The sequence below is a fragment of the Sphaerodactylus townsendi genome, linkage group LG10 (genome assembly GCF_021028975.2).
Source record: "Sphaerodactylus townsendi isolate TG3544 linkage group LG10, MPM_Stown_v2.3, whole genome shotgun sequence".
In the NCBI taxonomy this organism is placed as follows: Eukaryota; Metazoa; Chordata; class Lepidosauria; order Squamata; family Sphaerodactylidae; genus Sphaerodactylus; species Sphaerodactylus townsendi.
This window is the reverse complement of record NC_059434.1, coordinates 30,922,492-31,062,784: the sequence shown is the minus strand read 5'-3', so window position 1 is coordinate 31,062,784 and position 140,293 is coordinate 30,922,492. Positions and strand designations below refer to the sequence as shown.

Genomic DNA, 140,293 nt, shown 5'->3' with positions numbered 1-140,293 from the left:
AGGCCAGGAGAGCAGCAGACTTGATCGATATCCTAAGCCTCTCAGTCCATGTACAGTGCCTAGTACCAACATAATATTATACTGACCCCCCGCCCAAAAAAAAAGCTGGCTTAAGCTCATCTGGAGTGAAAAACAACTGCCCCCTCCCACACCTATGGCAAAACTTAGGGTACCAGTCGAGTCTTCAGCCAATCACACAATTCCTAAGAACAATCTGTAAACCCCAGCCAGAATTCTCATAACTCAAATAAAGGGCAAGAAGCATAGTGTCACATCTATGAAAGGTGAACACACAGGGTCCGAGGGATCCCCTGCCTTGGACCTCTGCAAATAAAATATTTAGTGCATTGTTTTATAATCTTATGAATCAGTTATGCTCTTGGTTGTCTCTTTTATGTTGTTCTTATTGCATAGTATTTAATTGTGTGATCCACTTTGAGTTTCAGCAAGAAAGGTGGACTATGAATGTAAATAAAATGAGTGCATTTGCCAATGTATTCACTTATTGTTTATTTCCTGCCATTGTCTCCAGTGAAAATACAAAGTCACTCTCTTTTCCTTCATTTTGTCTCCACAAATCCCTGTGAGGCAGGTTAAGTGGAGAGCGCCCTATTTGCAAGAGGGAGTCTGATACTTATTAGATGCACAATCATCCTAATAGCTAGTGGGGCTGTGTTTCTTTTATTCCTTCCCTTGTTGTGTTCTGTGTGAGAAAGAGGCAGAATAACATCAGAGAATCAGCATGCATTTTTTGGATGCTTCCATATATAACTGGCACAATGACAAGAGTCAACATACCACTCTATGATTGGGTTGCTATGGATTTCAATATAGTTGCTATGCTCTCAGCTCTTTAGAGGTGGTTCTTTTTTTAAAATGTCATTTTCTCTTTTAAGAGAACATAGGTTACTAAATAGCTACACGAAGGTGCCCACAGAATCCAGGATTTAGGGCTGTGCTACATCCTGGAAACAATGTGACTGTAAACTAGGAAAATTCAGATGACTATAAAAATGACTATGTACTATAAGAATGTTATGGGGTGGTAATTATACTAGGAACAAAACACCATTCAGCATGTGAAGATCACTCACCAATGGACATGCAATATGTATATGGCTCACAGAACTTTAAAAACATTGGACTTCTGAGCATTTCAACCAAGTTATTCATCCCAGAACAGGACCTTTTGCATATCCTTTGTACCAGAGGACTCCAGCAGAGAGCTCATGAGCTACCAGTAGATCTCCAGCTGATGCGGAATAATTCATGTATTTCCTAGAAAATTCAGAAAAAGATCATGAAATGGTCTACTCTAGCACTTAGCCCAGTTGGGGAAAGAGGCAGAAAAGGCATTGTGTAATGCCTCAACATCATTTCTGACCAAAAAACCAGAAGTGATGTCCCCACATTTTAGCAAAGCAAAGCCTTTACTTGCATAAACAGAACAACAAAACACAGCAAACAACGCCTTGAAGGCAAAAAAGGTAACCTCAGATAAATACATATTGTTACTGACTCTGAATTATTTCCATAACAAAGCTTGCAACCTCTTCACAAAAAACAGAATCAGAGTTATGTAATCAAATCTGTTAACTCAGGTTGGAAGAGAGGATGTAAATTGACACATTGTGGTGATGCTCTCGGAATCCCATCAATATCAATGTTTTGTTTTGGTTTTATTTTGGCTGAGATGACATTGCAGTGTTGCACGACACCATTGTCTCCTCCACATTCCTTCCAGCTGCTTATTTGATTAGTAGGAGCCTTCCCACTGAAAGAGGTAAGTAAGTAGCATCCCTGGGAGATTTTTGTCTGCACCACTCAGCGAATAGTTTTGTTTTTGGTGCTCTTCCAAGTATCAAAGATGAAGCAAAACATGGGAATGAGCTGTGGCAGAGTCGCTTGGAATATTTTCCATTACTCAGAAATAGCACTCATGAAAGAAACGGTTGGCAAACCTGTAGTAATGCACTGCTGACCCAGCAGCACCGTGGTAGAACGTTGGGACGCCAACGGACCTACGGCCTTCTGGTCGCACCGCACCTCCACTCCTCATCCCCCTATGAGTCACGGGTCATGAACTGTCTGGCTCAGTCACCGGGCGCAGGGACAATGGTCTTGCCCCCAGGTGAGGATTAGGCTCAGACGCTTACGCTCCTCTCCGCACGTAGCCAGGTGAGATCATGCATCACATGATGATCTCCCGACCTCCCGCCTCCCGCTCTCCCGGAACTCCCCGGTCCCTCCCTCCTACACGCCCCCGATAGAGATAACAATAAAAGCTGCCAGGAACCAGCACGCGCCACACTCGCTAGGACCACCGCCCTCCGGGCTCCCGCTGCTGGCGCTCTCCACCCGATGTTATCTCCCCGCCTCGTCCTCGTTCTTACAGCTGGACCACGTGGAGTCAGGAGCTACAAGCTGGTGCCGAAACCCGGGAATCCCCGAACCCCCACCCTGCTCACCGGCGCCGGGGAAAGGGCCGCGATACCGAAGTCCGCTGGATCGGCGCATCCAGGGACCACCGTTTCGGTATCGCCTGTCCTCTGGATCGGCGCATCCAGAGACACGCGTCCTAGGACACTCTCTCGTCCGACGGAACACCGGTGAGTATGGGAGCTTGCAAAAGCAGGGCTTATGACAAGCACGTTGACGAACTGAAAGCGTTAGCGAAATGCGGCAGGGTCCCCGTAAAGAGAAGGGAGCTGCGCAAATTGGTTGAGGAGATTGAAGCTCAGTGTCCATGGTACCCAGAGGGGGACATTGAATCTTAAGGACTGGGAAAACATCGGGGGCACTCTTCGCACAGAGCCTGCGCGCCGATGTCACTGCTACTGACGTGGAGACAATGTTATGTCGCCATCAGCCTGCAGACCTATGGCTCCCTTGCTGTAGGCCGCCCTCCTTCGATCTTTCACCTTCAATTTCACCCCCGGATTTTCTCTATCCACTAAATTGGACGCCTGTCCTCCTTCTGCCCCCCCTTGCTCCTTCGCCCATTTCAAACTCTCCCGCGGCTCAGCGCCCCTCCCCTTGCTCCGCCTTCATTTTCTGAAGCCACTGCACCTCCGTCAGCGCCACGTAATGGCGCGGGTTTCAAAACTCTCGCAGAGCGTATTAGCCACGATCTGCAGAAGAAAGAAACCCTGGCCGGAAGACGATGCCGATATTCTTGCATTATGCCCGTCCATTTCACAGATACCGAGGGGGAGGGTGGCGTCATTGGCGGGTTGTCGAGTACCGCCCTTTAAACTATAACATCCTCACTGAGCTCCGCAAAGCGATGCGAGACGTAGGAATCACTAGCCCCTACGTGAGAGGCATGCTGGAGGCAATCGCGAGGAATCACCTAATGGTTCCGGACGACTGGAAAACCACCTTTCGCATGCTCCTGAGCCCCGCACAATTTGTGATCTGGGAAAGCGAGTTCCGCCAGCAATGCATCAGCAGGGGAGCCGCCTCCGGCGGCGCCTACACAGCCGCTCAGCTTTACGGCTTCGATGCTTTCGCCAACCCCAACGATCAGATTGTCCTGCCTGAGGCCACCCTTACGATTAAGCCTCTGAGTTTCAAACTATAAGGCATTTATCAAAGTCCCCAATGCCGGCCAGCCAACCCAGAGTTTCTCCACCATCCGGCAAAAACCCCAAGAGCCCTATGCCGAGTTTGTGAACAGGCTCCAGGAAGCGCTCAAGAGGCAGGTAGATAGCGAAGAGGCCCAAAACGAGCTCCTCATGCGCCTCGCAAAAGAGAACGCCTCCACGGAGTGCCGCAGGGCAATCACGGGCCTGGGCAAAATCCTGAACTGGCCGACATGCTTAAGGCTTGCCAGGACATTGGATCCTCCGCCCACCAAGCTAGCCTCCTCGCCGCAGCACTCTCCACCGGCGGGAGGCAGCCTCAGGATGACTGTTTTAACTGCGGCAGACCCGGACACTTCCGAAGGGAGTGTAGGCAGCCCGGTGGGGGGCCTACAACCCCGATGGAGGAGGGTCCTCCCCCAGGAGGAGAAGGCCACCTAAAACCCGGTGCCCACGATGCCAGAAAGGCTTCCACTGGAGAAACGACTGCCCGTCGGGAAACTCCCGCCCGGGCGTCTCCCCAGCCCAGGACCAAGGAGGAGAATACTAGAGCAGACCCAAACACCAAGGCCCCTGCCAAAACCACCCCCCTCTGCGTGGCATCTCGCTCTCATGTACCCAGCCCTTCTACTTTAAGTTCACCCACGAGGTTCTTGTGGCCCCAACCAAGTATGGCGAGCCCATCCCTACGGGACTATTGGGCTAGATGCTGCCAAAGCCTCTGCCGCTGAACAGGGACTGTTCATCGTCCAGTGATCGACTCCACGCACTAAGGACCCATCCATCTCCAAGTCTGGACAAACATCCCACAGGAGTTGCCTGCCGGAGCCAGCTGCGCTCAGTTGATTCTCTTGCCCCATGCGCTGCCCGCTGCCGACCCAATAAAGGCTACAAGCCCCAGCAGCCAACATGGCGCAGCCTACACCACCGCCGCAGCGGTGGAGACGCCTATCGGGAGCTCCCGCCCATACCTGGAGCTCGCCATAGAAGGATGTATGTTCAAGGGCCTGGTGGACACCGGCGCTGATGTTACCGTCATCAGAGCAGCCGAGTGGCCCGACCAGTGGCCGACCGAGGCTTGCCCGCACATCTGGGGGGTGGGGGGGAGACAAACCGCGAGACGGAGCATCCGCCCGCTCGTGGTCAACAGCCCAGGACTCGAGCGGCAGCTCACAGTCCGCCCCATCGTCTTAGACATCCATGTCAATAACTATGGAAGGGACCTCATGAGTCAGGTCAAAACGACTTTGGTCTGGGATGGATAAAGCCGTCACAGATCATTGATCCCAATCGCGCCACTACTGTTTCCCTCTCCCCTCCTCCTCTCCTTCTGTTTTTTCGACCAGTAGAGGCGGGAGGGCCAATTGGCTGACTGGCCCTCCCTGGATTAAAATCTGGGCCCATCCTGATACCGCAGCACTGTCAGGACAGGCCCCAGGTTAAAAAGGGGCTGCCACCATTATGCCCCTAATACCCAAACCCGTTTGGGTCATGGCTGCCCAGCGCCTGGCAACTTTATCAATACCACGTTAAAGGCCAGGCGCCTAGCCGAAACCGCCCCTTAAGGAGCGGTCTCGGCAGGCGGCAATTCCCCAAGATAATTCGATCACAAAATTTTAGCACCATCCAACTTCCTGCGTTAGCCACCAAGGTCACGGTAAGTGCAACTCCCTTGCAAAGAAACCCCCCCCTTTTTTTGTTTGTGTGCGAGGAATCTGCCTCTAATCGCCTGATTGCATCATTTTCCGGATGCACCCATCCCCCCAAAAAGGCGCTTCCAAAGCCCCTTTTGTGTTGCTGATTAAGCATGCATACCCACAATCCCCAGGACCCGCCTGTCCCCTCCCCCCTCGAGGCTCGGACCCTCGCCTTGACGCACCCTGATGACGCTCGGAAGCCAATTCCCACCAGGGTCGCCTACCTCCTGCCCTCCCTGTCAAACAATTAAAGAAAGAGGAGTAGCCGGCCCCCAGGAGGATTGCATTAAAAGCAACCTTCACAGGCTGCAAAACAAGCCTTCTTATATTACACTCTAAACTCTACACCCCAACTCCAAACAAAACCCGATCCCGATCTCCCGCCATCCGCTCTAAAACTGAGCCTGGCGGGACCCGGCCCCCCCCCCATAACCTGGGGAAGGGGGTGTGTTTCAGTCCCTCTTCCTACAGGTCCCTGTGGACTCGATTACGCCATGACAGGCCAACCCATGGAATGGCGCCCATGGGAGGGAAACCAACCCCATCCCGAGGAGATGGAACACATGTCTCTAAAGGATCCTGGGCCCAGCGGTCTCCAGCAGGAGACCGCCATGGCTGCCAGCCCAAAGACCCGAATGACCTGGGGGGAGGCGTCAAGGCTGCACTCACCAGCCAAGCCCTAGAGGCTTGCTGCGCCAGCAACAGACTCACCCGAGACACCCGAGAACCTCTGTGCAGCTTCTCTTTGCGATCATCACACGCCAACTTTCGGCGGCCACTCATCCTTTGCCTGCTCTGCTGCCTCCTCTGCCCGATGGCGATGCGGCCACCTCTGACGAGCTCACTCAGGACCAACATCTGGGAGACAGTTTGCTGCCGCTGCCAAGCGTCTCATCTTTTCTGCCTGGAGCCCGAGTACCTACCAGGAGTCCGGGGAGCCTGCTAAGCTCCTGCCTGCTCCCCGATCTGCAAAGCGCCCGGAGACTTCCCTATATAAGCGAGGAGTCTGGGCTAAGCCCTTCATGAATGCCTCATCCATCCAGGTACTCTATGAGAAGCGCCGACTGGGGACCCGATCTGTCCAAACCACTCCCGGGCTGGCGCTTTCTCTCCCTTTGTCTCACCAAGACTGTCGCCAACCACGAATCTAACACTCTGCGCTCGCATCACCGAGCGCGAGCCAAGCGAGAGAACCGACTCCGGGCCCATCTGGCCGATGGCTCGGCCAATTGGAACTGCACACACACATGGAGGACATTCCCCGTGTTCGGAAACATCCTGCTCCCCAGGGGCTAAGATTCTGGACCTCGCGGGGAGAGAACGCTTTAATTACATTCCCGCCCGACTCTCTGTCGGAACTCTTTGTTGCCTCAGTTAAGCCTCACCATTGTCCTACCCCTAGGCTCCACCTCTGGAGCCCGGACGCCAGCCGCCTGGCCCGCTCATCGCTCTGCCTTTTCGACTCCCTCCTGTCGGAGCGGCGTGGTAAAGCCCTCTCCCGAAGCGGAGTTACGTCTCCCTCGCCAACTTCCCTGAGTGGGAGTCCCCCGGACTTCGCTTCTTACAAATGCTAAGACTATTGGCCGGCTGGCCTGTGCCCTTAAGGGAAGTCCATCAACTTCTACTCCCTCCACTGCTCTGGATGCTCTTGGCCTCCGAGGCAGCAGGTGGAACTCTCGTCAAGCTTAACCCTAGACAATCGAGTGCAGCTTATTGATTACTTTATTGTTATTACATCACCAAGGTTGTGAGAATGTACATAATATGTGTTGTTTTTTAATCTTTCTGATAATTCCTCCCAATTGATTCATATGAAAGTACGTGAGCTGCAAGAAGTTGTATCTAATCTGAAATATGATGTTTTGCCCCATTGGTGGTCAGCCCTCTGGAGCTGGCTGCGGGAGAGATGGTTGAGTGCTATTGTGCAGCTCTGCATTGGTTTAATTGTGTGCCTGCGTTATCGGATCTTGTTTAGTTCAATGTGTGTCTAATATTGCCTGTAGCGTGTGTAGAAGCCCCTCGAATTTCCCTTACCCGCAACCAAGTTCTAATGTTACACAAGCAGCTCGGTCAGCTTGACCAGGCGGCGGAGGAGACAAGCGTCCCTTTAAATCACCCTTAGCATTTGGGTCCCCTTCACAAAATGTAAAAAAGGAGGGAGATGTAGTAATGCACTGCTGACCCAGCAGCACCGTGGTAGAACGTTGGGACCAACGGACCCACGGCCTTCTGGTCGCACCGCACCTCCACTCCTCATCCCCTATGAGTCACGGGTCATTAACTGTCTGGCTCAGTCACCGGGAGCAGGGACAATGGTCTTGCCCCCAGGTGAGGGTTAGGCTCAGACGCTTACGCTCCTCTCCGCACGTAGCCAGGTGAGATCATGCATCACATGATGATCTCCCGACCTCCCGCCTCCCGCTCTCCCGGAACTCCCCCCGGTCCTCCCTCCTACACGCCCCCGATAGAATAACAATAAAAGGTGCCAGGAACCAGCACGCGAGAGACTCGCTAGGAACACGGACCTCCGGGCTCCCGCTGCTGGCGATCTCCACCAGATGTTATCTCCGCGTCTCGTCTCGTTCTTACGCTGACCACGTGGGTCGACTACAAAACCTGTACCCTGCAGGCATCTGCAAACTCATCTTCTTTCAGGATCCTGCCATACAAGCAATTCCTAGAAATTTGAGGGGCAGACTCCCACATGAAGTCCTGGGAGAAAATGAGCTTGTGAATTCTTGGACAGCAGATTCAGCAAGGCCTGCTTTGGAAGGAGTGCCCTGGCAGTAATATAGTAATATTGACTTTTTACTCGAAGTAATTGCATATACCAATTAGTTCATTGCCTTGAGTCTCTATATATACAATCCATGCTTCTTAAGCTTGGCTGGCCTCAGATTTTCTAGTATTGGTTTGACTGTATATATTTGCTGAGCTGAGTAATATAGTGTGACCAGCTGGTTGGTAATAGCACAGGTTCTTCTGAATCCTTACACATTCTCTTTGAAATAGGTTCTGTTGCTCTGCGATTAGCATTACTATCTACCGTGTGACTGACAGTGAGTTGTCATTTTTTGCATATGTGTGAGGGTTGCTAGTCAGGCAGTGTTAGAGATCTTGCTCTATTCCCTTTCTTTTTTTACTGACAGTTGAAAGGTAAGTCAGTCTGCTGATTCAACAAACTGCCAAGGATTTAATGTCATTTTTTGTGCGTACTAGTGATTCTTTTCAATGGATGTTAACTCACTCATTAATCATTTGCCTGTATGTCACTCACTGTGCTGAAAATTTATTGATTTTCACCAAGCATCACTGTTCCAAGGTTTATTCTCCACCACCACTCATATTTATTGAGCCCAGAAGACCAGTGCATTTTGCCTCCCAGTCAATATTAAGAATGAGGAAAAAAATCCTATTCATTTGGATGCACTGCAATACAATAAGAATATCCAACTCTCAGCTGGCTCAAGAATGGACCTACATCCAGAACTGAATTTATTGTTGAAGTTCATCAACAGGGGCCTCTGTTCCTTCTGCAGATGTGGAAATCTGGGGAATTAGAAGAACATGCTGTCGAGTTACAACTGATACATGGCAGCCTCATCCACAGGGCATTCCAGGCAAGTGACAAACAAAGGCGCGTTGCCATTGTCTTCCTCTGCATAGCAACCCCAGTCTTCCTTGATGGTCTCCCATCCAACTACTGACTGCGGCCAGCCCTTTTTACCTCCCAAGCTCTGACAAGCCCCAGCAAAGCTGGGTTAATTGAGCAGTTCCTGGGAATTTAGGGTATTTATTGACCTCCTCACCTGGCATAGTCAACCAGTCCCCAGTTATAATCCACAGAATTGTGTTATCAGGTTTGCTGCAAATCTGAATTTTGATGCTAGCTGTTTGTGAGTGATGACATGGACAGCAACAACAGCATCTCGTGGCTGGCAAGCCTCAAGCCAAGACAAGTGTTGATAGAGTGCTGGCCGTCTAAAAATGCAGCAGATTTCCCCAGCTCTGGTGACATTGTTATCCAGCCCCAAGTGATCTGCTGAATTTGTCCCAGGAGCAGTAATAGAGAGAGCTTTCCCTCTTTCTCACCCCACCCATGAGAGTGCCAAGCAAATACTGAGGATGTTGAGGCTGTTGTACAAGCATGCCAGTGTGGAGACACAATGTATCTGGTGACATTCAGAAATTACAGGTGCAATTAAATGGCAATGAAGCATGAATACATCTTGATCCTGTGCTCATTCACTTATCTTTCTCCTCCCATCTTCCTCCTCCTTTTGTGTACAATGCTTGGTTCAAAACTTCCCAGTCTGATCAAATGCCAATTTGCTATGATGTCTGGATGCAGGTGTCTTGGCAAACTGGAAACTGTTTTTTCCCATTACGAGGAGTGACTCTAACACTTGGTAAATTCCAACACTCTGTGGCCCTTTCCGCACGGGCCAAAAACGACGGCCTGGGGGTGGTAAAAACGCCGCCCCCAGGCCGCCGTTCGCACAGGCGGCGCTGCTGCAACGCCGACCTGACTGCGCTCCCCCTCCCCCAGGGCGGCGTCAGGCCGCCCTAAACAACAACCCTTTAAAGGGTTGTTGTTGAGGGGAAAGTATGTCTTCCGGCGGTAGCGGTCGCGAACTCGCGCCGCCCGGAAATCGCTATGTTCCACCTTCCCGCTTTCCCATGTACCTCTACCGTGTCGGCTGTCCTGCTGGCCTCCTAGAGTCCCTCCCTGCGCTGTCCCTCCGACCCTGGAGGTGGGAGGGCAGTGAGGAAGCGAGGGCTGAGGAGGCCAGCAGGCACTGGCTAAAAGTACATAAGAGGGGAAAAGGGAAGTGAGGAAAAGCCAGCCTGCCGTCTGCCGGCCTCTTCAGAGGCCGTCCGTATGCCTGCATGCGAACGGCCTCCGCCTCCACGCCGGCGGAATTCCTGCCGGCGTGGAGGCACCCTTACGGCCTGTGTTTAAGACAGGCAGGCTTGTAGAAACTCCCCGTGTGGCAATTCCATTTTCCCTTGTAGCTTCAGAGGTATTGTTTGTGTCCCTTTGGCAGTTGTAATGACAATGTCTGGTTATCTAGAGGGTAATTATTATTCACCATAAATGATCGGGCAAGTGCTCAATTGCAAAAGCACTTAATTCTATTTTTTTAAATTTAATGCTTTTTTCATTCTAATCAATTTTGGCAAGCATCTTCCTATGTTCCAAACATATTCCATTCCCTTCTATAAAGTGTCATTCATGGGTTCAATATTTCTGTGTATTGCAGCGCAGTGCAGATTAATTAATAAGGACACAGTATGGACTATGGTCACCAGCCTGAATTTAAAGTACTGTCCCCATCTGAGCCACCCCCCCGAAACTTCTCCTTTAAAGCAATGCACTAAATAAGTTAATATGTACAGTCTCAAGCACATTCCACACTTCCCCTTGGCTGCAATACCAAATTTCAGTTCTACTACCAACTGCACAATCTATTTTTATAAAGTTCTCTGATTACAGTCTTAAGTTCATGCTAGTAGACTCTATGGCAGCAGCAGCTGTATTCATCACCATGCCTCAAGCTGATTCAGAGATTTCTCTACTGGGGAAAATGGTAAACATCATGATTGCATAGATAAGATCACCCCTAATCTAGAGATGCTCACACAGAAAAAAAACAGCCCTTTGATGCACAAGCTGTTTAGACCATAGGTTCAAAGTAGATATATAGCCAAATGCAAAAAGGATTCCCATACTTTGCAGAAGACAGAAGCATTTAGACTGTGCTGTCTTCTACCTGCACATTTGAAAGCTGAAAAAGGACCTCCCTTGACAGTGTGATACAGTGGTTGAGAGGGAACCAGAAACCACCCAGTTGAAATCCTACCTGTCTCAGAGCTAGTATGGTTTAATAAGTAGAGCACTGAACAGCTATCTGGGAGTTTCAGGACTAACCCCCCTATGTGCTATGTAAGTTCACTGGGTGCCTTGGTCCAATCACACACTGTCAGGCTACCTACCTCACAGGGTAGTTGTGATGATAACATGGACGAGGATAGAACAGTAAGTTGCTGTGGATCCCCGTTGTTGAGAAATGTGGAGTGTAAATATCTAGATTCAATAAATATAACAAACTCAGCAAGGGCTTTGGGCAAGCCATTTTTGGTATCTATAAACCTTAGAGCTACTTTCCCAAGAGAACTGGTTAGGGATCCTATTTAGGGACCCAAAAACCCAAAATGTCTTCCTTTTCACTCCTGAGAAGAAGTCTCAGATGATCTCTGTAATAATATAACATCATGACGTGATGTTCTAACACCATCATGTGATGTTATAACATCATGTTATAACATCATGTTCTAACACCATCATGTGATGTTATAACATCAGGACATGATGTTATAACATCACATCACAATGTTATAACATCACATCATGGTGTTATAACATCACATGATGGTGTTATAACATGTTATAACACCATCATGTGATGTTACAACATCATGAAATGATGTTATAACACCATGACGTGATATTATAACATCATGACAGGATGTTATAACACCATCATGTGATGTTATAACATCAGAACTTGATGTTCTAAAACCATGACGTGATGTTCTAACACCATGACGCCATGTTATAACATCATGACGCCATGTTATAACATCAGTATGCGACGTTATAACATCAGTACGTGATGTTATAACACCATGACGCAATGTTATAATACCATGACGTGATGTTATAACATCATAAAGCGATGTTATAACATCAGTACATGATGTTATAACTTTATGATGTGATGTTATAACACCATCATGTGATGTTAGATCAAAGTGGGTCAGTGCTGCTGGTGTTTCTCAACCTGACTGCACTGTTGGACATAATCAGCTATGATCTTTTGGCTCACCACCTTGTTGACACTAATATACTGGATCACCTGGTTTTAGTAGTAGTAGTAGTAATATTATTATTATTATTATGGTTGATTTCACAGCTGCCAGTTCTTTAGCTGGTTGTAGGCCTTTTATTACAATTCAAGCCTCACCTAGAGGCCTAAGACAGGCTGACCAGACGTCCCGCTTTTGGCGGGACAGTCCCGCCTTCAAACAATTTGTCCCGCGTCCCGCGGGTTATTTAAATTGTCCCGATTTTTGGGAGGCTGCTGCACTGCCTTCTGGGGCGCAAGGCAGTGCGGCAGCCTCCCGCTGCCACTGCAACCACAGAGAGCCGCGCGGCCTTCTGGGGCTTGCCGTTCCCCTCCTGCCCTGTGATAGAGGCGGGAAAGCGGCAGCGCTGAGAAGGCACAATGTGCACGCTCTCTCTTGGAAAAAGGCCTTCTGGGGCTTGCCGTTTCCTGCCCTCTGACAGGGCGGGAAACAGCGCGCATCCGCCTACCCCCTGTCCTGGTTCACTAGGAAGTTGTAATGTATAGTGTGAATCTCAGCAGGACTGCCTTCTGAATCTGACAGATGTTAATTTTGTTTCATTTTCCACCTTGTCCTTGATCTTCTCCAGAAATTGGCTGTACAATGCTTCAGTTGGGTTGCAGGTTTTCCCATCATTTACCTTTTCCTTCCCTTTAGTTTTCAAAGTCATCATTTTCCATTAGCTGCTATAAAAAGTGGCTTTTCAGGAAGGAAAGGAACCATGCTCTTGATCACAAGTTTGAAGCATAGAGAAATACCCCTATATGTTAAATTTCTATCCCAGAAATATTTCTCTCCAGACAATAGCATCATCCTGGTGTCACATTTGAAAACCAGGAACAAGAAGAGCACATGAATGTACATGTGAAATGAAAGCAGGGAATAGGGATGGTATTCTGTTCCAATTTCATCGTCTAACTATATTGTCAGTACTTTTCAATTTAAGCACCTCTTTCCTAGATAGAAGGAATTGATAGCAGCCCCATAATACACAGTACTGTGAAAGTGCATGCAATCTATGTAAACCATAATTAATCGAATTAATAGGTGATCAAATTTAGTATTACAAATATGCTGGAAATTTCACTGTGTCCGTACAAAAGATCAAACATTAGGAATGTAGCCTCTATGTTATGCAGCTGATCTTAGCAGCTGTGTTGCTATTTAAGAGATGTAACTTAGAACAAGTGACTATTTGTTAGCTTGCTTCTTGGGATGTGTTGCTGCTAGCAAAAAGGAACATCTCCTTGTATCCTTACGGTGCTTTTCAAATGTCATCATCCCAAATGAGTGAAACCAAAGTATCAAAGTTAAATAGTCAAAAGTGTTGAGGTAGCCACAAAGGGAAGAATTCCTGTTGCCTAATAGTTCATAGCATATAGGCCCTCTGTATGCACAGTTGCCAGGATGGCATTTTTGTTAGGGAGGGAAAACCATTTCTTCTTTAGGGGTAATATCTTAGCTCTAACCAGATGCAAAATATTCCAGCTTCTTAGAAATAAATAGCAGACTCTGTGAATTAATCCAGTATGGAGACATTTCTGTACAGTACACATGTTCAAGATCAAGAAAGCTGTGTTTAATAACTATTTACAAAGCTATTGAAAACAACATCTTGGCTAAAGCTTAAGAGACTTCAAGAACTTTTTTTGGTAATAAATCTTTACTGAATTTCCACCAGTATATTACAAAACATCCCAAATCCATTCAGAAACACCAAACATATCACTCATAAAACCACTATAAACATTTACACAACCATAAAAAACAGCAAATCAAACTAACAAGCAAAAAACAATACACATCTGGTTTATTTCCTACTAGCTGCAAGAACTTCACCTCAGTATAACAAAACAAAAACTAGAGAAAGGCAGAAAGAAGCAGTTAACTCCATTAGTAACTGTGGTGGTGTAGTGATTAAGAGCAGGTGAATTCTAATCTGGAGAACTTGGTTTGATTCCCCACTCCTGCACCTGAGTGGCAGAGGCTTATCTGGTGAACCAGATGTGTTTTCGCACTCCTACATTCCTGCTGGGTGATCTTGGGCTAGTCACAGTTGTTCAGAACTCTCTCAACCCCATGTATTTCACAAGGTGTCTGTTCTGGGGAGAGGAAGGGAAAGAAGCTTGTAAACCACTTTGAGTCTCCTTACAGGAGAAAAAGATGGGGTATAAATCCAAACTATTCTTCTAAAAAAGTGAGAAGGGTGTGATGGTGTGGTGTGTGGGCTGATACCAGAGGGAAAAAAAAGAACCAATACAGTGCATCAAACCCTCTCCTTCCTGAAACTACAGAGGTTTCTCCCATTCAAATTAGGTGCCAGTGACTTTCCAACAATTTTCTAGGAGGCACTTAATGGTTTGCAGGAACGCAATAGTGCCCTCCAGCACAACTAGGAGTACATGTGAACACATGAAGCTGTCTTATATTGAGTCATTCATTGGTCTGTCAAAGTCAGCATTGTTTCCTCTAGTTGGCAGCTGTTCTCAAGGTCTGAGGTACTGCTCTTTCACACCATCTGATCCTTTTAACTGGAAATGCTGAGGACTGACTGTTAGACTTTTGTGATGAAGTTGTTCTGTAACTGTATCAGAAAAAGTCACACTAGCCTGAGAGCAATATGATCTCTGTAACCAAAATGAAGCCCTACGCATGAAAGGCTAGATTGCCTCATGGCAGGAACGTAGTTTTCCTGGGACTTAAGGAACAAAGACTTGGGAGATTCTAATCTAGGCTGAGCTTGGGTGTGCATCTCGAAGCTCAAGGGGGCTAAGACAAGCCTGCAGGAAATGTGACATTCAGCTGAGAAATATCTGTATTGAACGTTTTATTATTTTCTGTTTTTATTTTCAGTAAAATCATTGAGAACTTAGCTGGTTTCAGAGTATCTAGAAAAAAGGACCCAGGTTTCGTAGAAACAAGCATGGCTCTCCCAGGCTTGGTTTCGTGATATGTGGCAGCTTTCGTGGTTCCAGTACTCTGTTTGTGCACGTTCTTGGTTCTGCAGCCGTCAGTGATGGATGGGCATACTGACAGATGCTGGCAGGGCGGAGATCGACTTTCTACATTCAGAGCAAATGTTCTACCACTCAGCTACAACCTCTTCCCAAGTAGTTGGAGAAAGGAGTTGGAGAATTGAATTCACATAGCCAGGCATCCCACCATGATTCAGTTCTGTTCACAAATTAACTGTGAATGCATGTACAATCAGTGTACTATGTATCTTAATTGCTCTTTTTACCGAACTAATTTTCCCATTACATTCAACACAACGTAAAGTAGAACATGTGACTGAATCCACATATATCCATACCCTGGTTTCCGATTTCATTTATATTATGTTGGCGCTTTCTTACAAATTGGTGTACACACGTAAGTTCAGGTTGTACATGTGTTCACCATAACATGTGAACAGGACTAGTGTCAATATACAGTGCAATAGAATGTCTACATTTGACTCATTTATGCATTTTGGATAGTACATAGAAGAACCTTGCTTGAGACTCTTGGATGCAGCTGTACAGATTTGTTGCTGCATTTCTCTAAGTTCTTTCTGGTATTTCCTCATTGGTTTGTAAAATGTGGGGTGGAAGAGAGGTGTTTTAGCCTTCCACATTGAACCCACCATGATGGCAGAAGATTCTCCTCTAATAGGACCTTGGATTATGATTTCAGAATTGTTTCTGAAGTTGAAGGTGGTATTATATTGTGCACTGCAGAGTTACATGTCAAAAAAGGGTGTACTAAGGATCTCAGCTTGACCACAGTGGAAGGTGCGCTATGTAAAATTCTAGACTGCTGTCCCCTGACCATTAGGAGAGATTCATGCAGAATTCCACTTTCAAAAGAACTGGAAAGGAAGGTCACTGTATGTTCCTGCACTATTTAGGATTGTGATAAAAATATTCCTTGAGCTGAGATCAGTAAAAATAAGCCTTCAGATCCTCACAGAATGGCACATATAAACCTCTGGTAGGGCAAACAGAGGATTCCTGAAACAGAACATCTGCCTACCATACCATACAGCAGGGGTCTTCAAACTATGGCCCTCCAGATGTTCATGAACTACAATTCCTATCAGCCCTGCCACTTAGCCATGCTGGCAGGGGCTGATGGGAATTGCAGTCCATGAACATCTGGAGGGCCATAGTTTGAAGACCCCTGCCATACAGTGACTGGGGCGGGGCCCATCAATAATCGTCCTATAATTATTGAAAATTCTGCTAAACTTCTGTAACAATTCACTAATATGGCTACCCCTCTGGAATTGATTGGTCCTTTGGTAGCATACAGGAGTTTAACCTATTCAAAGCATTCCACATTTCTCCAAAAGCCAGATTCAAAGTGTCTTTACATGCTACATTCTTAATCTGTCAAAACTGGAATTCAATACAAAAACGTTAAAAGAAAGGGAAATCATTCAAAAGAGACAGCCAACAAGACACCCACACCCACATACATATCCCTGGGCTGGCACTGCAATCAGACATTTTCAAATATTTGTTTATACAATTCTGTTTTGTGTAGCTTCTTGAAAAGCTGGTGATTAGAAATTCCTTGCTCTGGCAGACTCTTCAAAAGCACCAAAGCAGCAGCAGACAGACCAGAGAAGAAACTGAAACATATCTTACCATCCTAAGGAGTTAATTACTTCTCGAATGACAACTGCAGTTGCCTCAGGGGTGCATATCAGAAAAGTTGGTCACTAAGGTATGGAAGTCCTAAATCGTGATGGGATTTAAAAGTTAAAACCAGAATTTTAATTAAAAATAGAAGCAAACAGGTAGCCAATGATCTAACGTAAACATAGTGCTTTACTCCTGTTGATATTACACTGGCATATTTTGAACAAAACTGTAGCTTCTGCATTGTCTTCAAGGAAAGCCCCATGTATAGTACATTATAATACTCTAGTTTTGAGATGAGGATAACATGGATTAGCATGGCGAGGTCTGCTGAGTCTAAGAAGGGAGGCCATTTCTGTACCAAATACTGCTGAAAAAAAATTGGACACTGGAGTCCCTTCTTCCTCCCCCCCCCCCCCACTCCAAAGAGGCATACTTATGTGTAAGCTTCTGACCCAATACATTTACTGAAAGGTACCACAGGACATTATAGGGCAGTGATGGCGAACCTTTTCGAGACCGAGTGCCCAAATTGCAACCCAAAACCCACTTATTTATCACAAAGTACCAACATGGCAATTTAATCTGAATATTGAGGTGTTAGTTTAGAAACACGTTACATAAGAACATAAGAACATAAGAACAAGCCAGCTGGATCAGACCAGAGTCCATCTAGTCCAGCTCTCTGCTACTCGCAGTGGCCCACCAGGTGCCTTTGGGAGTTCACATGTAGGATGTGAAAGCAATGGCCTTCTGTGGCTGTTGCTCGAGCACCCTGGACTGTTAAAGGCATTTGCAATCTCCAGATCAAAGAGGATCCAAGATTGGTAGCCATAAAATCGAGCTTCTCCTCCATAAATCTGTCCAAGCCCTTTTAAAAGCTGTATCCAGGTTAGTGGCCATCACCACCTCCTGTGGCAGCATATTCCAAACACCAATCACACGTTGCGTGAAGAAGTGTTTCCTTTTATTAGTTCTAATTCTTCCCCCCAGCATTTTCAATGAATGCCCCCTGGTTCTAGTATTGAGAGAAAAAATTATACTCTGTCAACATTTTCTACCCATGCATAATTTTATAGACTTCAATCATAATATCCCCTCAGGCGTCTCCTCTCCAAGCCAAGGAGTCCCCAAGCGCTGCAGCCTTTCCTCATAAGGAAGGTGCTGCAGTCCCTCAATCATCCTCGTCGCCCTTCTCTGCACTTTTTCTATCTCTTCAATATCCTTTTTGAGATGTGGCGTGACTACTGGCTACAGTACTCCAAGTGCGATGCAGCACCACTGCTTTATATAAGGGCATGACAATCTTTGCAGTTTTATTATCAATTCCTTTCCTAATTATCCCCAGCATAGAGTTTGCCTTTTTCACAGCTGCCATACATTGTGTTGACATTTCCATGGAACTATCAACTAAGAGGCCCAAATCCCTTTCCTGGTCTGTGACTGATAGCACTGACCCCTGTAGCATGTATGTGAAGTTTGGATTTTTTGCCCCTATGTGCATCACTTTGCACTTTGCACTTTTCACAACTCGGGAGTAAGCTTGGTGAAGCAACCGTGCAACGCTTCGAATGGGTGAATCATGACCCTAGGAGGGTTTATTCAGAAGCAAGCCCCATTGCCAGCAACCGAGCTTACTCCCAGGTAAACGATCGCGCCCAGGCCAGCCTAGATGTGCACGGACTCTGTGCACGCGTGCCCACAGAAAGGGCTTTGAGTGCCACCTCTGGCACCCGTGCCATAGGTTCACCACCACTGTTATAGGGTTTTGAGATTTGTTTTTTGCTTAAATAGATTAATACAGTAACCTTTAGAATTTGTCTAAATCTGGAAAGAGATTGAATCAGTCAAGCATTTGAATACCTGCCTTTCTTTCTTTAGCCTGCACTTATATAGTTGGCAGTACTTATTTTTTGTTGGTGGCATATTCACCAGTGCTATAAATTCCAATTCATCTCTCTCTCTTCTCTCTCTCTCTCTCTCTCTCTCTCTCTCTCTCTCTGTATTTCAATTCATTAAAAACAAATTTAGGATTTCTTACCCTCTTGCTCTTCCTGTTCCAAATTAAAGTAACCCTGCACTTTCTGCATTAAAATATGTATTTGCTATATTTTAGAGCAGTTTGTGGACCCCCACCCCCACCCTAAGATGAGAGGAGGGAACACAGCAGCTAACAAAACCTTAGCCAATATTACTTCCCAAAGATATGTTGTTTTGGTTATTAATCAAACATTCATCTGCTTCTATTTAAATCTCATGCAGCTTATTTCACTATCTCTACTGACCCCCAGTGGTAATGATCTGATAGTTATTTTTTGTTGTGTGTGCAAAGTGCCGTCAAGTTGCAGCCAACTCTTGGCAATCCCAGCAATGAGCTTTCATGGCAAGGGAGGAGGCATTGATGGTTTGCCATTTCCTTCCTCTGTGCAGCCTTCATTGTTGGTCTCCCATGCAGGTATTGACTCTGCTTCATTTGTGAGATCTGATGAGATCAGGCTATATACCCCTATAGCCACATAGCATTTTCCAATAATGTGTGCTGAGATACATATGATATGCCAAGAGTTCTTTAGGCTATTGTACTTATATAATGCCATCACTATATCTTAATTTTTAGAGAATAACTTTAAATAGATCTGTGTCATAAGGAGTTTTTAAATCGCAGCAGTGGTGTAGTGGTTAAGAGCAGGTGCATTGTAATCTGAAGGAACTGGATTTGATTCCCCGCTCTGCCACCCAAGTTGTGGAGGCTTATCTGGGGAATTCAGATTAGCCTGTGCACTCCCACACATGCCAGCTGGGTGACCTTGGGCTAGTCACAGCTTCTCAGAGCTCTCTCAGCCCCACCCACCTCACAGGGCGTTTGTTGTGAGGGGGGAAGGGCAAAGAGATTATAAGCCCCTTTAAGTCTCCTACAGGAGAGAAAGGGGGGATATAAATCCAAACTCTTCTTCTTCTTCTTCTAAAATTCAATAATTTCAATAATCAGTGCTTTTATTTTAGAAAGCAACCACAAAGATTTGGGAAAAACACACAAATTATTAAATTCTATTGGTTTAATTACTTTTTCACACATTAAGATCTTGTTTTGTCATAGCAAGAGACTAGAATGTGCCCTTCAGCTTGTCAGTAGCATTGAGGGATCAAGCTAGGTCTGAAGGAAATAGTGGACTGGGGAGACTAATGTTTATCCAAATGAAATAAACTGTGATGAGTTGCCATAATTACTCTTTGCAAATGTTCGTAGATTCTAATCAGGGAATCCAGTTGAAGCCAAAACTGTGGCAGCTGTAAGCCCACGTACAACAGATTTTATTTGGTGTGTGTGAATATATTCGGGATGCAACAGGGAGGAGGAGAGTGGGTCGAACTTCCCTGGCTTAATCTGGTTGACTGTAAATGAACCAGAAAAGAGGGAATGTGAACAGGTTGTAAGTGGGCACAGATGAGGAGAATTTTAAAACGAAGGAGCAGGGTAGCAAGCTAAGTTCAGGAAATAGACTGGAAAGCACCTGGGGGTGCCAGCTCTGGGTTGTGGAATTCCTGGATATTTGGGGGTGGAGCCAGGGGATGGCAGTCTTTAGGAGTCAAAGGGACACAGTGGGATATTGTGAAATGGAGACCACCCTCCAAAGCTGTCATTTTTGTAATTCTGGAAGATGTCCTGGCCTCACCTTAAAGTTGGCAAACCTAAAAGTACCACACTGGGGCTTGCTGTACATGACTATCACGGGACGCCCAAATAATTCACAGGAACATGCTTGTGGTCATAGCCACCAGAACATGAAATAGACAAGTAGATGCCAAGTTAGTCACCAGCAATGTGGTTGTACCCCGGATCAGTGGCATGCGCTAGGAGTGCCACGTTGCAGTTTTCCCCTATAAAATAAGTTGTTTGATACTGGTTGGCAATATCGCCAATTTTGGGAGATGTCCTAACCACTGTAATTGTGTTGAATTGTCCCTATCTTACTGATATAAGAGCTTTTGTGTTGTTTCGGACCCACCATTTTCACTGGATTAACATGTTAGGAGGCAGAAGTGCCTATTCTGCCTGTTACATTTTGTTCACAAGCTGATCCCCTTCTAGGCGTCAGTGGAATTGGCAATGCCAATTGTAATACTCGGGTCTTTCCTTTAAGACAGTTTAGAAACCTCAACTCGTGTAAAATATAGCACACACTTTCTAGATGGGAATAGCGACTACCTATTTTGAAAACTCTGCACTTAACCCTATCATGTCCTGTAACCACATACCTGCAGAACTGTTTTGTTCCAATGTGAACCTGCATGGCTGCTTCATTCTTCTGACCAATCTCCTCTTGTAAGGGTGTCTGCTGCTAAGACTAAAATGTTTTTAGTGGCTGTTCCTATTTCATGGAATAAGCATCCCAAATATGCTAGAAATGTTTCTACTTGGCTGAGATTCCATAAATTGTACAAGGCAAAGTCATTTACGTGGGTGTTTGACACTGTCACCCAAGTGTTTATAATTATCAATTTGTTCTTGCAGATGTTTATATATTGTTTTCATCACTGTAACCTACCTTGAGTATGTTTCCAGAGAAAGATGGGTTAACGCTGCTCTAATTAAATAACTGCAGGAGCCAGATCTCTTCTAGTACCTATGCAGGCAATCAGCTAACAACATCCGCTTTGATGTACTTAGAAAATTATCTGAAGACTAGTGGCAAAGCCCATTTCATGTGGAAATGGAATGGGCTCTAGGAAAGGGGGCAGGCAAGGAAGCCTCTTCCCTTGCAATGGCCTTTCCCCATGCCACTTCCCCTGCCCCGGCAACCTGCTTGCTTGGCCGCTGACTGTGCCGCTTGCCACCTTCCCACCCTCGCAAATAAACACAAACAAACCTATCTGGTGGACCAGGAAGAGAGGTGGGGGCTGCCCAGGCCAACAGCGCCAGCGTTCACACTGCTTCAGACTGCCGCCACCAGGTGAGCCAGGGTAGCTTGTGGGGGTGGTTTGTGGATGTGATGGGGTTGTCACAGGTGGGGAGAGTGGCCGTGTTTGGGTCAAGGGAAGGCGGGCAAGGAACAAACATCCCACCAATGGGCGCGCAGGACTTTCTGCGAACTGACTGATTTGGGGGGGGGGGGGTGTTGTTGGAAGGAAGCGATTGGTTGCCGCTTAGGGAATTATACATGGTAAAATCTGGATATTTTCATACCTGTCAAGGGCACAGGAGGATAATCTTTTGAAGAAGCTGAATCAACTGTTTTGGAACGAGACCTGAATAACCTGGGACGCCACTTAAGGAAGATTGGATAAGAAAGTAAAATGCAGACTTGGTGAGCCAATATGGGGACAGTCAACATTTTAAAAGACCCTCTCAGTGGGAGAAGGTCCAAGCAGGACGTTGTACTGAGGGCAGTTGCCATATAAACCATAATCCAGGATAAAGACCAATATGGAACAGTAGCTACAGTGTCAGGTCAGGAAGTAACTTTTTTTCTAGATTTTTTCTAAAAAGACATGATTGTGATAAGCCGGTATCACTAAAAATTCCTACTGGTAAAAATTAGAAAGCAATGAAGCCAATTAAAACAATGCACATGATTTATTAGCTTCTCATGTGAAGATTACAATCAGACACAAACGTAAGTTATTAAATATGAGTAACAAAGAATTTTTCAAATAAACTCAATGTGAAATGATACAATCATACTACAGGCACTGCTTGTTATACACATTGAAATGGTCTTTTCTGTATAGTAATGATTTCAAATTTGGCCTTCTACCATTTTTTAAACTTTGGTTTTTGGCATGACCATGGTTCAAAAGAATAAACATTTATTAAGTAATATTAACTGAAAAGTTATGGTTACTCTTGCACTCTTACAGTACCAGTGAGCAGTTAAGGAGGGTGACAAGGAGGCATATGGTTTTTGTCCAGAAACACTTCTAGCCAACTGAATGGCCTTCCCCAAACCTAAACATTCATGTCATGTTGCTATGTAAAAGCAGCTGGACTAAGATTGTGCCTTTAGACATCCACGCCAACTGATGATGGAACCTTGTTAGTGTGAATAATTTGTCTTTATACGTTTCATTAACTTCCAGCTTAACATACTTCCTCTACAGGAGGAAGGCTTCACTGTTGGTGGAGCAGATTCATAAGACCCATCCCTTTGTCTCCACTATGGATCACAGCGAAATATTACAGCCTCAGAAACAGTTAACTTGAATGTCCTGTGGAAAAAGTCTGTTCTTTTTTTCTGAACATTGCAAGCAATCAAACTCAGGGTGGGAGCTGACCTCACTGGCACAGATAAATAGCACATAGAGGTTCTCATCAGTGCCTGAAGAGAAATGTAATTTAATCTCCAAGTGAAATTCTACTATACACTATTCCTCCTATTCTAGTATTCTTAAACATGCTACAACTCAAAAGTCAGATTCAGGGGCCATACATTGTTCACATACCACTTTTGTTTATATTTGATTTGCTATCAATTAAGAACCACAAGATCTTAACACAAGCATTTGAAATCTGCTCTATGCATGAAAACACCACATACACAAAATCCCTAAATCTAGACTATTTTAGAAAAAAAGAATTTGCCATTTGAAATGACAATGAATATAAAGTTTTACATTTACCTAGTAAAAGTAAGAACAAATTTTCTTATATGCATACCCCTTATTTAAGTGCAGAAGTCCCAACATATAAACAGCACACTAAGTCCAAAGTGGTCTGAGAACCTTTAACTTGGCCTTTGATTGTTGACAGCCAAACTGATGGTGAAATCTCTCAAAAGTTTGGTTCTGCTACATGATTGCATATGAAAGCCAGTACTTTACACACCTAAGTTACCATGTTCACTTCACAAAAATCCACTATATCTATGAGCTTCACACCCAGGTAAACACATTTAGGAGTAGGATGCAAGGAGAAATAAAAAGACAGCACCAGTAACTAGAGATAAAAAATAAGGCCAATACTGATCATGCTGAATAGTTAAAAATACATTTTGTTGCTCAGATAGTTTCTATGCTTTTTGACCAAGAGGTTTCTTATAGATTCTTCTGAAGAAGCCTCTTGGGAGGCATGCAAAAGCATTTTTATATGAGTAATAATATATATTTTACCTGTTTTGCACATCGGCCTTGGCCTTATTTCTTTTATCTCCTAGGATTGAAATGCAACGTTGTGACCAAAATTAATCAGGTTGTCCTGAAAGTGTCACAATTTTTCTTGCTCTTATTGCTGTCAGAGTAAAACTGCTATCACATGATATGTTATTTGATCTGTTTCTACCATTTATTTAATCCACTGCTTCAAATCTACATATTTTCATTTCCCAATTCCGAGTTTCTGAACTCTAGCAAAACATCTCAGAGTTCCAGTGGTAAAAATGTTGGACATTATCTAGATCTCAAAGCTTTTTTCATTCAGCCTAGGCACAAGAGTCTGAGTGCCAGCTCAGATTTTAAAATGGCATCAGGTGCTTTCTTTTCTGTTAGATTTCGCATCACAAGGCAAGCCTCTTTAGTGAGGAAAGTAAAAATCTTTTGTCAGCATGGACACGATACAGGGGATCTGCTTTTTCCCGTGGAAGTCCACCCGGTTTGAGCAAGAACTGAATTCTGCAACTTTTCGATTTACACGTGTTAAAATCTGCATAATTTCAAGTGTTTTAGCATACTGTTTCAACATCATGCACAGAGACTGTATAAACCAGGAACCATCCGATGAGTTTCTCCAAGAATAGTAACCTATGGAAGGAGGGGAAAAGGAAAGTGTATCAAATATAATCCAACATAATGTTCTTTAAAACATAAGAATTAAGACATATGCTAGGCTCTTCAAGCAGTTTTTAAAAATAAGAAAATCAAGAGGTATTCAATGAAGGCATTTAAATATGGGATTATGAACTGAAAATCACATTATTCAGACAATTCTTATGTAGAAAACATTTACTAGAATAAGGGAATCTGTTCCATTTACGAAATGGCCTGGTATTAATCTCATTATATCTTCATATGACGTGGGCTTAAGTCTGCTGTCCCTTAGTCCCAAGCATCCTGTGTAGGAAGAGACCACAGGTAAATTCAAAATCATCCATGTAGTTGACCTATAAAGCTCTAAGAAGTAGAAAATATTTCTGAGCATGTAGTTAACGGACTTGCCCTGTATATGGATAGGCTGCCCTGTATATGGATTTGTGTATATAACTGACTAGGTCAGGAATATTTTTGTATCAAAATTGCTCTGGGACAAATAGATTTCATCAATATACCCAGTACTAAAAAAAATTAAGTTATCCTGGTAGTCTCACTGCAGTATTTAGAAAACTTTGTTGACTGGAAGAGGTGTTACATATAGCAATTATAAAACTATGTGTATATTTTGAGCTAAAGGCTGGATATTCCATTAATTTATATTACCTGGAGCAGTGGAATATGCATATAAGAAATCTGCTTCCACAGGTATTTTCTGGCATATGTTTTCCTCTGGTCCACTGTCAGTTTCAATTCCAGAATCAAGGTCAGTTCCTCTACAAGCCTACACAGCAAAGTTGAAAAGAAAAGGAACTTTTAATAATTACAACAGCATAAACTGAATCCAATCACCACACTCAAGCAAAAGAATAATGCTTATAACACTTCCCAAAGGCTAGAGTTTCAAACCTGAACTTTCCTTGTGACTTCCTGGCATCCAAAGCTACTCTGCGTTTCATTGAAAGAACACAGCACATAATGCATTCTGTTGACCTGGTGGATTCAGTTTCAGCAGAAGACAGTGATCATAGAACAGCCTGAATCAGTTTCTCCCAAATTGTGGCCCAAGGATCCTTAAAGGTATTCCAGTGAATTCATGTATCCCTTGTAAAGACAAGATAGACCATACCTGTGCTCATCAGGTTAACACAAGTATGGAAGACTGTCAAGCCCTGTTCTCGCTGTTCACAGTTCCGCATCTATGCTATGTTTAGTGGTTCCTAGCCTGGGGTATGCACCAGAGGGTATGCACCAGAGCATCTGGGGGCCTGCAAAAAAGTTACATAAAGGGTTTGCTAATATGGGGTACAATTTTAGGGAAATGGGTTGCCGAGTGAAAAAAGGTTGGGTACCACTTCCTCAGCAATATGATGCTATTTATTCATGACATTCTAATTACAGACTATTGTGTTTTTCTCTTCTGACAGGATTGAGCCGCCAAGAGCAAATAATCCCAGTGCTCTCATATCTGCAGAGACTCCCCATTATTTTCTAGTCGCAATTCAAGGTGCTAATCCATAAAGCTTCGACCTCATTTTCTTTGCTATGACTCATCATGGCCTTTAAGATCTTCCAAGAAGATCTATCTGATTAAAAAAAATTTATGCACCACATTCACAAACAGGTGTTATTAGACTCTCTTTCCCTAAAAGTTTACCGAAATCTGTGTTTACTGAAATCACTGTAAAATTCCTATTTGATTTCCCAGTTGCTAGGCTTATGCAGAACAGTGTAATTTTAATCTGTTTGAATTTACTTTTCTGTTTCCATTTTTATGGGTCTTCCTTTGGATTCTCAGAAGTTAGGAGCAGGAACAGAATTTAAATATAAAATATAGCAAAACCTAATGTAAGTGAGAATGTAGACTAATGACTATATTTTACATCTTTGTATGTGCCACTTTATGCACAATGTAACATTTCATCACCTTTAATGTAGCCTGCTATTACAAATGTATCCGCCTGACCAGTTTGCACTATTACCTGAATAAAGAAAAACTTTGGCTTTCCTGCCAAGCTTTTGCATCTGTCTCCTCTGAACAGGCTTGTTAGCATTTTTAGCTCCAAGGGGCCATCTGTACCATAGATTAGGCCATCCTCTCCATGGCTTAGCAAGACACAGGCAAAGCCATTTTTCTTGCTGTGATCGTCCTTGGAAACTTAAAAGAAAACATAAGAGTGTGTTTAACTGTTATAAATCCAAGAGACCAATCTGACATTTTTCCATGGACCAAAAAGTCTCAGTTAATCACATACTTCATTTTTTAAAATAGCCAAATGTTTTCTTTTTCTTAATGCAGACTATACTGGCAAGGAAGGAGAAAGGGGGAACTGCGCCTGGGGCATGCACTCTGCGCCCCTTGCCCTGTCCTCGCACGTGCCTGGGGTGTCGCATCCCCCCCAGTGCTACACCACTGTATATTGGTTGTGGTAGCCAAGGTCCAGCCTTCTCCAAAAGCATCACAAGAGTTTGCAGCTGTGATAGTATCTGGGACAAACAACCTTAGAAAAGAAGCATCTAGGCATGAAGCCATTAGCAGTGAATGATGAGATCAAAAGACCAAATACTGTGTGTTTTAGGACAAGGTTCACCAGCTTCAACTGAAGAACAAGGAATTATAAATCACTGACTATTATAAGCTATTATAAATCACTGACAATCTGAATACTATTTGGGATCAAATACGCTTCCTGAAACTCTCCATGAGATTCTTCTTTCTCCGTAACAGTAATACATTAAGAAAAATATACCTTACTTAGATGCTCGATCACCCTTCCTGATGAAGAAACATTTTCCCCCCAAAATTAAGTTGTTAATGGTACACTGAGCTCACATTGCACAAAAATCCATTCAAACTCAGAAATATCTATGTATTTGCAAATGGAAGCAAGCTTATTCTTACAAACTATTCTCTAGATTTAGGTATATAATAGGGTGTTGAATGGAGTTAAAACTCACACCTTGCTGCTAGGTCTGCAAGACAAATTTAAAATATCCAAAGTCAACATGTTATTCAGCTGCAAATCATAACTAGGGGAGAGGAAGGGAAGGAACAAGGGAACAGACAAGGTCTAAGGAAGGGGTCAGGGAGGTCAGCTCTGTTGGAAATTACTGCCATTGTCCTCAGCCATATGCCTGATGGACCAGCTCCGTCTTACAAAACTGCAACAAATCCTACAGGGCCCTGGTCTCACTGGACAGAGAATTCCACCAAACTGGGGCCAGAGCTGAGAACATTCTGGTCCTGGCTGAGGGCAGCCGGACAAATACAAAGTCCAGATGCTAATTTAATACCCACAGTTTCTCCAATACTTTGATGCACTGAAACTAAAACCTGAAAATTTAGCTTATTGTACCTTATATTTCAGCACAACTAGAATCAGCCTAGTAAGAAGCTGCTCACCTTTTTGCAGAACATCAACCATCTGTTTGCATGTAAGATCATTATAAGGCTTGACAGTATAACCCAGGATCCTGAAAGTTTCTACCACACGCGCAGCATCTGCATCGGTACCGGATCGATATGCCATTTCTTTAGATTTAAGAGAGGGAAAATGTTATTTGAATTCCAAAAATAACGTGCTATCGTAGAACCATTTGTATCACAGAAAAAGTTCTGCTCAGATTGGTAAAATATAGCAAAGCACAGTTGAGGTCAGAAGATTTTTCTCCCACAAAAATGGTGTTAAAAACAATGAAACCAATTTGACTCTGAAAACGCAAGATGAATGAAAACACATGGGCACATTACACCTTTAAGAAAAAACACATGATTTTAATGCAGTTGGGCGATTAACCAGCAAATGCAGGATAGCTAACAAATTTCTTGGCAAGCAAGTCCCAAGAATCAATCATGCAAACTTTAAGGAGCATGATGTGGCTATAGCCATATTGTGCTTTACTGTACTAAATTATTCTTAATTTTTTTTCCTAGTCAACTTATTAAAGAGTTAAAAGATAAAGAAGAAAAGAGTCCATTACTACAGTGGTTTGATTTCCACACAATGGTACAGAGATCATTCAAGAGATTATTTTATGTGCTGGACAAAAATAACTATAGCACATTAAAGTAAAAACTAGCGTTCATTTAATAAAAGTTATATCCCATCTCTTCTGCCACCACTGCCCATAAGGGAACTAAAGAGACACAGAAAACCAAATTCACAAAAATTGAACACTTTACTAACTTTGAAGATTTGTTCTAAAAAAAAAGTTTTGAAAACACATTCCTTCACCCCCAACAGGGCAGATAATAAGAACAAGCTGATAATGAGAAGAGGTGTGGCCACCACTGGGTATGCCACTTATTATTAAATCATTTGCTTTCCATATCTTTGTTTAAGGGCTCATGCAAGAGCTCTTATAGCCCGGGGGGGAGGGGGTTGACCTGTGTAGGTGCTGTGGGCCTTTGCCAGCAGGTTTGCCCTCCTTCTGGGACACTTATGCTGGCGGAGGGACAAACATGCTGGTGGGCAGATGCTGTGGCCCTTTGGGATGCCTCCATGCAGCACAGTGACCACACTGGCACAGTCGGGGCCTGCCGAAGGTATTCTCAAGAAGGGAGCCAGGAATGGAGTCAGTTTCTACCCTAACTTTGCAGCCAGTTATGCTGTGGTTCAGAAGCTTGGACAGGTAGCATAAGCCCCACAGAGAGTTTTCTGGCAGCAGGGTTTTGTTTTTCTGCCTCTCTGTGCCACCAGAAAGTCCTCTGGAGTTAACGGAGCAGTGTGGCAACGGCAGCATCCTTTCCTGCCTGGGGCTGTGTAACAGTTCTCATTGGCTTGTCACTTAAGCGGTAGATTTCATTTGATATCATTCTTGACCCTCAGGAGTTGTGTGTGTGTCACTGTTTTATTTTAACTAAGGAAAGTCTTTTTTTTTATAAGGAGAGAGTGTAAGTGCGCACATGAGAAATGCAAAGACAGTCCATACCAGTAGCAGGATGAAAGTTTTTATTGTTGACCAAGATACACAGCCCCATTTCTGCATGATCCATTCTGTAACTCTCGTCTGCCTGTATCACAGAGTCAACAGATTTGCTGACAGGGAAGCTCTTCCTATAAGGAAATAAGACAAAGTAAAACGTAAAATCTTTAAAGCATTTGAATAAAACATTTACTTAGCTAATATTAAAACTGATCTTCTGATTTATAACTATGAAGCTCTGCAGAAGTACAGAATATTATAAACTCAAGGAATGAGGAGCAGCTAGCAAAAAATAATGGCAACATACATTTGAGAGGATTGTGCACAACTAAACAAATACAATCATTGAAATATTTCTCAACATCTAAATATTGGAGATGTGGTGGCTCTTCCCTTTAAGTGGCTCTTCCTCCAAAATAAGCAGCTCTGAAGTTGGAAGAAGACTTCAAACTTTAGCCACAAAAAGGTGTAGCATAAATATGTACCTATCTAATGCACTAGTATACAAAGTGTTGCAACTACAAACTCCCAACCAATGGGTACACAGGACTGTCCTGGGCACCCATTGGTTGGGGGTTCACCATTGTGCTAAAAATTGTGGCGGGGTAGTGGCGCCTTGTGGCCTGGTGCCCCCCCCCCCCCCAACAAACTCCCTGTTGCCTTGCTTGCCATCCAACCAGGCCACTGCAGCGGGAAAGTGGTGCCCTGAAATAATCACCAAGTAGGTGGCAACTGGCTGGCCAGGGGAAGGAGGGCAGGTGAAGCACCAGTAAATCAGGCCCCCCAATTCTCTTCCCCAGACCTTCAGGCCTTGGGAAGCAAGGTGGGGGGAGAAGCAGGCCTGATCCTGCATGTTGGACTTGACGTGCTGACTCACCATGTAGGATTGGGCCCCCAAGACCAATGGGGCTTCAGAAGTAAACTGGACAAGCAGCCCTGGCCCTGTGTGCTGGACTCGGCGAACTGACTACACCACCTTCCTTCTGAAGACTTCTGGCCTCAGGAAGCGAGGTGGCAGGAGAAGAGGGCCCAATCCTGCATGCCGGACTCGCTGCACTGAATCCAGCACACAGGTTGGGACTCCAGAAACAGCTTGCCAGCCTTCAGGTGGGTCCTGGAGATCTCAAGTTACAACTGATCTGCAGATCGCTGCAGCCACTTCCCCTGGAGAAGATGGCGGCTTTGGAGGATGGATTGTATGGCTTGGTTGTTCTTGGGCACATTGTTGGCCAAAGCTGGATTTTTTCTCTCATCTTAAAAAAACACCCCCAAATCTTACACAAACAGCTTGCCAACCTCCAGGTGGAGTCTGCACATCTGAACTTGCAACTGATCTTCATGCCACCGAACCCACTGTCTAGAGCCCATTGTATTGTTCAGCATATCAGGCTTTACTGCAAGTATTTTAACAAATGAATAAACCAATAAACTTTACTCAGCGATTCACCCACTGTCTAGAAGATATGTGGGACAGCAGATAGGCAAAGGCATGGCGAGAAAGCAGATTTGGTTTGTGGGGTGGGGGCTGTTTGTCTAAGGTTTTCCACCCTTTTTCCCAGTAGAAAAAAACTGAAATTTAAGGAAGCACTGAAAACAAACCCCCCATGAAATAGTTTCTCTTTCGAAGCGACTGATTTTTTTAAAAGGAAAAGTTTTACTTGTTCAAAATCTGCAGCATGATTATCAGACAGTAGGAATCTGCAGCATTAATAATAATTCCTATTGCAGACACGCATTGCATAATTTCAAGGAAATATGCTTATTGTTTAAATGGGACTAATTTGTTCACAATTAATGCACTATCATGTGTACGATAAAACAATATTGAAGAGTTCAACGCAGTATTTTACTTGCAGAAACTTCAAGTATTTACACTTATAAATTCAACAAATGTGCCAAATAGTATAATTCTAGGCACTATTATAAATCATAAAAATTATGTTATTAAAGCAGTAAAACAGGGTATATACTTCAACCCCAAGTTTTCTTCCCCAACACATTTTTACCTTCCTCTTTAAAAAGTTAAAAAAAGAAAAAGAAAGGCTCCTTGAGAAGAAAGACTTCTCCAAGGGCCTTGAAAAACCTGAACTCATCATTAGCTGTCAAAGTAAAATAGCAACAAGCAAGAAAGCAAAACAAAAACCGCCCTCCAAAGCCAGCCACACTTACCCTTCAGAACCTTTATGTTTTGCATCTGGCAAAGTTTGTGAGGACTGCAGTATATGGTTTGTGTCTGCCATTGCAGCTTCTAATTGTAAACAGAGAGCAAAAATATTAACTGTGTTTTGTGCATTATTATTTATTCAATGTACATGCCACCTTTCCCATTGGGCGAAAAAACAGACACCTTTCCCATATTATTTCTTAAACATACCACAAGTGCAGTTGTGGGGTTTTTCTTTTTTTTGCAGCATCAACAACATGAATCTGATTTGGGACACTTGCAGCTTTTCAATTTTCAGTTATTTATCAGAAGTTCATTTTTCTTATACAATCTGACAAAGAGTCCAAAACTATGTGATAGTCTCTTAACTATCAAACAAATTAGTTCAAATATCAGCTCCTCAATTCGAATCATATAAGAAGAGTACAATTCTAACATTACCCAGTTTAAATGTTTAATGGATAATGATTCTGAAGGAATATTAGAATTGCAGTTCTGCTGTGGACTATCTTTGTCATAAATCCTTAAAGAAACAAAGAAATGCTTACAGTGTGAGTGGAAACTCTACTTCAATAACAATGTGCATGCTAAGCTTTCTGCAAAACTAGAAAACTAGACTAAAGAGTTATCACTGGATTTTTTTTTACAGTTTAAGAACGTGGACCCTTAGAACGTTAGATAGATGTACAGGCTTAAAATGAAACATAACATTGCTTACTTTAAAAATTGTAATTGCAGCTAATTTTGAAAAGTATACTGTCTTTGAAATGAAGTGAGCTGGATGCACGTTTAAAGAACAAAAAAACCTCAAAAAAGATTCATCCGTAAGCAGAAGTCTGTTGGCATTTTGTTCATCAGAGACATGCTCTGTCAGCTTTATTTTTTTCTGCTCCACAGGACTGATAGTAAAGCACTGAACCCCTTGAGAAAGCAAAGCTGCTATTTGCCAGCTTCACAGGAGGATTAAAGCATTACCTCATCCCGATCAGCTAATGCACTGATGTCATACTCTATCAAGCAGAGTACACACCTCTCTTGGGAGGATGATCTCATTCCAGAAGGGATCTTAAATGCCTTCTAGGGAACATTTGTAACTAGCTGATGTTCTACTTTTTGATCTGCCCCATCAGAAGCATTTTAATGGTAAAGTTAAAATATTTCTAACAATGCAGATGGCACGTATGACTCATTCGCCTGAATGACAGATAGGTTAAATATCTTTTAAAAAGCATTCGGCGGCAACAAGGTCTATCTGAAACTATACAAAAAAAAATGATAGCAAATACAAAGCTACCATGAGATGTCTGGTAGGGGCAACTATATTGCTTTTCTTACCTACACTAGACCCAGCATAGACTAGCCTTCCTGTTCTCTCAGTTTAATTTCACATCTGCTAGAAGGAAAACATAAAATAATTTGGTTTCTAGATTCTATTTCTTTATGGTGACTTCAAGTGAAAGTCACTGGGAGACTTCTTTTATCACATCCCAATATCATAAACAGTGATTTATTTATCATGATCACAAACCTGGCACCCTAAAACAAGGAAGTCTTCAGTTCCACTCCACGTGGAAGGTGACAGAATCAGAGAAAATATGGTAGCATGATAAGAAATTGTCTGTTTATTTGTGACAATTGAATAGAGAGGCACATGTTTACAGAGTTTAAAAATTAAACAGAAAGTAAACTAGTTAGCATTGTACAAACAAAGACATTTCTACTCCAAAAGATGAGAAGTCAAGTAGCATACTTTTATTTTCACTTTTAACACTAATGCACTGTAAATTATTATTTATTTGATACTATAAATTTAAACATTAAATGACCCAGAGGTGTTTTAACTAGGTGTGCAAACACCTAGTGTCCACTAGTTCCTGGGTTGCTACAGAAATCAGGAAGCAGATTTATCCTCTTAACTGGCACCCACAGAAGATGTCACTGACTCCTACATTTTGCAGTAAGTTTTTTGCACCTCTGACTTTATTCCAACTGTAGCTCTGAAAATAGCTGCAGCAATAATTTACACTTCTAAAATGAAACTCTTTAGGTACAGAATTGATAGTGTGCAACTGACACAGTGCAAATCATAATGCTCTTCTGGTCAAAGAAATAAAGTTTCCACACAAATAATTTGGGAACTTTTGGAAAAGATAGACATTGTAGCATAGCATAAAATTGGAGTCCAGGGGCAAACCATTATTTATGCCACTTGGTTGACATGGAAATAAGACAGAATCACCTGTCCCCTTTTCTGAACAGTGGGACTGAGTACAGCCACCACCACCCACCACTATGAAGCTTCTATCAACCTCAGAGCACTACCAGACAGCTTGCTGATTGGTTGCTGGGATCTAATAGAAACTCTCAATTGACTGAGTGGGTAACAAGGAGGTACAACCCTATACTCTTTTCCACTGAAAGATGAAAGTGGAATTGTATATTCATCTGCCAGACCCTTTTTAAAAAAATAATTTTTATTGATATTTTGGATCATTACATGCTCATGCTATATATCATTATATTCCATCCTCCATATCCTTTTACCCCCTTTTTCCATCTGCCAGGTCCTGGCCCTTCTTTCTTCTAGAATGCTCTGTTGGGGTCCTAGTGCTTACCTAATTCTGTCCCCAAGGAACTAGGACCCAAGCAGAGCATTCTAGAACAATGGCCAACATCTGGCGGATGAATATACAATTCTATTTCCATCTTTCAGTGGAAAAGAGTATAACTGCAGTCAACTTAGTTGGAATAATCACCTGGTAATGGGAATTATCCCTCTTCACACTGAGCAGAGTGCATGGGTGTGATAGCACAGCAGAAGCCTTACCTCCTGTGTGTGCGTGTGAGGATCCCATATGCGTGTGAGCTTGCACAAAAGAAAGTCGGAGTCAGTTGTAGTTTTTAATCTAATAAAAAGAGCATTTATTAGCGAACTCCATTCTGGATAGAAAGGTAGGTAGATAGGTTAACTAATCTATCCTAACCTAGCTGGATGGAGACAGATGCACAGAGCAGCATGGTGAAAGAAAGATGGAGAGAGTCGAGAAGAAGGCGGAAGGAAGTCCCTGAGAGTATCAGTCTAACATCAGAGGGATAGAGCCAGCATGATAGAGTAAAGGTGTCAATCCCTAGGTCCCTATCTAGCCACTGGCTATCTAGTAAAACCCCCTCTGTGGGTTGAGGCAGGAAACAGCGTAAAGTTCTTCTGTTCCAACAAATTTAATGTGCATGTGTGTGTTAAGGGCAGCAGCTCCTCCCCCAGGGTTTTCAAGGCAAAACAGTAACTTTTTGCACCTAGAGTTTTCAAGGCAAGAGACGAACAGAAGTGGCTTGCCATTGCCTTTCTCTGCACAGTGGCCCTGGAATTCTTTGGTGGTCTCCCACCAAAATGCTAAACCAGGGCTAACCCTGCTCAGCTTCCAAGCCCAAGCTGATGTGGGCCAGCCAGGTCAGGACAGTCAATTTAATACCTAAATATAATAGTTTTCCCTCTATTTTTCAATGCAAAGGATTTTAGCATAGGAGCGAAAAAAGAGTGAACATTCAACTGAAAATGGCAAGTTCAGGCCTCGTAGGATGCTGGCCCTTCCCACCCCTGCTCAGCTGACTTATATCGAGAAATTAATCAATAAGGAAGTATGTTGATGTCTCCAGTGCAAAGTCCTTTCTGTTGGAAGTGGGGTTGATTAGAACTTGGGTCAGGGCTTTTGTGTTACAGTCTTACACAATCAGCTACACAATAGCCCTGACCTAATAGGATACGTACTGATAACAAAGAGTATTTTTCTTAAACTTGCTTTTAAAGTGTAGCTGTATTGTTTGGAAGACAAATGAGGATGGAAGCCTCCACAGAACACATACATGTTTTGAAAGGTGGTTACATCAAAATGGGGGCCTCCTGGGTTGCTCAAGTCTGGGACCTGCTGTTGTAGTTATTAGAGTCACAATAAAGTCAGAATAAAATTGAAATCTGTCTTCCCTGCCCCCATTTCCCTTTGTCTAGTTTCTTTCCTCTGATGGAAATACTGGGAAGCTTGCAGGGTGGGGGAAGCTCCTATATTACTTCATTAATTGTGAGGGTATACAATTGGGGTTTTTAATCTGTCTCTATTATCCCATGTAATCCTTCCACACATCCAGTGGCTGGTTCAGTGACAACTGAAATGTCACCTGAAGCACAACTGGGGGGGGGATCTGAGTGATTTACAATCAAGAGAATTTAACTTACAACATTTCTTGGGGTCAATGGTTTGTACTCTAGTTTTTAGACATATACAGGTTGGCTCTATAAAGCACCTTTTCCCATGTTAAGTATTGCTATTAGAGTACTCCACAAACTGTCACAATCCCACCCTGGGTCTGTGCATTCTCACATGTGTGTTGTATGTTTGTAAAATGCCTGTATCCTCTTTGTTATTACCACCCCAAGATATAAAATCCAGCCTCTCAAGTAACCAGCACTTGCAGAACCCTGGTAAAGCTGGCTCTGAGCAAATACAAAGGGCAGAGTTTCCATCTACTTCTCTACTATGTGTACATGATCTTAGGACGTAAGAGCAGACTTCAACATAAGCATAGGATCTGAGTCAAGTCTGCTTTCTTAAACAGGAAGGAAGCTTGATTACTACAGTTTAAACCAGAAACATGAATGGAAAATAGCCATCATAGCTAGAAGATACTGATCTAAGGAAAGAAAATGAAGCAGAAGTCTAGCTATGTTAAAACACAAGACAGTTTTCTTAAATCCAGCAAACATACCCCAACCAACCTACTGCCCTCTTGCCAGAGGAGGATGAGTCCCACAGGTGACAGCATCTGGGCAATGTGTTTGAACACAGAACAAAGGAAGATTTGGAATCCTGCCCCTGGTGAAAGTGAAATATACTCTAAATCAAGGGTGTGCCTTCCAGGTGATCTTAGGAAGTGGGCGGGGCCAGACGGGACTTTTGGCCAGCAAGGCTTATTGGCTGCACAGTTTTAAATGTTGCTGTGGCAGCAGCTGCCACCCTAGCTCAAGGCTACACTGTGTTACTGAAGTTAAGCTGTGGCTATCATTTTGTGGTTGGCTGCGCCTCCTGCAGAAATCATTTCGTGACAGCCAGTTTGTTGCTATGCCCAATGTGCTGTGGTAGAATGAGGTCCTTTGGCATGTATCCCTCAGCTCTTTTCCCCATCAGATTTTTTTATGATGTCCACCCATCTTCTCTTTTGGCAAGCAAGCCAAATGGCTCTCTCCCCGCCCCCGTTTCTGTTCCCTGACTTTCCCTCTCCTGGGAAAATGAACAGCTGCTATGGTTTCAGGATGCGAATCATAACACAAACCGCATCCTTTAAACTTGATCACAGCAACTCCAAATAATGGAACCAGCATTCTCTGCCTTGGTACTACTAGCAAAGATTAGATGCCCTGCCCTTGCAATCCTGCTCGAATACAATTTTCGACCACAGAAGCTTTCAAAACAACAGTTACAGATAACCGTAATTGCACTACAGGAAAAAAAGAGCACCACTTCTCCCTTGTAAATAGCCTATTAGGGTGATTTCCAGCTGAGGCAAAAAAAAAAACCCCAAACAAACCCCACAACAGAGAAGGAGATAACTGCTTGGTACCAAAGTGCTCTTTCTCGGTGTCCACTGCAGAGAGGGAAACGAAAGGCTCTGGTGTCGGTGAGCGGGTCAAAATCAGCCATAAGAGGGGAAGGGAAGGGGATCAAACCCCATCGCCCACTCCCCATAGTGCTCAGTCACGGGCTCAGTTTGGGGTCCCAAGACTTGAGTGATGCGTTGGAGCCGGAAGGAGCTTGGAAGAACAATAACAGTGATGGCGCCTGTTGAGGGGCAACGAGGGGAGCGAGACAGAAAGGAAAGGAAAGGAAGCCGCAGCAGCCACGCTGCTCTCGCCCCCACCCCCACCCCCTTTCTTCACAGGCTGGGCTAAACCGGGCAGCAGCAGCAGCAGCTGCTTTTCTTGGGAGAACTTTTAACCGCCTCTCCCCGCCGCCTTTCGCTCGCCACGTTGTGTTAGGAAAGCCGTTCGTGCCCTGCAGTTTCCTTTCCCGCAACATGGAAGCGGCGCCAGGCGTCACCTGGGGAGGGGGGGGACTTGTTGAAGCGAGCCGAACACCCGTGTCGAGAAAGTCACTGACCTGTGACGCCTCCTCGTGTACACGTGTCCCGCACCGGACCGCAGCCGCTTGGTGGGGGTGCTCGCTCTCTCCCTTCGGCACCTTTGCTCCCTAGCTCGGGCTCCCCTTTAGCTCCGCCCCGGAGGAGGAGCGGGAAAGAGGGGCGGCCCCTGAAGTAGCAACGGCCGCAGCGGCCCCGGCAACAAGGAGCCTCAGCCAATGAAGAGAGCGGGAAAAAGCGGTTGGGTCCGTTCTACGGGCTTGGGCTTCTTTCCCCCGTGGTTGAGGGGCTGCAAAACAGCTGCCGCCCGTCACGCGTCGTCCGAGGTAGGTAGTAGCCAATAAAGCAACGCGCTGCTCCCTTTCAGCTGCCTGATCTCCGGATGCCTCTGGGGAGACCAAAATATTCATACGTGTCTGAAATGGAAAAGTTTGAAAGTTGTCTTTGTTCGGAAAAAGATATTGTTTTTGAGTTAACTGGGTGGGTGTGTGAACTAAATTGGCACGTGCTAGTAGCCACTAAGCATTTATTCCAACATCAACTCGTTTAGGATCCTATTGGCACAGGTTAGCGCTACTAAACATTCATTCCAGCAACAAGATCCCTTAATCAAGGCTGACTTTATCAAGTGCATGAAATGCACATCCATCCATTAGGTCATTGTATTTGTATTCGTTATGTGTGTTAAAGTATTTCTAGGGATGTGCTGAAATTAAGAATGTACCCAGGGCTGCCAGCCTCCAGGCGAGACCTGGGCATTTCCTGGGATTACAGCTGACCTCCAGGCTACAGAGATCAGTTCCTCTGGAGAAAATAGATGCTTTGGAGGGTGGACTGTATTGCATTGTACCCAGCTGAGGTCTCTTTTTCTCCAGGCTTCATCCCCAAATCTCCAGAAGTTTCCCAACCAAGATCTGTCAACCCTCCTGGTAGCTGTAGATCAGGGGTAGGGAACTTGCGGGTCGAGAGCCGCATGCGGCTCTTTCTGCTCTCTTGCACTCGCGGTTCCATCGAGCCGAAGCGGTGCCGGGCTCCCTAATCTCTTGCCCGCCTCTCTGCAGGCAGCAGGGCTGGCTTAATTAACTGCCCATGGTCGGCTGGGCCACGCCGCAGGTTTCCCTCTCGCCTCACTTCATTGAGCGGGTGGGCGCTTTTGCCGGGCGGCCAAGTCGGGTAAGGCCGAGCCACCGGCTTCATCTCTTGCCCGCCTCTGCTCCACGGCAGCAGGAGTGGCGCACTCAATGGCTCAAGGGCGCTGGTCAAGGCTGCCGCTGGTTTTCCTCAGCCTCGTTTGAGCGGGGCGGGCGATTTCCCGGCAGCCGGCAAGGCCGAGCCACTGGCCCCATCCTTGCCCGCCCTGCAGGCAGCAGGGCAGACGCATCCATGCGCTTCTCAGAATGAATGGAGTAAAAGGTAAAAAAACCCCCAATATATACAGTGTTATCTTTATTTTAAAAGTCAAAAATTATTTGCAGCTCCAAGTGTTTTCTTTTCCCGTGGAAAACGGGTCCAAATGGCTCTTTGAGTGTTAAAGGTTCCCTACCCCTGCTGTAGATGTACCAGTCCTCCACTCAAAAGCAACCTTGTACTGAAGGGCAATCTTGATACAGGCTGAATGGGGTGGGGCAGAGAGTAAAGAAACAAAGAAGTCTTAAGACAATGTGATGAAATTGCCTCTTCCCTTTCCCCTCCTCTTTTGTTTCTCAATATCCAGCCTGATAAGAATTGCACTGTTTTGGTTAGTCTTAATAAAAGGTTCTTGTCTCTTAAGCGAGAGATTTTGCAGAGTGGTGTGTTTTTGTCTGCTGTTTTGGGTGAACATAACTGCATGTCACATATTCCGGCATCGCCTGAAATTTCAGTTTAAAGGAACTGTGGATAAAAGTAACGCTTACAATTGTGGAAAATATGACAAGTTCATGTCTTCCTTTCCAACAGAATTATTTGCAGTGTCTCCAGAGTGGACACAGCATATATCTCTTTCTCCTTGTTATACATCCTGTTGGTAGTTTCTGACAATCAGTGAGTTGGATCTAGAATATATTTTCTGCTAAACGAAGGGGAAGGGTACTTCTTCCAAGTACCCCTTCCTGCTGCAGATCTTTGATTTGGTTCTTATGCTGTTCTAGAGGATCCCCCAGGAGCAACATTTTGGGGTGATCAAAAAACTTCAGTGGTAAGTGGCAAGTTCTGTTCTGAGGACAGACGTGGCCTCCATTAGCCCAAAATTTAGTTTGGATCCAGTGTGGTATCTGTGTGCTTAGGGTTGATTTAGACATACTGGAGAATGGTCATAATTCATCATCCAGTGGCTGTACAGGTCTAGGAAATGATGATGGTTTGAGCCATCTTGGTTGCCTTCTCCTGCCCTGCTGGCTGCAGTAACGCTGTCCTGGCCTGGTTGCGTGGGCAGAGACCTGGGCCTGGGTGCCAAGCAAAATAGTCTGGTGGGTTGTTGTTTTCACATGTTAGTGGGGTTACCTATCCTTTTTGGAACACAGCAAAACAATATAACTTTAAAAAATAAAATGTGGGACATTAAATTGCTGTCCTGCTGACCCAAATGTGTTCTCCTTGATTAAAATGGAACCCCCATTAAACCCGCTTTTCTGCTAATATTTGTAATGTTCTAGAGTGGTAGAGCACTTGTTTTGCAGGAAGACCTTAAAAGCTGATAAAGTGCAAAAGTAAAAATAATAATGAAAGATAAAAAAATAAAAGCAAACGTTTGGCGAGTACAAATACCAGGCAGTTTATTTGTTGTTTCAGTGGTTTTTAACCTTTTTGGTATGGTGACTTGATATGGTGGTCCACTTAAAAAAAGGGGGAAAAAAGAAGCATGCCCAAATAACTAAAACTGCAAAAGCCTGGGTTCTACTTTCACAGGTTTTTTGACCCACTTCTGGGTTAGAGCCCACACAATGAGAATCACACTGTTGCTTTGTTACTTAATTTGTTGCTTTATCTTGAGATCCTAACTAAAAAGGTATATTAAGGTTAGTGAATTTCTGTATAAAGTTGTCTACGTTGTATTAATACTGTGTTTCATAATTTGTTACAGACTTTTTCCTTCATATTTGCTGTGATTAGGAGTCTAATGATTGAATGTTACTGATTACACCTCTTTCAAGTGCCATTGATGAGCACCAGTAAGTTTACTTTTCAAATGTTTACAACAAACTTACAATTACGGGCTGATTCCCCATGGTCAATTAATCGCGTGATACACGAAATATCAAGGATTCAGGAAGAACTCCGCACTGCCTGATCAATGAACAAGGATTCATCCCGGTACTGGTGCTCATTCTCCCCCTTATCCCGCGTCTTTGCTGAGCCTTCCTGAAAGTACTACTTTCTCAAAAAACACATCTTCGATCCAGTTTGGAGGGGAGGATCGGGGGGGTCTAATCCTCGTTCAAATTTACTGCCGTGGAGTGTGATGCAAATGCCTTACAACCAATCAGTGTGCGCGGTGCTGTTCTCATGAGAGAACGATAACCAATCAGAAACTTGGGGGGGGGACGGGACGTGCTGACGTTATAACGTGAGCACGTTTTTGTGGCAGAAAAAAGGTCCTGCCCCCAACACGGCACAACAGCCAATCGGGAGAAACCCGCCAAGGCAATTGCATGGTAGTGGGGATTGTTACATTTCTTGAATCCAAGATAGACCTAGGCCGTTTATGCACGGCCTCCATCTTCACGCCATGAGATACCGGGCGATCGCGCAGGCGAGGGGAGGCCGGGAAAGCAGGCGGCTCAAGACGACGCCTTCGACGCGCCGCAGACCACCCTCCGCCACCCTGAGGTCGGAGGGATAGTGTATGGGCTGCGACGCGAGATCATCACACGAAGGACACGGTAAGGGGAGGGGAGGGGAATAAGGCGCTGCTAATCGCTGCCGCAGACGCTTCAACAACAAACCCTTTAGTTGGTTGTTTAGGGCGTCTGAGTAGCCTCTATGAGGGAAGCGTTGTCGCCGCTGCTGCGTAGTACGGCGCTTGTAACGGGCGCCTGGCTGCTTTTACCGCCTCTGTATCGCTGTAAGATTTGGGCCGCGGCATAAACGGACTCCAGGCCGCTTATGCATCGGCCTTCCAGTCGCCTCCCCACGCCGGCGAGTTTCGCCGGGCGTAGCGGGATTGCTCGCGACGAAGCCGGGCGAGCAGGCGAGGGGAGGTCGTAGAAAGCAGCATGCTCAAGACGGAGCCGCCCAGCCTCATTATCGTATTTTTCAGCGTTGCGGGAAGTGCCGCGAGTCTCGCTTCACGCTGCCCTCCGACCCTGGAGGTCGAGGACAGGTATGGGCTGCGACCGCGAGACGCACGCATACGCGGGAGGGAGGGAATAGCGTTGCCTTCTGCGGCGCTGTTCGCACCGGCCGTTAGGAAGACGCCTTCCCAACAACAACAACCCTGTTGTTTAGGCTGCCTGAGGTCAGCCCTTCTGCGGGAGGGAAGCGCCGCTGCTGCGCGCTAAAGAAGCGTTCGTGTAACGGGCGCCTGGGCGGGCGCTTACCGCCCCAGTGTCGTCAGATGGGCCGCAAGTAAACGGCCCTAGATTTCTTCACTGGAAACATGCTGCGGTGGGGAGGTTGAAACCTCAATGAAAAGGTGCAGTTTATTTTCAAACTTGGTTTGATCTAGATTGAATTTCCCGGTGGGGATTCAGCCACGGATTAAATAATATTAGAAACAAATTAATGCCAAAATTTGCCTGTGGCTTTAACAGGTTAGAGCAGACCAACAAACACTTTCAACTTTATCTGCCTCTTTAGAGTCAAGAGAATCAATTTCTTTTCTGCTTCTGGGGTCCATTCTGCAACACTTGTCTGTGAATTTTCTTGAGTTCTGTTTGCTATTTATAAATGGAAATTAGACTAAATGATTTGGTTAGTTTTCTGGATTGCTCAAAGTGTTGATATATTGTCTTAGGGCAAACAAAGAGAAAGTGGGAAGAAAGAGTGAGAGACATTGAAGAACTAGCATCTCAGTACCAACGAAAGCCACTCTGCTCCCGATATAGGCCGCAGTTGTCCAAACCTTGCCAACCATCCTCTGTTTGGAAGCTGTTTCATCGCCAAACCCAAGCATTTAACTTTGCCAAGAATTGTAAAGAGGTACGACAGTAAATCATTAATGAAAAAAACTTTGTCTATGAGGTACTTTATCAGTTTGACATCCATTGTGTTGTATATGTTTAGTGCCATCAAGTTACTTTCAACCTTTGGTGACCATATAAATTAATGTCCTCGGAAATGGCCTATTTTTAAAAAATCCTTTTTAAAAACAATTTTACTTGAAACAGTTACAAAGTGTGCAACTTAAAAGAAATAAAAAATACATACAGTGCTATGTAAACTAGGAAGAAAAAGCCCAAGAATTTACCCAAGTATAACAGATTAAAACCTAATAACTCTAATGTGAAAGTTATACATATACAGAGAAAATATATATATTAACTAAGCTAAGATAGATAGAAAAAACAAAACAAAAACTTAGTACTCCTATACTCTAATGACTTCCCCTAAGTCTCTCAAAATTACGTCATTTAAATGTATTAGAACAGGGGTCAGCAACCTTTACCACCCAAAGAGCCATTTGGACCCGTTTTCCATGACCTCGAAGATTTAACGAGCTGTAGAGCCAGTTTGGCCCCTCCACTCACCTTTCCTGGAGGGACATGCCCATGCTACACTCCGACCTCCAGGCCATGCGGAGCCGCAGTATAAGGCTGAAAGAGCAGCATGTGGCTCTGGAGCTGCGGGTTGCAGACCCCTGTATTAGAATATAAACATATATATTTTAGCCTATCCCTATTAGATTTTATAACTTATAATCAGTGATGGGATTGAAATAATTTAACATCCGGTTCTGGTGGTGGGATTCAAATAATTTAACAACTAGTTGTTTACAGTTTTAACAACCAGTTCTGCCTAAGTGGTGTGAACCTGGTTGTAATGTTAATGAACTGGTTATAATGTTAAAGAAAAATAAGTAGAAGATTATAACAAAGGAATTCTACCTAAGATATATTTAAACGTTAATGGAATGGCCTATTGTTAACAACCTTGTTCAGATCTTGCAGACTGAGGGCCGTGGCTTCCATTATAGAGGCAATCCATCCCATGATGGGTCGTCTTCTTTTCCTGCTGCCTTCAACTTTTCCTGGCATTGTTGTCTTTTCCGATGACTCTTCTCATAATGTGACCAAAGTATGATAGCCTAAGTGAAGTCATTTTAGCTTCTGGGAGGGTTCATTCCATTGTAGTGTTTCAACAATGTAGACCGTCATTAGTTATTACAATGGATCTAAGAAATGTGGTTCTATTCAGACTGTACACATTTTTACACAACAAAGTCAAATAAAAACAATACAGAAAAGTATAACCAGTGAGAAGAGAAATATATCATAACTCAGATGGTGCAGTAATATGAAAAAAGCAACAAAGCAAGCTCAGGTGAGCTTCCTAGGGCAGGAAGTTCTAACGAATCAGTTCAGCAATACCACATTGTCCATTATGGTGTTTCTCTGTTGAGAAAACCTGTTTTATCAGTGAATGGCTAATTTAGATCAGTGTCAGCATCTAGAATCTTTTGTTAACAGCATAAGTTTTAATTTACTGTTTACTTTAAAATTTGGCTGTGTTTACTCAGAGAACAGTAACTTATGACAAACTCAAATGTCAACTCAATCATAATTTGGATTGCTCTACTTAAAACTGCAGTTGAAGGATTTTATGTCCCAGGACTTCCTACAAACCTTTCTGCATGTGGATCGCTAGTTTGAAATAAAATAGGATTTAAGTGTAGCCCTCTATTGAGATACTATATGCTATTTTATTTAACATACATTCTCCTACTTGCAGATTGAAGAGCTGTATTCCTGAAAAGTAGCTTATGCTATTTTCACACTTCTGTATTAATTCGCAATTAGTAGGACTGGTGAATAGAAAAGTGGAAGTTGTGAAAAGAGAGGGCTATTCGAGATGGAAGTAGATGCAAGATATGTAGAGAAAAAAAGAATAAAAACGCAAAGGAAGGTATATAAGAAAAAAATCAGTACAACGACAAGATATAAAAATTCAAGCATATAAACTTTACAAGTCGCCTGGTGTGGGAGACATAAATGCAATACTTCTTAAATAATGTAAAGTGTACAAAGAGTTTGAGGCTTTTTAGTTGAAAGGGGATGATTAAGGGGAGACATGATAGCATATTGTGAAGTTATGAATGGAGTGTTGGAAGTGTGCTTGGAGGACCCCCTCTCCCCCACAATATTAGAACTGGAGTTCATCTAATGAAATTGCCTGGCAGTAGATTAAATACCAACAAAACAAAGTGATAGTTATGAACCCTGACATTTAGGCTGAACCTCCAGTCAATGGTGAGCAGGCCATGTAAAAATGTTTGGTCAAAGTTTTTGGTTTGCACACAGAGAATCCACTACATTGTCATCCTTCAGTCGTGCTTAGCTTTTCTGTTTTTGTGTTATCTGTAGTGCATCGAAGGATGCATTGGAAGCCAATTATACCAAACAAACCAAACTACTAACTGCCCTTTGGGTATCTTATTTAGTTGTATGAAAAAAGGAAAACTGATTTTTCATTGTTATCATTCTTTAAAAGGATGTTCATGTATTTGCGTTGGAAAAGAACGCTGAAAACAAGCAGAGGTTTTATCTGGTGACAACATACACAGAACTTTGGTTTTATTACAAGTAAGTATCTGAAAACTAAAAACAAGGACTGTATTTGTATGGTTTAAACACATGCATGCTCCTGGTCCGATGGAACACTAAAATTACTTGCCTGTCCACTGGGTTTCACTCTCAAGTAAGCTTGTTCGATCCAAGGTGATCAGTCAGAACATCAGCTTCCTGTAAACCTTTAAAACTCCAGCAGTTTGGGGTCTAGTGCAAGCGATGCAACCCATGCCTGCATTCAATTTCTCTGCTCTTCCTCCCACCCCCAATCCTCTTTAAAAGCTATTGTGTCAAATCAGAAAAACCTCCTCATCATGGCTGAACTTAAATAAAGGTTGGGGTTTTTGGTTGTTTGGGTACTTTTTGAAAATTGTGCATGCAAAAATCCTTCCAGATTTTTGGCTGCAGTTCCAACATTGTGCTGATTCAGCGTCTGCTACATTGGCATAACATTACAGAAGCATCATTTCTTATGGCATGGTGCTGGCAGAGTAGTTTGAATAGCCTGTCCACAGTACTTTTGTGCTGATGCTGCAGATTTTTCTTTTTAACTGCCATTTTATTAAAGAATAATCTTTGGTGTTTTTATATCCATTTTATTAAAGAGCAGTGTGGATGTTTACGTTTGTTCAGTGATGTTTGAAATTTCCACAAATACAGATTATAACGATTCTTGTTTAAATCTAGCAAACATTATGAAACAAGTCTCATGCACTGCTATGAAGTCATTCCAGAAAACGCTGTTTGCAAATTATACTTTGATTTGGAATTTTACATACCAGCGAATCCAGGAGTTGATGGGCAGCAGATGGTTGCAGCTTTAATAGAGGTAATGTTATAATACAAGAAAAATTAGAAAGGTAGATTTAAACTAAACAGTTATGCAAAAAATTCTAGCTGTGATAGTAAATAAGCTGACAAAGGAGAATATAGGATCTCTTTGTAAGTTTCAGGGGTGTTTTAAGTATGACCTACAGAGTTACCAGGCAAAACTCAACCTTTTTCCCAGTCTGTGTGATCGGGAAGCAGTATTAACACCTAGAAATCCCTATAAATTGAACACAGATGAAACACCCATATTAGAAATTTGCATCTGAGTTCTGATATATGACCAGTCCTATCACACTGGGCTACAGTGTGAATACATAGTTTAGCAGAAAATGAGAAAGCTGAATCTGACTGGGGGAACTGCAGATGCCTGAGAAGCCGTAGTACTACAAGGCTGGCTAAAAGTGTGTCTTGGTTCAGACTATGACAATCCATAATGTGAATGACAGTCCACAGTGTGAATGAGTCTTGGACCTGCATCTCCATCCTCCTTTGTCACATTGTGTGCTGTACTTCCTTCTTTCCCATTCTGCTTTGTAACAAACGATAATTTGATATGGAAAACTAAGGTTTGTACTTGTCCTGAAAACCAAAATTGCAGGGCACACCGGAACCGTGATTTGCCTATCTATATGTCACAGCAACATTGTTTTATCACAAACTAAGTAGAGAAGTTATTGCAGCATTCAGGAAGAAGGGAGAATGCAGTTCAAGGCCCAGTGCTTGTTCACATGGAACTAAACAATAGTTTAGCCTTGCTTCAAAACCAAACCAATTTTTTTGTTAGCATGTGCCCTGGTGACAGAAACGGGATTTCTGACTCTAAATCGAGCCCTTTGTGAAGTCGTTACGGGCGACACAAGGAATAGGCGAGACTCAGCGATATCATCCGGTGGAGAGAAGCCAGTGGCCATATAGCGTGATCTGTGGATCTGGCTACTCTGCTGAGCTGGGGGTCCCTGGCACCTTTTATTAGGGTTTTCGGGAAGGTGGGAGAGCGGGAGAATGTTGCACAATACATGAATCATAGGGGCTGCATACGTGCGAGAGGAAACGTTCCTGTCTGTGCCTAATCCATACCTGGGGGTATGTACCTTTTGTCCCTTTGTCCAGTGGAGCATCTTTGTGACCCTCGTGGAGTCACGCGGGGGTCTTGTGACCGGTGAGGATGCTTGCCCAGAGGGCAACAGATGGCGCAGGCATTCCTGTGCTCTGTCTGAAGCTCTGCCGGGTTCGCAGGCTAACCCCTACACCTTCGGGGATGAGGCGGCCTATAAATTTAATTAATTAATAAATAAATAAATAAATAAATAAATAAATAAATAAATAAATAAATAAATAAATAAATGAACGAACAGATCAAAGATGGTGAAAATGTTGGGATAGAGTGCGACAGCATGCTTAATTTCTCATGCCATATGTAAAAAATAAGGGAAATTCTGAGAAGCTAAACTAAGAGTTGAAACATTTGGTTTGGTGCAGAAAGAAAACATCTGACTACAGTTAATTTTTTACTATCATTCCATCTTGACTATATTGGCATGGCTCCAAAGGGGAATATATCATCTGCTGGGCATGCACAGGAGCTTTTAAGGCATCCTCCTTGTGGTGACAGTCCCCTGAACCATTTGTAAACCCACACCCAAAGGTGAGGGAGTCTTTGGAGTGATTTTCATTGAGACTTAAAGAGCTGCTGCTGGAAAATTAAACAGCCAATCTCTCTGTGCAGCCTTCACATGACAGTGGCAGCTGCTGAAAACATGGGGACTTATTTCTTTGTAGAGCGATCAACATAGGGATGTTTGTTTGGCTATTCAGCCCTCCTTACCTTTATTCTTTTTAAAGTCTCTGTAGTACTTGCGAGTACAAAAATTCACCTTCTCCAAAAAACTAAGGGCAGAGTCATCAAAATAAATGCTACTTTCTATCTTTCAGTTCGTCAGTAAAAAATTAGAACAACATTATGGAGTGAAATGTTCAGCCGAAGATGTCCTGAATTTAGATTCTAGCACGGAAGAAAAATTTAGTTGCCACTTAATATTTCAGCTCCACAAAGCTGCTTTTAAAAATAATATTGATATAGGTAAGTGGCACTTATTTCAGAGGCATTCAGTAGAAATGGTGTCCCTGTAAATGTTACTGTATACTCTGTACATGTCCTTCTGTTTTATTTGTCACATTGGTTTTCAAATAGTTGTTGGTGTTCAGACTGTTAAAATAATTAATAATATAAATAAATAACGATGGCCTGGATGTGTTGAATCCCGCAACCATCTACTTATTAACAGGAATTAATTACAAATAGTGCTTGTTAAGGAACAAGAAATAGAACAGAAAAAGACAACACAGGTCTGGTTAAGTCAATTGTAGAAAAGGAGCGTGAGCCGACCAAAGAGATGGAACAGTAGGGGAAAAAAATAGAATAGCAGCTGACTAACATTGGCTGTGCCCTGCCCACACCTCCAGAATGCCCCCAGTGATGCTAGCATAGACAGCAGGGGTGCAAGAGCACTGATGTGGTGTGCATCACCACATCCAGCCACTTTGGTAGGCTGCAGCGGCCACCCACCAGCACATCCACCCCTCTGCTGGGGCAAGTACCCTGGGGAGGGCAAATCCGCTAGCATAAGCCTGCGCCGCCTCTAGTGACAAATTCAACCCCCCTACTTTGGATGGGGCCTTCAGCTGTCTACTCATAATTACCTTGTTAGCTCTAAAACTTGTATTATATGGATATTCTGGTTTTATTTCAAAGCTTAACTAGTTTTATTACTCCTCATCAGGCAGAACTGTTTTTGATGAGATCTGAAAAAGTTTTTTTAAGTGTTTTTAATTTTTGTCATTTTAAGGTAACTTTTTAAGAACAGTTTTGCAACCTGCTATTCTTCTAACTAAGAATGAAGATCCATTGGTTTCAGAGAAGCAGGCGGTCACTACTGTTTCTCAGAGTTATGGAGCTACCGCTTCTTTGCCTAGTTGCCTTGAAAACCAGACTATAACCAAGGACATGTCACAAAGCTGGCAGCTGAATTCACACAGAACACAGGAGAAAAATACATCTCAATGGACAGAAAATCCAGATCTTTCCTTTCTGATAGTGAATGGAAAACACGGAGGAAAGCAGCTATTTGTGGATCTTGGTAAATATTGAAAATTATTCATGCAGTCAGAAATGCGTGTTAATACTATTTTCAAACATTTGTACAATTAGTTGGCTTAAAGGGGCTGGTCACTTTCCTAGGAATAATCTCCAACTAAGTCCTTGGATTTGCTTCTGAGTAAATCTGATGTCTCTTTCTTAACTGGATATGGTTTCACTTTCAGAAAAGGATATACTACATGCTGTTTGCGCAGGCAGTCCTTAATCCATGGAAATAAGGCGGGATATAAATGTTTTAAATATACAAAAAGGGAAAAAAGTTTTTCCTCAAGCATTTCAAGTGAAAGAGGATTTGGGATGTGCTTAAATGTGCCTCAGGGCCCTTTTCAGTGGTGGCCCCTTAAGAGAGCTTTCCCTGTTGGAGAGCTCTCCCTGTTGAGGCCCTCCCTTACTGGCCACTAGGCATCAGGGCAAAATATTTATTTTTACCTACATTTTATCATTTTTATCTGATCCAACTGTTTTATCAATATCATTGACTGCCGATTGTCGTATGCTGTTTTTACATTCTGACACATTTTTATTGCTTCCTCATTTCTCATTAATTGGTTTTGTTGGCTAGTTTTGTTTTTATTGTTTTAGTTGTGAGCTGGCTCCAATGATTCTGAATAGGCTGTATGTATAAAATGTATAAAATACTGCTTTAATCATTGTTATGCTGTATAATTTGTATAGTATTTCCATATTTAAAGAGATTTAAGAATTAAAGCCATAGTCTTGCCAGTATTAGTTGCTATCAGCAGGCTTTAATCATACTTGACTTTAAGTTTGACTGGATTGTGACCATCGACTATTTAAAAAATAACAACAATTTTAAATTCAACTGGTAATTTTTTTCTATAGGTGTTTATACAAAGAACAGAAACTTCCGGCTGTACAAATCATCGAAAGCAGGAAACTGTGCCATTTTAGACATTGCTAAAGATAACAAGTTTTTTCCTAAATCTGTAAAGAATACTTCTATAGAAGAGCAATATTTCTATTCCTCTTTGATCTGTAATGTGAGGTAACAATTACGTTTCTCCCTTTGAATTCTAAATTATTCCCTAAAATTCATTTACATTATTACTACGTGTGTTCATTGTTTCCCTTGAAACAGCAATGAATTATCAAATTTATGCCAGTTCTCTGATTACTCAAAACCCAGAAGGGTCAATTTTGGATACACACTTAGGTTGTTCACGCATAGGGAAGTATGGCTTGGTAATAGGCAGGGTCAGGGGAAAAAATCACCTCTAGCCCTGCCCCTCTTCTCCTTCATGAATGTTAATATGGGTCATGCTGCTTGTTGAAATAACAGCCCAAGCCAGACCAGGATGGTGGATGGGAACACTGCTGTTCTGGCACTTTCCTCCCAATCCAAAGGGCTTCCGTGCAGTGTGGGAAGCCCAAAAACACATACCAGTGGCCAAGGATTTCCCATAGGGAATTACAGAAATACACCACAAGGAATGTGGCATATCTCCAAGCCAGCACCTTTGGCATACAGCGGCTGGGCAGGCAGTAGAAGCCAACAAAAGTCAGTTCCACCTACTGGCATGCCCAGGGTTACACCAGCACAGCTTTCTGCACCAGCGTAAAGGACAGCTTCCAGGTCGGGTGCCACTGAGCTGCATGTCAGCCACCTGGGTAAGCAACTCCCTCGGCAGTACATTTGCCTGTTACTGGCTTGGGCTGCCCAAATCTCCTTTCTAAAAGTGATGATGCACTTCTCAAAGCACTAAAAGGAAACTTTGCAAGTCAAATGAGTGAGTTATTTTTATGTATGGCTATACTGTGGGAAGAAAATGTAACACATTACCAGAGAACAGTGGCTGGGAAAAGAAGTTTGTATCCAGAAATGTTCTATTTCTCATTCCTTTGTGTTTTTTTCTTGTTTTGGGAGGCAGATTTTCTAGTTGTTTAAAAATTCTGTCCTGTGACAAGCCAGAAAAGACAAAAGAAACACCTGTTTGTTTAGACGGCAGCACTTCTAGTAGCAGCTCAGGTAATTGCATTGAATTCATGTTAAATACAATTTTCAGTTTCTTCTTTAACTGTTGTTTATTCTTCATCAGAATGACTATTGATGAGGGAAACTAGTCTCAGTCTCCAGAATAAGTTGAGGAAAAACACAAAACAGCAATGGAGATCCTCTCTTCACAGCAGCAAAAGAAGAATTGAGGGAGTAGCTGGTCATGTGATCATTTTTGTGGAAAATCACCAGGAGGAGGAGGGGCACTCCTAGTCTGCTAGAAAGCTTTGGAAATCTTTCCCGTGGCTGGCCTATGCGCGTGCAGTTCCCAATGTGTGCCTGAACAGAAGCCACGAAGATGAAGTGATTTTATAATGTTACTGATAAGAGGAGACAAATAGTGAAAGACTTGAGAATTCAGCGTTCTTAAAAGAGTGAACCAACTCAGAAGGGGATTGTTTGTGTACTGAAATTTGGCTTGTGCAGCCTATGACTTTTCTGATCAAGATCACATCAGAACGAGCTGAGACAAACTCCCATAATTTTAGAAGTGGTTTGTGTCATATAAGGCAGAGAGAAGCTGACTGGATTTATTTATATTTGTCTCTGTTAGTAATCTTTGCACCCCTTTTTTATAGTCCCCATTGGAGGATACCAGAGTTCACCCTATCCAGAAGTTGATAACTTTGTTGTCTCTCTAGTCAATAAAGATAACATTCAGGGAGGTAAGAAATATTTACCGTGTGTGCAACAGAAAGAGGTGCTTTTTAAAGGTGACATATATCTTGGAAAACGAAGTATTTCTTTTTCTAGGGATACGACGATGGAATTATTTTTCTCTTGAAGAGCTTCTTGTGTATGACATCTCTAAGTATCGCTGGTGTAGAAATATTGGCAGAGCTCACAGAAGTAACAATATAATGTATGTAATCTTTATTATTCTTTGAAATATTTTGTCAATGAGTTACTGGTTCAGAAAAATCTAAAACTAATATTTTAGCAGAAATGAATCATGAAACTTTAATTAAAGCTATGTTTTGCATGGATTCAGCAGAATATGATTTTGTGCGTGTGTACTGCCGCCATGTCACACATATGGCAAGCCCTGGTGGGGTTTTCAAGATACAGGATGTTCAGAGGTGGTTTGCCATTGTATGTCTCTGCATCATGACCCTGGTTTTCCTTGGAGGTGTCCCATCCAAATATTCACCAGGGTTGACCCTACTTAGCTTCTGAGATCTGATGAAGTCAGGCTAGCCTGGGCTTAATATAGATTGCATAATGGTTAGCATTATTCTCTGTTCAAAATGGTAACATAGGACATGATCTTCCCAAGTATAGTATCAAACTAATAATACGCTTTCATTGCATTTATTTTAAAAAATGAGTCACAAAGGAATGGCAATAAATGTACTAAAGCCTAAACTATGTCCTAGTTAATTAACCCATCCCCTGCCCTCCTTCGATACATTCAAGGAAGATTTGATACCTTTCAAGAGGGAACTGTTTTTGCTGATGGTATTAATCACCTGTTGAGCAGTTGTAGGGAGAAGAGAAGTATCAGAATTGAGGGATACTCACAGCCCAATCTGGGACTTGGGGTGTGGGGTGAGGCTGGACCCTTCTCTGGAGATTTACCCTGGAAACTGATTCGGAAGATGTGGCATATCTCCATTATCCCCTAGGTAAGGTGGGGGTTTTCAAAGTCTTTTTTTTGTTCTTGCTTTTTTGGGCTTTGAAGAGGGCAGGGGCGTATCTGCCATGGGAACATAGGGAGTCAAATGTCCCCAGGTGCCCCCATTTGGTCACATGGGGGGGGGAATTCAGGTTCATTTGTGTGCTTTTTGTATTTTTTAGTGTTTTTTCAGTTTTTGGCCTGTAGGGGGCACAGTTTTTAGGCTAGCAGCACCAATATTTGCAGGCACCCCCCAAATTTCCCCAGATTCTCCTTTTAAATCCACCCCCTTCAGCATGGATTTAAAGGGAGAATCTGAGGTCCCCAGTTTAAACATTGAAAGTCATGCTGTTTCAGGGTGAATTTTGTCCCTGGGCTTCAGTTTGCCTATATACACCTCTGGGGTGGGTAGTGCTGCTCACCCTGGATTGGGCTGTAATTCTTTTAATGCTTATCTATCACAACAGTATTCTGTTTATACCCTGTGCTATTTCCTTTTTATATCCTACAGTACCTTTTTGTTTGCACAAGTTAAATGATAGATCATAGGTGTTAAATCAATCTGAGCATTTTCAGTGTTTTGTTTTATGCTGAAGAAGAAATATTTTGGTCAAAATGTACAGTTAAATACTATTAGTAACAAACTTGGATTTCCTTCTATATACGACATTATTTGCAAGGAGAATTTTTGGGAGTTTTAATTGCATAATAAAACGTGTTTTTACTTTATTTTGCAACATTGGCCTTGGCCTTATTTGTTAATTCCCACATTATTTCTAGCCATGAAACCACTCCCGAGGACTATTACCACAACTGAATGTAACATTTTCATCTGTATTTCCAGGATTATAGTAGATCTGAGACGGGAAATCTGGTATCAAAAATGTCATGATCCTACTTGCAAAGTGCAGAACTTCAAGTCAGAATGTGAGTACTTTTATATAACATCCAGTAATGTATTTATTTTTTTGTAACACAAGTAATATGAATTTTCTTGCATTTGTAATAGGTTTTCCGTTACCATCTAACATATGCCTCCCATTCCTTTTCCAAGAGGTATGTTTTTCTCATATAATGAATTTTTAAACATACTGTAAATAAGTCTGTATATTAAATATGTATGTGAAAAATGAATAGAAATAAGGGGAAATACTTTTCTGATTTATTGTTTCTGGGCTGCCTTTTCCAATAAATGTAGCCTTTCCTTAACAAAGCAGTTGATGTACAGTGGCCTTACTATAGTCTTTCACAAGTTTGGCTACTCAGCATATCCATATTTAAATTAGAATGAATGACTCTGGAACTGACAATTGGGATATACATTATGACTAATGGGAGTAAGGGTGATGAATGAAATTTCATCTAAAATCTTATGTGTGTAAAACACTTATATTTTTCTAAAATTCTACATACAATTAATACATTCATTCTCCCCTTCTTTTCCCCAATTCCTTAAGCTGTGTACTTGCCCAAAATATATTTCTGGGAAATCAATGAGTTAACTTTTTGTACTAGCTAGAGAATGGCTAGTGCTTAGACCAATCTGCAACTGATGTTCCATAGTGAACTAGTTTAGAATCTGTGATATTAGCAGTCTTCATTGATTTAATTAATAGTAACTGGCCTGTTGCAGATAGTCAATGGCTAAATGTGCTTTTTTAATATTATAAATTATCACCAGAGAAAACTGTCTCCTTAAGTATAATAATTTATTGAACTCTATATTTTAAATGTAATTGTTCCAAGACTAAGATTTCATCTAAAATGTCTTTATTTACTGACTGCAGTTTTTTTTAAAAAGTTCGTGGTGGTTGTACATGCGGGCCCCAGTCACTGCATGCTAAAATTAAGCTATTGTGAAACAGTTGATGTCTGGCTCATCAGAACCTGGTATGAACTGCATGACATGAAGCAGTATCTCAACCCTTTAGAGGCGGCTAATGTTCTGTAAGGGTTAAAACAATGAAAGCATTTAAAATGTCAAAACTATCTGCATAATATGTGAATCAGGACTTCGTGGGTTAGGCTAGTGTACACCCTCAAGAATGCTGTCCCCTGATGCCCCCTCCCATGTGAGCGAACGTCTTGATTTCTGAACACTGAATGATTCAGCCAACCATCTGTACTCTCTAGGAAACATTGTGTTGGTTCGCACTGGATGATGAATTCTCTGATGGCTCATTCTCACATGCCAAGTCATCACTTGGTGTTATATATTCATGTTATACTAATTATATATTACTAGTTTGTAGAAGCCAGTCACAGAATATATTGTTCTACAGGACTGCAAGTTGGACATGCCATATGAGAAACAGTTACTATAAGGGAAGATGGGTTGTTCTTCCTCTGGGCGTCAGGAACAAGAATTCTTCTCGTTTCCTGTATAATCTTCCTCCTCAGTTCTTTTTCTTGCCTCACAGGAAGAACAGCTAGCTCAGTTGGCTGCACTATCACTCCTTCTAATCTAAATTCTTGCTAATCTTGCTCTCTACTTTCTCATTCTCCACCCACCCCCACCTCGAAGGCATTAGGAAGAGAGCTCTGGCTTTTTTATTTTTCTGGTTCATTACACTGAGAGCTTGCAAGGCACAGCCATGTGGTTGCCCAAGCATTGCAGAACAATCCTGTGGGAGATGGTTTTCTCTCTGACACTCCCATTATTTATTTATTTATTTATTTATTTATTTATTTATTTATTTATTTATTTATTTATTTATTTATTTATTTATTTATTTTTATTTATTTATTGTATTTGTATACCGCCCTCCCCGAAGGCTCAGGTGGGAGCAAAGAAGATTTCAGGTCCAGCAAGCATGGTCCCTGCCAGGGCTGCCCAACCACAGACCCACCCTCACTGCCAGTGCACAAAGGCCAAAACCACACCAAAAAACCCTGCACAAACTAATGGCGGCTGCTTCTTAGTCCTGCCTCTCTTCATCTGCTGGCACCTCAGAGGGTGCTTTGACTGCGCAGGGCGATCAGCATTTGACACTCCCCTCCCCCGGTCTTACAGGAGCAAAAACAGTGTAAATTGTCAGATTGGTAACATGACTCTACCAGGGTCTTTTTCCTTCTTCCCTGTAGTTTCATTCCTTCTTGAGAGGTGTGATGAGAGAACAGACAATTTTTGGCAAAAAATGGGCTCCACTCCTGCTTTGCAAGCCTTTAGCTGCCCCTCCTCTCCTGCTTCTACCAGAAACCCAAGACCTGGAGGAGCTTTCTACTTTTATTAGACCCTATAAGAATACTTACAGCTCTGCGGATGCCATGCTTAGTAGGAGGGTCCTATAGCACATAGTGCCCAATGATGCACAAGGTGTCTGGTGCTCAATGGGAGCAAATGTCTGTCATGGCAAGATTTATTTATTTATTTTATTTATTTATTGTTTCGATTTATAAACCGCCCCATCCCCTACTTTCACTCTATTTCCCCTGCTGCAAGGGAGACTAATTCTAGCATGACTTTTAATTAGCTTTATTGCCAGAGCAGGCAAATTTACCAGTGAGCACAGCTTTGCTCCAGATGTCTTCCCTCCACTCACGACCAGTCTTCCCACTCCCTTGCACTGCTGCCTATGCCTTCCTCCTCGCCCACACACTTCCATGTTGCCAGCTGCTTCCTGCTTCTCTAAATGCTTATATCATCAATATATCAATGTGATAATAACTGAAAGGTTGGCTTCTGCAAGGGACAATACCACTGTGCCTCCCGTTTTGCTTCTGCTGTCCCTGATAATTGGGAGGGTTCTTTAAAACATTATTTCCAACAAGCCCTTATTTTAAGGCAAGCCTCTTTTCTCTTACGGTAGCTGGAGAGTGAGTGAGTGTGTGTATACGTAGGGGAAGGGAGAGAATATCAGCTCTAGTCTTGGGACTACTGAGTATGAGATCTGTACCTTTAAGGCTGTTGATGGACGGAGTTAAGAGAACTGGGAGAAACAGAGGCCCAGAGTTCAGCAGATAAACTGTGTTGGAGGCTGCAGGTGTCTCCTTGTGTGTAAACAGAGAAACATGAGGAGACTCCACTACAAGCTCACTGCACAGTGAAGAGCCCTAAGGTAAGTGTTCCACATATAATGGGCCAGTACCCCATTCTTGGGGACACTGCTAAAGGAGGTTCCAGATGTCCTCTGATTCATAGGGAGAATGGTCACTGGAACTTACTGTGAAGGGTCCTTCTCATCTGAGCATAGGAGATCTTGCCCTCCTATCATTCTTTCTCCAGTTAACTGATTTTTCATTCTACTCTGTTCCTCTCTGTCCTTTATCTCTGGTTAGTCCTTTGTTTCAATTCTGGTACTGACTACTATATTTACATAGTTTGAAATAGTTTTTAAATAGTATTTACGTAGTTTTTTTTAGTTGTCTGCTGTTTGGAGCTACCAGAATTGAGGAGGAGGAGGGGTGGATTCTACAGGAAAAATAATACTTGTTCCTGCCTGGGATAGTGGGAATCACACAAAAGATGTCCTCCCATGCTCAGAGGAGAAGGACCCTTCACGGTAAGCTGCCAATGGTCATTATAGCTGCCAATTGGCCATCCTGGCAGGGGCTGATGGGGATTGTAGTTCATGAACATCTGGAGTGCCATAGGTTTGCCACCAGTTATATGGTAATCAAATAATTCAGAACCTAATATTAATACTTGTAGAAAATTTTATATTAGCAACAAGCTGTTTTCAAGGTGAAATAATTTCTTTTTAAGGATGAAGACTATGCATATATAATGGACAGAAATGGGAACATAAAAGAAGAAGCAAAGATGCTGAATTCCACAGATGTGCCATTAACATCAAAACATGAACATCTGGCACAAACCAAGAAAAGTTCAAGTGTTGAGTGGGACGATGAGCTTGATGACATGTGCTGTTTGGAAGCTTCAGAAGACGTGGAACTAGCTGAAGCTGTATCTGATTTGCACCCTCAGAGGAACTGGATGGTTGATGAAATACCAGATGACCTCCTAATAGATGCTTTTAGAACATATGAAGTGGATAAAATTCAGGTGTAAGCATGCAAACAAGATGGTGTTGTCTTGGAACAGTAACAATGTCTTAATTATTAATCTAGATTGGAATACCCACATTAGCTCTATTCAGGGGCCTTTGCTACTCATAGGAAGGGGGTACTATAGGATTAACTGTTTAACAGAAAATATTTTTTTCTCCATTCCAGGGTGGGGTCCTTTCTTCCTAACTTAGACTTAAACATATTGGTTAGAACAGACTTTGCTTGCACAATCTCTTGATCACTGTAAAATGAATTTTCACAAGCAGGTTCAATGAGATAGTATTGTCTTTATCATTTTAGCTAGAATGCATTACGACCTTTCTTATGTACACTGTTATCTGCATTTTTCACAAATAAATTTTTTTACAAATATTTGATACAAAATTTTATTAGTAGTAAATATCTACAGAGAGAATAGGAGAATATTTATATAACCCGCCTTCTGTCTTTCTCAAGCCCACCAAGGAAACCTTGAAAGCAATAAGAATTTTTCAGCGTATGATCTGACCCACTATCACTAATGTGCCAAATTAAGTGACAGAATTCATTTTATTTTCTTAGCATAATATGCCTTCCTAAGGATGTATTCAGAAAAGATTAGATAGCTGAAGCAGTTTGTGCCAAGCTTGTGTGCCAGAAAAGCAGAGTGAGCCAGTTTTCTGGCGTTCTGCAGCTCTATCAAGGTCTATTGCTATTACTCGGCTTCAATATTTAAAAGTAATGTTTGTACTTTGTTTTTGTCTACTTCTGTGAATCCAACATTTGTTGTAATTTTGAATTTATATTTCGAAAGTGACTTTCAGCTCCCAAAATCCTTCGCGATTCCACCAGGAGGGCAGGAAGGCTGTGAACTCCATACTACAGAAAAAAAGAAAGGAAAGTGATATGTTACTACAGGGTATCTCTTTGTGAGCTGATTTTCTCACATCAGTTCTGTACTGTATATTTCAGTACTTAAAACAGAAAATAGCGGCAGGTGTTTTCTCCTGATGGTTCTCAGGGTCCAATCCTAACTATCAGAAAACTTAATATCAAACATGTATAAACTGTTAATTTATTTTATTGGACTTATATAATGGCTGGAAACTTACTTTTAACGAAGACCTTTATATCATTAAAAACATTAAAAGAGTGATAGTGATTTTAGAAACCCTTGCTGATCCAGGAGGAATCATGAGTGCATAGTTGTAAATATTTAAATGGACGCTATCACCAATTAAAAGGCTTTTAGGGGAGTGGGGGAAGCTTAAGTGAGGCAAATCAGTGTTCCTAGTAGTGTAGTACAACTGCTCCACTCCCCTGCTATGGTAATTCTAACCTTTCTTCTACGCTATAGAAAGGATTACAAAAATTATTATGGCTGTTCTCTGAACATTATTAGCATGTTACACAAATGGGTCATAATATTCCTTTGAATTCATTTAGCAGTGCAGTATAACTTGTGAACTGACCAACAGTATACATACCGCATGTTAATATGCCACCTGTTCATACAAGTCTAGCAAATAATTTAAAAAACAAATAACACCACCCATTGCCAATTTTTTCTCCATAAAAGTTTCGACACCTCAGAGACATAACTTCTGCAGGCAACGGTTAGTCATTTTATACTTTGTTGTATTGTCACTCCTGTCCTTTTATCTAGCTATAGTCATTGGACAGGAGATGGGCAATTAGAGCTGTACTCAAGGATGCAGCAAATGGGCTCTGACAAAACTTCAGCAAAACCACCTTAGCTTCTAGCTCCCACATAAATATTTGCCCATATACAATATCTTTTCCTGGGGTATGTCTAGCTGCATGTGTCAGGAGGAGAACATGCTAAGGCTTAAGATTCCTCATGCTTATTTTTTCAGGTACCTTAAACAGCAAAATCTTGACTGGCTAAGATTAATTGTCATTTTTGTTTAGTAGCATTCATGTTTAGATTGTAAAAATGTACACACTGCTACTTTTTCCTGTGGATTTTTCTTCTGGTGACAGCCATATTCCTCCTGCAGGTCCTTTAATTTTTTTAGCAACTGTCTTGCATTTCTGAGAGAGGATATTTTCTCTTTTAGTTCAGTGCTTTCTCTTCGTAATTTCTTCAGCTGAGGTTCATTTCTGCAAAACATAAGCATGTGATGCCTGATTCATGGTTATTTGCAATTACTTTGAGTTAGTTTGGAAAAATGTCCTGCATCATAGGTGTAAAATCTGTTAATTAAAATCCTGTTCTATCACCCAGTGAAACATGGCAGGCTACTGTGGACTGATTCCACTACCGTGTTTCCCTGAAAATAAGACAGGGGGTTATATTAATTTTTGCACCAAATGATGCATTAGGCCTTATTTTCAGGGAAATACGGTACCTTCACAATTCATTGAGGCAGGCTTTTGACAACCTGTTGCTTCCCTGTCACGTGTGACGCAAGCCGCATCCTCATTGGCAGGGAGCACCCTGTTGGATCACACCATCCTGATCTGTAACTACCAGTTGGGCTTATTTTTGGAGGAGGGCTTATATTTCAAGCATTTTCCAAAAATCCTGAAAAATCATGGTAGGGTTTATTTTCAAGGTAGGTCTTATTTTCGGGGAAACATGGTAGACTTCAGTCTGCCTGACTTGGCAGAAATTTTTCTCCTTCAGTAATCCAAAAAGTAGGGCACTTACATCATTTAATTAAATTTTTCAGTTTACAGCACTCTGAGCTTGAGGGCAGGGAAGAATTAGTATATGCTTTGGTGATGTGGATCTCTTGATACAACCTGTTAGGTAGGTTTTGCCAGCTTCCTTTGTGGGGGAGGGGAGGCTGTATTTTAAATTGCAAACCAATATTTTTTTGCATACCTGGGAAACACTTCTTACTTAGTCTGCAGAAACTCCTACTTTGGCACTGGAACTGCTTTCCAACCCTACTGACTGGCACAGACCGTTATTAGAGATTGTGATAGGACGTCGTCTTTGCATTTTCTGTCTAAAGTATAAACCAAACTAAACATGCAGAAATTATTTGATATTATATTGTTACACAAGTGACAACATACCTAATGAGCTCTTCTTTAACTTCTATCAAATGAAGCCTTTTCTTATTTAGCTTTCCAGCCATCTGTAATATAAGTGAACATTTTTTTTAATTTATCAAAAAACCCAAAAGGTTGTTTAATTATCCTCCTAGTGAATACAGCATTCCGCTGGGACTTTATCTTATTGATTGATTGATTGTTTAGTTTTCTATGCCGCCCTATCCCCAAGCGGCTCTGCTAGCATGTTAGGGAGGTTGGCCGTTGAAGGTTCCGTCCTCTGCGCCCCATATTCCACCTTGGGGGCTTGTCCATATTATGCCGACCGACCGATGAGTCTATTGTTTATGTCATCATCTGATTTTAAGATGGAGTTTGAAGCTGATTGTTAATTGCGTTTAACTGAAAATGTTGTTTTAGTGATCATGATTTAATGTGATGGTTTTATTGGTTGTACATTGCCCAGAGCCCTTTGGGGATGGGGCAGTATATTAAATCTGATATATTAATTAATTAATTAATTACTTCTCACTAAAGTATAACATTGACTAAAATTTTACAGGAGGTATTTTAATAGGTTCTGCTTTCTATCAAATATTATCCAAGTTTTGAACTTCAGTAGTGACTAAATTACCTTTTCTGTAACACAGTCTTCATATTCAACTGTAGACTTCCCAAGGAAGTCAGTGGCAAAATTCCTCATTTTGATGGAATTAAAATGTACCTGCCATACATGACAAGTGACATACTAAGATTAATGGAAGGCAAATCCACTTGTTATTCCATTTATTAATACACGTTCCACAGTATGAATTACATAGGTAAAAACTGCATCATGGCCATTTCCTCCTGGTAAAAACTGATTAAAACAGTGGTTATAAGGGAAGGTGGAGAAGGAAACAAGATTCAATAATATAAGAGATTCCTCCAGCCTCCCCTCGCTCACCAAAGTTGAAGATCAAAGTCTTCAAAGCCACTTCTGACATATGAATGTCAGCACTTAATAAACGAAGGTTTGTTTCTTTCACTTTACTTTTTTAGGTTACAGCTGGATGCCTCAACAAATGGGAGTTACCTGAAGACCTGTTTTTTTAACTTGGTGTGCTCAGCAACGGCATGTGACTTGCTCTGGAGCTGTTATGAGAGTATGCAGAGCCTAAGGGACATCTGAGGTGGCAGATAGGCTAGCTCTGAGGAATACTATTTACTGTATTCTTTTTTCTCACTACATAATTTGTGCTTTGTTGACATAGTTTATATAGCGTTCTTGTAAATGGAGTCACGATTCTAGGAAAAAGGTGTCACAATTTAATACACATAAAAAATCTGAGAGACAGTCTTGAACATCCATCGAACTATTTACCTTTACACTTTTCAACTTTGTTTTCCTCAGTTCCTCAGCTTCAATGCTCTATTTAAGATAAACGTATTCATTACAAAATATATCTTAATGCATTTCATCCATTAATATGAGTTTTCTATCATTGTGAGGTTAGATTGTGGGGTTTATATACCTTCCTGTCAGTCCCCCAAGGAATCCCCAAATATTGTTATAGTCTAAACAATTATATACCATCCTGCTGAACCCTCACATATCTTTGGATCAGAACAAATGGCTTCTCCAGATAGAAGAAGCTGGCCTCAGAGGCTGTTTCGTGGTAGACCAAGACCAAGATTAGTCATGGGGACGGAGAATAAGAGGTCATCCCAATTAGAACACAACGTACTCTGGCTCCTTCCAGAGGACAGACAGCTGGGCATTTCCTTATTCTGCAACTGTTTTCACTTCTGTGCTCTGATCATCAATTTTGGAAGTTGAATAGTACTACTATAGTCTTTACAGACATACCCAAAGAGTTCAGCATACAAATCTCTCAAATATCCTGTCATACATTTTCTACAATCAGATCTAGGAAGCCCACTATTAGTCTAGATGGCAGCACTGCTACTCAACATCATTCTACAGCTCTAAACTGAAAAGTGATGTTTTTACACCACTACTACCCAGTTGTTTTGATATCATCCCACTTACAGAATTGATGAGTTGGTCTCGGAAACCAATATAAAAGCTATCAATAGCTTTCCTGCATATTTTCATCTCCACTCCCTGTCTGAAAAGGGAAAAGGAAGCATGCATAAAGGCAGCATATTTCTTTGTAACTACAAAAGTGACACACTGATTCATACAACAGGATATGCAATCTAGCTTTTGAACTCTCATCATTTTGCATGACCAAAAGTTAGTCATTCCCATCAATCGCTTTCATTTCTCCTCTTCACCATGTGCCAATACCCAAAAATAAAAAGTTAATTATAATCAACTATTATTTGAAGCCTTGTTATTACTGCTCAGTTATAACTATTGTAAATTTAAAAAGTATGAATCCATTATTTTAAAAAAAATCTAATTTGGTTAGCTCTGTTTTGATCCTTCGACAGGGATGCGGGGAGAGTGTGGAGAAGAAAGGGAACCTTATCAGTGCAGAGCTGTTCTTTGTGAACTCTAATTGTTTAGTTTTCTAATGCAAAGCAACCAAAATTAAAATTGCATCTTTGATGTTTTGCTTTTGTTTTTCTCTACCTGAAACAACTGATTTAATAAATAAAAGTATTCATGGAAGAAGATTCTAGTTGGTGCACTGTAGAAAACCCATAAAGTTATTACACACACACAAAATCAAACTATAACTAAAATCCAAGGTGGAATTCCTGTCTATAAGAGAACGCAGTCAGGACAAACTAATGTTTTGAGATCATGTTTTACTGTGTCAGTGATCCATGTATCAGCCAGTGTTTTAGGCTGAATATCAATTAAACAGCTCTCTGTGATGAGGCAAGAAACTTACTTGTATTGATCTGTTATTTTCTCAAACTCATCCAGAATAACATCCAGTTCTGTGACATGTCTGGAACGCCTTTTGGGGTGCCAAATCTTTACTGTGAGATCACCAGCTGGATCTAAATTAAGTAACAATTAGAGTTTACAAATCAGTCTTTGGTATTACGATGCCCTTCCTCCTCCCACTTCAAAAATCTAAAAGGATAATATCAAAGTTCTTAAAATTATTTCAGCTATAAATATAAGGAAATGACTCCTCATAACTTTTTGTATGACTATAAAAATGAAAACATAATAAAGTTACAATTCTTAGATTTGTCACTGAGTACAATTGCCATACTGCTAACATTATGACTTCTAATACTGCATGCATTAATTTAATCTTGACCAGAGCATAAATGCAGACCTGTGATGTTTTCTATCTCCTTTTCTGGTGAACATCCTTCCTTTTCTGGTAAGCATCCCTCCTCTTGCTGCACAAAGGATTTAACAATCAAATTAGGCATCTGTTAACACAATATGCAGAAACTTGTTTGCTGGAAGAGTTTTATAACATCAGGAAGTTGCAGCTGTTGAAATCTGCTTAGATCATCACTATCTAAACTGCAGTTTACCAAATTCTGGGCTTGTATATGACTTTAAGAAGGGGCTGAGAGCCAGAGGACCTTATCTGCTTATTTGAAATGCTACTGACCAGAACTGATACACACACAATCGCAATATTACATTTTTTTAAATCCAGAACTGAACTAGAACACTTGATCTGCAATCTAATAAAGACCCACAGAAGTTAACTATGAGGAAGAATTATTCTAATTATAATCCTTAGCCTCCCACCTTCCCATATGCAAGTTTCTGACATTCTTGGCATCTGGGAAGCCTGAAACCATGAAGAGAATCACTTCATTCCAGAGAACAGCAGACTACCAGAAAACGATGTGCATGATGCATTGATAACAGTACCAGGCTTGCGTACTAACTGCTCCGTATACGTAACTCATATTGTTACTTGTACTTGATTGTATTGCTAATGCATTTGCTGTCCATCAGACCTCTGAACATTTGGAAACCCAGATCAATACTGTGGTAACATATCCTTAGAGAAGAACCTCATACTGTGTTTCTAAGGAACTGCATTCTAATTTCACTCATGTGAAGACAGTCTTAGTTAACCCAGCTGAAATTTCAAAGTCCAAAGTCATTTAAATGCTGCACCATTGTAACATTATACAGACAAATGATATGCACTGATTGCAACAGTGATACATATCCAAGCTCCTGCTGATGTTTCCCCCACAAATATACTAAGGGATGCTCTTATAATCACATACATACCATATCATCTTCCTCAGGTTCTGATTCAGAATCATCTTTTATCACTCGCCTTGATTTTACAGCAAGCTGATTTTTGCTGGGGGGAAAAATTAATACAACACAATGTCTCCTAGTATTCCATTTTAAAAGTTAACATGTCAAAAATGTAACGGCCGGAAAAAGGCACAGTTCAAAATAAGGAGGCAGCAGTGTTGCAGTGGTAATTCAATGATGTGCAAACTGAATTGCTTGCCATGCGTGCCCAAGTGCAAATGTGTGTGTTAGACATGACTTCAGGAGCCAGACTAAGCAGGTTACTCAGAAGCAAGCCGCCTTTAACTCAGTGAGGCTTGCTTCTAGAAAAGTGCTCTCAGAACTGTAGCCTTGAGTAAATTAATGTGCAAGGTGGGGGTGTTTGAACTGAGAAGAGGTGGAGAGGGACTGTTGTAGACAGAAGGAAAAGGTGCCTTTGAATCACAACTGATTCCTGGCAACCCCATCCACAGGACATTCCAGGCAAGGATGCACAGAGGTGGTTCACCATTGTCTTCTTCTGTAAAACAACCCCAGTCCTCCTCGGTGGTCTTCCATCCAAGTGCCAACCATGGCTGATCCTGCTTTGCTTCCAAATTCCGAGAAGCTTGGGCTAAGCTATGCTGTTCAGACCATCAAACATAACTCTTTCTCAAACTGATTATTTGGGGGAGAAGTACCTTTCTACAGTATTTTGCTATTCTAGTTCAGAATTATGTAGGGAAAATTGGCAGTCCAAAAGGGATTGAAAAAAAAAGAGTGGGGAGGGACTGGAAAATTCTAAGGATAAAGTAATATACAAACTTGTTCTTACAACAATACCACAATCAAGTCGGACTTCTTTTGGACATTTTTAGAACATCGTAGGAGATTTTTGCAGCAAGAGAAAGCTTTGCAGAGCCAAAAGAAGTCCAACTTGATAGATAGAACAACTTTATATATGACTAAATGACCTGCATTGAAAATACCATGCACTCATGAGCTTTTGAAGATTTTCAAAACGAGGAATATATCTGGAAGCTGGCTGCTCATGTTGGGTTTTCAATTTTCAATATAGTCAATAGCTATCCCTGTAAAGATTAGGGAAGCAATTGTAAAAGTACTGATTAGTTCATATGAATGCATTATTGTCTGTATGTGAAACTTCCTTGAAGATGTACTGGGGTATTACTGAGACACAGCCCCTTTAATGTATATATTGTATATTTAGTCAACTCACAAATTATACAGTCTATGACTGCTAGCCCATTGTGTGCAAATATTTGCTTGTTAGGTTATTCTAGTTGCCCCTGCCCCAATTGTATACACTATGGAAACTGGAGAAGGCTTTTTGGAACTAGTGTGTGTGTCAGGGATGGTGCCTGATGATCGAGGGAACCAGACCATGGCCATATAACTCTGACAGTGATCGTATCTAAATTACTGAATTGCACCCATGTCACCATAACTGCTTTTAGATATATAGTCTTGCCTGCTAAATGTAACACTTGGGCTAATGGAACATTCTCACTTTGATTTGATAACTATGCTGATCCCTGACACCTTTCATGTTTCTGTTGTTCCAGGGAGGGGAAGGCCAGGTGGCCTCGTCTCTCTGTCGCTGACTGGGCTCCGCTGTAACTCTTTCTTACATTCTCTCTGACATTCTTTGGGAGGGGGGATCATTTTGGATAAAGCGGGGTGCGAAAGCCAGGTTCAGCAGAACTGGCTTGTTGCAAGCTGGGTACGATGTTGCCTTTTCAATAAACACTTCTGATCAACAATCCAGAGCCTGCTTATTGCTTCAAGAATCGAGACCTAACAGTGTGACTTATCACTATTAAGTACTGGTTATGCTTACATTTTGTATCTTGCCACCCTTATATACCATATGCTCTTGGAATCTCACACTTCTTAATGGCTAACTTACATTGACAACAAAATTAAAATTGCCGGTCAATCATTGGATTGGTTATGATTATGGCTCCAGAAGCATTCCAAATTATAAAATGTAGATGTCTAGCGATCAAATTTCAAAATCTCAGCAGTGCTACCCATAAATCTTGTTTTCCTTTATGTTTGGGGATTCCATTTGCCAGAGGTCAGCCTTTGTCCTTATTTGTACCATCTATATGACCCACATCAATGCAGACCTTTGCCCCTTGCTAGGGTTCAATGTCATTCCATTTGTGACTCTGCGGGGAACTTTTCTGAAAATCCCTTATCTAGATAGGCACTGCCCTTGTTGGGCAAATTGTGTTGAAACCATCTTATATGTTCTATTTTATTGTTTATTTTATGCAGAAACCTCTAGTAAATATTTAAGCCCCATTATGACAAGTAAGATAAATAAATATTCCAGATAATTTCAAATTTTCTTTCTTATTGAATAATTGTATGCTTGATACTATTGAGAAAGTGGCAACATTTCTGAGGTGCTATAAAATGATGTCATGAAAAGATTTAAGAGGCTGCTACTGATTTTATTATCTCTGCATCTCTTTTATATTTTGGATCTCATTTTAAAAATATTTGTGTTAAATTCAGGGTATGATATACATATGTATTTATTTTATGCCAATGAATGAGAATAAACATGCACATGTTACAATTCAAGAGGGCATGTTTTTGCCTCTTCTTAATCTTATCCCCTTCCCTGACTCCTTTAGTTTCAAGTGGTCATTTCTGCATCATACAGAATCCACCAAGTTTGCAGAATCTCTTACCTTTTCTGTGCATGACCTCGGTTTTTTGCCCTGCTGATGGTCACAGGAGCATCGGGTTCACTGTTATCAGATGAATTACTGATGGATTCATTATGTTCTAAATTTTGGGCTTTTTCATCTTCATAAATTGACATAGCTGTACTATGCAAGGGTGCATCTATATAAAACAGAAAAAACTATTACAGTAAGCTGTACCATCTGTTTGTAGAGTTGCTGTTTGTTTCTCATGGCTAAGAGTGAGAGAGACTCAAAAACTGCAAAATAGGAAAAGTCCCATGTTCTTGGATCTGCACAATTTCTCATTTCCATAAACTTGCAATTCCACACTGCATAAATATTGCAGATCTAAAGCTTGACAGGAATTCCTTGATAATGGAGACGTACAGCTGGAAGGAGACCTATCTTGTTATAAGGCAGTGGATTCAAAGACTGATAAGAAGCACCTCTGTTCCATTCTGTAATATGAGAGTTGGCTTTTTAAAAAGTTTTTATGAAATTTACTTGTATTATTTGAACATTAATTTCTAGAGATAATTTCTTCACTATTGTTACTCATACACAAATTCAATTAGCTGATCAATTAAGTTCATATGAGCAATCAACTAAGATTACTTTACTGGACAACAAATTCAGTAACTATATACTATTAGCTAAAACAACATAAAGGTGAACACCAACCAAACATCTCATCACACTCTTCTCCTAGTTCACTCCCAGGAACTTTCAAAATTCTTGATACATCTGGCACTCCGGGAGGAAGCCGTTTATCACGAGTTTGCAACTTGGTTTTACATCCCTGGAAAAGGAAATAGTAAAGTAGAACTTGAAACCACCAAGTTGAAGCATGTATTCTACTGAAAAAGAAATGTAATTTGAACACAACGAAAAGTTTTAGAACCACAGTGGTTGAAAAAATTACAAAGAGATGATAATGAAAGTATGAAGAAAGCTAAAAATGCCAAAATAGGTAATACTTTTTTTGGGGGGGGGAGAGGGGAACAAAATATACAAAAAGACCAATGGAATGTTTTGATTATGTTTGTATGCTGCCCGAGTCCAGCCTTGGCCAGGAAGGGCGGGATATAAATCTAATAAATAAATGCATTATTGTGTACTAAGTTACAAAAGTACTGATAGCTTGTGCTGACAAATATTCTATGTCAGAAGTTCCTAACCTTTTTGGTATGGTGATTCAAATTCCAAATTTACTTGGTATGATGATCCACCCAGGGATGACCCTAGATTTTCCTGGCACACAATGACTTTGGCGCCCATCTAGTTCAGCATTCCATTTTCTATTATGGCTAACCAGAAGTTTTTGAGAAGCAAACAACAATCACAAAAAGGGTGTAGCTGCCCTGACAAGGAACTCCAAGCAAGTGGCATTCTGACATACCCAGTCATTGCATTCCCTCTAATTCTGAGAAACTCACTCCAGTAACCATCAGGATATGTTTTATTTGATCAACATGTATTGAAGATGCTTCTCCCAGAGACAGATCTTGGAAAAGGCAGGGGTGGTCACTGGGGAGGGTTGGCCATGATCCACTTTCAGAGGTTTTATGACTCACAGGTTGAAAAACATTGCTATATACTGCACTTCAAACTAGTCTATCATGAAAATGTTTGGGTAAGGCATTCTCTGCAATTGGATTATCACTTATGTATCAAAACAAATTAAATGAAGAATGATAGACAAAGAACTCCATAGAACTCACAAGCTATGGATCAATTCTCAGCTCTACATTAAGAAACAAAGTAAAAATGCTTTCTGTGGCGGAACAAAGAACAGCTGTCACTTACTCTTGGTTTCTTTCTTGATTCTTGTCTTGGTTTTTTCTTTGACATCTTATTACTACTAATAAGAAAAAGGGACATTATCTTTAATAATATAACAAAATAACCCATTCTTTATGTCCATGCATCTTTAGAAAAGTTTATCAATATCAGATCTTTATTACACTTCATTACACTTCTTCAGTGGAGCTCAAATTGGTGTGTGTGAGGCTGCTAACCAACACACCAATGTTTTCTACTCCTGTAGGTAATTCATGCTGTCTCCTGTTCAAGTATTGATTAGACTTGGTTCTGCCTAGTTTCAGAAGCCATTAGGAGCTATCAGAATATTTTCATGATTCTTCAGCTCATAAGCATGTAGAGGAAATGTTACACACTGTGTAACAATGTTTATTCCCTTCTCACTGGACCCAGTGTGTAACAGACTTCCCTCTGTGATACACCTCTGAAGATGCCAGCCACAGATGCAGGCGAAACGAAAGGAACAAGGTCCACCAGACCACGGCCACACAACCCGGAAAACCCACCACAACCACTTAAATGCCCTGTTTATTACTATTATTAATGGATTTTTACCCTACATTATACAAAGGTCTCTTGGCAGCTCACATTAAAGTCAGAATAATAAAACATACCAATAAATGCAGAAACAAAAAAAACTAAGAAAGCGTTAAATTAAAACCAGCACCGACTCCTTTCAGCCTCCCAGACCAGCTGCTATAGAGGGGCTTCCAGGGAGGCCACCAGAACGGTACAGCCTCCTCCTCACATGCCTGTACTAACCGAGTTTTCACGTAAGTGAAAAGCTACATACTGTATTTGAAAGTAACCTATATCAAAACTGGCGCACAGACCCTCAGCTGGTACAGGCATGCGAGGAGGAGGCTATACCGTTCTCGTCCCTTAACTCAAAACCTTCCGCCAAACCCACTAGGGCGGGGAGCGGAGGAAGCAGAGCAGCCCCGCGCATACGTTCTAGTTAGCCTTATCCGAGAAGGGACGGCTACAGAGGCCCAACTGTTAGACCGAACGGGTCCCTCAAAGGTCATCTAGCCTAGCCCCCCCACGTGCCACCTAAGCAACCCGCGCGTTCAGCGTCCACGACCAAGTCCCGCCCACCCGCCTTGCGAAGTGTTCGCTCATTCTCTCCCCCACCAGCCACACACAAAAGCCCGCCCGCCCTCTTCAAACCCCGCTTTCTCACCGAGCTTCCCCCTCGCCCTGCCTCAACCGTCAACTGTCCAGGCCTGATCTGGTCCCGCGCTCCTTCCCTGTCACTCAGCGGCTGAACGCGCCACCACAACACGGATAAGCCCTCGGCCGCCTCGAGCCGTCCAAATTGCGCGCGCCCGCCGCCCCAGACCCGCCCACTGAGCCCACGAAAGCGGGTAGGGGAAGTGAGAGACGCGTGGCAAGTGGCATTGAGCTCACTTTGCTCACCTTCGCCCAAGATACGCTACCCGCAAGTTCCTTCAATTCGGTCATGTCCTGGGCTCGCCTTGAGTGGAGGAAGACGCGAGTGAAAATGGAATCTCATTTTACTATCCAAAGGAATCCCCCCATGCGCACCAAGATGGTTTGGTCCAGTACTTCCGACGGGGAGTATTGAAAGACCCATGTTAGTTTAGCGCTAACAGGGAAACACTGCCCGCTGGTGGCCGGAGGAGGAAGTTCTGTAGTTTATAGTCTTATCATGGAACAGGAGCGGCCCCTGTGTTTGGGGGTTCGGTTCCCAATAAGATTCGTGAGATCTCGCATAACATATCATGACAGAGAGGAAATGGCTATTTCTAGATTTTCCTGTCAAGCAAATTTCAACTTAATAAATGGGTGGTTCCAATGTGTCTGATGCCGTCTGCCGATGTTTGTAGGCCTCATTATCAAAAAGGCTGCCTTAAATTTTTAAAAGCAAACGACTGGAGGGGAATTGCTTCGTAATTGTCAAAGAGTTAGCTTTGTTGGCAGCAAAAAGAAACCGGAAACTTGTGGCATTTTACAAATTAATTTTATTCCATCATAAAGCTTCATGGACTAGAGCTCGCTTCTTCAGATGCAATGAAAAGCTTGTGGGGAGAAAATAACGTTCCTAAACATACAGGAAATACAGGGTGAACTGTAGTGAAATTAAATTCAAATCCAAGCGAGAACAGTGCTAGTGTCGAATTACTGTAGTTATTAATGCTTGGGAACCTAAGCCTACCCCCCCCCCTTTTTTTTTTTTTAATGTGGATTATTAGACTGGCACAGCTCCATCTCAAAGATGTAGCAAGAGTAGCGATTAAATTGTCGGACTCTAATCTGAGAGACGGGTTCGATTCCCCACTCCTCTACGTGAAGCCTACAGGATCTGTCACAATTCTAACAGAAGTCTCTCAACCCATGCAGAAGCAGGCAATGGGAAACTATCTCCAAACCTCTCTTGCCTTGAAAAACCCTACGGAATCCCCATAGATCAGCTGTGACTTGACAGCACTCTCCTCCACCATCGCAGCCCCATCTAGTGGCAAATTGGGACAATGACACCTTTGCGGTTAAAATACAGTAATGGAATCTGGAGGGTTTTTTAAAAAAGAAAAAAATATTGTATGATTACAAGTTGAAGTTATCTGACATTTTTATCTTCTTTGTACCAGGTCCACACCTAGCATTTTAATAAGTGGGGTTTAAAATTTGATATTTATGAAATTATGTTTGTTCCTGAATATTTTATGTTAGCCACCCTGAGTCTGTCTTTGGATGAGAAAGTGCAGGACATAAAACCAATTAAATAAATAGTTAGAAATGGGAAAGAAGTAAACATTGTCCTCTCCTTAATATGCCTCAGGCATACTCATTCTTAACCTGTTGCCTCACTCTAGTTGGTTCACCTGATAGTAAATCAAGATGTTATGAATAAGCCATGCAATAATGCAGTAAATGAAACTAACAGTGTGCTAGTCGTTAATGTTCTACTGTCTTGATACTAAAGGCAAATACAATGTTGAGGTTTCCCCAGTGAACCAGGAGGAGTGGGACATTCACCCCACCTCTCCTTTGCTAAAGCAAGCATTTAAAACATGTATGTGTGCAAAATTTAGAGATATTGTAAAGTTAAAACTTCTTTTGCTACTTGGTCTATTGTGCTCAATATACATGGAAACAGGTTATGCTGAGATACTGGTATGCTGACAGGTTAGAGTGCCAGACTGGGATATGGAAGATCAGTTCAGATCCCCGCTTTATGTGAGCTTGCTGGATGTTCTTGTAAGGATAAAATGAAGAATATAAGACGATTTGATCCGTACTGGGGAGAAATGAAGCAAGTAAATAAATAAATAACCATTCTGCTTCATCATCTAAGCCTGAAAATACTTCAGTTGCTTGAATGGAGCAAAGGGTTTCGTATTTTATATCTGTATATATTCATAATGTTAGCTAAATACGTCAAATAGTATTGTGTGTATATTACTCTCTAAAAGTGTCCACTTTCCCCAAGGATTCAACCTTTTTAGAAATTTCTCACCTCTACACCCCCCTGGACCATGCATGAATGTTCACCGTGAATGTTTTGGCTGCCCAGGGCTGTTCCTCTTCTTTATTCTACATATTCTGGCCTCATGTGAATAACTTTAAATATTCACCACTGAACACCATAGCCAGGGTGTGCATTCCCTCTCCCACCCCCACTTCTATTCATGGTGGTGACATGACTGCCTTTTAATCAAGCAAAGTACAGGGCACTTCCACAAATGTTCAGCTATCTCATATTGCTAATGTTTACACACAAGCCAAGGGCATGTCCTAACAAGCTGGTGAGTCCTTTAGCCTGTCCAAGTAGGCTAAAGGGTAGTAGAAGAAACTACACATAAATGGTTGACTTATAGAAATTGGTGCAGGAAAGAAGTGGAAGACTTTAAGTCCCCCCTAACCAGAGACATGTTCCAGAGTGGTTCATGACCAACTAAGTTAAGCAACAGATTAAAAGGAAGGGGTTCTACACCTGGACGGCTGTTCAGACTTGACAGGTAGTGTTTATGGCACTTACTTTTTCCTGTAAGTTCAGCATTCTTTAGAATTCTTAGTGAATTGCATGAAGTTTTCAACGTTAAGTAATTTAACCGTAAGGTGTGTCTCTTCTGATTAAAGGACAGTGATATGGCTTGGCATGGCTTGGGCAATAAAGTATTCTATAGCTAAGCAGTGACAAAGCAGCTGCCAAGGTTCTGAAGTCAAGAATTTTCTGTAGGTGTCTGGATATAGGTTCCTTCAATCTTCAGTCAACGAGTACCGGTCAATATTTTACACGGCTTATTTGCACAACTTAATATTCTTCCCTTTTATTATTATGCTCTTCTAACCAAAAGTCTTGAGCAAAGTCAAAACAAATACAAGATGAAATAAAGAACAGCAAACATTAGAATGCAACACGGTGAATTAAAAGCCTTCTCTGTAGCAGCACAGAAAAACTGCAAGTGCTAAAAATTTGGCAAGGGAATGTGTTACTTCTAAAACATCCCATAGTTTACAGGCTTACAAACTGCGGGCCGTGGTTTCCACGACTGAGACCAGACATCTCATGCTGAGTCTTCTTCTTGCTGCCTTCATCTTGCAAAGCATCTGTAGTAATGCACTGCTGACCCAGCAGCACCGTGGTAGAACGTTGGAACGCCAACGGACCTACGGCCTTCTGGTCGCACCGCACTCCCCACTCCTCATCCCCCTATGAGTCACGGGTCATGAACTGTCTGGCTCAGTCACCGGGCGCCCCACAAAGGACAAATGATGGGCCCCCCCAGGTGAGATTAGCCCAGACGCTGATGTCTTCCTCCAAAGACGTAGCAGCCATAGGTAGACTATGCATCACATGATGACTTCCAGGTCTCCCGGGTCTCCCACTCATCTCCCTACCCACCTCCTTACACGCCCACAAGGAAACCTCTAATAAAAGGTGCGTAGAGACCAGCACAGGAGAGAGCACAGATCACTTGTAAACTCAAGGCTTCCTGTCAAGTTGACGCTTTCTCCGGCCAGATGAAACCTCCTCCGCGTCTCGCCTATTCCTTAGCGACGACCCTGCGGGGTTGACTACAAGCATCATTGCCTTTTCCAGTGACTCGCATCTTCTCAGAATGTGGCCAAATTACAATAGCCTTTGTTTAGTCATTTTAGCTTCAAGGGAGAGTTCAAGCCTGATTTGATCCAGAACCCACGGATTATTATTATTTATTTATTTATTTTTTTGCAATATCTGTAACACTCTACTCCAACGCATTTCAAATGAATCGACTTTCTTCCTGACAGCTTTCTTCGCTGTCCAATTTTCACACCCACACTTAGTTCTGGGGAATACTGCGGCATGAATGAACTTGATCCTAGTCGCCAGCAACACTATCTTACATTTAAGGACCTTTTCCTGCTCCTTCAGGACTGCCCTTCCCAGTCCCAGTCTCCTGATTTCTTGGTTGCAATCTCCCTTTTAGTTGATGATGGAACCAAGGAATAGAAAAGCCTGAAAAAATTCTGCATTATCAATCTTACAGTTGTGTAATTCCCAGTAGCCGTTACTTTGTCTACTTGATGTTCAGCTGTAATCTTGCATTAGGACTTTCTGCTATAACCTTCGTCAGTAGTCTTTTCACGTCTTCACTATTTTTTGCCAGTAACGTGGGGTCTGCATATTTCAAATTGTTCATGTTCCTTCTACCAATTTTCACCCCACCTTCATCAAAATTTAATCCAGCATTCCTTATGTGTCCTGCATATAGATAGCAGGGAAATGAAACACATCCTTGCATGATACTTCTGCCAACTGGAAACCATTGTTTCTCCATATCCTGTCCTAACAGTAGCCTCTTGTCCGGAGTACAGGTGCCCATCAAAACAAGCCAATGCTGTGCCATCCACTTAGAACCAATCAGCTTTTCATGACCTACAAAAGCTTTGCCATGATCTGTGAAACACAAGCTGATTTTTCTTTTGAAATTCTCTTGTATGCTCCAGTAACCTCTGTAAATCTGCAATATGATCTGTAGCGCCTTCTTTTTCTGAATCCAGCTTGAACATCAGGCATTTCTCGTTCCATATATAGTAACAGTCTTGGGTGCATTGTGAGCATTGCTTTACTAATGTGAGAAATTAATGTGATGGTCCAATAGTTGCTGCGGTCTCTGATGTCTCTTCTTTGGAACTGGAGTGTAAATGGCCTAATCTGTGGGCCATTAGTTGGTTCTGGTGGGTTTTCCGGGCTGTGTGGCTGTGGTCTGGTGGATCTTGCTCCTAACATTTCGCCTGCATGGTGGCTGGCATCTTCAGAGGTGTATCGCAGAGGGAAGTGTGTAGCAAACACTATGATACACCTCTTAAGATGCCAGCCAATGCAGGCGAAACGTTAGGAGCAAGATCCACCAGACCACAGCCACACAGCCCGGAAAACCCACCAGAACCAGTTGAATCCGGCCGTGAAAGCCTTCGACAATACATTGTGGGCCATTATTTTGTTTTCCATATTTGTTGGTGTATTCTTGTTAGGATTTTGATAGACTTCATTTCTGTGGATGGGAATAGCTCTTCCATTGATAACCCATCTACTCCTGTTGATTTGTTCTTTTCAATTGCGTTCAGTGCAGCTTTCACTAAATGTAGGTTCTTCAAAAGATTCTACTTGGAGGGAATCTCCTCCATATAGTTCTCCAGTGTGCCGTTCCCACCTTTTCTTTATTTTGTCCGTTTAATGCATTTCTGTGTTGATTATACAGGTTAGATTGCTCAACTTGAATTTGTTCACAGCTTCAGAACAATGGACCCCCCAGAACGAAACAGGGACATAAGAAATCTTATCTCACTGCAGAGGCTAATTCTCTGCTCCCGAGCATCCTTCCCAGCTCGAATTAAGCTGATTACAATGCTCATTGTACCTCTACATCCCGAGTTGCACTTTTGAAACACCCCTCCCACTAGGACAGGGGTCTGCAACCTGCGGCTCTCCAGATGTTCATGGACTACAAATCCCATCAGCCCTAGGACATAAAGGCTCAGATCTCTCACTCCAACTCAGATCTGATGAAGAAAGCTTTGACAATGGCAAGCTCAACCCACCAACCCCCAATAAGGTGCTACTGCATTCGTACCTAGCTGCCCCTTCCTGGACTATTTTGCTCCAAGTTGTAATCTCCCCTTGAAACTTCTTTGTTTGAGGATTACCCTTCCTAGGTCAGCTGCAGGTCTCAGGACCATTTCAAAGTAGCAGCCACGACAAAATATTTAATTCAATTAAATGCAGAAATATTTATTTTGGTTTCCTTCATTGGTTTTTGGAAATTTTGGTTTTTATAAAATATAGAAATAGCCAACACTAAGCAAACATTTCAACTCCAATGTAACAAATGACGGAATACTCTGGGAGTATTGGCTTGGATACTGGTGTGCAATTTGGGTACACGTGTATGAAATTATGATGCAGGGTAGTGCATTACAATCACACAATCTTTAGTGCAAACTTGTAGTTGTGCTTGTTTACATACATTTAACAGAAATTAATGACCGCTATGTGGAAAATAAATCTAAGCTTGGGTTATTACAAGGCATTTCAATTCCATCCCCCTCCAAATAAATGTAGACGCTCGGTGATGAAGCCTTCCACCTTCCCCTGCACTGTCCCATGTTAACCCGTGTCCTATTTGCTTCTGGTGGTTTCCCTTTTTTTACACTATAGTTGATCCAAGATTCACTTTGATTCCATTCATTCCAATGAAGTTACATTTACTCCCTCCGTCCTCCTATGTTCAATGGATGCAAGACAAAAGCTAAGTTTGTACAAAGGCCAGCATGTTAAGATGATCAATGTCTAGCAGGAGCAATCTAGTGGGTAGCAAAGACCGAGGGAGACCGCTCGCTCCAGATCACTGCCATCCCATCAACCTTGTCCTCGTTCTACAGCATGCTGTTGCCACATCCTATCTTTGGAGGTCCTGAAGACATTTTCCTTATGTTGCACTGGTGCTTTTCATCTAGACTTTCAGAGAAGATCAAAGACGCACAGGCTGGTTCTACACTATCTGCTCATCATGTGTCAAGATGCATTCGGTGCCCAGGAACTAAAAAAGTTTCCAGCTAATCTACTGGGGAGCCAACTATCCTACCCACGTTCTACAGCAAACGTAAGCAAGCAAAACTCCTTGTGTTTTTGGCGCTCCCTCCCCGCGCTACCCTAAAAAGCCTTCAAAGGCCAAACCTTTGGAAAATTCACCAGGTGTACAATACACTAGAGACAACACGTGCGCCAGCAGCACACATCCCTTTCACATGCCTTGGCAAGTCACTTTTTTGGCTGAGAAAGTCTTAAATAACTTACAAATCACATATAGATACCATTTACAGTTTAAGGCTCATTGAGGAAGTTTGTATGTCACCATATAAAAATGGTCTGCAACACCAGTGGACAGTAAGGCAGTGTTCCATTTTTCTCCAGGATTCCTATGTCGAGTACCCTTTTGCGGGAAAAAGTTAATGATTGCACAGTTTCCTTTTGCTATGTTTGCTGCAGTCAATTTACAGATATGAAGGTCAAACAGCAAATGCCGTTCTCTCCCGACAGTTTTGCTTCAATTTACATCTGGATGTTCGCATAGAGTTCTTCTATCTGGGCTCGGAAGTATTTGCGAAGCTCTGGTCTCTTCGCCTTCAGGGTTGGTGTCAACAAGCCATTCTCGATAGAGAACATTTCAGAGTGAAGGGAAATGCCTTTAACCTAAAGGAGGTGGGGGGAGGAAACCAAACATTTCCAAATCAGTCAAAGAGTAGACAGGCTTTGCAAACGTTTCTACACAGGAGGGATTCTACAAGTGATCACACTTTGGAAGATCCAAGATGGCACCTGGGTAACTGTTTAAAGTACTTTTAAAAATTTAAGTACATTTGCATCCCACTAAAACGTTGTCATGTGTCTTGAAATACTTAATGCAAATACATTTATCATTCAACAAAAGCAGTCGCTAATTTTCCCAGGAAAAGGCTAAATTTATCTTATGTGTTCTTATTTTGCTTGCAGTGCTATTGTGAGATCCAAATTCCCTTCAGATCAGCCCCACACTAAAACTAGCTGACGTACTCTAGTTAGGATGCATTTTACCATTCGGGGTCCAGAAGTATGTAGTCAATAGCAGGTTTAATTACTAAACATTTAATAAAATATACATCTGCTGATACTCTCACCTGTTCAAATGACTTCAAGCCAAACTCTTTTCCAACTTTCAATATGTCTTCTAGAATGTATTTTCTTACATCCTGTTTAGAACAAGAATGGATATTAGACAGTAGAGACTTACTGAATGCTACATGCAGCTACCCATCCAGTTCACGGTAGCAATATACTGCCCAATTAAGAGAACAAGTCGGGCAGCCCCATCCAAAGCTTTTGGCACCAGGACATGGTGCCGCTACAGCACTGCCCTGCTGCCTCCAAGAGACTTTTCTGGGAACACAGGAAGCACAAACTGTAAGAACCTCCCCCTCCTCTGTCAGAAAGCCCTCACAGGACTTACGTTACCCAAAGAGTTGCTAAAAGGGCACTGCGCTTCTGGCCCTTAACACAGGATAGGAACCAACTAATGTTTGGGACATCAGTGCAGCCCTGCCACAACTTGAACCTCTGGGTTTTGCAGCAGCAGGGTTGAGGGATGGGCAGCCACCAATGCATCCACCTCCTCTGTTGAGGCAAGTGATCTGGGGAGGGCAAATGTGCCGCTACAACACTGTGCTGCTCCCTCAACCTCTTTTGGTCCCTCCTTTGGATGGGGTTGTAATGCTGTTTGTAAAAGTAAGTTCCTCAAAACATATGGGGGAACTTACATTGTCACTGATCACCTACTTTGTTTTTGCATAGTTCGTCGTAGGAGCCTGAAAGTCCCCTTTTCTTGGCCCAGCTGCATAAAACCTCTGGATCTGGTACCACAACGGCTATAAGAAATGCCTAAAATCAAACAGAGAAAAGGTGTGTTTCAGCTGTGTTTCAACTGCTTAGCCTTGGCACAGATGGCCCAAGCTAGCATGATTGTCAGATGATGGAAGCTGAGTAGGGTTGGCCCTGGTTAGTCCCTGGATGGGAGACTGACAAGAAGTCAAGGGCTGCTACCCAGAGACAGGCAATGGCAAACGATCTTTATTTGTCTCACCTCAAAAACCCTACAGAGTTGCCATAAGTCAGTTACAACTTCACAGCACTTTTTACCACCAAACTGCTAAAGTTAAATCCTAACCCACAATTCATTTCAAGGTGTTCAAGTAAAAGAGAGTGAGATAAGGGTTAAACAGCAATCGGCAGTAGAAGTGGTCACATGATCTTAAATGCTCAATTCAAGACTAAATGCTTACATAAAGCCTTCCAGCCATATTCCAGTACTGAAAATACTACTTGGATTTAGTATCAGCTATCCTCAGCCTAGCGTACACTTTGGCATTACCATAAACCAAAATACATTTGCTAGTTAAACATTCAAAAGTAAACTTTTAGATTGATCGTATTCAAGTCTAGAGAGAAAAATCTATCAAAGGCTTTAAGCCTACATAACCCTCTGTCCCGAAGGCTCCGCTTTCACACTAGGTGTTTCAGCTGAACAGGATACTCACCTGCAAGCTTTCCCCGTGCACAAAGATCTGAGCAACAGGTTCACTCCTGGTATAAACATTTTCTATTTTTTCTGGTGCGATATACTCTCCCTGAGCAAGTTTGAATATATGTTTTTTCCTGTCAATTATCTTCAAGGTACCATTCTGTGAAAGAAGAAAGAAGTCGTAAGAGGCATCCCTCTCTTATTTTTCCAACAACAGGTCAGAGTTACTAAGTAGAACAGATCCAGGTGCAACTTCTGAAATGCAGCCCAGTTCCAGCATCGTTTATTTTAAACCCAAGTCTACAGTTCTAGTCTTTGGGAAGGATCCTGTGTCTCATGAGTGCAAGAAGCTCTCCACTAGGAGGAGATGGGAATTTACCTGATTTTGCCTCCTTACAGCAGATCTCTTTCCCCAGTTTACTAAGTTCCCCTCATCCCCCAAGCATGTACTTTCCAGGAGGTGGCAGTTTATAGGGGTCTGCTGGAGAAAATTCTGCCTCCATGAGCTCCTTGTACTCAGAACCCACAGGACCCAATGCTTTTTTGTCTAGTTTATTTTCTTCTTCAGTACAGCTATCACAGACAACATAATCCAGTGTGGTCAGAATCAAAGATATTCTTGCAGAGTACTAACTTTGGACAACCTTGTTTTAATTCTGTGGTGAGTTATGGGGAGAAAGAAATCCACTTGTCAACCACTGCACAGTGACCTGCGGAATAAGGATACCCAAAAGGGAGGACATCTGCCAAGGATGGTTTATGTTCCAGGTATCCTATGATTCTAAAAGTAAGTCTAATTACATCTGCGACAATTGCTTCCTCTTCTCCATTTCAATCAATTTGGCTGTTTGTCCTTTCACTCTTTGAATGGATGTCCAAGGTAAAGGGAAGTGGCGAAATTTCAGGAGGCAAAAATTATAAGCACAATAATAAAGTCAGCAAGTTTTGTTTCTTAGAATCAAGGGCACAGAATTACCTCACAGAATTACGCAGCAGTGGCGTAGTGGTTAAGAGCAGGTGCATTCTAATATGGAGGAACCGAGTTTGATTCCCCTCTCTGCCGCCTGAGTTGTGGAGGTTTATCTGGGGAATTCAGATTAGCCTGTGCACTCCTGAACATGCCAGCTGGGTGACCTTGGGCTAGTCACAGCTTTTCGGAGCTCTCTCAGCCTCACCCACCTCACAGGGTGTTTGTTGTGAGGGGGGAAGGACAAGGAGATTGTAAGCCCCTTTGAGTCTCCTACAGGAGAGAAAGGGGGGATATAAATCCAAACTCTTCTTCTTCTTCATGCTGTACACAACCTATACAAACTTATACCATGACTGGACAGGAGCAGCCAGACTTTTGGCACAACCTTTTAATCTTCTTTCTCCTACTGAAGGCCAGCTCATGTACTTAACAAAATGAACACCTATTCCCTGCTCCCTTTCCTCTGCTTACTTCCTTTAATTAAAAAGGATTCCAAGCTCCTCAAGGTAGGAACCCAACAATCTTTTACTCTGTAAGAGAATGCCGATGGTGCAACATGGTCAGCAACTCTATAACAAGACCTGAAGTACAAGGGGGGGGGGATGTATCTGGGGGGAAAAACCCTTGGTTTCTAGACCTTTCAAACACATGGCACCATATAGAGATTCACTTACGGGTAACCACTTCCCAATATCTCCAGTGTGAACCCATCCATCTTTGTCAAGAACTTCTGCGGTCTTTTCTGGATCCTTCAGATAGCCTTGGAACACGTTCGGTCCTTTGACACAAACCTGAAGTAGTAGAATATGTTACTGTAAGAGAGACAAAATAGCTTCCAGTATTAGATGGTAGGGGAGATTTTTCTGGATTAGCTTTCAGTGGGATACAAATGGCATACTAACCCCTGTAATCTGAGGACTCCTGGAATGGTCATTCCTTGGAACTGAGCACTACTCACCTCACCTTCTCCTTTGGCAGCAAAATAGTTCATTTCCTCCACATCAACAAGCTTTATGATATTGCAAGGCATTGGGGAACCGACATGACCTATTGAGGAAGTAAAGGCCTTGTAAGCAAGTAATTGTACTCCCTTTTCCTGACGAGCCCACCCAGTTTTATAAGCTTACATCAATGCTGCCCAGGCAAAAATGTCATCCCTCAGGCTATATTCTTTAATGTTCTCACAAAGCATTAACTTGTCTCGAATCCACGTGCTTTGATAATTCTATACCAGGGTGGTATAACAGCAAAGGTGCCAGATGGAAATCATGACTGAAGTCTTTATTTAGTCATGACCTCGGATCAGTCAGCTTCAGCGACCTCACAAGGCGGTCTTGAGAATACAGCAGACATGGGGAGAACGACAGGTTGGATCCAGCCATTGTTTAAACCACAGGTGTCAAACTCGCAGCCCTCCAGATGATATGGACTACAACTCCCATCATCCCCTGCCAACATGATGCTGGCAAGGGATGATGGGAACTGTAGTCCATAACATCTGGAGGGCTGCAAATTTGACACCTATGGTTTAAATTATCTAGTTCAAGTCCCACAGGCTCTTTCTGTCTCCTGGCCTTTTGTTCATGCAAGTCCTATGATTCCCCCACATAGACTTTTTGTGGTCAGTGAGGATGGCAGTTAATAGGGATCTGCTCTTTTTCACTAAGTGAAGAGTTGGTTGAATCCAACCCTACGTATGCCACCCCAATCTCCATGGAAAAAGGGCAGCATAAAAATGTAATAAAAATACAAATCTAATGACTAGAGACTTCCTCATTAACAGAGATAAATTCAAGACCAGGGCTGCAGCCTTTGGAAAAGCACATCCAAACATCCGTCTCCTAACGAACTTAAGTCCGCCATGCATTTCATGCCCTGTGGTCCTCCCAGTTGAAGGTTCTGCTATACTGATGTCTTTAGATGTCTTCTGCTATACTGATGTCTTTCTCAAGAGTTCCAGGCAATCAGATGAGGATTTTGATCCAAACTGAGTTTTAAATCACTTGAATTTAAATTAGAGTGAGAAAAAAGGTGAGTGTAGATTGTAGGTAAGGAAGCTCTGGTAGATTGGAAAGTTTTCCTCCAACCCTTTTCACCTACCTCTCCAGGAACCAATTTGCAAAATGATTACTATTCATCTGAAGGAAAACTGTGTGAACTTGTATGGTGCAAGGCTACCACAATGGCAAATTACATGAAACAGCAATCCTATTAAACTAGAAGTTATGATATCTGGGAACTGCTTCAGGTTTAGAAAGTCGGACAAAGTCCATGGTCAGCCTAGAACTATCATAGCTTAAAGACAGCTCATGTCCACTCAGGGGTAGTTGCAGAATTCTTACCAGCAGTCCAGTCACCGGGCACTGTCAGAGAACATCCAGCGGTGCATTCCGTCTGCCCATAGCCTTCATAGAACTGTTAAGCAGAAGACACAAGTCACCGGAGTTCTAGTAAGATCAAGGCTCTAGTGCAGTGATGGTGAACCTTTTAGAGACTGAGTGCCAGGGGCAGAGTGAGGAGACACTGCGCCCGGGGCACGAGTGCGCCCTGCACCCATGCCACGCCCCTGTCCGTCCCCAACCTGCCCTGAAACGTCCCCAAACACCCCTGCCACACCCCCGCAGGGGAATGCACCCAGTGCATCGCTCACGCCTCGCCCCTTCGGTGCTGTGCCACTGCCAAGTGCCCGAATTCGTGAGACGGCACGTGTGCCCACAAAAAGGGCTCTGAGTGCCACCTCCAACATGCGTGCCATAGGTTCGCCACCACTGCTCTAGTGGAATACCATGCTGTTGCCTCTGCAACACAGGAAAAGGACTAAAGAGGCACCCCCCTGGGTCAGCATGTACGGAGCCCCTATATTCATAAGGGACAGACCAAGAGTAGGGTCTAAGGGCATGCACTGTAACAACTTTGCTGAGCCTAAACAGGTCCCTGAAACCTCCCAGGAACCCGAATAATCCACAGAGCTTTGAGCTCAATGACTGAAGAAAAATAGGATAAAAGTTTGCCTCTGTATACATACATGCAGATTAATAAAAACTACCCAGGATCTTTACTAATTTTATCCCAAAGCTTCTCAGTATATGAAGCCTTCTACATCTATTACATGCCTTGTAATCTTGTTAATGATCAGAAGTAGATTACTAGCATTCCTAGGATCTACCCATCTTTCTCAAACTTGAAAAGACTGCTGAATGCAGTCTCTGCCAATGCACAAAGCATACCAGTGATGGGTTTGCACATTTAACTACCACATATACCCGTACAGGAATAATCCTCACTAGCTCCAAGATATGTCATATTACCAAAACAAAAAAAAGAAATAAAAAAACCCAGCTTGTTTCGAGTGTCCTGGTAAGCAGCACAAATCATATAGAGATTGCTGTGTAGAATGGACCTCGTATATTTTATGGCTGTAAGCCAAGAATGAAGTTAGCCTCAAGTTAAACATATAATATAGTCTCAGTCCAGACTCACCTGACAACCAAGAGCTGCTCTTAGGAAAGTCAGCACATTTGCAGAAACAGGAGCTGCCCCTGTAATCATTAGTCGCACTTTTCCGCCAAGGTTTGCCTAAAATAAAGGGGTCCACAAGATTAGTGTCACTACAAAAACGGCTTCAAAGAAAGGCCCTTGGAGAGAATCATTTGAATGCACTTCTAAGCAGGACTGAAGATGAAGCTGCCCCCTCCCCCAAGAAGTATGTGTGTTTAGGGATCATGGACTGGATACATCGCTCATAGTAACGAATTACATGAATGACTACTTCTCGCAAATGTATTGCTCACTGCCAAGCCAATTTCACCAACTAGAACTGCCACAATAGGCAATAACATTCTATGCTAGGTATAGAGTATAACCATGCAATTCAGAACAATGAATACATAACTTTGGAATCCCATGAAAAGAAGAGGGAGGAAATCCCCAGTGGAATCCAGCTATTTAGAATGGGCAGGGTAGGCAGATATGCTCAGCCAGGAAGCTCACTGGATGACCTGGAGCCAATCACCTCCTCTCGGCCTAACAGGGTTGTGGCAAGGATAAAATGGGAAGGAAAGCATTGCTCTGGGCCTTGAAAGATGTGCCACCATCCATTTGAAAGGGAATGTTGTTTTCCTCAGGCAGGGAAAACCCAAGAGATGGTGCATGGTAATATAGTGTCCCATTGTTACCAGTATAACATTCCCACTGGTCCTTCCTATTTCCTTATGAAGGTAAAAAGTAAATGTAGTCCCCTGTGCCAGCACCGAGTCATTATTGACCCTGGGGTGATGTCGCATCACAAGTTTACTAAGCAGACTATGTTTACGGGGTGGTTTGTCATTGCCTTCCCTGGTCATCCACACTTCACTTCCAGAAAGCTGAGTACTCATTTTGCTGACCTTGAAAGGATGCAAGGCTGAGTCAATCTTGAGCAGGCTGCTTGAAACTGACTTCCGTCAAGATCAAATTCAGGTCGTGAGCAGAGCTTTGACTGCATATTGCAGCTTAGCACTCTGTGACACGGGGCTCTTTAAACTCATCCATTAAAAATACAGTGGATCCAATAAAAATCCAGTGCTACAAGTTATTGTGGGCAGCAGCTAAATTTATAAGGTGTTTTTCTACTTTTAAAAAAAACACTTCCGAAGAAGCAAAGGGACAATAGACAAGCTTCAAGTGAACAATCCAACTGCTCTAGCAGAGAAATAACCCACCTGTATTGTCGGCTTTCACGGCCGGAATCACTTGGGTGCTGTGTGGTTTCCGGGCTGTATGGCCGTGTTCTAGCAGCATTCTCTCCTGACGTTTTGCCTGCATCTGTGGCTGGCATCTTCAGAGGATCCTCTGAAGATGCCAGCCACAGAAGCAGGCGAAACGTCAGGAGAGAATGCTGCTAGAACACGGCCATACAGCCCGGAAACCACACAGCACCCAAATAACCCACCTGTTACAAAACGTGCACCTTGACACTGTTCAGGATATAGCATTCTCTGAGAAATGCTTCTAATGACACATGACATTTACTACAACTTTTAACATAAAACTTTGGTGTCTGAACTCTGAGTTCAGTTTCATCCTCATATTTCATCCTCATATTTCATAATTGCACACATGGATTCTTGCCATAGACCCCAGGAGTAAAAGGACCACAGGCATTTGAAAAACATGAGACACGGAGGGGATTGAGAAACAAGGAAGGAGAGGGGGACTTTTCTTTTAAAAGGTCATTCACAAGTAATTGCAGCCACCACATTTTTGTTCAACCCTTCCTCCAACAGACTCATGGGGTGTACAGTTTTCCTTCCTTCACAACAACACCATCCCAACACTGTAAAAATACCACCACCATCTCACTGTAAAAACAGGCCAGACTGAGAAAGCGTGCAACCCTCCCAACCAAAATCCCCACCAAATCCACACTTGTGTGGGGGAATTTGCACCTAGACCGCTCTAGTTTACCACTGCATCATGGGGGTTGTATTAGCTCAAGCGTACAGTATAGCGAGCAAAACTTTTGCAGTGGATTTAAGGGCTATTTTATGCATTTTAACTACCACATGCAACTCAACAGCTGCTCTTCTATGTACTAGCCAACAACATGTGCAGGGCCTTGCTTTATTGACTGCTCAATCACACAGACGCATTTCAAGCTCCTTCTACACGGTGGCCACATGAAAACTGCACTCCCAATGGTTTTGGATGCATTTGAGAAAACCTGTTGTGATTGGCCAGGCAATGGGGAGAGTCTAGGAGGGTGTGAGTTCTTCTAAACAGAAAAGCATCTCTGAATATTTAGCTCACATTGTAAAAATGTCTAAATTGAGCAGCAGCCCAGGAACTGCCTTCTGGAAACAGGAATCTGGATGGAGTCTGCTGTTATATTAAAATCACAGACAAGGGGGAAGATTGGGCATCACAAAGCAATAAACTTCACACAGACACCCTGACAGCCAAAGCATCCAATCTGTACAGGTTGCATTAGTAAGACCCTAAAGCTGAATTACTATTACTATTTTAGACAGATATGGAATTTGTATGTTTAAACACTCTCCTGTGTCAAGTATTTCCTGCCTATAGAAAGCTAGCCTTTTCCCTACTACTTTTCCACATGCAATGAGGTAGGTTTTTTAATGTGATCCTACAGTTCCGAAGTGTATCTTGTGAGTGAAGCTGAACTATGAATTTGGAGATTTTGAAAAGAAATATGGGTACACTTGGGATATAGCTGCTTCACCTCTTTCAGAGGATACAGTACTTTCCACAGGGCATGGAGGAGGCTGATGACTTCCCTGTCCCAGTATACTGAAAAAAGACATTCTTAAGTTACCTGTATTTTGCGGAATATCATTTTATCCCATAGGCTATTATTTCTAATGATGCCACTTCTAAGTTCTGCCTCTTTCCTCTTGGAAGCAAAATCCAGTATCCACCGCTTAAATGAAGTATTTGCTTGTCCAAAAATCTGAGGAAAGACAATAATGAAAGCAACGTGACAGCCTTTCCTAGCTTATCAACAAGTCATCTTAGAAGTAACGTCACAGTGTTCATGTTGATAACTGTGGCCGGCAGTGACGAAGGGAGGGGAAACTGCACCCGGGACATGAACTGCCTGCGTGCCTCCTCCCACCCCCACCCTGACATGCCCCACCCCACCCCACCCCCGCCACAAGACTGTAATGGCAGTGCCTGGGGCGAGCGCCCCAGATGTCCCCATTGCAGCTCCGCCTCTGAACATGTTTTCTCAACTTGAATGAAGGTACAGAAGAAAGTATGCTCTTCAGTCTTTCATGAACTTACTTTATCAAACATTCTGTTCAGCAGCCTGGGCACAACAGGGAACACTGTAGGCTGCAAAGTTTTCAAGTCATCCATAAGTAGCCTGATGTCTCCCTGGAAAAATCCTATTCGAGCTCCATGACAGAGAATCACACACTGTAGAACAAGATGACACATGATTAAGGGAAAGCAAGATTACTGATTCTTCCTTCTTGAGAAAAGTTCTGCATATAAGTTATTTAAGCAGTATCACCCATCGAACCACACATGGCCTTGAATGGCAACATCATGTACACTCCACATCTATAGTCTATCAAGTGAAGCAGAGCTGGTTTCATCACAAGAGACTCATTTGTGCAATTTCTAACATGCCCATCCCTCATCTAAGTGGAGTTCATGGCAACTTGGATCTAATATAAAAATTTAACCTCAACAATTAGACTTCCTTCAATACACCATTACAAGTCCCAGTACATGCCTCTACCAACATGTCCCTGAGCCTTCAAGCAATGAAGTGGCAGAGAACTTCTTGACCAGGCCACAAGACTCACAAGGAGAGCTTTTACAACACTTGGATATACTGGGCAAGACAGCAAACAGTCAGCCAGAACGAGAGGCAACTGTGAAGTCACACCTTGCTTCACAATTTTTCCTAAGAGTGCAGGGTTGGCTGCCTACAATAGGTATGTTTTGTCTCATTTGCTAAGCTGCCTCTTTCCAAACTGAGACAAGGAAAGGGAGTAGAAATTAAGCCCTGTGCATATGATGTCTGTCAAACCATTATTAGCACCTGGGATATCGCAATAACTAAACAGAACACTCCTTGGTTGTTTTTGTGCTTTGAAATGAGGATTTGCAATGGCAGGGTAATCCTTTTTAATCCTTTTACAGCTAGCATGACATGTGCCCCTTTTTCTTTCCCAGTATTATAAGAGGTACATTAAGAGAAAACAAGCAACAAATGGTGTTTTGTTGTTACCCCTCTCTTTATAGATACTCTTCTCTAATACTGTCACCAAGCCAATCCTGGTTCATCTTTCGGTATGTTTAGCATCACATTTTGTTTTTTAGCATGAACCTTCTTCTGAGTATTTGTACTTTTAGGGCAAAGTATCCATAGGAATGAGCAGAAAGGATTACAGGTCTTAGCCTGTAGCTATCTGCAGCAGAAGAATGAGGCAGCTGGATGGATAGACTGATATTAAAAACTCCGTGACAGAGTTTATTTTCTTAGCCTCCTTCCTTCCTAGCTCTTCTCAGTCAGCACATCAATTTAGATTTTAAAAAGTGCTACAACTTAATTTGCCATCTGGGCCCACATGAGCAATTACCAACCTGAGGTTTCACGAATGCTTCTGGGCCATGAAGAACTTGTAAAAGTAGAAGAAAATCCATCTTAATATGGAATCCCTGCTATAGATCAAACTGACTCCTCTTAGAATCAGAGAGTCAGTTTCCAATACACTAAGCATTTCTTTCAACCATCCTTGAACTACAGGAAAAACAGAAGCGGGTGTACTTGTTTTGGGTAGGCAGATGGACCAATATTGCTCCCCATCCAAAACAAACTTACCTGGACTATTCGTTCAAACATATGTGCAAGAGGCAAAAAGGAAATGTGTGTGTCACTGGGATCCACTACATAGCCACTCTGCAAAGAGACAAGACTTCTTAATAGCAACTCAAAAGACGCAGATGCCTACCTCCACAACTCTCTCAAACATGTGAGCCAGGGGCAAGAAAGAGATTAAGGTATCTTCTGGACAAGGAAAAACCGCTTTCTGTTAGGGGAAGGACCAGCAAAGCAAGGAAGAAGAGAAACCCATTAGGTAAGAATTAAAACAGAAGATCACTGTGATTTGAACACGACATGAACAGATTCCCATAGCTGCCAAGGCTAGATAAATGAAACTCAGATTCATTAAAGAAATTACATATGTGACCTCAAAGCCAAGGAGATCTGGAAGAGCATCATTTGTTTATTTCATTTGGTTGTGAGTGTTGAGTTGGAATTTGGATTGCAATTTTTTTGCCACATTCCAGGGGGAAGTTATCATTTTCATGCCGATCAAAACAAAATAAAAAACAACAGCATACTGAAGCAAAGCCATTAGACAATATGCAAATTATGGAAACAAGCTCTTGTCTGCCCCAGCTTCAGAGTTACCAACAAGACTGAATCAGTGTATTGTTAGTCAAGCTAGTCTGGCCAGCTAGTCAAACTAGTCATTTGTACATTTCACAGTACAGTGATGTGGTTAACACAGCATTGAAATGCTATGGTCATAGCAATGTCAAGAAACCCAGAAGGCTGGATTAAGTGTGTGACTATTCCATAAGAGGTCAATACATTAGCCCTCTAGACAGAGACAACAGATCTTTGCAACAGAAGTGATTCACCCATAGAATTTCTCCAAGGCAGTTGCATACAGAATGCCACAATTATGCTTTACAATGCTATAGGTTGATGGTTTATAGCAGGGGTGGCCAATTCCGGCCCTCCAGATGTTCATGGACTACGATTCCCTTCAGCCCCTGCAAGCATGCTGGCAAAGGTTGATGGGAATTGTAGTCTACAAACATTTAGAAGGCCAGAGTTGGACACCTCTGGTCTATAGTATCCTGGGAATCTACACCTCATTTAATAATAATCTAGAATTAGTTTCAAGCTCAGATAATTGCCATGAAAGCAATTCCTGAGGGTAAAGATCTTAGGCTAGAACCCCTCAAATCCCTTATTTTTAAAATAAGAGGTGGTTCTCTCTGATACAAAGTGGTTTGAAAATTGTCATCGCAGTCTTTACAGCAGAACTTGGGAACAAACAAACCAGACAGTTGATATTTAATCAATTATGGATTTAAACCAGTCAGTCTTGCTTTTGGACAGATAACAGCCCCATTTAGCATGGCAAATTGCAGAGGGCTGCAGCTTACATAAAGCTAGCCAGTCCTTTGGCCTGAGGTAAGATCCTTCAAGATATTAAGCCTCCAAATAGATTAACTGACATCATTTACATTGAGTGATGTCCACAAGCAGAGAACAGAGCAAGCCACAGTGTACCACAGCAGATACCTTAAGGCAAGGAATAATGTAGCAGCCTAACAGATGACCCCCAGAAAGCAAGCAAACAGCTATTTCAGTTTAAAAAAAACATGGCATTAATCCTACACCCACTATACTCTGTCTCACAAAAAGATTGTATATTCCTCTGCCACATGCTGGACCTTCTTTGTTGTAGAATGCGCCCCCCACCCCCCCGCCCCTGGGGTTCTAGAGTCAACTTAGCCCTGCTCCCTGCATCTGTGTGACAGTTTGATGGTGGTTGTTTAATGAACTATAAATGCTCTTGTATCCAAGTACCATGACCAATAATGCACAAAATAATGGTTTTGACAAAGGCAGCACATGAAAATGAATGATAATTCTCATATTCCTTTGGGACTATATTCTTATGCAGAAGCATACAATTCTCTCAACTGACTGTACTAACATCTTTACCTGAGACAGAGTATAGAATCAGGTAGATTCTAGTACAAGGACATCCTAAATACTTCTCAGACTGTCATGTTGTTCCCGTATTCTCCAACTCAGAACATGTAGTTGAATCCAGTCAGCTTTTTCATCAAGTCTCGCTCAATTACCCTCCTTCCTGCAACCCTCTGTCCCAAATGGCTTTTGACTATGTGGGTGCCACAATCTCCAGCACTGCCTTTTTGAGTGATCAAAGGAGACTCATATTACCTATTTTCATTGGTGGAAAAGCTGGTTGATAGATCACAGGTTAAGCACATAGGGACAGATAAATGGTCTCTGATCCAAATTTCACCTCATCCATAAATTCTGTGAGACCAAACGAAAGCCCCTGACAGTGACTACCAAGTGATCACAGGCAACATTAGTGGAAAGCGTTGGCTTTTATGCCTGAGAATACCAAACTATACTCCATCCAACATCAACATAAAGACGAAAGTGCTGCCTGCGTTCTGTGGCAGAAGTGAAGCAGCATGTTTCCGCAGCTGAAAATAGTGCCGGTTCTCTGACACAAAAAGAGAATTGGAAGCAGGGGAAGGCAGGCGCTAGGACCTAGGTGGAGAATTCCACTGCCAAAAAGATCCAGGAAGATGTGTCAGAGTACTTCCCACATCTCCTGAGATCTTTACGTTGAATGGAGTATAGGTGGACCCCTGCTCTGATCCAGCAGGGCTCTTCTTCATGTGATAGGGCAATGTATTCTCTAAGTAGTCCTTAGAAGACTGATTCACTTCCTCCCAAACTAACCCTCCTAATCACCATTCTATTAAGCATGTAAAAAGCACAGGAAAGAGCAATGCTTATAGCACTGCAGTTCAGAGTAATATAACTCCTCGTTAATAAAGCTGCTAGGGACTTTTTGAAGCTGCACGCAAAAAGACAATTGGAGTACAGAGCACTGTCCTTGTAATTTTATGCACAGTTAGAACAAGAAGATCCATTGGATGGTCTCAAGGAACCTTTTTTGGTTAAGCCAACTTTCAAAAGTTGTCCATTAAAAATATGACTGGCTTTGTTCCAGAACTACAGATCCTGAAGCTGTTACCAGCAAAGTTTACCTCTGTAGCCTTCACAAATCCAGACATGTTGCTCACTATGTTTCGGTGGGTGATCATTGCTCCCTTGGGGTTCCCTAAAGGGAAAAGAAATGTTCAGACAGGCAACAGTTCAGACAGAGAGAACGATGGTATTTAGAATATTGTACCATCAAGTTTCTTCCAACACATTTTTAAGGGCACCCAGGAAACACATAATCCAAGAGCTGTAGAGCAATCCCTTTCATACCACACTTTCATATTTGTCTTTTCCAGAAGATATAACTGAAATCTAGAAAGATCTGGGGCTCAAAGAAATTTGGTAAAGAGTCTATTTCAGCCTTAACGGCATCTTTTCAACACAATACTGGAATCTCAGAGTGAGCGTTACTGAGTCAGTCAAGAGCAACTGAGGATTGGTGTTTAAGGCTAGGAAGAAGCAATAAAAATATTTGAAGATTGGTTAGGAAAAGTGATGTAATTTTGGAAGAAACTCCCATGCAGAGATTTGTAGCACAAGAACAGACTTATTCCAAGGCAAACCTACCTGTGGTTCCACTGGTGAAACAGACTATGGCTAGATCTTCTGGTTTGGGAAGCTAAGAACAAAAGATCAGATTAGTACTTCGATTTTAAAAGGAATCAATTCATGCAGAGTTTTTGCAAGACAGACTATTTTAGTACATTTCAAGTTTTCCTTACACACTGGTAATCTGTTCAGTACTTACTACGGGTTTGTGTCTGTGGGCTTTTCCCGATGCCTTAAAAAGGAAAAAAGAAGCACCATGAGAAGTGAGTTCGTCAGAGCTAAAGGAAGACCCACATCCCTTTTGCAATTATCATCACTGCTAAGTGTCTGTTTGGGAGTGGAAGTGCGATTTAACTTTGACAAACTTGTAATCCAGAGTACTTTCTTTATTCATGAGAACTCTATAAACTTACAGTACAGTCAACACAATGTAGGGGAGAGTAGGCCCAATATGGGGGAGAGGGGGACTGAACTGACTCCTGGATGTGGTGCAGGTCCACACCAGTGGATTTGTCCTCTCCAGAGTATCTACCCCTGTGGAGGGGCAAAACTGCTAGCAGGCAGATGCTGCGATGCTCCAGGACACCCAAATTTGGTGCTGAGCCCTGCGTCAGCCCTCCCACACTATAGAAGGGACAGACTGGAGGTGTTTCTGGGGGTGGAGCCCACTTCAGTCAGCTCCCACCTGGGTATAAGAGCCAGGAATGCCATGGTCAAGGCTTCAGAACCCTGTGGAGCCTGATGGAGGGCTTTCCAGGGCGGGTTTTTTTTCGCTGCACGCCAGCACTCCCTGAAAGCCCTCTGGAGGCAACACAACACAGAACCATCCCTGGCTGTGGGAGCCTCTGGACTGGGCTGCCCATCCGCATGTCCTGATCTTTCCCCTCATTCATAAGATTAGGACTATTAATGCGTTTCCTCAGAAATAGCCTGCATGAAATCTGATCACATGTGATTTGCCCATTAAGCCACAGGCAGGCAAGCACTGCTGCCCTCTTCCTCACACACCAACAAAACTGTTCTGATTTCTAAGTAGAATTAAACAAAACGGCAGCATCAGAAATATGGCAAGATGTCTCCATCCAGTGAAGCAGAGCCTTACACTTCCAGCAGTATTTAAAAACTCTGCCCTACATTTTAGCTTGGGCGTGCTGAATGAGACATGGTGAAAGAAGACACGTATCATCAGAACGTGTAACATTGTTTTACTGTAACGCAGCAGACATAACCTCTAATCACTTTTGAAAGGGAAAACAAAAACAGCAGGGTCGCCAGAACAAAGTTTTTCAAGAGGGAACTGTTGTCCAGGGGACCAGTAGGAAGCAGGCCGACTTTGTGGTGAAGAAACAGGGATCTAAAGGCAACCACATCCCCACAGGGTTTCAATGCGGGGCCTTCTCTATCAATCTTCCATGATGCTTACTGATCCAGCTGCTGTGAACAGCTGTGGCTAACTGCAGTTGTTAAAATGTTAGTGAGCAAGACAGAAGCAACGCGGCTTAAACTACGCCACTTCTGCCCTTTTCTCACTTCCTTCTGTTCAGAGACGACAACCTAAGCAATTAACCTTTCTCCAAAGGAAGAGTCACATACACTGGAGAAAAGCTTCAAGCTTGAGCCAGTGGAAAGGAGAGATCTAATTACGTTAATTAATTAACCCTGCTCACAAGAGTGGTAGATTAGGTGTAGGATCCATCCCACTGTTAAAATAATCTTACATTTTTACAATAGCAAGATTGTACAATAGCAAGGGGTGATAGTGTTTAGATGGGGGACTTCCAAGGAATAACAGGGTCATGACACGGAAGAAGACAATGGCAAACCACTTCTGAATGTCTCTTGCCTTGCAAACCTACAGGGTTACAGTAAACCAGATATGACTTGACAGCTCCTCCCACCCCCACCCCCCAAAAAAAGATTCACCCATGACAGCTTGGCAATTCATTTGCTACTGAATCTCTACTGGAAATGCAGGCATCAACACCCTGTATTTTGAAGCTAGGTATTGTTTCCTATCCTGTAGTACAGATGTTAAGATTTGTGGCATTAACTCAGAAGTTTATTACAAACACCCAGAATCTTATGTACACTGATGTACCACATTTGCGTATCACACTTCTGCTAATGTTTACTGCAGTAACAAGGTTATACATTAAGAGCTTTAAAGTTGGCAGAAGCATACAAATGTGCTACTTCAATGCAGACTGATCTGAACTCTTATCAAGGTAGTTCTTTCAGAATTAGCACAACCTTTGAACCAACTGTGCTAGCTGGAGTATCTTTAATCTTGACAAATGTTTAGAGTCCTCTAGATATTGTGAAATGCCAACAGCAATTTGTTAACTGGTCAGGAAGTCCAGAGTTTACACAATAAGGTCTAACCTTTATCCTTCATTCGGGTGGCCAAAGATCATCATTTTGTAACAGACTTGATCCTGTTTTTTCCTTGCCTTGATGAAGGCATTTGGATAGACAGCCCAAAGCGCAGGCTTTGCTTACCTCAATCTCTTTCATGCTAACGATATCCACTCCACACTTCTTTCCACGAGCCACAAGATCACTGTCAAAAGGATCCATGATCACGATGGTTTTGAGGACTGACAGATCTCCCTTCTCAGTGCTATCCAGCAGAAGTTTTGCCTTGTCAGGTTTATCACAAAAAACTAGCGCTATGTCAGCTAAGTTGGAAAGAAAAAAGAAAACACATATATAACCTAAGTTACCAGAGGCATCTTGTCATTTGGGTCCAATTATTTCTGCATCAAGGATTAGGAAGCCCAATTTGGAACGTGCCATTTTTCTTCAAGAGGTTTGTTTCAGGGAAGGGACTGAGCCTGATGTATGTAGGATTCTAGCTAGATGGAAGAAACAAACCTGTGTCACTTCTCCCGATTTATCTTAGCCCAGGAAGAGACTACAAGAATTTCTCTAATCCATTTCCTATAGTCAGCAAGTCCTCTGTCAGTTTTCTGCTCCAAGAACTGTTTTGAGAATCCTGCAAGTATTTTTGCAGTTACAAAGTTGTCTTTGTTTATTGATATTCAATTTGCACTAGAGGCTCTTCAGTAGAAAGTGTAATGAGAAAAAATACAAATATTTATTCAATTCAGCAATCCAGAACATACCTTTGTTTACAATATAGGTGATCGAGTCGGCTCCCAGTGTGTCATAAAGTGGCACAGCCACCATGGAGTAAGTGTAGCATCCTTGTTCAATGATGACCCACTGCAAGAGAAGCAGAGTTAACACAGCATTATTTGCCCAGCCTGAATGCTACAGCCCACTTGTCTGGTGTACATGTTCTAAAACATTCATGTATCAATTCAAGTGTGGAAATTCCAGCCTCAAGCATAGATGCACATCTTTAATAAAAGAGAACTGAAGTTAGCTGGCTGTTGTGGGTTTTCTGGACTGTGTGGTCGTGGCCTGGTAGCTCTTGCTCCGAACATTTTGCCCACATCTATGGCTGGCATTTTTAGTGTGCCACAGAAAGAAGCATATCTCGCCGTGACATAGCTCTGAGGATGCCAGCCACAGATGTGGGCAAAATGTTAGGAGTAAAAAGTACCAGACCACGACCACATAGTCCAGAAAACCCGCAACAGGCGGTTGATTCTGGCCATGAAAGCCTGAACAATACATTGAACTAAGGTTAGTTCCAATAACTTCATGGGGGTGGGGAGCAAACAATTATGGTATTTCATATAGCAAATAAACAATACTTAACTCTCCTAAGTATACCCACAACTTTCAAACAAGCATTAGGAAGACCTCATGAATGGAAACATGCATTCTCAGACCTACATTCTATCCACATAAGATGAATATGCTTGCTATGTGTTGGCTGTATGGAAACATTACAGACAAGTATGGTAGTTTAAGAGGCTGGGAGATGGTTTAGCATAATATTTTAGCAGACAGGTTTTGAAGCCAGATGGGGCTTTGTGGCACTGACACAGCAACTGGAGGGATTCTGCTTGCTTCACTCCAAATGCAGAATACTTCTGAAGACGGAACAGAGGCACAAACCAAGCTTCAGTGGCGTAGGAGGTTAAGAGCTCGTGTATTTAATCTGGAGGAACTGGGTTTGATTCCCAGCTCTGCCACCTGAGATGGAGGCTTATCTGGGGAATTCAGATTAGCCTGTGCACTCCCACACACGCCAGCTGGGTGACCTTGGGCTAGTCACAGCTTCTCGGAACTCTCTCAGCCCCACCCACCTCTCAGGGTGTTTGTTGTGGGGGGGGGGAAGGGCAAGGAGGTTGTAAGCCCCTTTGAGTATCCTGCAGGAGAGAAAGGGGGGGATATAAATCCAAACTCTTCTTCTTCTTCTCATGAACACTTAAGCCATGGGAATATCTGAAAATTTACTAGGACCTGATGAGTATGCACAGTCATTTGCTAGCATGTAATCCATAATATATATCTGGCTGGTAGACAGTTACACAACTGCCATGTGCAATCTGCACAGCTAGCTGCACACACCGCTCCCTCAAATGCCAGCTCCAACATGACCCTCAAAAAGCAGTGTTTCCACCAACACCACGATCTGAGGCAAAATACACTGATAAGTTAGGCTACTTGAATCTAGGGTTCAGACTAATGAACAGAGGAGATGTGGCATCTACTGTATAGTGTGCTCTTGATGGCCTGCACTGTCACCAGTCAACCTACTGTCCAGTCTTGGAATGGATGCCCCACCATTTGCAAGAGCAAAAGGCACACAGCAAAGCAAGACAGGTACTCTCAACTCTTCTTACCATTGGAAACTAATTCCTGCCAGTAGAGTGCAGTGTAGCTTCAGCCTGACAGGTGATGGTGGTGGAAAGTCCTGGCCTGCTGCAGCCAACCTCTGGCAATCCGATAGGGTTTTCAAGGTAAAAGATGTTCAGAGGTGGTCATAGGCGGAGCTACCACAAGGCAGGAGGGGGGGGGGCAAATGCCCCAGGCACAGGCACAGGCACCGGGGGGCGGGGCAGAGAATCGCTCCCCGCTCCCCTCAGGCTGCCACAGCGGGCTGCAGCAGCCTCCACAGCCTGAAGCAGGCTGCTCTTTTAGCTTTAAAAAATGTAAGTGAGGCATGTTTTGGGGAAGCAGGGCATGGGGGGCCACCAGCCCTCATTCTCCTTTCCTATGGCACTGGAGGTGGTCTGGCATTGCCTGCCTCTTCACAGCAACCCTGGTCTTCCTTGGTGTTCTCCCATTCAAGTATAATCAGGGCTGACTCTCCCTGCTTCACTTCCAAGATCTGATGAGATGAGGCTAACCTGGGCAACCCAGGTCAGGGCTCACCCTGCCTACAATAGATTCCTCCCTTTCCTTAGCAGATAGCAGAGGGAAAATGGGCACGGATAGCATTGTCATCACAAGAGACAACCCAGGCAGAGAGAGACTGAGGACAAAGAAAGGATTAACAGGCACAGATTAAACCACAATATGTAAAGGCAACACTTTGGACAGAGCGTTGGTGAGCGGTCAGTGCTTGGGTGCCTTTTCAGAGGCTATTGTGAAAGCATAACCAGCAAAAACATAATCTCCTCCTCAGAGTAAAAAGGTCACACGTTCCACTTCTGACAGAAAAATAAGATGACGGGGAAGACTGCATTCTGCTGCTGCTATAAAACTGCCCAACAGCTAGGTAAACGCACAGCTTTATAAAAGAATGGAGCAAAGCAAGCTATGGGCTTATTGATTCACTGGCTCCAATAATCAGGAAACAGTCAGCCTTTACTAAGGCCACATGCTGAATTCTGCATTTGGGTAAACGGTGTGAATGAAGGAAGGAAAGGAAGAATTATTTTCTCTCTTAAATGCTTTCTTAAAAGGTTGTTCGTTCTGCTGATGAACGTTTCCATTAAGAACCTCTTAGGTTCAGTAATTTAAATCAGATGTACCACACTGGGATAATTTGTGCAAGAGAAATGAAAGTGAGTGGAAGCACATTGCCATATCTTGGTTCCTGGGGCCAGCGTGGTGTAGTGGTTAAGAGTGACAGATTCTAATCTGACGAACTGGGCTTGATTCTCCTTCTGCACATGAAGCCAGCTGGGTGACCTTGGGCTAGTCACAGTTCCCTCAGACTCTCCTAACCCCACCTAGCACACCAGGTGCATGTTGTGGGAGGGGGAAGGGAAGGCAATTGTAAGCCACTTTGAGACTCCTTATGGTAGAGAAAAAGCAGGATATGAAAACCAAATCTTCTTCTGATCTCTCAGTTGCTACTGCAGATAGAATCATGGGTCGAACTAGACATGACAGAAAGAGATGCTGCCAAAAGTGCTTTGACTTCTCCCTGTATGTATATGGATGCTAAATGTAGGACATAGTACTACCACTGGTAGACAAAGGGAAATCTTGGCATGATACTGCCACTAGAAACGGCATTACCACCTTAGTCATGTCTAATGCCTTCTCCCATACTGTAGTCAAATTGGACTAAAGGCCATCAATACAAGCCTTTATAACCAAGGCATTTTAGATCATATGGAAACTGAAACGCGTTCAGAACGCGGCACCCAGGCTCTTTTCAGGAGCGCATAACGGTGACCGGATCACTTTGGTCTTGCATAAGCTCCACTGGCTGCCGATCGAGTTCCGGATCAGGTTCAAGGTGCTTGTTCTGACATTTAAGGCCGTGAGTGGTCTTGGACCTGCATACCTATGAGACTGCCTCTCCCAGTATTGCCCCTCTAGACCCCACTGTTCTTGGGGGGGGGGGGGCTTACTGGATGTCCCTGGCCCGAGACAGGTTCAACTGGCCGCCACTAGGGCCAGGGCCTTTTCAGCCTTGGCCCCTACCTGGTGGAATGAGCTCCCAGCTTAGGGTCCTATGGGACATTTGTGAGTTCCGCAGGGCCTGCAAGACTGAGTTCTTCTGCCAGGCTTTCATCTTGTGCCAGCCAGCCTGATTGGAACATCGTTGCCTCCCATGAGTGTCTGGTTATGGTTTTATTGCCATCTATTTCCTTTTCTTGTTTATTGTGCTTTTTAAATGGTACTGCTGCATTGGTACCAATTTTATATTGTATTGTTATTTGTGTGGTTTTATTCTAATGTTTGCCACCCTGAACCCTACTGGGAAGAGTGGGATATAAATCTAACAACCAACCAACAGACATACATAATGAAAATATAATCTCCAGATCGTTTTTTGCCAACAGCAATTTTCTGCTGCGAGTTTAAGAATCAAACATTGGAGACATTGGAAAGGTAAGATGCTCCAATCCAAGCCCAGGTCTGGTCTAAGCAAGTGAGTGAGAAACAGGCAGTATTAAGGTTAGATACTAGGCTATAACTTTCACTTTATATGCCAGACTTCCTGATCTCCTAATTCTCTTCACTATATTCCACTGTATTACTGGGCCAATCAATGCCCCCTTTGAAAAGCAGAAGTCTACTGAACTAAGAAGCAACATTCAAGGAAAATGCAAGTACAGTTCTCCCTGGACAAGTGTTTTTCACTACAGGAAACTTTCTATATCTTAACTGCAAGCCTCTGGTTTATTAGCTTTTACAGTGCAACCCTATGCAAGTTTAGTCTAATCTAAACTCATCTTCGGGTCGGGATTAGTTTCCAGGAGCTATGCGTTAGAAGAAATGGCCTCTTGAGGAGCAACCTTCCATTGAAACCTTGATTGCCGAAGGCAGGCTTCCATTGCTCACGTGACAAGAAGAATAAACACTTTTAGAAGAAACCGCTCACTGCTAATTTTTCAAACATGTGTAAATACATAGGCATCTTCTGAAGAGGGACATCTATAGGAAAAGACGTGCATGCATGCTACTGTCACAGTATTTTCACAGAAGCAGTGCACAGGGACAAGAGCGCCAGACTACTGAAGAACTCCCAGAGGCCAAATGCACATTAAGTGGTATCTGGTGTTTGGCCTTACTAACGCATCCCAATTTTCAGTGTTAGATTTGTATTAACAAGTTACGGAAAATGCCTTGTAAGAGTTTTGCCTTCGGTCACTGAAATAGATCCTGCTTATAGATACACAAGCCTTTTGTGCATGTACTTCTGTGGTGTGGCTGGATGCGTCACTTTGGGGTTTTTCCTGCGGCTCCCCACTTAAGAAGGAGTTTCCTGCTGTGAGGCTTCCTTCTGCCCATCAGAATTTGCCTGCTTGTCCCTTCCTACTTGCCTCCTCTGACAAGCTGCAAAACCTGGAAAAAGAGTTATGCTTTCTAATTGATTAGCCTCATGGGAATAGCTTCATGGAATTAGCTTCATGGGAAAAGGGAAGCTTCTAGAACCGTGGTGGTGAACCTATGGCACGGGTGCCAGAGGTGGCACTCAGAGCCCTCTCTGTGGGCACGCGCGCACAGAGTTCGTCATTTGGAGCACAGGCACCAGGCCCGCCAGCCGAGTCCTCCCTGCTTGCTGAGGTGCACACACATCAAGTCCAGCGGCCCAGGCCAGCCTAAATGTGGGGGTTGGGGGTGATTTCCCCTTTCCACATCTAGGCTGGCCTGGGCTGCTGGACTTGATGTGTGTGCACCTCAGCAAGCAGGGAGGACTTGGCTGACGGGCTTGGGGCCTGTGCTCCAGGTGATTGCTGCCCAGGGGTGGGGCAAAGGTGGAAGAGATGCTAGAGAGGCACAGAGCGGCGCATGTGGGACTTGCTGGAGGCTATAGCAGGCTGGCCCCTGCTCAAGGGGGTTATTCAGGTTAAATTGCCGCATTGACACTTTGCAATAAATAAGTGGGTTTTGGGTTGCAGTTTGGGCACTCAGTCTCGAAAAGGTTCGCCATCACTGTTCGAGAAAATGTCACGTTGCGCCAACATTTGAAAACTGTGTAGCTTCTCTGATCTGCAGTGCGGTGGCTTTAGGAGAGGCTAAACAATGCAAGAATGAAAGTCTATGGTGAAGTAAAGGTAAGCTCGCTGCGAGGCAGAACACAAGTGCGTAAATGTCCACAGTCTAAAGGTGAAGCCTTTAGATGAAATGGTGATAACTAAACAAATTGCCCTTGTCCTCCTCCGCAGGGCTCACTGCTGCAAACAATAAACAGTAAAAACAGCCATAACAATAATACAATAATATCAATCAACAACAGAAGCAACAGATGGCAGGGCTCAAAATTACTAGACTGGCATGTAACCTTCATTTTGCACAATGCTAACAACACAGAACACAACACAAAGCAACTGGATTTCCACATACGACTGCAAAGAATTTTGACAGAGCTATTACATACATTTCTTATTCCCTATGAATCTGCATTCCAGAAGAGGAAACTACGCTGTTCTCTAGGCCAATGCCAGCCACAAGGAATTACCATAAATATACTCAACCTCAACCCAGACTGGAGTTCAGCTATAGCTAGCACCACACTGTGAGTAAGAAACCCCAGGTGATATGATTCAGGGCAAACCCCTCTGCCCTGAATTCCATATCTAGTGCAACCAGGGGAACAGACATCTGCTATAACCAAAACCCATCCACGAAGCCATGCCAAGTGAAATAGTTTAGGGAACACACACATATGTATAACTTAAAGGTCAAGTCATGTAACGCTCTTAGTTCTTGTTTACCTCAGGCCGGTTCTGTGAAAAGATTCCTATGAATTGATCAGGTGATGGTTTGAAGCCTCTGTTGAGAAGTGCTGAGCCAACACATTCTGCTCTGTCTGCAGCCTGGGGCAAAAACCAAAACACCATGACGGCTATGTAAAATATGGTATCTTCGTTATAGATCTCTGTGCAGGTATTTCTGGTTTTCACATTTCTACTATATCCTATTTCGCTAGGCTTTTCAACCATTTCAGAATTCAAGACAAAGACAGACCTTAAACGAGACTGTATTGTTACATGTGAATAGGGTGAATTCTGGTTTGAAGGAACCAAATGTCTACATGAGAGTCATGCCTGATATATCCTGATATATCCACTGCTGAATCAATGACAGTATGTTCACTTGAGAATGTGCTTTCTATACCACACTAGGCAAAGTAGGAGGTTTTGCTTAATGGAATGGGACACATTACAGAAAGAGCAGAGTGGTATCATAAAAGCAGCCTAAAAATACAGCCTGTTTGAAGAATCTTTAATTTACACCCCAATTTTAATTAGGTTCAGATAGGTTCTGAGTGACGAATGCATTCTGAGTACAACTTCAGCAGAACCTAATTTTGTCCAGTCTCGTACCTAGAAAACAGGCATACAATTCCAGCATCTTACAGCTATCCACCATAACAACTGCATTTGTCAAAGCTTTCCATCCCCACTAATGTTGCTTGAATAAATTTAATGGCTACAGTCATTAGGGAACAAACAGATGCATGAAATTTTGTAGCCACTTACCTCCTTGTATGAGATCCATTCATATGGCTGATTTGGTTTTCTTACACCCAAACAGGGACCATTGTCTAAAGTATAAAGGTGAAATAATTTTAGGGGGACAGGATATGGAAGAGATGCTAGCCTATCACCAGGTGGTTCAGCTTTAGGCATGCAAAGCAAGGGTTATATTCTGCTCCCCTCAACAATTCTTCTTTGTTCCCAAGTATCAAAGGAAATGCAGAGGAAAGACAAGAACATATCCAATTCAGTGCTCCTCCCCTTCACCCACAGGTTCCTCCCACCAAAATCAATCCCCCCCCCCCCAAGTGACAGTACTCACTTGACGCATGTAATCCTCTTTGGAAAATATCATAGGCTGTTCTCACGTCATCATAGTAGCACACCATTGGTTCGTCATGGTCAAGTAATGAGGACCTCCGGGCATGTTCACCATTCTGTCAGAAAAAAGGGGGTTCTTCAGAGAGAATTTCTGCACTATTCCTTTTGATGTCAGGCAGCATACAGAAGTTAGGCAATTAGGCTGGTGCAACCAGTTACCAGACATGGACTAACACCTAACGAAAGAAGCACCTTGGTGGAAATTGGTCATCAATACATGATCATCACTATCTGTCCTCATTCTGCTATTGCACAATGAATGAAATGTCTACATGTTCATGCTCAATAACAGCTAAGCTGCATTTGAGGGAGATATGAACAGTAACAAAAAATGCCAGACTCTTTGAAAGGCACTGAGTCATTCCTCAACATAATGTATGTTAATATTCTATCATGCCAACTTGACTCTGGCTATTGCATTAGATTAATCATGACAGGCTTGATAGTTTCATCAGTCAGTGCAAACCGTGACTTTTCCAGCTACTACTAAAACCAGAGTGGAAAACAGTCACCTTTCCGTGTTTGTCACAGTGGTTAAATAAATGCTTATAAAGTGTTAAGCTTTGCAACTGAACAGTTTTTGACAGAGCTACAACTAAAGCAATATTCAAGCATGTTCACATTACTCCATGCGAAGTGCCCTCAAGTCGCTTTTTCCCAATGGAGTAACGATGATCTCCAAAATGTCCTGGTTCAGGTTCTGCAAAATGGCTGCAGCTTCCTTGACGGAGTCAATGCATCTCATGTCGGGTCTTCATATCATAAGACTAAAACAGGGGCCCTCAATGTGATGCCTTGTGGGCACCATATGACATCTACCAACACCTTCTTTGGAGCCTCCAAATGTTTTTAGGAAGGGAAAGAAGCCAGGTAGGGCTTTTGCTCAGCTAGGTTTCAGATCGCCCATGCAGATTTTTTAAAAAATGTTACTTTGGCAGCCGTTGCCATCGCAGCACAAGGATCGATACTGTGTTACTGAAGTTAAGGTGTGGCGATCACTTTGTGGCTGGCTTCGCCTCCTCTGGCAGCCATTTTGTTGCTGTGCCTATCATGCTGTGTCAAAATTCCAAATGTGCCGCAGGCTCACAAAGGTTGGAGACCCCTGGACTGAATTTCCCCCTTCATAGGTTGCACTGCTACTAGCCAGGCAGACCACTTAAACATGTGTGCCACCTCTTTGTGACTGCACAAAGCTGTCTTCTTTCATGCCAAAAGGGGCTAATCACAGGCTTATGCCTACTGTGTTTGAACAGACTATTTAAAATAGGGCTAAACGCACATGGCTACCATTTCCAGACAAACCAAAGAACCAGAAGAACAGCCTGGGTATATTTGTGCACTGTTCTCCCAATTAAACTACGCACAAGAACAAGTTCAACTACTCCTAGATATATTCTAGTAATCTAACGTTCCCGTAAAGGCTCATTATAAATAGACAACAAAAGTTTCCAGAAAATATTGAACAAACTGAAAGTACCGAGGGATGAAAGAAAAGAACAAAGAAGCACTTACTGGAGATAGCATGGCAAAGGAAAACACTGTTGATACAATCAGACGTATTCTGCACTTTGCACTTTTTCCCCTCTAGAACAGGGGTGTCCAGCTCTGGCGCTTCAGATGTTCATGGATTACAATCTCCATCAGACCCTGCTGACATGGCCAATTGATGGGAATTGTAGTCCATGAACATCTGAAGCGCCAGAGTTGGACACCCCTGCTCTAGAATTTTTGAGTTTTTAACGTAACACTCAGACAAAAATGCTTTTAATTAAGGTTGTTTCGGTCCGGGAATGATACAATGGAATTTCTCTGTCTTGCAGACCCTGCGGAATTGAGTTAGATCCTGCAGGCCCTGGTATCAGTAGACAGAGTGTTCCACCAAGCTGGAGACAGCGCCGAAAAACAGCCATGGCTCTGGCTGAGGCCAACCTGATGTCCTTAGGGCCATGGACTGCCAGCAGATTTTCATTGGAGGGATGAAATATATATGGACAGTATGGGGAAATATGATCCTGAAGACAGAAAGGTCCCAGGCTGCTCAAGGCCTCGAAAGTCAAAATGAACACCTTGAACATGAACCGGAATTCGACTGGCAACCAGTGCAGCTGGTGCAAGATGGGAGTAATACGCTTTCTCACTGAAGATCCAGTGAAGAGCCTGGCTACCATGTGTAGAACCAGCTTTAACTTCTGGATCAGTCTCAAGGGTAGACCAGCATACAGCAAGTTACAGTAGTCTAGTCTGGAGATGACCATCACATGGATCTGGTTTTTTGGCTAGATCTGTTTTTTTCATGGGCACTCCATCTCCCCCCAGCTGTTTAACATCTACACGAAATGGCTGGAAGTGAAGTGTCACCAATCTACAAAAGACACCCAGCTGTTTGTCATCCACAGTTAGTCAGGTGGGTCTACAGAAGTCCTGAACAGGTGCCTGGAGACAATAGTGAAATGGATGAAGGTCAATAGATCGAAGCTCATTAGTCCACACACGAATGAAGTACTCTTGGTCAACGATGAAGCTATTCAAGGATTGAGCAGTCAGTCTTTCTGGAAGGGATTGCCTCCCCCTCAAGGAACAGGTTCATAGATTGGGGATACTGCTGGATCCTGGTCTAAAGTTGGAAGACCACATCTTCTTGGTGGCACACAGTGCTTTTTATCAGCTTTGGGTAATAGCCCAGCTATAGTCATTCCTCAAAAAGTGTGATCTGGCCACAGTGATCTATTCTCGGATTACATTCAGGTTGGACTACTGTAAAGTGCTGTACATGGTACTGTTTTTGAAAACAGCCTGGAAATTTCAGCTTGTCCAAATGGCAACTGTCAAGCAGGCTGCAGGACTGTATTATTGTAGTAGGCGAAGATCTGCACTGGCTACCCATTTCTTCCCAGACAAAATTCAAAGTGCATACTTTTAAAGCCCTAACTCATGCATTTGAGGGACTGCCTCCCTCACAAGCCATGTTCTCAGTGCCCTGGCCTACACTATTTTTAGGCACCAGGAAAAATGTTCCTGTTCTCTCATGCTTTTATTTAGGAGGACTTTTAATGCTACTGTGCTGTGCTTTTAGTCTGAAACTGTTACAAACTGCTCAGTGGTCTATGTTTTTATAGTGCAGTTGGATCAGAAATACTGGAATTTAATTAATAGCTTTAATTAATAGGCTTTATTTAACTAATAGGTTTTGTTTTTATTATGTTTTATTTTCAAAGCCTTTTTTACAGAGCCAAACTTCACACTAGCTGGGCAGAGGCTAGAGCTTTAATCACACAAGCCTCTTGTAACAACAGGCATTACTATGATGCCTCAAGTAAGGATGCCACTCTTGACCCTACATGAAGATTTTTAGTCAGAGACATCACTTGCAAGTTCCTTACGGTCTCAGCTCAGCAGGGCCCCAATTCAGATCCAGAGCATGGGGGGGACAGGGCATCTACCTTCTCCCCATCCTGTTTTTCTGCTCTGGAGGCATTATTTGCCCCACTGGCAGAAGCATGTGGAACTCAACAGCACACGGGCAGTCTCCAATAGGGCACCTCTTCAGGAAAAAATGGACATGGGCTTCCTATGAACTGCAGTCCTGACCTGGATTGTGGGCCTTCCATACTTGAGTACTGAGTTCTCAGGAGGTATCTTGCAGATGGTGCCTCACTTGAAGTTCCCATGGATGACAAGTGTGTAGTTAGGATCTGAGGCACTTTGTATGTTATTGGAAACCTCTGACAAAAGGAGATTCACAATATCCTCTCAGATTGCAGATAGGAGCCAAGAGTCAGAAAGCAGGATTTCTACAGGCTGTCTGAAAATTCATGGCATGGGCAAGATCGAATTGGGGATTTCCCAGTTTCTGTTTTTGGCTGCTGTACCAGCTCTGTCTAAATGAAACTGTGAAAGTTACTGGAATATTGTGTTATACTGTTGACTAAATTCAGTGTCAACAGAATAGGGAAAGTTTTGTTACAGCAACTGCAGTACTGTAACACTATGTCACTGGTACATGAAAATTAATGATAAACTCATCTGATGAAGGCATGGGTCTCTAAAAAGATCTTGAACATGAGGTAGGTGGGTTAGGATTAGCGAGTGCTGCTGTTCAGAGTGAATTCATGGGCTTATATCAGCCTCCCATCCCACCCAGCTGCATACAAGTTACCACAGACTTATTTTGATCAATCTTTGAACCCAAAGAATTTTCAAATCTTAGTAACCCAACATTAGTACTACTGACATAGCACCACATAGAATTTGTCGTCATCGTCATTGCTCCAAAACCATTAACTTATTTCCAGAAAGGGATTTATGTAGAGAACAGCTAAGACCTTTTTCTACTGTTCAGGAACATCTTGCCTGCTTAAAAAAAAAGTGCCTAGCACACATAGTCCCACCCTGTACTTTTAGTAATTCAGCAGCAACTTGCTTTCTGCTGTGCAGTGCAGATTTAAATTAATTCCCGACCTATTTTAGTTCGCGTTCTGATACACCTAATGACATTACTGTAAACAATGAACACTCATTAGTTTGCATTTAACTACAGCCATTCTGATTAGGCAGCTACATGATATGCTCCTTAAAGGTAAAGGCAGGGGTGTGCATGTGCAATTGAAATAATTGTTGCTTGGTGCTCCTTTTACATGCAGAAATCACTTGGCTGAATATCAAGGCTTAGAACTTTCCCCAAAAGTGAGACAAAACCATGTTTTGCCATGAAATCAAAAGTTAAGCCCTTGTTTTATTATTAAAGTTCTCAAAAGTCAACATACTGGGCGCAGCAGTGCAGGAGAATGGGTCAGGGAGCATCCTGGCGAGATAACAGGATGGTGTTGTTCTTCTTCCCCTTTCTGCTCCCACTCTCTCCCTGCACCTTCCCATTTGGCTTCATTTGCCCCCTCATCTGTGCTGACCAGCCAGCTAACTGCTGACTTTCTTTTCTATTCAGCTCGGTGTTCCCAGGAACATCAGCTGTGATGGGTCCAGCCCTGCCTCAGCACTTGGGGCTGCTAGGGCCAGTGAGCTTATCAACGGAAGGGCCCTTAGCCAGCCCATCATTCAGCATGCCAGGATTGCCATTCAGGGCCTGGTCCCTTTGCCAGGTGAGGGTGGGTTCAGTGGCAGGGTGGGGACATCAAAGGAGGCTGGGAGAGCTGACCCTGGACATTTATGCTGACACGACTTATCCTACAGTCTCTGAACCCAGCAGGAAACTTGCTTTCAGTGAGAGTCCTACTGACCAAGTTTATAGATCTTGACTTCAGGAGTCATATTTCCTACTTCCCAACTCACTTAGGACCATAAGATGTTGAGCCTTTAAAGTCTAATGCTCCTCTATATCAGAGGCACAAACCTTTGAAGAAAGTGGAAAGATGAGAGCCAAAGGGCACCTGGCATGCGGCTCTTAGCCTGGGGATAAGACCTGAGAGCCCTGTAAGAGGGTATTGAAGCTAGTCAGGGGGGCTTGCTACAAAAAAAGCTTCCTCGGATGTGTGAAGAGCCAATGCAATGTAAAAGAGGTGATAGACCCACTGTTGGGTGAAAATGGAGAAACTCTGACAGAGGGCAGATTGAAAGCAGAAAGGGTCAATGCCTATTTCACCTTAGCTTCTTCCCTAGAGAACAGGCTCATCTAGGGATGGTAGTAGGCGAGGCACGGCATCTGGGCTGCTGGCTGACATGGACAGAGAGGCTGTTAAGACACTTGGCTGCACTGGACGAGTACAAATTCCCTGATTAAAATGGTATGCATCTGAGAGTGTTCAAAGAACTTTCCAGAGAATTTGCAGAGCCTTTTGCCCCTCATCTTCTTGGAGGACAGGAGATGCATCACAACTGGAGGGCAAATGTTATCCCAGTTTTTAAAAAGGAAGAGGGATGATCCAGGAAACTACAGTCAGATTGACCTCTGTCCTAGGGAAGATACTGGAGCAGATTTTAAAGGGATCATCCTACAAGCATCTGAAGGACAATTTGGTGATCTATGGAAATCAGCATGGAACAAGTCCCACCAGAGCAACCTTGTTTCCTTCTTTGATCAAGAGACGCGCTTACTGGATTGTGGGAATGTCATCAACGTTATTTACCTGGATTTCAGCGGAGTGTCTGAAAATGTTCCCCAAGATATTCTGATGGGTAAACTGGAGGAATGCAGACAGGACTCTATTATAAGCCGAATTCCCACTGAAAATTTAATCTAGGTACAACCAAGTTTCAAAAGAATCGGCACCTTTTCATCCAGGTTCCAACATCCTCACTGCAGAATGTTTCTAGTGAAGACGTCTAGGCCTGCACCCCAGGGGGTGGGGGGTGGCCTGCTGTCAAGGGTGCAATTGTTAAGCTAGCAGCACCAAAATTTCAGAGTATCTTTAGGAGACCTTCCTGATGATACCACCCAGGTTTGGTGAAGTTTGGTTCATGGGGGCCAAAGTTATGGACCCTCAAATGTGTAGCCCCCATCTCCTATTAGCTCCCATTAGAGTGTTGTTTTTTTTCCAAAAAGGTGCATATACAAGCAGGTCCAAGAAAATCCCATGAAAAGAGGGGAGGGGGAGCGCGCCAGAAAGGGGACTGATCTGTGTTCCACGGTTCGGCAGTGGTAAGATCGTGAGGGAACCTGGATATTTCGGGTGACTATCCCAGGATTAATCACCAGTGGAAAAATTGCCCATAGTTAGGTGGATTGGAAACTGGTTGGAGAACTGCGCCTTCCTGTGGAGGAAGGCATCTAGTGAAGTATCACAGGGCTCAGTTCTGGGCCTGGCATTTTAAAATATTTTGAAAATGATCCGGATGAGGGGATGGAGGCACTGTTCATTAAATTTGCAGAAGACGCCAAATTGGGAGAATGGCCAGGGGCAGGCACAGCCACTACCCCAGACTTGTGGAGCACTTCTCCTTAGCCACCGCTCAGTCCAATAGTTACCCCATGTACCCCACTCTCACCCACACATACTCCAATGACAGAGGATGGCAGCACTGGGTCAGAATGACAAGCCCAACCCTGGAGGTCGATGAAGCGTGGCAGGGAAGTTCAGCGACTGGTGAGAGTGGGTGGAGTTTGGGCAGGCTGCAAGTCGCAGTTTCAGGGACTTTACTGGCCTTCAGGCCCAATGCCGACCAGCCAACCCCCACCCAACAGTGGTGGGGGCAGGGACAGCAGGATCGTACTCCCCCCAGCCATAACAAGGGAGGCGGGGCTGTGGACCAGGCAGCCACTCAGGGATGGGGCAGAGTCCAACTGAGGGCCCGGGGCCCAACAGAGGCATGGGGCAGGGTGCATAGAGGGCAGATTGAGGAAGAGGGAGGGGATAAATTGGGGAGAAGGAGGAGGAAGAAGAAGAGAGTGGCGAGACATCTAGGAACCAGAGAGAGGTAGATAGGAGAAGGGAAAGCAAGGTATAGCAGAGGAGAGCTGCAGGGGAAAGAAGGGGCAAGCCAGGGATGGTGACCCAAAGAGCCCCCTTCTGTCTCCAGGACACCTCTGATTGCTATGAATTAAGTTTTCCTGTAGCAAACCAACGCGAAGTGTTTTTAAGCATGGATTTTATCCAGTTGAAACAAGTTCTACTATCTCCCCAACTATTTAAAGAGGCCCCATTCAGTTCTGGTTAATTATGCCACTAACATCTTCTGATGTTCCTGTTGGCCCAACATAAACCCAATATTACAGAAAGCAACTTTTGAAGTCAACCAAGTATGTAAGATTAGCTATACAGATGGTTCCTGAAGAACTAGTCTTAGGTAAACAAGCACAAGACTGTTGCTACAGTCTTCAATATTATCTTTCATCTTTCGGTGTTTCTCTAGTCATGTGGATTAGACAGTATCTGTAAGGAGGAACAGTATGTATAAGAAGGAACAGAGGTGAACAGAGTAGAATGGGCATTAGGGAAAATTATTTTGATGGAATCCATTATAAAAGGGATGTAGCTGCTAGCACAAGACACTGAAATAGGTTAGTCCAGTTTTCCTAGAACACAATTAATCAGAGTTTTGGTGTTTAAGGGCAGGTAATCAAAAGTCCCATAGATTCAGGCTTCAGTCACAGCACTGGAGAGTAAGCTAGAATGTGTAGTATCACTATGAGGGGAGGGAGAGAAGAGGGAAAGAGAGCCTCTTCAGATGTATTTGCAAAGCAATTCTGTCCCTGAAGTCAAGGGACAGTGAATGGTGGAAGGATCCCTATAAGCACTGGATGGAACCTCAAGCGTATTGAAGTTTATGCCACAGGTGAGCACACTGTTCTTTCAGAGCACGTTTATGCCTACAGTTACCATGACCAATCAAATAAGATCCTATTCTCAAGCAGCCTCTCATAGGAACATGCTGGTAACAGAAACATATTCATATCGCAATACTAACCCAGAACCAATCAAGTAGATGGACGAAGGTTAGTTATGTGCACGTGGCGGGGGAGGGGGGACATGAAAACAGACAGGCAACTGAATGAAATAAGGGTTCCGAAGTTTATTCTTGGCTTGGTAATCAGAGCATATGGGTGAAGGGAGCTACGCCCTAACTCCTCTGCTATATACCACCTGCTTCAAGAACTTTTCTTCCAGCAGCTCTATTCTGGCAGCAAAGAAAAATACATCAGAGCACAGAGATATAAAATGGGGAAGGGATGGGCTTGAGTTCTGCTCGTTCTGTTTCTTGTAATGGAGAATGGGCCTCCCAACCTCTGCATATACATGAGCACTGATTTCCTCCACTGCCCTTATCGGTGTAAATGGGGCTGTAAATTGTTATCCTTTATCTCTAGTTGCACACTGAAATGATGTGGGAGCATTGGGATGCTGTTTGAGGAAGATCTGGTCGGTGACCTGCTTTTTCTCTCCTTTTTTCCTGTTTTTATTACTTCATGTTAGTGAGGTTATTAGGTGTAGATTAAGTGTAGTGAAGTTATTAATCTTGCCTAATGGTTAGTATTAGATGTTAGAGAAAGCCAATAGTGAGTTTTTAGCGGGTTTTTAGATAGAGGGGGCGGTTAGGACATGGGGGCGCCACTTATGGGGCTGAGGATCCCAGTGTTGGTGGGACGGGGTAAGTATGACGGTAGGCGGAGGCCATGTGAGAGAAGGCGGACGAGATATGGTTATGCTCGCTCGCCTTCTGACCTCCGTCCTATCCCAATGTACGATGGTGGCAGAGTTCAGACATCCCCTGCTTCGTCCCTGGTGTTGATTAATGCCAGGTCCATCAATAATAAAACCGCAGTCCTCCGGGATTTTCTCGGAGAGCTTCAGATGGACCTGGCCTGTGTCACCGAAACCTGGGTGCGTGAAGGCGAGACCGTTGCTTTACGCGAGGTCGCCCCCCCAGGTTTCGCGTGCCTCCACCGGTCTCGAACTCAGGGCCGGGGGGGTGGTGTCGCGATGTTCATCCGAGATTCTATACCCTTTAGGGCTGCCCCTGTCCCGGAGATCAGCGGTATGGAGTGTGTCGGCCTAGAGTGGTTGGCCTCGGAGAGGTTGGCTGTCCTCCTGGTGTACCGGTCGCCTAGCGCACCGGGAAGTGGCCTGCTACAGCTGCTAGAGGTGGTGGCCGACTGGGCATTGCGGTTTCCCAAACTCATTGTTTTGGGCGACTTCAATGTCCATGTCGACACTGCCTCCTGTACAGTGGCTGCGGACCTGGTGTCATCCATGGCGACACTAGGCCTCTCCTTAGTGAACTCTGGCCCCACCCATGAGGCCGGCCACACTCTAGATCTGGTCTTCGGTTCAGGGGTTGATATGGCCGTATCCTCTATTGACAGAGTGCCATGGTCCGACCATTATGCCCTGAAGGTACGGGTGGACATGCCCCACCGCCCCTGTCTAGGCGACGGACTGATTTATGTCCGCCCGCGGAGACTTATGGATCCAATTGGTTTCCTGAATGCTCTGCGGGAACCTGAACCTGCCGGCACACTCGATGAGCAGGTGGCTGACTGGAATTCCCGTTTAGCCGATGCCATCGAGGTAGTTGCTCCCCGGCGACCTCTGCGTCCACGTTCCCGGCTGGCCCCTTGGTATACTGAGGAGCTACGCCGGATGAAACGGGAACTCAGACGTCTAGAGCGAAAGTGGAGGAAAACTCGTGTGACGGAGTGGCGCGAACATCTTATAGGACGTTTATGAAGGCCTATGAGCTGGCGATGAAGGAGGCAAAGAGAGTTTTCTTTTCCTCTTCTCTCGCGTCTGCTAGCTCTCGCCCGGCACAATTGTTTCGCGTGATTCGATCTTTGACCTCATTACCTCAGAGGTCTGCAAATGACCAATTGGCTATAGGCTGTGAGGCATTTATGAGCTTCTTCGCAGATAAAGTCACGTCACTCCGCCAGGACCTCCCCGCTATTTCGACTACAATTAGTGAACTGGAGGCTCCCTTGCCGTCTTCAGGCCCTTGTTTGGCCCGGTTTGCCCTGCTCTCTGAGGCCGCTGTCGACAGGGCCCTGGCTGCTGTTAGACCTACTACCTGTCCTCTGGATCCGTGCCCCTCCTGGCTTGTTAAAATCTGCCGGGAGGAGCTACGACCCCACCTGTTGAATATCATCAATGGCTCCCTTGAGCAAGGAGTCTTTCCAGGTGGGTTGAAGGAGGCAGTGGTCCGCCCACTCTTAAAAGACCACCGTTAGATCCTGGAGATCTGGCCAATTACCGCCCCGTCTCGAACCTTTCGTTTCTGGGGAAGGTAATTGAGAGAGTGGTGTTGGAGCAGCTTCAGGGTTTCCTGGAGGACACATTGGCCTTTGACCCCTTCCAGTCCGGCTTCCGTGCTGGGCATGGGACGGAGACCGTTCTTGTCGCCGTCACAGATACGCTCCATATGCAGCTTGACCGAGGCGGATCGGCGCTGCTGGTGTTATTAGATCTTACCGCAGCGTTTGATGTGGTCGACCACGATCTTTTGACCCACCGCCTGGCCGTTTCCGGAGTGCGGGGCATTGTCCTTCAGTGGATTGTCTCGTTTCTCCGGGACCGGACCCAGCAAGTGTGGTGCGGAGATCAGGCCTCCCGACGGTGCCCGCTTCAATGCGGTGTGCCCCAGGGTGCGCTTCTCTCTCCGCTATTATTTAATATCTACATGCGACCCCTTGCTCAGTTGGTACGGAGCTTTGGGCTGATCTGTCACCAGTACGCTGATGACACTCAGCTCATTCTGTTGATGGAGGGAGCGGCCATCGCCCCTGCAGCTCTCTACAGCACTGTTTGGGGCGGGGCCCGCTGGTTGGTTGGAACAGAGCAGGTTAAAACTAAACCCATCGAAGACGGAGATCCTCTGGCCAGGGACGCGAAGGGAGGTTGGGGATTTCCAGCTGCCAGTGTGGGAGGGGGCCTCATAGGCACCGGCCCCCTCCGTTCGCAGCCTGGGGGGTCCACCTGGATTCGTCTCTTTCAATGGAGACCCAGGTGGCCCATACAACCCGGGCTGCGTTTTTCCATCTCCGTCAGGCCCGACGGCTGGCCCCTTTCTCTCCTAAGCTGACCTGGCCACTGTGATCCATGCAACAGTCACCTCCAGGTTAGACTATTGTAATTGCGCTCTACGCTGGCCTACCCTTGCGCCTGATCCGGAAGCTGAAGCTGGTCCAGCATGCAGCAGCGCGCTTTACTTACAGGGAGGTGCCTACCGTGATCACATTCAGCCTGTATTAGGCGCCAGCTGCATTGGCTTCCCAGTGGAGTTCGGATCATCCACAAGGTATGGGTATTAACCTTTAAGGCTTTATAGCGGCCTGGGGCCCTCGTACCTCGGGACCGCCTTACCCCATATGTCCCTACACGGCCTCTGCGCTCAGCAGAGGCCAATTACTGGTGGTCCCCGGCCCCTCAACGGTGCGGCTGGCCTCCACCGGGCCAGGACCTTTACGGCTCCTGGCCCCAGCCTGGTGGAACACTCTCCCACCATCTGTCCGGGCCCTGCGGGATCTTGGAGAGTTCCGCAGGGCCTGTAAGACCGAACTGTTCCACCGGGCCTTTGGGGAGGCCAGCCACTGATAGTGTGCGCCCCTCCTGCTCCTCCCTATAACCACTCTGGGAGTTACAACATCTATACCGCCCCCCTCTCCAGGAGGGGGTTCTTATTGTTAGCTTAATGTTGGACGCCATATAGTTTATGGCTTATATGAAACGCTGTAATTTTATGTAATTTTATGCAATTTTATATTTAATAATGTTATTGCCCTATTGTCGAAATGTTTGTTGTGCACCGCCCAGAGCCCTTAGGGGATGGGGCGGTTTTATAAATACAATTATAAATAAATAAATAAATAAATAAATAAATAAATAAATAAATAAATAAATAAATAAATAAATAAATAAATAAATAAATAAATAAATAAATGTGTTTCCAAAGCACAGCCTGCATTAGAGGCTCAGGTTGGATTCAGCCCAACAGCACATGGTAGCAAAGCAGGGTGAACAGCATTTTATTTTGCTTGGTCTCGGTCATAAAGAGTGCACACTTCTCCAATTCCCCCAAGAAAGAAGATCTAGGTACAGCAAGCTGTAATCACAGCATAACACCGTGACTAAACAAGAGATTCTTGCAGAGACTTACCACAACACAAGCAAAAATAGCTTGCTTTCACCTCAGGTATTATCTGAATCCACATTTCTCTAAAGCAGTGTTTCCCAACCTTTTCAACGTCAGGGTACCCTTGACCTCACTCTTCATATCTCACGGTACCCCTGCCGTCCTCCCCCAACCTTCCTCTCCAGTGCCCCTGCTTGCCACCCCCCCCCACCTTTCCCTTCCTGGCCCCCTGGGCCAGCTCCATATTCTTTCTGGTGCCGGCGGGAGACACCACAAAAGTGAAGGGGGCTGATAGCATTGCCGCGGTACCCCTGGGACATGCTCACGGCACCCCAGAGTACCAGGGAACCCTGGTTGGGAATTGCTGCTCTAAAGCAATGTTTCTCACTTATCCAGTTGCAGAAGATGCTTTGATAAAGGTGTGGGGAGCATTTTACACCTGACAAATCAAAGGATGCCCTGCAGCAGGTTTCTTCTGGAAGTAGCTTCTTTGCTCTGTGCTACTTTCCATTATTCCCATCCACACCCCATCCACACCTAGCAATCCTTCCTTTGCATACCAGGAGGCCTTGTCAAAGAAGACTACTGTAAGTACACTGAGAAAAAACAAGACAGTGTGCAGCTGCATTGAAAGTTCTGGAACGGGACGTATTTGCCAGGCAAGAACAGTACATTACATATATAGCTCATTTAAAGTGATGGGCTACTCATTCTATAGCGTCAACCTCACCTCTATTTTAAATTTTCTGACATCTAACTTGATGAAGAATTTCAATGAATTCAAAAGCTTGCAAAATGTTTCGGGTCAGTTTAGTTGGACTAACAACAACACATTGCACGGATCTCATTTTTCGATTTTGCAAGGACTAAAATGACTGTTTGCAACTCTTTTCATTAAAGAACCACACTATGAAGCCTAATATATTCAATATAATATTCAGCTAACCCAGCCTTAAAAGGCAGGAATTCAACGGAACAGAAGGATTGCTTACCTCTGCCTCCACTTCCACAGACTGCATGGCTAAGTCACATGGTGGTTTCAGAGCTTTAGGTCTTGTGGCATACCAGTAAGTTGTAAGTGCTGCGAAAGCACCAAACCCCATTAGTGTGTTCGTTGGAAGGGTGCGCACGTACTGCCTGACGTCGCCAAGTTCCGGCATTCTCAGATGCCTGAACAGTTCATGAGCTTGCATTGCGGTTTCTTGCAGCATTGGAAACAGTGAGAATCTGTTGAAATAGTAAAAAAGAAAGGTGAATGACCAAACTTTGTATGAAAAGGGGGGGGGGGAGGATTCTCAGCGTCCATTGAAAAAGAAGATGCTCATCTTTAAGTAGCCATAGTCAGCTGGAAGCAAATATTGCAGTGCTCTCAAACAAGGGAAGTGTCCATCCATTCTTTTTGGTTCGGGTCAGACAATTGCTGGCACAGCATGTACTTTGGTCAAAGTATCGTCCTCAGTTTGAAAACATGTTTTGACTGCCTTTGGAAGATGTGAAACAATCTTTAGAACAGCCAGGTCACAAGGGGAATACAAGCAGTAGGACTCTCCTCTCCCAGAATCACGCCACAACAGTGAGCTTGCCTCTTCTGTAGGGCACCCGAAGTTAAGTGTCTGCTTCCCACAGAGTTTTAGCCCACTCTGTATTTTAGATGCCATAAAATCTCAAGAGGAGAACACCCGAGAGCGCACACATTCCCACTTAACACCTTTAAATTCCTGACAGATGTAAACATAGTAAAGCCACAGAACTCGTTTTTTGAAGCCTCCTCCTGCGGCTTCTGCTCAGCTGACACTTTCTTCCACAGCCAAGGTCTCTCAGGACATTAGTCACGTGCTACAGCATTATAGCTCCTGCCTACTAGGCCAAAGGTAACTAGCAGACATAGTCCATACTTAGCCCTGAGAGAAGACGGGCCAATGGAAACACAGCCTGGGATCACCCCACTGCTCAGAGGGTGGCAGGCAGAGGAAACAATGTCTGTCTCAGAAACTCACAACTGGTAGTGACATTCATTATTTGCCCATCAGCTCATTCCTACCTCCGGAGCACAGCTGACAAAAAAACCCTTGTCAGAGAGGAAAAAATATTCCAGTTGTCTGCAGAAGCCCATGCAATTTTTGAACAGGACGCTGAAGATACAAGCACCTTGAGTGTGTGTTGTTTTTTGGGGGGGCGGGGGGGGGGGGAACGGATGCATGGAACTTAAGAGTGAAAAGGCATCCATCCATTTTAAGCCAGGCTTTTAGGTGCTGGCAATGTCCTTGGTTGAAATATTTATTTTACTTATTAATACTCCCCCCCCCCCCAATAAGCTTACATTATTCTTTCCTGCATCTTATCTTCACAACAGCCCTGTCTGATAGCCTAGGATGAATGAGACTGGCCCAAGGTTACCCCATGAGCTTCCACAGCAGAGGGGTCATTTGAACCGGGGTCTCCTAGAGGTTAGTCTCACACTCTGCTCACTATACTACACCATAAGCTGATGAACGTTTGTGGCGTCAAAACCTTTTGCAGCTGAGCAGAATACTGCGCAAATCGGCTGGACAACAGGAATCCAAAACGAGGCTATAATCTGAGCAGTACAGGACTTAACGCTGAGTGGAAGCCTTAAAGGGATCAGGGAATTTAACTGACTAAAAGCCACCTCATACATGTTTCCAAAGTTGCCCTAATGTAATCACAAAATGCAAAGGTCAGTTCTGTTCCCAACCTGAGCAAAAGAAGCATACCCAAGGGCAGCATACCCAAGGTGCTTAGACACCCATCCACCTGGTCTTCACACTCCACAGGAACAAGCTTCAGCAGAACCATGTTAAGCATGAGTGCTACCTAATATCTCGGGGGGGGGGTCCCACAGAGGTGTCTTAATTGTACCTTTATAGGGTACAACAGTTTCACCTTTGCAATGCTTGGTAGGAAGATGCTTCTGGAGTTTTCTTCAGCAAACAAAAATAAGATTACACCATTTTTCAAGAAGATTTGGACAGCGACTGATGCGCCTGTACTCCATTATACAGAGCCTCTTGCGTCCCTTCAGCGTGCTGAAACCATTCTCTTATCATATGTGTGATGCAAGGATTTTAAGCACTTTCACAACATTGTATTAGCAAGATTGTATTGTTTTATTGCAGTGCCTGATGTTATCAGAAATGTAGTAATAAATCAATACCTTTCAGAGCACAACACGTGCTCATTTTCCTTCTGGATTTAAACAAGTCCATTAACGTTGCCAAGATTCCTGGTCCCCATTTTAGGATGTACCTGAATTATAAACCTTCTCTCAAGAATAGCAGGCAGAACTCATTTGGTACATCAGCTTTGCATCCCTGGACAATATTTAGTAAGGTTGAAGAAACTCTGCTGTGGCCTGAATGCACTGAGCCAAACACCTGCTATTCTTAAACTGCATCCTTAGTTTACAAACATATTTGGAAATAACCCACTCTGTCCGAAGTGGGGATTTCCTTCTGAATAACTGTGCTTACAATTTCACCACTAGTAATGCAGGCATCAATGATGCTCTTTATATGCCTTCACACAGACATGAATCAAAATAGTAGCTGGCAGCCCTTCTGTTCTCCACGTCTGTTTGAATGTGGACAAACTTGAGCATGTATTGTCGAAGGCTTTCACGGCCGGATTCAACTGGTTGTGGTGGGTTTTCCGGGCTGTGTGGCCGTGGTCTGGTAGATCTTGTTGCTAATGTTTCGCCTGCATCTGTGGCTGGCATCTTCAGAGGTGTATGAATCGCAGAGAGAAGTATACACAGCCACACAGCCTGGAAAGCCCAGAACAACCAAACTTGAGCATGTTAGAGGATTCCAGGATGCACTCAAATTCATGTGAAGTTCCCTAGCATCAGCCCAAGCCAAGCAGAAAGTGTGCAGCCTACAACATAGCCATCAGTCTCCCGTTACCTCCATGCCAAAGAAAGGCACAAGCAGAATTTATTCTTGGCTTATTTTCCCATCAAGCAAAATGTGCTGGGCTTCAAAGGGGAAAATGGTTCTGCAGAACATAGTTGACAAATCCTTGCATTTGGGCAATGCTGTGCGGTGTATAGCTGATAAAGTTGTGTAACCCCAATGTGGCCTACCCACAGGGAAATCAAGCCATGGTCACATGCTATCTCACCCCATCAGCGAGAATGCGGCTACTTGCCACTCCCCTTTGTTCTGAGGAGCCTAGCATAAATTGTTACAACATGACGGGCAAAGTAACTCAGAAGAAACTTGCTGAAACTTGTGTAATGATATCCTCAGTTCAAGTTTGAGATCAGCCATACTAATTAAGGAGTCAAATTTGATTTATTCTCAGTGATTCATTCATCTAACCCCCCCTCCAATATAAGTTCCTATCAATTATGTGCTTAAAACACATAATCTCTGCTAATACCCTTAACAATTCTTAAGGATGTCAGCAGAGATTACGTGCTTCAGGCACTCAAACAACTTCGTATTCATGCCAATTTTTATTATGTTTTAAAGATAAAGCAGTAACTTTTGATTGTATCTTCTTTCCCTACTCCCATCTGTCCAGCTCTTCAATATTCAAGGTACAGGGCAGTCTTCTGAAAGCCTCACACTGAAGCACCATAAACTATTAACTGCATCCTCACCTTCTCTTCACCCTTGCGTAACTCTACTCTGTTCTTTAGATATCAGAGCCTCCCCATTTCTTCTTCCTAATTCTGTTTCTACCAACCTTTCAGGAAAAAAATATGACTGCTATTTATTTGGTTGTCAGCTATTGTCCCCTCAACCCTTTGACATTGTATGAGCAAGCCAGGTAAAACTTTAGTTGGCAATCAACTACAGCTGACCTATTTAGTTCTGTAGCGTGAGAACAATAGTTTCCTTATGGAGAGGTATGGTTGCAATATTTGCCTGACTATGTTCAACACTGCAAGAGAAGAATCAAGGCTTTGCTATCCAATAAACAGATGTGAGGAACATTTTTTTTACATTTTTTTTTATTGTCACTTGCACTTCCTTTAGAACTATGATCAGGAATAGAGTCAGATGGTAAATTTTGTTTACTTCATCTACCCTCTACCTTTCTCTCCAACAGGGAGACACATTTTCTTCTCCACTAGCAGCTCACAGCATTGTTTTTCATTTCACCCTCACAACAACCCTGTGAGGTAGGTTAAGCTGAGGGTGTACGACTGGCCCAGTGAACTTCCACAGCAGAGTGGGAATTCCACGAAGGGTCTCCATAACCTAGTCCAGTATTCTAATCATTACTTATAAACTCAGTACCAGAATTAAAAAAAAATGCAACTTAGCTAAAGGCTGGACTAGGCGAAGGTACACTGGAGTAACTGGAAAGTGTTTAATGAATGTTGAGGACATGGCCATTTTAAGAATTATGTACCTTCAGAAATAGCAATACTGTACTTTCAGACAGTCAGAAACATAGTCTCAGTTTACTAGAGTCTCTTAGCCAGAGTCCAAAAGACCTTCTTTAGACAGAATTTGCCACCACTAAGCATCCCAAGGCTGTGCTCAGGAGCAGCAGCAGCAGCAGCAGGCCACTTCGTTCACATCCTGCATATGAGCTGCCAAAGGCATCTGGTGGGCCACTGCGAGTTGCAGAGTGCTGGATTAGATGGACTCTGGTCTGATCCAGCAGGCTCTTTCTTATGTTCTTAAGGTAAGGGACCAAACTGAAAGTCTGCATGAAGACTTGACTTCTATAAAGACTAAATGGCTAATTTAGTGAGTTTCCACATTCTGGAGATTTAAGCCAAGAGTATAATTTTCAATATAAGAGACTAAGGCCCCTTCCGCACACGCAAAATAATGCACTTTCAAACCACTTTCACAACTGTTTGCAAGTGGATTTTGCTATTCTGCACAGCTTCAAAGAGCACTGAAAGCAGTTTGAAAGTGCATTATTTTGCATGTGTGGAATGAGCCTAATCCACCTTTTCAATATAAAAGCATAAACTATGCATGCACATCTGACACTTGGTGAAATAAGCCTGTGTAAATGAAGTCCTAAGACACATTGATCAACATTAATAGCCCAAGTAGCATATCTTGGAAGCAAATGCTTAAAAGCTGGACAGGACTAGCACATTGCTTATTTAATAGTGATCTGACACCTCCCATTTCGGGGACCTAATGAGATCACTGTCCAGGGACTGAAGAGTTTAGCTTTAGGAAAATGTCTTCATTAAAAGGAGATGTGCATGCAGGTTTCTGTCCTTCTCTTATACCGTTCTCATTCAGTTCACAAAGTAAGCGTTAAGTTTTCCCCAAATTAGCAAAAAAGCCTCATTACCCATACTTAAGTAAAACTATTGGTTCAACCTCGACATGATCTTTCTAGCTGAACTCAGCTTTGCGGCAGACTGCCAGGCCAGGCCAATGCTGCCATTCCTAGCTCCTCCTCCTCTCTTCCCAAACACAATGATCTATTTACACAGGGCAGAATGCTCTCCCATTGTCTGCCAATAGACAGACATCGTTGGAGGGCAACTGTCAACTTCTTCACTGTAGCGCTAGAAGCGAGCAGCCAATAGCTGCAGTCCTTCCAGCTCTGCAGTTTAATTCAGAAAAAAGACACAAAGAGTTATTGAGTAAAATCAGGATTTTTACAAACTGCAGAAAGATCACAAACAGAGAAAGGTCAATTCTACCCCCACAGAGGCTACATTAGTTTAGAAGTGGCCAGATTTGAGTTCACAGTTCACCTCATCATGTTGGGGCAAAATGCTCGGGCAAAATGAAAATATCATTATTGTTACCAATTCCCTTGCATATGTTTTTGTTAAGTATTTTCTTTTTACTAAAACTCTATTGGTTTTATAAATATATCCCAGCATTAGACTTATGACTCATACCCCAGACAGATATTTCAGCAACTATAGGGAAGTATTTGCTAAAACGAAGAGATTCCCCCCCATTTCCACTACTCCGGCAGATAACAGGCCACGCAGCAAAGATCTAACTTCACAGTATGCTGAGAAAGCACCACTCTTGTTCAACTGAAGGGGGTACAGCATGAATCCCATTTAAAAATGCTGCATTAAAAAAAAACATGCATCAGCGAGTAGAACTCCATTTAAACCAGCAGTTATGCAAGGGAGAATGACCAAAGTTTTCAGTTCCTCAATTTAAAAGGCTGGAACAGCAGCTGAACCCTTCCTTCAAGTGGACAGCCCTCAGTGATTTGAGCTAGTCAAGCTTTTTACCAAGTTGCATTTCGTGGTTTCAAAACCTGAGCTCATGCACAGTGATTTGAGTATTGGACTAGGTTCTGGGAACCACGGAGGAATCCCTACTCCGCTGTGAAACACACTCTCAGCCTAACCAACCACTCAGGTTGTTGTATGTAAAAAGGAGAAGGGGAAAATGCCACAAGCCACCATGGGCCCCCTTTGGAGGAAAAAGTGTGGCGTAAATGAAGTAAAGAAATGAACTTCAGATTTTGACACTGGCACAGAAATGCTTATGCTTCTAAGTCAGCCAGACTGGTATGGCTCAAAGCTCAATTAAAGCCTGCTAGTGCCAGCCACTATTCCAAAAAAAAATTGGACTTGCTTAACAATCATTAGTCTTCATACATTCAAAGTATGTACAAAGCATATCTGCTTTCAAAGTCCAATTAGCAGTATGCTGTCATTCACGTGCAACATTCTTATGTCATTGATGAATTACATCTTAACCACTATTCAATGCAGCTTGGCTTTGTACCATTTACGCTGGAATTATAAATTTACGTGCACATTTTCAGATGCCTCATGAGGAATGACAAGAAGTTATTTCCACAAGATTTCACATTGTGCAAGTCATGTTTCATACCTATCCCTCCGGCCAATGAAACTGTTACAAGGATCACCTCAGTATGAGGTTAACCTCAGTATTCAGGTTAAATCGTCTTTAGCATAAGCAGAGGATTAAATATATATATATTAACGATAAACGAGCATATCAACTAGCTGATCAACAGAACTAGAATGCATTTGCAGAGAAGCCTCTAGCTGTCTCATTGACTTTTTTCTTAGTACCATTTGTGACCAGTTCTTAGTTACAAGCTTCTTCTTGAACACAAGATCTGGAGAATGCTTTGGACCTCACTTCAAGGAAAAGTCCTGCTTGATGTCATTCCTAATAACCTAAACCCTAATCTATTCATTCACATCCAAACAAAATCTCACGTGTTTCTTCTAATGCGTGTAAGTGTTTGAACAATCCGTCCTTGGCAGTGCATTATTTGAAAATTCCAAGAAATTAAGCATCAAATTACCAGCATCTGAGCAGCACTTCATTAGAAGTGGACAAACACGATTTTAAGCAAGTTAGGCCATAATGCTGAGAAACTGGCACAGTGAAGCTCATGTCATAGTAATGAGAACACTATATTCTATCCCAACTTAAGTTAAAAGGAGATTTGGGAATTAATCTGCCATTTCTTGGACTGTCTTTGTTCTAGAGTGTTCTGCTTGAGTCCTAGTGTCTTGGGGACAGAACTAGGTAGGAACTAAGACACAAGCGGAGCATTCTAAAACAAAGATGGCCCAGGAAATGGCAGATTAATTCCCAAATCTTCTTTTAACTTAAGTTGGGACAGAGCATACCAGTTGTAACAAAACCATCTGCTTCATAGTAATCCTGTTGTTCAAACAATTCTGCAGGTTACCTATAAGGAGAATGTAGTTTGCTTTTAAATGGTACAAGGTTCAGCCTTTTTCCTAATGGGCATGTAGGAAGTCCATGCAGGCCATCACCCAGAAATCAAAGCATTACCTACAGTCAAGCAACATATTTATGTACATATTTATGTACATATTTATGTACTAGAGAAGCTGCTCTCCATGCATTTTGTTTTAGGATGCTTCTACTGAGTAGGTGAGTAATTCATCTGCAGTTTACCTAGAGATAGATACATCCAAGTACCTGTATTGCTATAAAACCAAAAGTCAGGAGCTGACCTAAGCTATTTTCATACCCGCTTTCAACTATTAACTACAGTGCCATTTTGGACTTCAACCTGTCCTATCTGAGGATAGGGACTTTTGGGTTTTGGTAATAACTTGTTCCAGTAGGTCTTTGAACTCTGCTGTTATCTTCAAAATAAGTAATTCAACCCTCCAGCAGTTCTTCAAAAAATTCTCAATGAAATAAACATAAAAAACCCTCCTACATCAATCAGAATATGCATCAAAATTTCTCAATGAAATAAACATAAGAAACCCTCCTGCACTGATCAGGAGTATGCATTGATCAGAAACATTTCTGATCAGGATAGAAAATATCACAAAACCCTTCACATTGCTTTTTCAAGCAAGAAAACTCTGGACCCATTGGGCTAGTCCTGTAAGAGCCATTGTAACTCTAGAACCACTTTTTTCAAAGGGCCAGGAAAGAAGTACTGTTGGAGAGAGTTCCACTAAATCACTCCACCTTACTGCAAAAGTCTCAAATCTCCACAGTATTTTTAGCTACTCAAGAATTCACTTGGAATAGACATCAGCCTGTTTCCAAAGCTTCATTGATCCAGTCCATTCACTATTAATTTCAGTCAAGTTTGCAGTGTTACACACAAGGGCAATGGCACAGTTGCCATTTCCTCCAGCTTCTCTACCCATACCAAGAGATAAAACCTGCAAATGCTTCACAAGGTAGGCTAGGAGAGAAGAGAGGAACAGAATCCTATAGCTGGTCCATTAGGGTTTAAGAACCAAAACCTTATGTACCTAGAGGTGATGGAGAGAGAAGATCTATCAATTCCAAACCTTGGCAGTTGCAGAATAATTTGCTATCCTAGCTGTTTGTCTCAGATTTGGCAATAGGATCAAAGTCTTCTTGGAACCTACTCCACAATGTTATAGGGCAACTTGAACAATCTCACCATTAAGCATAACTATACAAAAACGTTTCCTAACCCAGTACCAAGCAGCCCTAAACTGAACTGTGACGGAACTAAACACTCCTGCAGGCAGAATCACACCTGTATTAGGCTCAGAGGGCGGCTGTATTTGTCAGTAGTAGAACAGCCAGATTCAAATCCACTAGCACCTTAGAGATCAACAAGATTTTCAGGGAATGAGCTGTTAAGAGTCAAAGCTCCCTTCCTTTGAATCTAGTCAGATACATGTAATAGTGTAAATGCACACAGTTGGTTGACACAACCCCATCTCAGATAGCATGCAGGACAACGCCTCATTTAGCTAGGAAATGTGGATAATAAAGGCCAGCCCACCCCCACCCCCCCGGGAAATCGTCCGGGAACAGGATGTGACATGGAACTCTGTGCTCCATCTATGCGGAGCAAGGAATGTTGAGAAACTACCTCAGGTTACCCACACAACCCAAATAGGATAAAAGTCGTTCAAACACAAAGTCACTACCTGGATGAACAAAGCTACACAATGCAGCAAATCTGTATCAAAACCATTTCCATGACTGCATTGTCAAAGGCTTCCACTACTCCCCAGAAGCAGGCACGTCTGCCTTCACCTTCAAGGAACAGCCAGGGTGGCAGATCTCATTCTCTGTCCGACCTCAGCCCATCACTAAAACCCAGGGCAATCCGTTTCCAAAACGTTTCACTGTACGCTTCCCGCATTCTTCCACCCTTCATAATTTTTCCTTAAAAAAAAAGTTTTCCCGTGAAGGGTGGCAACCCACCCAGCCAGGCCTTACAATCACCCCGCCAAAGGACCACTGGAGATTTGTGGAGCCCTCTGTTACTACAGCCAAGCCTCCCCTCGCAAAAAGCCCACTCCGCCACAGACCCGGCAGCCAGGGGAGGGGGAAACCGCTGCAACAAAAGATCCCGCAGGGCTTCCCGAACCGGATCCTCTCCCCCTTCCCCCGAGGAGGATCCGAGGCTGCATCAAGTCCTGGCCAGAGGGAGCCTCTCCACCCGCGGGTGGGGGGAGTCTGGAGCGCGCCAGGCCTCTGCGTAAAAGCAGCCATCGCCATCCTCCAGCCCAGCTTCCCTTCCCCGCACTCGGCTTCCCGCCCTCTTTCCCCCCCGCGGCTGCAGCAGCGCAGGCTGCTCGCCCAGCCGGTCTCCCCGGCTGTCACACCACGGCGCAGACAGGCAACAAGACCGACCGCAAACGGGCAAAACCACAAGCGGGCCAGGCCGGCCAAGACAGCAGCGGCGGCAGCGGCACCGCTGTCGCTCCCACCCACCTGCTTTCCCTTCGCCACTCGCCTCCAGGCCTTTCTGCAGCGGCAGCGCCCGGCCTCTCCTATTTAAGGCGCCCGCAAAAGAGAAAAAAAATGCAAGCAGGGCGGGGAGAGCACAGCCGGCGCGAGAGCCGCCAACCGCCGCAGTAGCCGAGCGTGGCTGCGTCGCGTCCTGCCCGCCTTTGCTGTCAACAGAGCGGCGGCGTTAAGACCCGGGCGAGGCTCGGCCTGCGCTCTTCCCTCGGCACCGGCCGCCAATAGGAATCTGGGTGGGGAAGGAAAGGAGGCGGGGAAGCGGAATACGGCGCGGGTTCACGTCACAGAAGCTGCCCCGGGTCTTTCATTGGCCCTTGACTTTATAGTCGGGAGGGTGCCCGGCTTGGGTTCAGGCCTCTTCCGCATATGAAGAATAAATTCACTTTCAATCCACTTTGAAGCTCGATTTTACTGCGCAAAATAGCAAAATCCACTTTCAGACAATTGCGAAAATTGATTGAATGTGTATTATTCTACATGTGTAGAAGGGGCCTCAGAAGCACTTTGTGTTGCTGCATCATACATTTGATAGTGCCGGATTTACCTATAGGCTTGACAGGCGGAAACCTCCAGCCTCAAGATCTAGGGGCCTCCAGCCAAGGTGTATAATGTTATTGACACTGTCATAGACCTTTTGTACACACGCTGTCATAATACACTGTAGTCTCTAACAAGTTATTTTCCTGGCACTCCCATTTCAGAATAATGCTGTCTTAAGTTGAACACTAGCATTCTTCTTTCCAAACTGGTTTCCTGCACGTGCAGGGTCAGTTTTGTAACTGTCTCTTACTAGCATTGATTTCTGTATTTATTTTGGTCTTCCAGGGGTTGGGAGGGGGCTCATAAATGGAATAGCTTAGGGCCTATCTTCATATGTATTTGGGGAAAGGAACTCCGATCTTGGAAGGAAGAGCTACATTACAAAAGGAATCCAGGGGCACCTTGAAGATTAGCAACCTTTTTTCCAGCAGGAGGATCTGAGGATAGCACAGCATCCATTGACATGCAGATGTGTAAAATTCCCCTAGGGTTGTTTGCCCTCTCTTGGATTCTATTGAGAAGCAGTTCCCTCTCATCCTTCTTCCCAATAGCATCCTTCTGCTTACATGCTCATCCTTCTGCTTGTGTAACCTATGCCATTTTAGTATTTGTGTTTTGTTTGGATTTTAGGGCCCAGGGGACAAGAGCTCAGTGAGCATGTGCAGTGGGTAAGATTGCTTACATATTACCAACTGCAAGAGCCCCACCCTCTTTAGTTGATCTAGCCTTCAACAGGAGAAGGAAGGCCCACAGCAAAATTGAAGGAATTGCTTATTTTTTTTTACAGGCCCAAGTTGAAGAAAGAAGAACCAGTGGCATAGCGCCCGGGGGCATGGGGGGATGTCGTGCACTGGGCACGCTTTGGTGCAGGAGCAGGGTGGGGGCGTGGCAGGGGCACAGGTTCCCCCTCGCTACAGTTCTGAGAAGGACAGATGGGATAAAGAAGCCCTGCATTATTAATTGTTTGGACTTTCTTGCTTTTCTTTATTTACTGGGTACTGCTAGTAGTTATAACTGTCTTAAGTGCTGGGGTGCTGTGTGGTTTCCGGGCTGTATGGCCGTGTTCTAGCAGCATTCTCTCCTGACGTTTCGCCTGCATCTGTGGCTGGCATCTTCAGAAGAGGTGAAATGTCAGGAGAAAATGCTCCTAGAACACGGCCATACAGCCCAGAAACCACACTGCACCCCAGGGATTCCGGCCATGAAAGCCTTCGACAGTACATTGTTTTGAGTGCTATTCCTAAAAGGCACTGAAGATTTTGTATCTTGACTGTTATTTATCCCTAAATGACAGAAAGATGTTGTGTTTAAATTAAAGGTTTGTATTTTGTTCAAGCAGTTTCATATTTGTTTGACAAGCCACAGTGTGCTGTCACTATATTAACTTTTTAATTTTCCTCGTTCTCCAATGGAGATTGATGTAGCCAAAGATAAGTAGGTTACACTTACATGCTTATCATTCCTGCAGTATGTCTCAAAATGATTTACAACAGTGTTTTGGGAAGAACTGTAGTAAATCTGGACAAGAAAGTCCAGATCTTCCTGGTCCTGCCTTCATCCCTGCTTCAGTTGCCTGCAGCAGCCACTCCCCCTGTACAGCTTTTTTTTTAATGATACTTGATGTGTTATGGTATAGCAGATTTCGGAATTCGCAGCTTTCTGTTATTAAAGACTAAATATTGAGCTCCTTCTCTTGCGAGTTGTGAAGGGAAAGCAGGTGGGTGGGAGCGACAGCAGTGTTGCTGCTGCTGCTGTTGTGGCCGGCCTTGGCATTTAAGTGTCACTGTTTTAATAATTATATGTTGTTTATATTTTAAATGGTTTTAATAATTGTATAATGATTTTATGTTGTAACCTGCCCTGAGCCCTACAGAGATAGGACAGGGTATAAATCAAATAAATAAATAGATAAAATATGTCTTTCATTTTATTGCTGTGCAGCTAAAGGGGATAGAGATGTACTTTTTTATAAAAAGGAGAAAGCTGGGATTTCTGTGAGCATGTTATTATAAAGCTATAGCAACTATTAGATTTAAAAAACAACAAAAAGCCCCTGTGGGAGGGGGGAATGCAGGGGACAGGCCGGGAAAATGTAAGCAAACCTGCCATGGGGAGTCCCCATTGCTGCTCCACTGCATCTGCAGCCACAGAGACAGTAGAAAAACCACACAAGTCTCTTACAGTGTGGAAAACAACTAAAACTGCACCCAGGTTACGGTACCATTAAATATAGTTCCTATCATTGTGTAGTAGCAATAATTTTTGACTGGATTATCTCTTTCAGGCAGGAAAAGCCAATTGCACTGCTATAGATACTGGAATACCTGTCTGGATGCACCTTTATGGTTGGAGGGACTGCAGAACAGACAAAACTAAGAAGATATACAGTAGGTTGAATCAGTGCTCTGGGGCGAGACCTCCTAAGATAGTGATAGTGAACCTTTTAGAGACCGAGTGCCCAAACTGCAACCCAAAACCCACTTATTTATCGCAAAGTGCCAACACTGCAATTTAACCTGAATACTGAGGTTTTAGTTTAGAAAAAAATGGTTGGCTCCAAGGTACGTGTTACTTGGGAGTAAGCCTGGTGGTAATCAGTGGCTTTGCTTTGAAGCAACCATGCAACACTTCAAATGGGTGAATCATGACCCTAGGGACCACTTTGAGTGGTTTTAATGAATTTAACATGATTTGTTAATTGTTCAATAAGATTTAATCCTCCTCAGGTTAATTTGTATGAGAAAGGCCCCTTCCACACATGCAGAATAATGCACTTTCAATCCACTTTCACAATTGTTTGCAAGTGGATTTTGCTATTCTGCACAGTAAAATTCAGCTGCGAAGTTCAGCTGCAAAGTGCATTGAAAGTGGATTGAAAGTGCATTATTCTGCGTGTGCAGAAGAGGCCATAGATTCATGGGTATCAGTGATTACAGTATATAATTTGAGAGTCATCCATGTGTATGTAAGTAAATGAAAAGTGTTGCCAAGTCGCAGCCGACATGCAAGAGTAAGGGACTAATGGAGATGATTTGTGATTGTCTTCCTTTGCATAGCAACCCTGGATTTCCTTGGTTTCCTATCCAAGGACTACCCTGTTTAGCTATTTAGATATGCAGAGACCAGGCTAGCCTGGGCCATCCAAGGCAGGGCAGGGTAGTTAGTTATAGGCTTCAAAGTTAACTAGCAGGAGCAAGTCATAATGGCAAAGGATCAAAATTAAATGGAATTAGGATAACCGGGACGGGCGCATGCGCGCGGCCGCAGGAGCACACGGCCTTTTGGGGTGCTCCTGTTTCCCGCCCTGTCACAGGGCGGGAAATGGGAGCGCCCCAGAAGGCCGTGCGCTCCTGCGGCCGCACGGGAGGGTGCCGTGCTGCCTTGCGCCCCAGAAGGCAGTGCGGCAGCCTTCCAAAACCCGGGACACTTGAAAAAACCCGCGGGACGCGGGACAAGTTGTTTCAAGCTGGGACTGTCCCGCCAAAAGCGGGACATCTGGTCAGCCTAAATTAGGAGCATGTCTGCATCACTCTTAAAATTCTTTTCCGAATCTTTTAAACTTGGAATTTATTCTCATACACCATAGTACTGAATTATAATACTCTGAGAATATTTTTATTCAGAAGCCTAAATGTGCTTTTAGAATTATAAGATTAGATGGTTTTATAAGCTGACCTCTGTTTGCATTTGTGAAATATGGTCAGATTTTAATAATCAGCACAACCTCACTATATTCATTCCTCGTTGTGACATATTCTCAGAGGGCTGGTTTCAAAATCAGCCATCCCTCTTTACTGTTTCAGACACATTTATTGCCACTGTTTCCCAGTTGATTTCTTTCTGCAGGCTGTGAGAACATTGCTAAATGTTCATCTTTAAATAGTAAGCACGTTGATAGCATTTTTATGCAATGGGGCATTTAAATTTTGCAACAGGCAGAGGGAAAAGTATAACATTACTATATTACTCAGATGAAATTCAAAATGTTATAAGATAAAAATGTATAAGAACACAGTGAACATACGGCTGAGTAATAAAAAAAGTCCAGGAAATGTGTACAGACCATGTTACATAATGAGGCTGTAATGCTAAACACACACAAAAATTCAACCAAGACTGCTTACATGTAGGAAGGGTTTTCTGTGTTCCTTTCATTGTTACAATGAAGCTACCACAAGCGATGGAGCTGCCACAAGCAACTTTTCAATGCACCTTCCTCCATCAGCCCTTTGTGCCACCATTTCCCCTGAATTTTTCCTCGGTGGCACCAGCAAATGGCCTTTAAAAAAAACTTGGTAATTGCTATAGGACTATAATAACTGCTAAGGTGTGTTTTTTTTAAAAAAAAAAATTGCCCTCCAGTTGGTACATTGGGGACAATGGTGGTTTATAAGGAGGCTACAGCAGGAAAGTGGTGCTAATGTTGTCAGGACAAGAAAATGCACACCTTTCTATCTAGAGGGCACGATAAGACACTTGGACATGATAAGGCATTTTCCAAAAGATCAGAGCAACGCAGTTTTGGGAAAGAGGGCACTGAAGCTGGGCAAAGGATGATTAGAACACAATATAGTATGGATGCTCCACAAAGAAGCACTGCAGTTTGCAAGTTGAAGTGGCAAAATCTTCCTGTGAATGCACCCCTTGTTTGTTTCTTGGAAATAGCTCTCACTGGCAACCATTCACCAGTAAGTGTGCATAGGACAGCAGATTTGCTTGGAAGAAAATTAGAATACATGGGACTTATTTTCACATGCAATTGTTCAGAGTATTACAGAGTTTTAATGCATGGGTTGGTTTTTTTTTGTTCCTAGTTTGTTTTTTGTTTCTGAGCATCATGTTTTTAATGTGAAATTTTTGGCAGAAATGGAAGTAATAGTGGCAAAAAAGGATGTATTCAGAGCACATGGAGTGTAGCTAGAAGAGAAGCAAGGAGCTGTATGGGGCCTTGAACTTTCTGACTAGCCTCTTTTCAAGCTTTCATTAGATTTTTTTTTTACAATAATGATGGCAGAAAATTGATTTATATATGTAAGTGGAAATTGCAAAGCAGTTAAATAGTCCTTTGTTCACTTTATTACTATGAATAATTTTGCACAGAAAATTACAGCAATTCCTCAAGAAAAGTCCATTTTATATTTTGCAGAAGGATATCAAGGTCATTTTTGTGGTTTGAAGAAGGCCATGAATCTCAGCAGCCAAAAACCACGTCCAGCACCTAAATCACATTGACTCTGCACCTGTCATCTATTACAAGATTGTATTTAATTGTATCATAGAAAGAAACAACTTCTGCTATCTTAGCCATAAAGCACAACATTTAAAGAAAAAAAAGTACGTATGGTCAAAACTAGATACATGCTGAAAATAAACTATGGATGTTTTACTTTAGCGTACTCTCACTAGAGTCTTTTGCATTAGTATTAACAAATTTATGGTTAATTTATGGTTAAAAGCCTCAAAAAGAAAGTTCAGATCTTTTGTACTTTTACCATTAAAACATCTGTCTTTTTGGTTTTGTCATATTAAACCCATACTTTTTAAAGTTTAACTAGAGTATGGTCTTGACTTCAACATTCAACATAAAGTCAGAACATATTTAAAAAGTGATATACTAGAGCTGTGACTGAATTTATGCCCTGGATTCTTCTCAGAGATGTATTTTGGAAGGGTAACCTGTTTAGATATAAAAACATTGTGACATATTACGCTTAGTTCTTTCTGGGGAAAGGTTAGACAAACATGCTACAGTTTCATTGAGGCCACTCTTTCTGCACTTTTGAATCAAACAGGGAACTTGGACGTGCAGATAAAGAACTGAGAACTAAATTCAGCCACAGGCAGCACTCTAGAGTGTTTTTGTCCTAAATAGAACTCACATGTTTCTGACCAGAAATGGAAAGGGCAAAGTAACAGGAAAATATTGGAACATTTTCCATAGAGAGATAAAAGAAGGGAGGGAGGGAATTAAATGGAAGATTTACCTATTTGCCATTGCTGATGGAAATTCAACCCAGAATTTTCTGCTGCCTTGACAATGATTGGGGTATTTTCACCAGTTTGCAATGAAGCACCAGAGGAAGATACGAAATCAAATGGGAGAATCATGACCCAGGCAATAGCATTACATCATCAGAAGGTGGATTTATCAAAGAAGTGGCTCTCAGTTCAAAAGCAGAGAACAACATGTAAATTGCCACATGCCAATTCTTATTTACTGTTAGATAATATATATTTGTCATTTTATCCTTAAAGGCATGCTGTTAAAGAAGGGATTGTCCTCCTCTGGTGACAAATCCATTCAGCTGCACATATCATTTTGCAAAAAAACAGGCTGGTCTACTTTTTTATTTACATTTCTCAGAGCATAATTTACTTAGAAAGGTGAGAGATTTCAATGGAAGAGGTTTAACCTCACTTAATGCTAATATCCTCCTTCCTGCTACGTCCCCCCCCCCAAAAAAAAATGGCTTACAGGTTGCCCACTCAAGCCTGTAAAGTGCAACACAACTGAATGCAGGTGGGGGCCTTCTACTCAAGCGGGCCTACTAATCCTCAGAACAGGGAGCAATTTTTTTGCATCTCAGAGCAGAGGTCTCTTCTTTGTACCTCCTTGGCCAGTGTTCCTGCCCCTCCTTTTGTTCAGTGCAAGACCTTGGCCTCTTGTGCACTTATTGTTTGCTGCAAGTCTGTTGGCTTCACAGTGGGGTTTCCCTGTGTTTCTCATTTGACATGCGAGGAAGTGCCCCTGCCAAGCCCAGTCCCCATTTTGCTTGCCCCTTGCTTCCTGGTTGGGAGGTTATTTGCCACCTTTTTCTTTCCTTTTTTGGGGGGGGGGGCAGGGTCACCTGTAATAGAGGGGAGAGGGAGGAGAAGTAGAAGACCCATTGATGTCCCAGAAATGCTGACCAAGGAGTAGGTAGAACTGCTCCTGCATAGCCAGGGGAAGGCGTGGACGAGTGGAGAATCCAAAGCAATCAAAACATACACTGGTCTGCACTGCTGTCCCTGTGTAGATAGGGAAATAGTCACACTGCCTGCTTTTAGGAACTGTGGTGCAGTAGATTCAGGGCAGATACAAATGCCCAAATGTCCCTTGAGTTCCTGTGAGGGAAAAGAGACTTGCAAGAGGGCCCATCCACCACACTTTCAACAGGCTACCACAACTGTACCATAGTGGTAAAGGTCCTTTGAGCCGCATGGTGACGCTACTGACAAGTGGCATTATGGCAGCTCTTCACTTTGCCGTTGGGCTCGATGGTGGTCTTAATCAGACCCTCCTCATGGACATGTGAGCCAGGTAGGGTCTGGTCACCAGGTGAGCAGATGGATCAAAGGCTCGTTTCAGATACATTGTACCTCTAGAAAGGGAATGTGTGGAATCCAAATTGTACACACATTTTCAAGGTTCTAAAATTTTGCTAGTGCGCAGAAAGGGAAGACAGGAAGAGGCATTCACTTTGTGGTTTGATTATAGAGCGTAGATGGGCCCACTTGGGTGGTACAGCAGAGGAGTGGGGGGGGGGAGTCTATTTTTCTCTAAAAGAAACATTTGCAAAAGTACACAAAGTAAAATGTACATAAAGCAGAGTAGGTGTTTTGTACACTACTAGCCTTCCATTCAGAAGTAGACCAGGGAGCTGAAATTGCCCAGGAGCAACCCAAGCTGAGTGGCCCTTGGTCATAGGGATGCCAACCCTATGCAAAAACAAGATCTTAAACAATATGTTCTTTTTAAATGTTAAACAGGGCTTCTGCCTGAAAAGTTACTGTTACAGTTATACCTAACCTCTCTCTCTGGCATCTTGTGCTTGGTTCCTCCTTCTCTGGCAGCCATTTTGTGGTTGTACCTAACATCCTGTGTCAGAATTCCAAAAGTATCCACAGACTTAAAAAGTTTGGGGCCCCAACTTAGATTATGAGGGGTCGCTTAAATGGTTTACTGCATTTTTACACCTTTTGTTGATAATGCTATGGGTTATCATAAACTTGACATATCTTAGGGCCTTAGCATGTCTTAATCCTGTCTTGGTTGTGACACTCATGCATAAACAAGGTCTTCAGTCCTTTCCTATTGATGTTGACTTGGTAACATGTCCCAATGTGTTTAATTGTACTTACTCCCATATAAGTGTTCCAGGCAGCCTAATCCAGAGCCACAGGGCTGGTCCAGTGTTGCCCTGTGGCCTCCAGGATGGCTTCTTGGCATCATGGGGAGGGAAAAAAACAAAAAAACCCCTCTGCCTGTTGCTGAAAAGCCCTCCATTGGGTTTTATAGGTTTACACTACCTGATAGGGTAGCATAAGCCCAAATGTCAGTTTCACACACACACACCCCCCGCAGCCATGCCCCCACCACACCGTGTCTGCCCTTAAGGGAGGGCAACAGAGGTGGGATCCAGCAGGTTCTCACCAGTTCCTAAGAGTGGGTTACTAATTATTTGTGTGTGCTGAGAGGGGGTTACTAATTGGGTCCGCTTTTCCATCTCCACGCCCTCGCCTCCCTGAGAGGCATACTGCCTTTGAACGTGAAAGTTCCATATAGCAATTGCGACTAATAATGTAACTCCCTGAACTGGGTTAATCCCTTTCAGGTACTGCAATTCATTGATTCTCAGCCTTTCATACCTTTTATCTCACCAGTCTCTATCAAAGAACCTGTGTGTTTCACCATTGCTGTGTTCAGATTTGTGAGTTGGGGCATTTTCTATAATGTGATGATGATTTAGAAATGACCTGGTGCAAAAAAAATTTTTGGGGTCATGGTGGGGTGGCTGCCCATGGGGGGGGGGACATCCAACTCAGGTTTTGCCCAGGGCTCAGGTTTGCCTAGGTACGCCTCTGCCTCCTTTGCTTGCGGGGGGTGGGGGGGCTGGTGAGGGAACCTGTTATTAAAATTTTTGGATCCCACCACTGGAGGGCAAATGCACTGGTGCAGCCCCACACCATCTCCATTGGTGGATTCACACACACCCTCCCTGGATTGGGCTGTAAGACTTCAGTCACACAGCATGATCACAATTTCACAAGCAAGTCCCAATTAGTTCAATTACTTACAATGTAATCATAACAAGAATTACACCTTTCTAAGCCCATCTGCTTCACAATCCACTGACTTCAATGAACTTAGAACTGTGTAACTCTGTTTAGGATTGTTCTTCTAGTGTGTTCAATAAAACCCGAGTATTTGAAGATGCTGATGCTGTTTAGAAAAATGAAATGTTTCTACTCCCTACATAATTAAAAAATAATCAAATAATTTGATTGGTATATAATTATAATATACATTCAAATAAAAATCTCTTTATATCTATATTTTGCATTAACAATTGTCAATCTTCTGGACTAAGGGCAGGACTTGGTATCCCTGCTGAAAATAAGATATGTTTGTTTTGCTCTCTCCTCCTTCTTGCTCCTTGCTTGCATTAAATTAATATATTTCTGCATCACAATCCAGACCAACTCCTAGCAACTGAATTCAGGGCTCACTTCACCTGAATAACCAGCGCATGCTTTGTCAGTGTCTACAGTTATCTGCCAAATCAAACAGGAAAACAGTTTCTGAAATACAGATCACAAACAATTCAGAAAGAGTAGTCAGACACCAGAAACAAAGTCAATGCTCAGGGCGGGCACAACCTAATATTTGTAAAAACACTTTAATCAACCTCCTTAGTTTTCATTAGTTTTCAATTAGTGTTATTAGTTATTCATTAGTTATTCATTAGTTTTCAAACAGTTTCTCTTTTCAAAAGACAAGTTAATATTATTTTGACACTGTAGTCAATAAAACTGTGTCACACACACAAAAGGGACTTTTATAACCCAAATGTCCAACCATCGCATACTTTAAGTCTGGCAGGGCATCAGTTATGGAAACAGTGAAATTTGATACAGAACAGGAAAGAGCTCCTATAACCCCAATTCACTGCACATTTATTTGGACATAAGTGACAGAATTTATTCCTCAGTATGCTGTGATGAATATTCTACAAAGAGTACTTTTAAAATATTCATAGGTCCTAATAAGAAATAATTCACCATCACTGACAATCCTCCTATCTTTACCTGTCTTTGAAAATGGGATTTTTCCAAGTGTCCCACCTTCTCCAGTAAAATAGTGAGCCAATAGAGAAATACCCTTTACAGACACTCACTGGGCACTTAGCTTGTGCCAAGTGAAAACAGACCCTTCCCCCCCACCAAACTTGTAGTTAACTTTTTGTTCTATTTTTGTACTGTTTGTACCCATCTAGGTGACTCAGCTGATTTTTTTTTTGTTTCATTTGCAATACAGTTCTTAGTTCTGCTAAATTATTGTTAATGGCAGGCATTCTGTGATTTTGTGGCTGGCTGTTATTATTTGTACTTATGCAATTTTTATTATTTTATTGCCATGTTGTAATTTTTATTATTTTACTGCCAAACTGGCTCAGGAAACTTTTGTGTTGGGTATCTTTTTTTAAATGAATAATAAAGATAAGTAATGTATGAATGCGCAGATAGGATGTAACACCGTTGTCAATTAAGAGAGCCTCAGGCAATATGCAGATATATGTTAAATTGTATTTAAATTGTTTAAATTGTGTCGTGATGGCAGGCAGGATGACTGTAGTTTAAAACAGCGTTATTTACAGCTAACAATATGAACTATTAGAACAGTTAACAGCTAACAAAAGTTCTCAGTCTTAACTCTGCCAGGTCTCAGTTCTAACTGCTTTCCCCAGGTCTCTTAAGAACATAAGAACATAAGAATGTTCTTATGTTCTTATGTTCTCAGTCTTAACTCTGCCAGGTCTCAGTTCTAACTGCTTTCCCCAGGTCTCTTAAGAACATAAGAACATAAGAATGTTCTTATGTTCTTATGTTCTCAGTCTTAACTCTGCCAGGTCTCAGTTCTAACTGCTTTCCCCAGGTCTCTTAACTCTGCACATCAACTCAAATTCTTAAAGGCACACATCATCACCAGATGTATTTGTACTTTTGTAATTCTTATTCTTTTACTGCCACATTGGAAGCTGGCTCAGGAAATGTTTCAGTTGGATATGTTTCTGAATTAATAATTGAAATAAGCAATGGATGAACGTGCACATGGGATGCAACACCATTTTTAATTAAGATCGGTCCATTCCACACAGCATAAAAAAGATGTCTGGAGACGTCTCAGAAAGAGGTGACTGTCTTGCCACTCTGCACACCCAAAATTGGACATCTAGGGGACATCTCAAAGAGAGGTGGCCTCTGGTGTGTTTTCCAGCAGAGGCGTCAGAGACTTTTCCCTGCCCAACTGTTTTGCTCTCTGGTCAGTTTTGCCCTCAACTTGCGTCTGACATTTTGTGTGCAGCTGAAGGGATTCTCCCTGCTGCCATTTGCTGAAGGTTGCCCCAGGATTTTTGCTCTTCGGGCTCCAATCCTGGGTGCCTTTTCAGCCCCAAAAGTACATAGCTGTACAGCCCATCCTGCCAATTCCTGCAATATATGGTTTTCCTGTTTTTTACATTTTTGGATGAGATATCTCTGTAACTATGCAGACACAAATCCGAAAATCTTAGCCACATAGAAGACCTGTCTGTCTCCCATTAAGAAGCATTGAGTAGATCTACCTTCTGTGGACCAAGTCTCAGGGAGCTATAGCATACACAAAAGATGGTCTTGTATTGATCTTCAAATAGTATAGTGCTCCCCCAAGTGCCTCGAGGAGTAATTTGCTTATATTTATGTTTTCTGACTGGTCCCACCATTGGCAGGGAAAAAAAGGTAAGACTTCTTTAATGAATGTGACATAGATTAACACTGGGTGGAGAGACTACTCATTTTCTAGTCATTTTACACAGACCATAATCTAGGTTTGTCAGATATCTAGGCCTTATTGAGATTAGAGCCACATTCAAATCAAGCTTACCCTTAGGCAGGACATACAGATCACACTATGCCATCCAGAGTCTAACCTTCAATTTACGTTGGGTTTATCATTAATTGCTTAGCAGCCTTAACATCTATAGTAATCTTATGATACTTATTTAATGTAAATCTGTAGTGTCCTCTGGGGACAGGGGAATGTCATACCTGGAGTCTTGAGATCATGAGTGTAGCCACTGTTTCTTTATGCAGATTGCTTTATCTATCATTCCAGACCCCCAAAGATGTAGTTCATTTCT

General features: G+C 43.2%; 4 protein-coding genes and 1 long non-coding RNA gene across 11 annotated transcripts; 2 read left to right on the top strand and 3 right to left on the bottom strand.

Moving 5' to 3' along the window:
* Positions 1–22,371: 22,371 nt before the first annotated feature.
* CASP3 (caspase 3) lies at positions 22,372–37,938 on the bottom strand. Of its 2 annotated transcripts, none has more exons than XM_048509003.1 (7): positions 37,792–37,938; positions 31,651–31,729; positions 29,488–29,612; positions 27,959–28,087; positions 26,538–26,713; positions 25,222–25,339; positions 22,372–24,549 (listed from the first exon to the last, which is right to left on the bottom strand). In XM_048509003.1, exons 2-7 carry the CDS (start codon positions 31,719–31,721, stop codon positions 24,323–24,325), a joined length of 846 nt encoding a protein of 281 aa, XP_048364960.1. In that variant the 5' UTR covers positions 31,722–31,729; positions 37,792–37,938; the 3' UTR covers positions 22,372–24,322. The 2 variants fall into 2 exon arrangements, with proteins under 2 accessions (XP_048364960.1, XP_048364961.1); XM_048509004.1 differs by lacking the exon at positions 37,792–37,938 and adding an exon at positions 37,256–37,439.
* PRIMPOL (primase and DNA directed polymerase) lies at positions 37,920–58,473 on the top strand. Its single transcript, XM_048508998.1, has 14 exons — positions 37,920–38,097; positions 40,833–40,920; positions 42,705–42,889; positions 45,398–45,489; positions 46,162–46,303; positions 48,238–48,385; positions 49,152–49,442; positions 50,306–50,468; positions 51,352–51,449; positions 52,055–52,141; positions 52,230–52,338; positions 53,936–54,018; positions 54,101–54,147; positions 57,797–58,473. Exons 2-14 carry the CDS (start codon positions 40,911–40,913, stop codon positions 58,100–58,102), a joined length of 1,761 nt encoding a protein of 586 aa, XP_048364955.1. The 5' UTR covers positions 37,920–38,097; positions 40,833–40,910; the 3' UTR covers positions 58,103–58,473.
* On the bottom strand, positions 58,369–71,369 carry CENPU (centromere protein U). Of its 4 annotated transcripts, none has more exons than XM_048509000.1 (12): positions 71,233–71,369; positions 69,799–69,853; positions 68,674–68,791; positions 67,996–68,152; positions 65,279–65,354; positions 64,350–64,449; positions 63,951–64,062; positions 63,137–63,215; positions 62,468–62,515; positions 61,129–61,190; positions 60,048–60,204; positions 58,369–58,959 (listed from the first exon to the last, which is right to left on the bottom strand). In XM_048509000.1, exons 2-12 carry the CDS (start codon positions 69,841–69,843, stop codon positions 58,843–58,845), a joined length of 1,071 nt encoding a protein of 356 aa, XP_048364957.1. In that variant the 5' UTR covers positions 69,844–69,853; positions 71,233–71,369; the 3' UTR covers positions 58,369–58,842. The 4 variants fall into 4 exon arrangements, with proteins under 4 accessions (XP_048364957.1, XP_048364956.1, XP_048364959.1 ...); XM_048508999.1 differs by lacking the exon at positions 71,233–71,369 and adding an exon at positions 70,997–71,145; XM_048509002.1 differs by lacking the exon at positions 71,233–71,369 and adding an exon at positions 70,997–71,145 and having other exon boundaries at positions 64,350–64,416.
* A 5,661-nt stretch (positions 71,370–77,030) lies between these two features.
* Positions 77,031–134,139, bottom strand: ACSL1 (acyl-CoA synthetase long chain family member 1). Of its 3 annotated transcripts, none has more exons than XM_048509114.1 (21): positions 134,120–134,139; positions 117,396–117,630; positions 103,832–103,946; positions 103,513–103,577; positions 102,745–102,846; positions 96,331–96,430; positions 95,705–95,883; positions 93,405–93,437; positions 93,224–93,275; positions 92,701–92,774; positions 89,814–89,891; positions 88,132–88,266; positions 87,662–87,796; positions 84,829–84,924; positions 83,691–83,763; positions 82,307–82,395; positions 82,023–82,139; positions 80,395–80,538; positions 79,637–79,738; positions 78,982–79,053; positions 77,031–78,517 (listed from the first exon to the last, which is right to left on the bottom strand). In XM_048509114.1, the coding sequence occupies exons 1-21, from the start codon at positions 134,128–134,130 to the stop codon at positions 78,377–78,379; spliced, it is 2,148 nt and encodes a 715-aa protein (XP_048365071.1). In that variant the 5' UTR covers positions 134,131–134,139; the 3' UTR covers positions 77,031–78,376. The 3 variants fall into 3 exon arrangements, with proteins under 3 accessions (XP_048365071.1, XP_048365072.1, XP_048365073.1); XM_048509115.1 differs by lacking the exon at positions 89,814–89,891 and adding an exon at positions 89,684–89,761; XM_048509116.1 differs by lacking the exon at positions 134,120–134,139 and adding an exon at positions 127,563–127,776.
* Positions 128,571–133,522, top strand: LOC125439838. Its single transcript, XR_007245592.1, has 3 exons — positions 128,571–128,803; positions 130,420–130,522; positions 133,282–133,522. It is a non-coding gene; the product is annotated as an uncharacterized LOC125439838 (long non-coding RNA).
* Positions 134,140–140,293: the final 6,154 nt, after the last annotated feature.

What these genes read in the sequence shown, in the direction of transcription:
- CASP3 (XM_048509003.1), bottom strand. Translation starts at nt 31,721, where the DNA reads ATGGCAGACACAAACCATATACTGCAGTCCTCACAAACTTTGCCAGAT. An exon ending in AAACATAAAGGTTCTGAAGG is followed by an intron (nt 29,613 to 31,650) that starts GTAAGTGTGGCT and finishes ATTTCCTTATAG; the next exon opens with GAAGAGCTTCCCTGTCAGCA. An exon ending in TGCATATTCCACTGCTCCAG is followed by an intron (nt 24,550 to 25,221) that starts GTAATATAAATT and finishes CTCCTTCCATAG; the next exon opens with GTTACTATTCTTGGAGAAAC.
- PRIMPOL (XM_048508998.1), top strand. An exon ending in TGGTTGCAGCTTTAATAGAG is followed by an intron (nt 46,304 to 48,237) that starts GTAATGTTATAA and finishes TCTATCTTTCAG; the next exon opens with TTCGTCAGTAAAAAATTAGA. An exon ending in TAAAGATAACATTCAGGGAG is followed by an intron (nt 52,142 to 52,229) that starts GTAAGAAATATT and finishes TTCTTTTTCTAG; the next exon opens with GGATACGACGATGGAATTAT.
- CENPU (XM_048509000.1), bottom strand. Translation starts at nt 69,843, where the DNA reads ATGTCAAAGAAAAAACCAAGACAAGAATCAAGAAAGAAACCAAGA. An exon ending in GAGACCAACTCATCAATTCT is followed by an intron (nt 62,516 to 63,136) that starts GTAAGTGGGATG and finishes TATCTTAAATAG; the next exon opens with AGCATTGAAGCTGAGGAACT. An exon ending in CAAAGTTGAAAAGTGTAAAG is followed by an intron (nt 61,191 to 62,467) that starts GTAAATAGTTCG and finishes CTTATATTACAG; the next exon opens with ATGGCTGGAAAGCTAAATAA.
- ACSL1 (XM_048509114.1), bottom strand. An exon ending in TGAACAGAATGTTTGATAAA is followed by an intron (nt 87,797 to 88,131) that starts GTAAGTTCATGA and finishes GTCTTTCCTCAG; the next exon opens with ATTTTTGGACAAGCAAATAC. An exon ending in GCTTGAAGTCATTTGAACAG is followed by an intron (nt 78,518 to 78,981) that starts GTGAGAGTATCA and finishes CACCTCCTTTAG; the next exon opens with GTTAAAGGCATTTCCCTTCA.